The sequence below is a fragment of the Clarias gariepinus genome, chromosome 10 (genome assembly GCF_024256425.1).
Source record: "Clarias gariepinus isolate MV-2021 ecotype Netherlands chromosome 10, CGAR_prim_01v2, whole genome shotgun sequence".
Classification (NCBI taxonomy): Eukaryota; Metazoa; Chordata; class Actinopteri; order Siluriformes; family Clariidae; genus Clarias; species Clarias gariepinus.
In genome coordinates, this window is record NC_071109.1 from 24746466 (window position 1) to 24882638 (window position 136173).

Sequence of the window (136173 nt, forward strand, 5' to 3'; positions counted from 1 at the left end):
AAATAAGCAATCAAGATAAAACAAGAGAAAATGATAAACCTATTAACTAAGGCTTTGGTCAGGTTTTGCTTGTAATACAGCACGTAGTGTCTGTAAAAGTCTACCGACTTAAAACATCTTGATTTGACAGTCGTGCTCGCAAAAATGGTCCAGAGCTATTAAACTGCAAGGAGGTCTCCTATCCACCGGTTTGTTTTTTTGGACAATAGTTAGTGCTGGGCTCTGACCATTCCAAATTGTCGAGCTTCCTCTAAAGGCTCTACTTTGTTGATGGGGATCTGTGCTGTGGGTTACTGTCCCTTGAGAGCTGCCATTTGGTCTACAACTTTTATGCCAAAATAAATGCTTGGGACTATCAATGATCCCCCATTCTTAACTAGAGAGACAGTCTTCTTTTGCTTTTATGCTTCCCACTGCACCACTTGCACATTACAGTAACTCGACTGGGAATTAAGGAGACATCCCCCATACAGTCCTGACCTCTCTCCAGGCGATTCCGACTTGTCTGGGCCATTAAAGGAGTTCCCCGGGAGGCTAACAACAGTGACAATGGCGTAAAGCAGTCCAATCATGGCTCTGGCATACTGAGAAAACCTTCTACCTTGATGGTATCCAAGCCCTAGTAAAACACTGGCATAAGTGCAGAAGTGTATCAGAGGATTATATAGAGGGAAAGGTAGGTTTTACTCTTATTATTATTATTTTGCATTATCTGGGTTATAGTCCCAGTTTGACTTGAAAACCCTTTATAATTTTTGAAAAAAAATTCTTCTTGTCTTTTTGTAATACCTACACTGTCATACCCTTTTATCTCCACTTGTTGAGGAAGTTTCATGGTATATATTTGGAAATTATTTTTGTACCACTCTCCTTATCGATACCCTTAGAAAATGAGATCCAGTACATGTTTTGTAGGTTCTTATAAGCAGTTAGATAAAACCAAGATGATGGCAATAAAATCACATAGGAACAGCTGATATTCATTTACATTTTATTAGAATGACATCATTGATAACAGGTGTATGGTAATTAATTTTGAACCTGAGTTTGAACCTGAGTTTGGCCAGTATTAATAAAAGGGTGTGCACCTTTTGGGTTCTTCACCTTAATTCTACTGGTTGCTAGAACAAGTTACAGAAGTAAAATGATCTCACATTGATATATCTTTTTATTAAAAACCTGAATCTACTGTACGGCCTTTCGTTTATCCATAACTAGATTTATTGCTTGAACTATGTGGACATTTTTGCTCTACAATCCATTAAAGATTTACTGCTCATGTTAAACAGTAAGGGATCAAAAGTCAGTGCAAGCATTACAATAAATGTCCGAGGTGGATAAATTAAGTAAAAAAAAAATTCTTTTTGAACCCTTTCATAGATGCTTACTACTAAGGATAAAGCAATTTGGTGTAGATCATTTTGAAGACCAACCAATCTACAGTACCAACCTTTCAGAAAGAATTCCTGAAATGCACATTCTCATACATTTAAGATTGATGCTACTATACAGTAAGTATCCAGGCATTGAAAAACAATATTGTAGTAAGAGAGACTTTATGACTGCTCGTGGCACTGATGCTTCTGAGCTTGTTGTAATAATAAGTAATAATGATTTCGATTTTTGTACATATATATCATCATGTTCAGAACTTAATACTTTCTCTTTGTGTAGAAACTTAATTAAAAAAATCTGATCATAGTTCACGGTGGGTCTTAGTGTTAAGTTAATAAAACTTTAGATAAACAACAACTTTTTTTTTTCCAAAATTGCTTGGAAATGGTTTTGTAACCCTTTCCAGACTGATGTTTGCCAACAATTGCTTCTCTAAGACCATTGCTTATGTCTTTCCCTCTTGGCACTGTGTTAAAACACAGCTGAATTCTCCAAAGCAACAAACTGCCAAAACATCTTCACACCTACCTTATGAACAATTCATCAAGGGCTGATGATTAGCACCACCTGGCTGCAACTTACTTTCATAAATCATAAGGGGATACTTATTATTACCCCCGCGGTGTTTACTTTTTGGTTTCATTTTTGTTTAATAAATAATGGCATGGTGAAAAAAGTAATTTGTCACTCTTTTCATTAGATAAGAAAAGAAAAAGATAAAAGTTAACGCTAATGGAGAATCACTTCTCCCTTGAGGGTCTGCTGACCTGCTCTAATGAGTCTGCATAAAAGAAGTGGTTAATTAGTCCTTACTTTTCATTTCAGATTTATCTAGACACATAATGGCCTAAAGCAGGCAATTTACACCAAAAAAGTGCCAAATGTTAACATCTGCAAAGTGATGGTTAGAGCTTAGGCAGTCTTTTAGTAAGTCCATGAGATAATCAAGAGAAAGATGTCTTTTTCTCATTTATGACAGTTAGCAGACACAATTTACCAGACAATCAAATGTCCTTGTCAGTTTCACAAACCTGACTGTTTATTTTCAAATAGGATATTTAAATGTCTTCATGAAAAACAGCAAGAGGTAAAAATTATTATCCTTTCATTTTTGGCAAGCTATTACACAGGTGGAGAAAAGCAATGAATAAGACAGAAACCTTCCAATAAGACCAATACGAGAAAAGGCACAATATACTGTATGTTGTGTATTAAATTTAATAAAGCATGCAACAATTTTGAAGTACAGAGCGCCTTCGCATTCAACAAAATAATAATTACTGGAATTTTTATTTAGGGTTTGTTTCTCTTCCTGCCATTCTCATGCCAAGCTGATGGCTCTTCAACCACTAAACTGTGGTTCCAGATGATGCACAGATGTAATAGTGATATCTCGTAATAGCAGCCTCTTTCATATGAATAATGCTTATTATAGCTTTCAGCTTCGTTTTCTTGTGCATGCCTTATTTCTAGGTGCCCCGAAGGCATGCATGGTTAGCTTCAAATTTAATGTGATATCTGGATGGCTAAGCTCATTACTTGTGCTTTTCATTCTTTCTGCCTTTATGTAACTTACACAAAATTTAGCAGCAAGCTAATTCATAGAAACCAAAAAAAAAAAAAAAAGGGAAAAATAAAGCACTAAAATGTATAATGCTGCCCTGGAAAGGGGTGTGTTTAGGGGAATTTTGTTAGCCAGCACAGGTGCATCACTACTAAAAGTGACAGCTGAATAAACTATTAGGCAGTTTAATGATATGATGCTTGCACTTGAACATTTTGTGGCAAAGCATCGCTTTGTGAAGGCATCATTTGAATGGCTAAACGCTACATGGCTGTCGCTCCTTAATGATCTTTTTCTGCCACAATAAGAGACAGATTTGTATTTGCAAGTGAATACATATTGTAAATAGCCTTAAAATAATTGAAAATCATGTTTGCAAATTATGTTTTGAGGAAGCTGACTAAAGCGATCTCAAATACTTTTGCCTAACTTTCAGTAAATGTGGCATTGAGTTTAATTCCCAGCCACTTGATGCATGGTATTCTTAATGCCATTTCCAAACAGTGCCAAGTTAAAATGTGTGGATCAGATGCTGTTCTGTAGCAACCCTTTAACTTGAGCAGGTGAAACAACCACAACTTACTGTACACGTTAGTAAATAGATTTTTAAGTGATATAATTTGTCAACTTGTACAGTACAAGAACATTTACAGTAATTGTGTTTTTACCTTCGCCACCGTCACTCTCAGGCACATGCTGATAATTATGATTAATACATTTTTCCTTACACTTATTTCCATAAGTTGAAATGATTAAAAAGGAACAAAAGGAAACACTTATCTGTTGGGATTTATTTTTACTTTTTTTAAAGGTGAAGTTGAGGTTAATTTGTTTTATTTTTACTTTATATTTTGTGTTAATTGTTTTTATGTATTTTTTTAGGCTGTGGTACAAATAATTAGAATTTCCATTATTTCTTATGAAATTTTTTCTATTTGGTTTATGAGTGTTTTGAAATATGAGCCCACTTCTGGAATGAATTATGCTCGTAATCCAAGGTTCCACTGTATTCTGCTTTAGAATCTTAGCTTACTTCTGGGTTTCCAGGGTTGAATTTCAAATAGTGTGAAATAGAAAGCCATTGCACTATGTAGGGAGTAAGGAATAATCTCTTGTTCCACTAACCAGGTAGTGATATGAAGAATTTGTTTTAAAGTCATTTAGTTCATTTGATTAGAAATAAAATAAAATGTTACATTTTCAATAAATAGACCCCCAACATGTCTACATACACAAATTCCGGCTATAGTTTCAGTAATAATTTTTTTTTACAATGCAGCTAAGGAGATATTATGATAAACAGAATGAGCAGCTCACCTCTCATATCTTCTGGTCCGAATCGCTATTTAGTGCATTAGACAGAAAACAGAATTGAGCGTTTTTTTCTCAGTGTGTCTTCTAGTCCAAGTCGTTTGTTCTTTTTAATCTATTTAACTGCATAGCATTTATGGGAGTCACGTGACAAAAGAACGAATGATTCAGACCAAAAGACTCGAGAGGTAACTACTCATTTCTGTTTCCTCTACACCTACGGAGGTTTTGTGATGCTTTGTGCATCTGCGCACAGTATAAAAATTAACGAATCACTCTTTAAAACTACTCGTTCTCAAGTCACATTAAAAACTCGTTCAAAAAGAATGAATCGTTCTGGAACGACCCAACACTATGACATGGAGTGATACATACAGTATTATTAAACGTCCCAGTGCTGTTATGCTATACAACAGCACTTGTGTAATCACCCTCGTCTAAGTAGATTACTCGGTCAGAGCTAACTGTTGCATAAGGTCACATTAACACAATTTAATTCATTAAACTATGTTTCGCATCTGAATCATTGATACTGTAAGTAATGTATGCCATATGGAGATTCACTGTAAAATAGAATTTGTTCCCAAACATCCATCATGAGTTTAAAAATAAAAACATTATGTTAAGGTTTATATTCATAATAATTTCAGTGTTCACTTAAGAATTCCATCAATACACCAGCTTCGATAACCTATAGCACCTCCCTCTGCTGCTGGTCAGGTAATAGCTTACTTGAATGCTGTTGTAATAACTTTTTCAAACCTTTGGAGAAAGATTGTGTCTGACACCAATATAGCTGAAGTCTCAACAGGGACAGCTTCATTATGATCTTGTACCAGTTTAAGACCATATGGTATGAGAGGAAAAGACTTGCAGTCTGCTTGTATCAGAAAAGTCTAGATCATTAGTGTAGAATGGAACAATCCAGACACCATCATTCTCTGAAAGAACTGCAGAGTAAACCAGTTAGTGTGACAATTAGGGCATTGTCCAAAGGACATGCCCAGTGTCGAGGAAACTATTGCAGCCGCAACTTGTCAAGCTACAGTACAATCTACTCATGGTTTAAAATAGCTATACTACAGCCATAGTACTCTTTTATTAAAGTAGCTGCCTACACCACAAGCTACTAAAAGAAGGAGCTAACCAAACTACTACTGTAGCTACGGCCACACTTTTGAATTAAAACTCTTAGCAGTGGTACTAGAGGTTAGCTATGCACTAAAACTGTCTATGACTTTCATAGTAAGCCTGTGAGCATCTAAAAATCATATTTAAACCTTGTAAGTCATTGATGCAGGTTCCCCAGTAAACAACAACTGTAAAAATGTCTAATCGAAGTCTTTCCTGGGGAAAGGATGGGCATACCAAGGTGCACTGTACACAAGAAATTACAGTATTGTGATGGGAGCACTCTGATAGATCACACTTCCTCTCTGGATCAAAACACAATTATCGGTGGGAATGAAATGTGAAATTTGTCATCCCATTATTTTCTCCTCCCCTTGGAGCTGTAAGGCAGAGAACATGCTTCATGGTTATTTGTGGATCAAAGCCAGCATTAGTTGTCTGTTTTCTGGGTGTTTATGTGCATGTGTGTGTGGGGGTTCTTTTAGTGGCTTGATTTCACTCCAAAAGCCCTTACCACCTGTTGAGGTGACTAATTCATCTCTAAGGATGTGACATTGACGAACCAGCGAGCCATTGCATATGACTAAATATTGGCATCCTGCATCGGAGCACCATCAGCCTATTGAGTATCTGGAGTCCAAAAGCAGTATGCACTGACTCATCCAATATTTTAAGCAATATTATGGTGCAGACTTTATCTATGGGAAGACAAACATGTGTGACTCACACACACCAAATACCTTTCACCTTTGGATTTTCCTGTCTGCAGGCTCATAAAATTCAATCCATGTTTAATGGCATGTCTGTAAAGATCAGCTGTATGAAAAGCTGTAATTTACCAAGAAGATAAAATTATGCTAAAATTCTAAAAATAAATAAATAAATTAGGTCGAACAGAGATAAATAAAGAGAGATCTAGCAAACATTTTAGTGTTCCAAAGACCTGCAGTTTGTATGTATTCATCTATGTATCTATCTTACTTAAGATTTTCCCATCATCATTCTACACACAATAACACCGTTCACTCAGAGAGCTGCCACTCACTGAATATTTTCATTTTTTCCAGACCATTCTCTTTAACCCCTAAAGATGGTTGTGCATGCAAATCCTTGTAGATCAGTAGTTTCAGAAATATTCAGTCCAGCCTGGCTGGCACCATCAATCATGCCACGTTCAAAGTCATTAAATCACTGAAGTTTAGCAGCTTACCATGACCACGACTACATGCCTAAACACACATTTAGTTGCACATAGTTGATAGGTTGATTTAGATATTTGTATTAACGAGTTGTTAAAAAAAGTCGGTGTACCTATTTAAGTAAATATATTAAAGTAACATCTATGTGAATTAAAGGACTGAAGGCTTACCAGCAGAACATTGCCTGGAGCATTATACTGCTCCTGCTTCTCATAGTACATTCTGGTGCCATCTCTTACCCAGGAAAGCGACACACACATCCGATCAGGCCACATTTTTTTCATTGCTTCATGGTCCAGTTCTTATGTTCACATGTCATAACCAATTTAGACATAAGTTGCACGATTCTGACACTTAGTCAATAGACAGCGGTATGAAATAAATACAGATATTTCACAACAAGGTGCAAATTACTAGTAAAACTCAAAAACAGAGAGGCTAGATTAGAATTTCCTGGAAATCACTGCCAGATTCTTTGGACTGATGATGCCAAAATGATGGGAAGAGAAAAGTATGAGCTATCAAATAAAAATAAAACTACATTTGAAAAACAGATAGAACACCACTTCATATAGCAGATGAATAATGACCGAAAACATGCTGTAAAAAATTATAAAATAGGATAGTTCTCACTGGCTAAGTCACCCCAATAGATCATGCTTTTTACTTACTGAAGACAAGACCGAGGGCAGAAAGACCCACAAACAAGCAGCAGCTGCCTGCAGCTGCAGTAAAAGCTTGGCAAAGCATCTTAAGGAAGGAAACTCAGTACTTGTTTTATGTCAAAGTATTGAAGACATTCCTTATGTTTGTAATTATGTTAGTTTGTTCCATTATTTATGAACCCTCAAATGGAGTGTATGTATTAAAACTGTAAAGCTGTAATTCCTGAACGGTTAGTGCTACACTTTTGTCAACCTCTTAAATTAAAAGCTAAAAATCTTGATTTCACTCACATCTTGCATTCTTCATATTAAATTCAATATGGTGCACAGAGGACAAATGCTAAAAACGCATCTTTATTCCAAGATTTACAGACCTGACTGTACTGTATATCATCTACACGTTGTACTTTGAGGAGTTGATAAATGAGGAAAACGAAAGAGAACAAAGAGTAGAAGAGGCGACTGTTGTGGAACAGAAAGTAGCAAATATTAGTAGAAGTGAGGTGAGAAGGGCATTGAAGAGGATGAAGAGTGGAAAGGCTGTTGGTCCTGATGACATACCTGTGGAGGTATGGAAGTGCCTAAAAGAGTTTCTGACTAGTTTGTTTAACATGATCTTGGACAGTGAAAGGATTCCAGAGAAATGGAGGAGAAGTGTATTGGTGCCGATTTTTAGGAACAAGGGAGAGGTGTAAAGCTGTGGCAATTACAGGGGCTTAAAGCTAATGCGCCATACAGTGAAGCTGTGGGAAAGAGTAGTGGAAGCTAGGTTAAGGGCAAAGGTGAGCATTTGTGAGCAGCAATATGGTTTCATGCATAGAAAAAGTACATCAGATGCAGTATTTGCTTTGAGGATGCTGGTGGAGAAGTACAGAGAAGGTAATAAAGAGTTGCATTGTGTCTTTGTAGATTTAGAGAAGGCGTACGACAGGGTGCCGAGAGAGGAGCTATGTATGCCATATAGAGATTGTTGGAGTGTTGTATGAGGAAGTCTGGAGTGGCAGAGAAGTATGTTAGAGGGGTGCAGGACATGTATGAGTGCAGTAAGACAGTGGCAAGATATGCTGTAGGTGTGACAGAAGAGTTTAAGGTGGAGGTGGGTCTGCATCAAGGATCGTCTCTAAGCCCCTTTTTGTTTGCTCTGGTGATGGACAGGTTGACAGATGAGGTAAGACAGGAGTCTCCATGGACTATGATGTTTGCAGATGACATTGTGCTTTGTAGCGAGAGCAGGGAACAGGGTGGAGGAAAATTTGGAAAGTTGGAGGTATGCTCTGGAAAGCAGAGGAATGAAGGTTAGCTGCAGCAAGATGGAATACATGTGTGTAAATGAGAGGGACCCATAAGGAACGGTGAGGCTACAGGGAGCAGAGGTAAAGAAAGTGCAGGATTTTATGTACTTAGGGTTAACGTTCCAGAGCAACAGAGAGTGTTCAAAGGAGACCAGCAATGCTCTACGGCTTAGAGACAGTGGCACTGAAGAAAAGACAGGAGGCAGAGTTGGAGGTAGCAGAGCTGAAGATGTTGAGGTTTTCTTTGGGAGTGACAAGGATGGATAGGATCAAGAATGAGTTTATCAGAGGGACAACCCACGTTAGATGTTTTGGAGAAAAAGTCAGAGAGGCCAGATTGAGGTGGTTTGGACATGTTTAGAGGAGAGATTGTGAATATATCGGTAGAAGGATGCTGAGGTTGGAACTGCCAGGCAGGAGGTCTAGAGGAAGACCAAAGAGGAGATTTATGGATGCAGTGAGAGAGGACATGAAGTAAGTTGGTGTGAGAGAAAAGGATGCAGAGGATAGGGTTAGATGGAGGCAGATGATTTGCTGTGGCGACCACTGAAAGGGAACAGCCGAAAGACAAAGAAGAAGAAGACTGTACTGTATACAGTATCATCATGTTATACTGTAGGAGGAGTTCTTTGGTGGTACCCGGAAATGCTTAATAGAATGATGAGAACAAACATCTCGATGACTGTTGTGAAGCATTAGGAGCGATAACATATTCCCACAGCTGATGATGGCGTAAACATTGAGACCACCGTTTTCACTGGTCATATCAAACACAAATGGTTTTTCCTGGAAGATGATTTTGATGGGCTGAATAGATGTATCATCACCACTGTCATAAATCTGTCTCTAATTTTCTAACATAGTACAGAAGCAAAAGCATTAATGCCACTGAGAATAGAATGGGAGACAGACGATATTCACATGATTTTAAGCTTGAGAAGGAGCTATTCTAATCCAAATATCTGTTTATGGAGAAAAACCTGCTTATTATTTCAAACTTCATCTGATAGATAGGGAAACTGATACCACATTGAAAAAAGGGAAAGTCTTTTTTTTGTAATTTATTTCTGCCATAGAAAAGAGATTATAAAACCAATCAGGAATGGAAAATTATTCTCTCAAATCCACTCGGTCCCATTCAGCTCTTTTTCATGTTTAATCTGTAAATAGACCTATTTTATAATTAGTCATTAGTAAAACGCAAGTAAAGCACTTCCTTTTCACATACTTTCTGTTTTTTCTTCTGTCACCATCTCCACTTAAGAGGGTTACAAATTCCAATTTCCAAAATTTATGCCCATTAATTACTTCTCTGCAGCTGGTTAAGTCTGGTCTACATGCCATCCAGAGAACCACTGACTATGTGAGATTTGGTCTGTTAAGAGAGAGAGAGAATGGCAAAGAGACGGGTCAATGGGTATAATGTGAGAAAGTGATTGTGTGAAAAAAAGCATGTTAAATAAATGCATATTTGGGGGAAAACATGAAATTTGGGGAAAAATTAAAATGTGAAATACAAATCATATGGGGGAAATTGCAAGAAAAACAAATCACGTGAAAATAAATTAATCAAACGAATCATGTGAAAAACAATTAAATACAGAACAATGTAAAAAAATGTAATGAAAATATGTGTATAATGCAGAACCCCTGTATGATAAATAAATGGATCATAATAAAGAATCACATGTGAAAATGAACGCATGAATAATGTGAAAAAAATCATTTGTGGAAATCATGTGTAAAAAATGTATGTAAAAAATAAATGAATTATGTCCTTGAATAACATGGACTGTACGTAACACAACAGAACATACAACATGCTTCAAGAGGTGGGTTCAACAATGGTGTAAATGCATTGCTTGGGACGAAACCATGTTGTGTAGAACTTTTGTATAAAGGAAAAGTTTAAGACTTACTTTACCAACATGTACAATTTGTGTCCACTTTTGCATTAAATTTGGTACAGCCCTTGCAAGTACAGTATAAGATGAATCATATGGACTAGAGAGTAGAAAAGAACATTTTCAACAACTAGTTTGCTGATTTTATTCACATCTGGTTATGAGGTCTTCCGGGTCATGGTCATGACTTTCCAATTCATTTTAGTCTAACACGTAAACAATTCAAGCCCTAGTCAGATTCAAAACTTATAAAGACTGCAAAGTCATTTTCTTTTAGTGGAGCAAAGTGCAGTCACTGTGTTGACTTGAGGCACTTTGATCCACTCAGTATGTGGCATTGCAAATTAGCACTATAGATATTCAGTTTCAATGGTTCGAATTAGAGGGGAGCTAAGGGGAGGCCGGTTCAATTGAAAAGGACACAAGCTCCCTTAAAAGCCTCCCTTGAGACTTTTAGGCAGAGCTTTAAATTTTTTTTTAATTATATTTCATTTTCTGTAAGTTCCTGAAATAAAACAAATATGTTAATGTTAATGTTTAATAATTGTGGCAGCATGGTGGTGTAGTGGTTAGCACTGTCGCGTTGCACCTCCAGGATCCGGGTTCGATTCCCGGCCAGGCACGATTCCCGTCTCTGTGTGCATGGAGATTGCATGTTCTCCCTATGCTTGGTGGGTTTCCTCCCACAGTCCAAAAATACAGGATAAAGCGGTATAGAAGATGAATGAGTGAGTGTATTAATTGTCTGCAGTAGTAATAGTAGAATGTTTCTCACTGTGACCCTGTAATTGACTGCACTTCTAGGCATTTATATGTATGCACAGTGGTGGATTTGGATATGGGTGACATGCAAAGTCTATCAGGGTGGCACCTTGCCGAGGGTGGCACGGAGCATGCATAAAAAAGCAAACACACAGGTTTGGTGTTTTGGTTCCGCATTATACTCTTGCGAGACCGTGCCTACAAATCAGTGGGGTCAGCTGATCTTTTGTTTAAAGGGATCCAGGGACATCTAGAGAAGACAACGCTACATGGTGTTTACTGTGTGCTTGAACGGACGCCATTTTGTCTTAGAGCTGTTTCGAACTGTAAATTCTGTCTCGGATTATTCACCATCAGGAAAGGTTTACAGGACAGCGTTTTTCTAACAAGATGATCCTGGACTGATTCACTGAAACTTGTTCGGCCGATTCATTTTTCCAGCACCCCCTCACGCCCACATACAATATACTGGACTTTGGACATTTTATGCATTTATTTACACACTGAAAATATTGTATATAACTGTGAATATTCGTATCTAAAGCACTGCAGTGTTTTTTATTTATTCTGTACAATACACTTGGTCTACTTTCCCGCGATTCATTTGCATCTACAAATGTTCATAGAATCGCGGTAACTCAATTGTTGTCGGGGACGTACTGTATTTGCATGCATGTGACTGGAAGTTGTGGTGGCCATGGTAAAATATGGATCCCCTAAAAAATGTCTCTATGTAATTCAAACCCTGGTGGACCCCAATTTAGCCCGGGTTGTTCTATTTAACCCCATTCTTTTTGAATTAACAGTAATTCGCTATATATAAATGTACAAACTGATATTGTTCTAGGACACTAACTGATCTTCTTGAGATCTTTATACTTTAAACTTTTTTACAGCAACCATGGTAGGCTTAGATGTAAAGGAGAGGAAATGTTACTGCATTAGCCAGGCAGGTTGGCCAGACAGGTCAGGTTGCACTAACCAATGAGCCATATGACGTACTGTAATTGTGACAGGCGTCAAAGTTACATGGTAGGACATCTGCCAACTTGAACCTTCCTAGATGTAACAGTGAACACAAGGACTGTTTGCGAAGATCCGGATTTGTGAGTCACGCTTACTTCTGACAAAAGACACAATAATATGATGTACTTCGACTGCATCTGTTTTGTTTCTCATATAAATCTCAGTTCACAGCACAAACCCACGCTTGGATTTCTTTAGAAATGAGTCAAGCACAACGAGCAAGCACTTTCCAGCTTTACTACCCACTCTAGGCCACTAGGTACAGTAGGGCACTCAGCTCCATTATGTTATATTCTCAGTCTACCTGTAGGGCACATGTAGGGCACAAGCAAGGTGAATAGGAGGCCACTTGGGATTTGATTCAATTACAAGATAGTGTAGAAAAAGTAAGATCAAGCTAAACAGTCCTGGAAAACATACATTTTGCTCAAATAAAAGCCATAAACAAAATGACTGAGCTTGTTTCTATTGCCAGCCATGAAAAGGACCTTGACCTTACTGTATTTCTTTTTTCTTTCAAAAATGCAATTCAGTGACTAGTGTTGATTATTAGGACAAAGTGAAATGCCAACAAGTTGCTCTTATCTCAATCTACTGCTTCTACAGTACAACCTGCAAAACAAAGCCAAAACACAACCACACACATGCAGCCACAACACCTGACCTGAATGTAAAGCAAAGCCAGCAGGCATGCAACAGCAAGGCAACACATTGTTTTCAGGATAACCACATATTGTGCCTTAGAACTGCTCGGAAAAGGGGTAGTTTCGGGACACTGACTGGAAGCAGTGGGGAGTTTACATAAGGATGCATTGTGCCACTGAAAAGAATACACTCATGAGAGTTCTTAGGCACAAATTAGAGCGGGTTTTATGGATGCTAACAACTGATGACCAGTAATTAGCTACCTCATTATATCGTTAATTGTAAAATTTTCTAATTCCAATTGAAGAGCTGAAGTCAGCTGGGGAGTTGATTAGGACTCTTGCCTTTTTCTGTCTCTGCAGTCAGGGATGTTTTGTGTTTTGAACAGTTTTACAAATAAGATAAAAATGCTTAACCTTTAATCGGGAGAAAGAACCCTATTTGGTAACAAGTGCCAGTGTCAGTACCTCTAGAAAAACACATTTTTGTAGCAAATAACTACATTAAATTAATAAAAATTCATAATTTTTTTTTGCACAGTTTATTTCATTTTATAAATCCTATAGTACCAGTCAAAGTCAGGGTTTGATTCCTGATACGTGTCTGTGTGCATAGAGTTTTTAGGTTCCCCCCGTACTTGGTGGGTTTCCTCTGGGTACTCCAGTTTCCTTCCAGAGTCCAAAAACATACAGATTAGATAAACTGGCATGCCCAAATTGTCCGTAATGTGTGTGTGTGTGTGTGTGCGCACACATGCCCTACAATGGATTGGCACTCTGTCCAGGCTGTACCCCACTTCATGCTTCCCGTGACTAGCCTCAGAAACCACAGATTTACAGCACCTTAGATTAGAGCCTACATAAATGCAGAAGACATATTTCAACATCTGTTGTTGTTTAGGGGAGACAGCATGAGTCAGGCCTTCATGGTTGAATTGAGGCAAAGAAACCATTACATGACTTGACATTCCAAACCCAAACTAAATCCAATTGAGAGGTTTGGGATGAGTTTGACTGGAAAGTGAAGGAAACGCAGCCAACAAGTACCAAGTACTCAACACCTCTGGGAACTTCTTCAAAATGGAAAATTCTTGGAAAACCATTCCACGTGACTACTGTACCTCACAAGACTGTCTGGGAGGATGCCAAGTGTGTGCAAAGCTGTAATCAAAGCAGAAGGTGACTACTTTATTTAACGTTTTTGTTGGCTACATAACTCCATAACCCCATTCTTTACTTTTAATATACAGTACAATGTTTAAAACAATAAAAATAGGGAAATATACTTTCCTTTATACCGTAAAAGGGTAAGATTGTACTCTTACCTGCTGCCCAAGAACCCAGCATGGTTTTACAATAAATCGTGATTCATCGTTATCAAACTTTTTATATCGTTTATTGAATCATTCTAGTTATTAGCCTCCTTGACTGCGCACTTGAGCTGAATGGGTTTAATCTAAACCTCAATAGCTCAATGTCAAGTAGCCCTGTAAACAATGTCAAATTGAGCGTAATGTGGGCTGTTAGTTGAAAGTTCAGGAACTAGAAAAAAGAACTGTAGTTTCAATAAATCATCAGGATATTACTGCGCATATTTTTAATAATAATCCTATTACGTACATATATTATATTATGTTTATGTAAAATAAATCTGCACTGATACACTGGAAATTATATATACAGTTTTATATTAAAAGAGTTTTTCTTTTATTTAGGCACATTGCACATTATCTGAGAGTATCGCAAATATAATATCATGTCTCAACCACTGCAAGTGCCGTTAAAGTCTTTTACCCAAGAATTCTGTTAGAAATTATAGTATAATAAAGGAAAAAGGGGTAATACCATCTGTAGATTCAGATGAATGTCCCTTATCACTTTAAACAGAGTTGTGATAAGGGACATTCATCTGCATAATCCTAGTACCTTGATTAAAAAAGGTAATTTATTAATTACACAACAAATGTAAGGCTCGACGGTAGAATGAGAGAAGAGGCGGCCACCATCCTCGGACTCCTACTAACGTCATCGAGACAATGAACTTTTTGGACACATCCAGTGTCTCAGCCATGCAAATGAGGCTGAATGCATTTGTTTTTTCCTTGACAGGAGACAATCTAGTCTGACAGTTTAATGGTTTCACGAAACAGGGCCAAGGAACCGGCTAAGCTGCAGGAAAATGTCAACGTGACAGACACTTTTTCCCTTTAGGATTTCCAAAGGAATGAGCTGTCAACAAGATCATAAAACTGCAGGACATTTTGACAGTTCTTACACAAAAATTTGACCACAAATATCATTAGCTTCAACTGAGTGCAATGCCAGAATGTAAGTTTGACAATGCTGCACTCTAGTGGTGAGATTAGAGTGATGCACCTACAGGCATTACAGTATAATATATACAGTAGCTGTTATATTATACAGTATGTAGCATGGGGAAGATTACATAGTTGGGAATTATAAAGCAAATACTTAACAATAAATTATCAATTGATTAATCAATTAATAAATAAAAAAATATTATTTTGCCATATTATACTTGAACGTATTGTTTGGATAAAATATGGGATGTTTGTGGTCTTATTGAGTTACATAAAAATATTTATACCTTTTAATGTACTCTTTATAAATGTAAAAAAAAAAGCTTCCTTCATCTTTCCTGTGATTTTATACTATGTATTTAAATAGGGGGTCAATTCTACATTTAATCATTTCAGTTTAGCATCCAATGACAAGACTAAATAAATATATATAAATTCAAATTTTACTTATCATACACAACCATACATGGTATGATATGGAATGAAATGCTCATCCGACTGTCCGTGACCAAAAATAGAAAGATTTCACTACGGTGAAAAAGAAAAATTGCACTAGAAAGTATGATTCAACTAAAGATAGTTTCAAAATAATAGTTTAAATTTAAATATTTTAACGTTTAGGCTGGAAATGTATAAAAATTAAATGTAATAAAATATAATACATAAACTACACACGATTTATAGGATGTACAAAATAAAATTGTAAACTGTGGGATACAGTTAAACCTCAGATTGCAAGCATAATTACGATTACCCACAACTCCACAGCATGAGAAAGAGAACATCATGTGATGCTCACAGCAGACAAAGTGCATGCGTACTACTCGAATGTCAGGCTCTCACTCGTTTATCAAGTAAAAATTTATTATAATATAGTAATATTTTACTCGTCTTACAAAACACTCACAGGCCAAGTTACTTGCAATCCAAGGTTTCACTGTATTTAGGAGTCCTACAGTACTGTATGTTGTTTCTTTATTTAGCACAAGCAACACAGGGAGATGGAATGAGCTTAGTAGGCAAATCTCACTTTATGATTCAGACATCTCAGGACAACTGCTGCAACATACTGTATGCAGAGTGGTTTTATTTTATTGTATAGTGGAATAACATCTCTGATGGATCGACACCACGTCCATGGTGTACTCCGACTCGTGCCCAAAGTCTCATAAAATAGGCTCCAGACGCTCGCGACACTATATACAGGAAAAGCGATGAGTAAGAGTAAGTGAGTGGGATATCATCTGTGGTGATATATATATATATTTTATTTTACCTTGCTACTTTATCTCTTCCTTTTCAAATGCAAGGAATTTAAGAAACAGGGAACCTTTAAATATGGTTTATTCTGTGTAAAATAAAGGTTGTAACAATTGAAAGTATGTTTAAAGACAACATTTTGCCATGTGAACAAATCATGTTGGAAAAAACACATTAAACAATACTTCCTATAGTGTTAAATATTAGAATTAATTAAAGAATTAAATAATAACAGACCCCTCTATAAATCTAACCAAAACAGCACAATTAATCACAAAGTATCTTGGCGTCACTGATAAATAACATATTTCTATGGAACAAATATAAAGAATACATAAAGCTTCTGACTTTCTGAACGTCCTGATTGTGCATAGCAGTTATGCAGCACTTACCCTGTATGTGACAATCAGAATAACAAGGATTAATCTCCCACAGAGGGAGAGGCTCAGTAAACATTTCTCTCTGCTCTGTCTTATGGAGAGAGAAAAAAGAAAAAAAGAAAGAGGTAATCACTATAGCCTGTGTGTGTATGCTGGTAGCATGTTAACACTTAATAAAGGCAGGTATTTGGTAATTATTATAAATACATTCAGATAAATGAAATAGTTTCAATCTAGCAGAAGTTAAAAGAAAAGTTTCCTCAAAAAAAAAAAAAAAACTTGTGCAGCAGGCTCCTTAACTGATTTACACATGGTTAAATACTTTCAATCATCTTTATAGATTTATACTATTTGGTAAGACTTATCTAAAACATGTAACCCATAGCACTGCATATAAAAAAAAGGTCTTCCTTTTGACACCATAAAGTTTTCTTTTCTTTGACGAGCAAATTGTAGAACCTTTGCCGACACAAGGTTTGGTCGAAGGTTGAACTGTTTTCGCACTTGTATTGTTCTTGGGAAAACCCAGACAATATAAGGGCAAGAACAATCAGTAACGGGCTTTGTAACAGTAATGACACTATACTGTGTTTGTAATGGCAATGATTTTTCTGAAATTTTTCAGAATTGAATTTTTTAACACATATAAGAAACAAGTGCTGAATACAAACAAAGATGCAGATAAATTCCTTCCATTACCCAACATAGATTAAGACAATACAAAAGCAATCGGTTTAAAAGATTCCAGTAAGGCACATAAGGATGGCTAGGCCGTGTAGTAAACTTGCAGCATTTCATCAGCAACGAGTCTCGCAGTCGCCGTTCTGTGTCTGACCGCTTTGGGCGTGATGGATGGCATCTGTAAGCGTGTGAAAAATGATTTCTGTGCTCTTGGGGTCGTAATATCCACCTCTACGCAGTGAATCCATCACCGATGTGCTGCACTGGGCCAACAACAAACGCACGGCAAACTCCTTGTAATCCTTGCGCACATCCTTCAGAGCGCGAACTCCAGCCGTATCCAGAAACAACACGGCGCTACAGTCGAGGATTACTGTATGAAAAGTAACTGTGGACACTTCAGAGCTTTCTTTCCTGGGTTGCGTTTCCTGCTTCTTGAGCCTGGCTTTCTCTTTCTGCGGGTCCAGACCTACGCTGCGATACAGAGACTTCTTAAACAGACTCTGGTTGGCGTAATATATAGGAGCTTCGTAGCGAAACACGGCCACCCCGGGTTGCCTGTGAAGGTTTTTATAGGAATCCAGGTCTTTGAAGAGGTCACGATGTCCTGCTTGGCCCATCTCAAGTGCCCGGGCACATTGTGTACGGCCTAGCACACAGAACGCAGACACGAGCACGCCTACCAGCAGGCCCAGCTCGGTGTTTATCAGCGCTGACGTGGCCATGGTTACCAGCCAGATAGCAGCGTCGATACGGTTCACACGCCACATTTGTGGAACATCCCGGAACTTCCGTAAGGCACCACGCAGGTTCACTACAATGATGACGGCTAGCACACATCTAAAAAACAAAAGAGAGGAGATGGTGAATGATGTGAAACCGGAACTCCCACAAGAACTAGCTTTTCATCTCGGTCCAGGTGAGGCTACAGGGGGTAAAAACAGCAGCAAGCGGAAAATGGAAAACGCTCCCAAATCTTTAAGGTCTAGTGTAAGGGAGCAATTTACCATCCCAGTAAAGTGATGACGCTAAATGCTAGTAGGTGGTTAATCAAAACATTATTAAGTGCAAAATCTGCCAGAAAGGAAGACAACAAACTGGTGCCAATACCACAAACGTCCAAAATCACCTTTACGTGTCCGTCTCCCAAACCACAAACTCTCTGGTTCAGTCAGGCAGCCTGTACTTGCTAAGGCAATCTAAAAACAATTACCATGGTGACTGGGAAGTTTGTATTCCTTAGCAGAGAACATGGGAATAATAATAATAAATTGAGGCTATAGAAAGCTACGTGACTGGGAGCACGGCCAGCAAACAGGAAAAGCCTTGTGCTTTAACCCCCCTTTACTGTTACCCCATTAACCTTGGTGTACTGATACAAAAGAAAGTGTTTACGTTTATTTGGTTTTCTACAGATGAAGTACGCCCTGCACTTCGAAGCATACTTATCACACCTCCATCGGTTTCTGACCCTGTTGCTTTTAACTCATTTATTTTCCCCTCTCCTGAACTGGAAATGCACTGCATTAAACTATACACTTACTTCTGTAGTGAGTAGAAGAGAGGCGCGATGACGAGTAGCACCAGCAGTAGCACGAGAGCAGTAACCAGGCTAGAGAGCTGAGTGTTGCAGCCAGTCGACTCCTTCACCAGGGTCTTGGTCAGGGCGGCACTAGTGGTGAAGCAGCGGAAAAATGACGGAATGATATTGCAGAACCCGATGGCATACATCTCTTGGTTTGGATTGACCACATAGCCGTGCTTCTGAGCAAACATCTCGGACAGAGACACGGTGATGGCGAAGCCAACAATGGCTATCGAGAAGGCATCGAGCGCTATGTTGGGTATGAGATCCCAGGCTGGCAGCTGAGGGGGCATGAAGCCTGTTGGAATAACACCAGATACCTCGGATCCATACCTCTCCTGGAAATTACCGAAATGGGAAGCCAGTGTGGCAATGATAACCACAAACAGCTCGAAAGGAATGGGCGCCTTGAGTTTGGATTTAAAGCGGTCGTTCAGCTCTTTGGTAGGCACTAAAACTAGCAGGCAGAGGAGGCTGGTGATGAGGTCACACATGTTGGTTTTGCCCATGTTCTCAAAGAGCTTGATCCAGGTTTTAATCAATGTGCCCCAACCTTGGGCACGAGGCAGTTTCAATCCCAGCAGGTACTTCAGCTGTGAGGTGAGGATGGTTAAAGAGGCACCAGTGGCAAAACCACTTAGGAGAGAGTCAGAAAGGAAGACGGAGACAAAGCCGACCTGGAGGAGACCCATTAACACCTGAAACAGAATGAAATACAGTTAGTTAGTTATGGGATTGCAGGTTTTTATACCAAATTAATATAATGACTGACATACAGTAGAAGAATAATTGCATGTTTCTTATGTGAAGAATATTCGACTCGAAACGGTTTCTTGGATTTCAAAAGATTACACAATACATGATTTCTTAAACATTATCAGGAAATCAAACAGAACACATAACATTAAGTAACTGGGACATTCATTGTATTTGTCGAGAGAACAAGCAGGCCCAGTAGGCTGTTTCTGTCTTTACTTCACAACCTGTTGTGACTCAGTGGCCTAGTGGTTAGAGCGCTCGGTTTGGTGGTCGAGCTAGTTGCCTGGCAACATCCTTGCACAAATTGTTCACACACGGATGCCACTGTCACCAAACAGTATAATTGGCATGTTGTGTGATACCCTAGCCCTGACCAAAATTTTAAAAGAGGAAGAAATAATCACCAAAGATTGATAAGCCACAGATTAATTCATTGAATTGATCCGACCAACAAAAGACTTAATTGCATAATTGATTAAATCACACAGCTCTCGTACAGTGTGTAACAAAACAGTTGCTGCAATGTACGTCTAGAATTAAGCTAGTCAAGTCTATGTGCAATGGTACAACAGCACAGCTCAAAGGGCAGGTTTTAGACAAAAACAAACATTTTTTTGCCTTTTGCCACATACTGTAGCCAAACAGGATTATCCTTCCTCAACAAAGATTTCGTCAAAAGATAAAAGACTACAGCTGCATAACGTCACCCCGGCCATACGTTAGAGCTCAGTTACTGCTTTGAAAAAGCACACATTGCTGTGTTACACCCTTGCTAATTGGATTTTTAAATCATGGAGCTTTCTTCTGCTTGGTGAACCATCTAATACATTTATGATTTGTCCACTGGTTCCTGTATGCAGACACTCCTGCTAACATATCAACAAAAGGTTTTATAGTGCGCTGACGAGACTTTCCATTACAAGTGTTTACATAGTTGAATACTCCGTAGTGACTTGCAGCTGCACAGCCATAAATTAAACTCATAAACATCACCCGTCCCTACAGGATCCTTCTCACCCCCCCCTTCCTGGCTTCACACAGCGCTCACACACCAATGACAGCTGCTTAAGATGACCATTAAGACTCTTGAACAGATCTGTCCTATGGCCATTTCATTTCATTCGTTACTACGATTATCCACTTTGCCATTAAAATAAAACAGACATAATTTATACCAATTCCACCTTTACAAAATCAGTTTACATAATAATGCTACTAATGAATAGGTACAATGTTTACTGTGTCAAGAATGTGACTTTGATGTGTAAGGTTTTTAGGATTTGGTGCATATTATACAGTTTATTCTGTAACGTATAGTATTACCTGTATTAGCCATGTTGTTTACTTTGTATTGTATTTTTTTCATTTACTACCTCTTTTCATTTACTATGGGGTATTTGTTTCATTGTTTGTTATTGTATACATTTATACTTTCATGTTACTGTATATTGAACGTTAGCTCCAGTCACCCATTCTTCAGCACTGGACATGTTGTTAAAGGGACATGACATGACAGGACAGGACATGTCCCTTTAAGGGCTGATGATCAGATAAGATCCTGGATTTTTCAGTTTTCCAAAAATGCTCTTGGACTCGTTCCAAAGATAACAACCACCCTGTAATCTCAAAGCTGTTTACTTAGTGTTACAAAGAGGTTTCCTCAGTGTATTTGACTTAATCAGGGCCATCATAGCGTATGCGGCCATCACATAAAACATCATGTTCTCTTGCAACATTTACACAGAATACCTTACCATTATACTCTTTTTTTTTTTTTTTTTTAACTATTGAAAGTATGTCTCACTTCGAGTCTATTCATTTCTTTTATTCATACAGAAATTAATTTGGCAAGTCTTTCTTGTATACACCTACCTGATACACCCCTGCCGTGAAAGTCAAAGTTGCCCCTATGATGATGGCATAGCAGCTACGGTCGCAGTGTGGGACCGTGTCATTCCCCAGGCTGGTGAGGTTTCCTGGCTGATCGGTAATATATCCAGCCAACGCCAGCTCCCTGTCCACCACCTGGCCCACCAACAAGCACAGCACCCCGAAGATGCCGACCGAAATATGCCTGGATGTTCCGAGCAGCGTGTAGATAATGCTGGAGAAGAATGATGTGTAGAGCCCATAGATGGGGTCCTGGCCTGCCAGCAGCGAGTACGCGATGGATTGGGGAACCAGCAGAATGCCCACAATAAGGCCTGACATCACGTCACCCAGGATCCAGTCTTTGATTTGATATTTTGGCAGCCATTTCAAAATGGGGACAGAGTCGAGGAGCAAGGCTTTTGCCCGAGCTGGGCTGCAGACACATTGCTTTTTCAGTTTTTGACCCAGCACTTCCTTCAGTGACTTGTTCTTTGTTTCACATTCCTCTAGAATGAATGGAGTCAGAAGTTCATTGTCAGATTCAGCTTCTACTGCAACCTGGTCCCCCTTAGCACCTGACATTGTGTAATGACCCAGAGCTTTCCCTTTAAGGAAAAAAAAAAAAACAGGTTTTAATAGCGCTTTCACAAACAATGACAAGTAAATGTTCAAAATTAGAATGACAAATGAAATTACAGTGCATTTGAACCTGTGGGAAATGGGATGAGACATTTGCAGAGCAAAAATTGTAGCAAGACCAAGGGTTTTATCAGGGCTGACAGGGAAAGTCAATATTTGCTAACTGGTAGTAAGCTTTATCTGAAAAAAATGATGCAAGATGACTTGGCAAAAATGCAAACAGGAGTTTAGAGCCCCAAGAGAATTGCTGCTGTCCAAACCTGCTTAGAGATTAAAAAAACTGAAAGTGACTGAGCAAAAATGGCATCCATGGGAGAATCAAGGCGAATGCCACTGCTGACCAAAAAGAACAACAACAACAACAAAAAAAACCCACTTGTTTCATATTTGCCAAAGATATATTCCATGGCCTAATAGGACAAAAGTTGAACTTTTTGGAAGGTGTGCATCCCATCACACATGTCATAAAAAGACCATCATACCAACTGTTGGTATTGCAGCTTCCAGACCTAGACAACGTGCCATAACTAATGGGACCATGCTCTACCATAAAATCCGGAAGGAGAATGTCCAGCACTCAGTTTGTGACCTCAAGCTCAAACACACTTGGGTTATGCGTAATACATTTGTGTATTATTAAAAATTGTGTAATTTATTTTTATAACTTTAATAATCACTCATTACAAACATGGTGAGCAAAAAAAAAAAAAAACATGAATATTGGAAAACCATTGTTGGGCTTGTTTGGTGTTAAGGAGCCTGTGCCTATTTGTGCATCTGGATCAATGTTTGCAATGTAGTGCATTCTGAGATGCTTTTCTGCTCACCAGTTGAAAAGAGGTGGTATTTATTTACTCAGCAAACTCTTTTGTCTAAAAACTCCTTTACAACTGAGCCACACTATAATCTAGGACAATGATGAGAAACTAACACTTGGTGTTCTTTGACTAAGGGTCTACCTCTGGCTCTCTGTTGATTGCAGAAATTTAATCTCTAACCAATAAGCCGGTATTGTTCTCAATAAACGCTAACCATGAAATACCACACAGTAAAAAGCATAACAGGAGTAATCACAATGTAATCAGCACTAATCACAAATTAATTACACAAGTAATCTTACACAGGGTTCTTCTAAATTCCTACAGCCCCACTCCCAACTCCCATTAAACAAACCACCCTCTGTGTAAACGATGTAGCAAACAGCTATGAAGGATTTCCATTTGCATTTTTTTTTTTTAGCTCCCACACGGATATAGAGAATTCGTATGTTCTTGTTCTGCAAGATTCGGGCCCTCAGTCTGATCTAAACTTTCAATACATCATCACAAAGCAATATCAGTAACCAGAGTGCCCATATCAGAGACATATTCTAGGCACAAATTCCTGCTTACAACTTCTACAAAGACTGGAGTTACAATTAGGATTACTAGAATAACCCAACTATCACCAACTATATGGGTGTTCAAGTCAAACCAGGACTTTTAATTGCACAGAAAAACAGAACACAATTATGAGAGTAAATACTTCTTTTTTCTATATTGCTACTAATGCACTTATCCCAGTGTTTCACTGGTGCTTGGATACCACCAATGCATTTTTTTTCTCTCAGTACACAAGAGATGATCAGTCTGCCTGCTTCACATCTGAAACACTGGCCTCTTAGGAACTCACTTAATGGCTCCAAGCACTTGGAGTGAGGCCAGGCTGTAGGGAGGATGCAGCAACAACTTTAGATGTGTTTCTTTCACAAATTGATTTTTTTGGATCAGGCATTCAACTCACTTAATGTTCATAGAAACGACTGCTTTGGGCTCTGAGGGATTGTCATTCAGACATATAGGCTTATTTGAAAAATTTGCAGCAATCAAATGTTTTACGTCAGCGTCTGACTAAGTGTCTCATGACCGTTCTGTGCTTGAAGTCTTCTGTAAAAGTCATTCGTTTTTTTTACTCTTTCATTCAGCAGAAACTTCATCACAAGTCCTGGTTTGACTTTATCGGCCCTCATATAATACAACAATTCAGTTATCAATTATTTGTCAAGAGAACATGTCAAGAGAACATTTTCAAGTGCTTATATAGACCACTTTTTTAATCCACACTGCACACTGACAGAAGGTTATGGTGTTCTGTACATTCTGTATGACGGTTGCAGTCACCTTTCAGTGCTACCAAATGTGCCAGTAAAGGCACTTTCTTGCATTTTGAGTTCGGATTTGTTAAATTATAATCAGTCAAATTCGAATAGAAATTATTATCCACTGTCTCACTGAAACCATAGGATGTTAAGTTCGTTTTGCTTGCGTTGTCAGTTTTCTGTGTGGAATCGGATTCAACGTCTAAGGTTTTTCCAGTTCTGGGAAGTGACTGTTTTGGACATCTTTTTGTTGTCAATCAATCAATCAATCAATCAATGAAAAGCCAAAACCAAGGTTACATATTAGGGACTAGAGTATTTAGAAACCCATTATCAGTATTCACCATATTATTATTACTATTATTATTATTATTATTATTATCCATGTATTGTGTAATACAGAACCAGTCTTTCTTGCTCCTATTATATATTGAAAGTTATGCATCTCTTGTATGAGTAAAATAAGGTCACAATATGATTTACCCGCTGGTATAGATACAGGCAAGAACAGTATGTTCACAACATAACTAAATCTTAAACTTTATAGGATTGAGTGAATAATATAATAAATGAGCAAATTAAAGCATTAATTAAAACAAAAACAAAGCACTTTAAACCCAGCAGCAGTAACCATTATTAAATAAGCATAAGATGCACTAAGACAGACAGTGCAGTATGTATAAAAAAAAAGTAAATAAATAAACTTTAAAGTTTACTCTTTAAATGCATTACAATTACTCTTGCAAACTCTGTGCATTTTTTTTAGTCTAGACAACCTAAACTGACAGGAGACATAGTTAAGCAACTAACAGCAAGAACGTCATTTAAGTTTAAAAAATGAAAGAAACAAACATCTTCAGTCCAAAACGCTACACCTTGTTTCTCCAGTGCATTAACTTTAAAAACATGTTTCTGTTAAAACTACGCGTCTTGAAAGAAGTGCCACGCCAGCAGGTTATGAATGGGCCATTGAAGAAAACTTTGCAACGTGTTCAAGTCTAATACAGTCTCACAGTGAGTGCAACTCAAACCCGGCACAAACAGCAGCTTTCATCTGCGACTTACCTCGTCCAGTTAACACACTCACTCATATCTTATCGTGTCGACCGGATGACGCGCTTCATCTCTCCGCACTCAGAGACACTTCTCTCTAAACACAGCAGCGACAAAGTTCACCGACCAGATCTGAAGCCAAGACGGAACACCGCTGTCACGTGGTTCACTTCAAAACGACGGCGTGTCACGTGAACACAAAAAAAGAACCCGGATGTTACGTCGCGCGCGCTGACACAGCTTTGGAAGGGTACGCTAAATGTTAGCTCCGTTAAGAGCGTGTTATAAAACATATAATCCAGTGAAGAGACGACGATGAAGAGTGTCATGATGATTGTTGGTGGTGTTACTACTTTTACTACTACAATTATTTGTATTATTGTTATTATTGTTGTTGTTAATATTAATAATAATAAATCATTGCTGTTTTTGTTGTTGTTACTGAATCCTCCTCCTCTTTATCAACATAATTATAATTATTGTATAATAATTAGTTATTATACTAGTACCTGGTCGAAACCCACCAAGAACATGGAGAACATACCAAATCCATGCAGACAGACCCAGGGTGGGAATCGAACCATCAACCTGAAGGTGCGAGGCCACAGTAGAGTTTGTAGAGGCCAATGATTAGCATTGTATTTATTCCCATTTTACGATCGTGGTAGGACCTCCGGCTTAACATTGACATTCATTTACACACCAGGGGCAATTTGGAAACTTCAAAAAACTTAATCTGCATGTCTTTTTACTGTGGGAGGAAAAAGAACTACACACTCCATGCACACCCTCCCCAAACCCGGACCCTGAAGGTGCAGTGCTAACCACTAATGTGACAGAAATAAAGGCAGACATTTTAAGTGGTATTTTGTATTATGCCTCAACAGACTGTACTGTATGTGGCATATTATGTCATGTAAAAGCGTGAAAGAAATTTATTTAGACAGGTCTCACACATGTACAGTATTCAAATATGCAGGATGGCCATCTCTACTGAGTGCATTAAAGATTCTGACACTTATACACCAAACTAAAACAACTATATGTTGGTCTACCTCAAACTGTTACCACGAAGATAACCACACAGAGTTGTTGTTTTTTTGTGCTGTAGAATTACAACTTCCTTTCAATACAACCTACAAGTGCAAACATGACTGTGCTCAAGTATGCCAGTAAAACTGTGCATGAAGTGAGGTCCATGAAGACATGTTTTTTTTTTTACAAGGTTAGAAGCAGGCAACCTTAAGCGTCCTAATCTAAACTCCACTAAACACCTCTAAGAATCCACCCCAGGCTTCCTTCTCTGACATCAGTAACTGACCTCATTAATGCTCTTGTAGCTGAATGGGCAATTCAATGGGCAACACAGTTATACTTCTTAATCTAGTGAAAAGTCGTGCCAGAAAAAGTTCTTTTTTTCTTTTATGTAGAATAGGATGTTTAAAAAGGACACAAACTTTTGGTCATATGATGTATATGAACTCTGACCATGCACTATAAGTAATCCGAATTATAATTGGATGCAAGATTAGGGACATGCATGCCTCCTTAAAACAATCCACATAATCCCAATTAGTTCTGCCCACATCTTCAGTGTAGAGGACAGCACGCCCAACTGGAGTGTGTGAAGTTAGAACCCTGCAGAAAACACTTAAAGGACATTAGTATAAAGATTCTTTTATATTTTTTACAGCTAAGGCAGCTATATGGCTGTAGTAGACCAGGATGTGGCTGAAAAGTTTCTGGACAGTAATCCTGATTTTGCCAAGCAATACTATGATTCCCACTTTAGGGCCCAGGTTGTGTCGAACCTGCTGTCCACCTCTAAGAAGACTGCAGTGGACAACAGCCAGTACCATGACCTGAGCTCTGTGGAGGAGAGTGAGGTTGTGTTTGACATGGTGCGGGACCTGCAGGAACACCTGCAGATGGAGAGGGCTCTTTTCAACCTCATGCGCCATCTGAGTTTCATCGTGCGTGCTGACCGCATGAGCCTGTTTATGTACCGGCAAAGGAATGGCACGGCCGAGCTGGCCACCCGACTCTTCAATGTCCACAAAGATGCCACAATGGAGGAGTGTCTGGTCCCTCCAGACAGTGAGATTGTGTATCCACTGGACATGGGTATTGTGGGTCATGTTGCCACTGTAAAGAAGACAGTTAATGTACCTAATGTAACACAGGTAAGCTGATGTCTAGGGCTGATGATAAGTTGACTTTACATGTGTTGTAATTTAAAAAATTAGTTTGCCCATTTATTAGTATTTTCAAGATGAGAACTGATTAAAACGCAACAATGGAATATGAAGTCATATTATTTTTCCTTATACAAAGATCTAAATGACTAAAAACCTTCCAGATTATTATACTTTTTTATATAAAATATCAATATTTAAAATTTTCTAGTTAACTGTGTAAGACCATGTATTTTATAATGCATCATAAAATCTGACCTGCTTGCTTCTGAAAACAATTTTTTTCACCAGTAGAGGGCAGTATACGTTTAAATTTCAGTTGAGATTTGCCAACAGACTGAAATGAATTAATGGTAAATAATAATAAAAAACAACCAAAATCAGGTCTTACTTACAATTTTCTACATTATGAATCAAATAAGAGCAAAACACGTTGTGCAATTGATTATTATCTTTTTCTGATAGGTTTGCCAGATGTATATTGCAGAATATTACTGTTCTCTATTTACAGTATGTGATTTAAACAACTGTAACACATTCAATGCTCTCTAATAATCGGTTTATATTAGTAGCTCAACGCATTTTTTTGTAGGAATATTACATTTCAAATATAATTTTTAGTTATAGCACTTTGATACAGTGGATTAATATAATCCTTAATCCAGAATAAAGGCACATTTTCAGATGTTAATGACACTGGTCTAAAATGAAAACCATGAAATTCTGTCTTCTAGGAATCAGTTCACTTTCTTTCTTTTTTAGCATAAAAACGTGCTACTCATCCTGCAAACAGCCTTTCTCTGTAGAACAACGACCTCTCCGGAGCAGATAATCATTTGTAATAAATTGCCTGCCTTTATCTTCGTCAATGAAAATGTGACTGAATTACTAAGTGTATGGAATGCAGCAGAGACACTACCTCTCTTCTTTAGCTCATCTTCCATCTAAATGACTAGCTGTAAATATCACAATATATTCAACAACTCGAACAATATTCAAAAAATAAATTCCTTTTGATTATATCGTCTGATTGCTCTTTTGGTGAATTAATTGCTCCACAAAGTGCAGAATAGAGTTAGTGCATTGGGTCTGTTTCTTTCCACTGACTACAGAGGGCCACAGGGAATAAAGCTCTTTAATCTTGCTTGAATTAGAGCGACCCTGGATTAGATTTAAAGGTCAGTGCATAAAGCCATGTTTTCTAAGTCAGCAGAATTACCTGCACCTTTTGTTTTTTAGCTAAATCTCGTAAAATGTCCATAAACTACATAGTAAGGAATATTGGTATCTAATAAAATGTACTAGCACTGGGTGAAGAATGATGCTTTAATAATTATTCACAATATAAACTGTATATACATTACATAAAACGTATGGTTCCTCGCTCAGTGTCCCAACTTCAGTGACTTTGTGGACACACTGACCGAGTATGAGACTAAGAACGTCCTGGCGACTCCCATCATGAATGGGAAGGACATGGTGGCGGTCATGATGGCGGTGAACAAGATTGGTGGCCCCTGTTTCACCGCACAGGATGAGGAGGTGTCTGTCTTTCCAATCCTTTCTTTCTCTCTTTCTCATTTATCACTTAGTGTGTTTCAAATGGCATAAAAACTTGAGGTATAGAAATTCACAGAAATGTATACGTTATTTCTATGTTTGGTTTGTTTTGAGTTTTATTGTGATTCATAGTGTAAAGCTTGCCTTCTGCATTAAACCTGATTCCTTTTTTCCAGGCACTTAACAAATATTTAAACTTCGCCAATCTTGTTCTTCGTGTTTTTCACCTGAGCTACTTGCACAACTGTGAAACCAGAAGGGGACAGGTGAGATGATTAGTAATATTTTGTTGTTTTAGCTAGTACAACAACACAGTGGTTTATTAATGGTTTTTATCTACATCTACTGTACCTTTCAGGTTTTGCTCTGGTCTGCCAGCAAAGTGTTTGAAGAGCTGACGGATATTGAGAGGCAGTTTCACAAAGCCCTGTATACAGTGCGAGCCTTTCTCAACTGTGACCGCTACTCTGTGGGCCTTCTGGATATGACCAAGACAAAAGTGATTTTAACTGATTACTGCAGTAATGCAATAACATATACTGTATATAGTTTTATAAAATCCTGATTATAAAATATTAACATCTTTACAAAATATGTAAACACCTGCTGTAAAAATAGAAAACTTTGCAAGACTAAAATGGCATACAGCATACAGTACATTACACATGTAATTCTTTGTAATACTTAACTATAAGGTCCATAAATAAGCATGTATTAACACTTTATTAACGCAACATTTAACATTTATCATCTAACTAAATTCATCATGATGATCCCTTGATAGATAATTAGTAAATAAAGTAAAGTATTTTTTAACAGCCATGGCGGCATGGTGGCTTAGGGCTTAACAGCACTCTGGCCTCACACCTTCAGGGTCGAAGGTTTAACCCATTACTTACTGTAGTACTTGGTTAAAGCATGTTTGGCATCTACACCCTCAAATTTTACAAGCTTTCACACCTTTCTTTTAAAAGTTTCTTCCATTCTTCTTGGCGGAATCGTTTACATTCAAGCAGGTTGAATAGACAAAGTCATTTTCAGGTCTCTCCTGAAATGCTTTTTTGGATTAAGGTCCAAAACATATACAGTATGGACCTTAATCCATGACTGGCTGAGTCATTATAGTGAAATGTACATCATTGCCCCAGCCTGAGACCCTGAGCACTCTGGAGAAGGTTTTTACTTTACTTTTCTGCATCCATTTTCCATCTGTACCAGCTAGTCTTCCAGTCTAAGTTGCATAAAAACACACTGTATAACTGTAGGTATGGTTTTAAGGAGGTGATAAACCGTCCATGTTCCTGATTCCAAATGGTTTAACCTTTGTGTCATCAGACCAGAAAATTATATTTCTCATAGTCTGAGAGTTACATACTCTGCAGGCTGTCATGTCTTTTAGTGAGGAATGACTTTGGTCTGGCCACTCTACCAACGCGGCCTGATTGGTGGAATTCTGCAGTCATGGTTGTCCTTCTATAAGGCTCTCCCATCTATCTCAAGAAGGGAGCTCAGGATCTACTTTATAGTGACCCTTGGATTCTTGGTTCCCTGTCTGACCAAGGCACTTTATCCTTGATCACTCAGGAGCTTTGTCCCTGATTACTCAGACTGTTGGTTGTTTCAAATCTTTTCCACTTGATCATGATGGAGGCACTTTCACTGCTGCAAAATTTTTTTTGCATCCATCCCCAGATCTGTGTCCTGTGTCTGGACCTCATGGCTCTCTTTTCACCCTGACATACACCTTCTACTGTGAGACCTTATACTGACAGGGCGAGCCTTGCTTAAATATGAATTCAATCAGGCACAGGTGGACTAAAGCGGGTCAAGGACCAGTGATAGGGGTAGCATGCAACAATGCTCAATTGCACATGTTATAAGGGTTTGACTACTTCTGTAAATAGGAGTGGAGTGTTGTGTGTAGAATGACAAGAAAAAAATATTTCAATCCATTCCAAGACTGGTGCGAAACATAACCAAATGTTTTATCCTTTATAGAAAAAATAACTTCACCCATCAGTGAGTGAAGGCTAACATGAATATACACATTTCTTATTATGTTTTTAGGAATTCTTTGACCTTTGGCCGGTTTTAATGGGTGAGGTGCCCCCCTATACAGGCCCAAAGACTCCCGATGGCAGAGTGAGTACCATAAAATATACAGTAGCTTTAAACAACCTTTACTTCCTAAATCCTGTAGTATGTATGTACACCTGTTTGTGTTTGGGAGAAACTCATTATATTACTTTCCCTCTCAGGAAATCATCTTCTACAAGGTGATTGATTATATATTACATGGAAAGGAGGACATTAAAGTAATACCGTAAGTCACCCAACTTTTATCATTTCTGATCTCAGAAATATAATTACTAGGATTTATTTATAGCCTTGGGCTGACACCAATTATAACTGTCATGGAGAGACACTGCTTTTATTAAACTGTAGACGACTAAAGTATAACACTATAAAGGCAGCACTAATTTAGAAAGCAGGTCAGAAGCTACCTATAATACAATCAATAGCATAAACATTCTTTATTTGTAAATGGAGCCATGGAATAACTGGAAGGTTAGAAAATATCACATATGAAATTTCTCCTTCCTGTTTGTTAACTCTATATATTCCAGCGTACTCATTTTAGCCCTAATGACAAAATTGGGCATCTGTCTAATTTCCATCTATTCCCTATTAACTCAATTTCTCTTCAAACAAATGAATGGACCCATCTATCTATTTATCAAAATCACACCTCGCTCTGCAATTATTTAAAATCATGGACAACGTTCACAAATGGAGGCTTCATGCACATTTTCTTTTGATAAACAACCAGCAGAGCTGAGCTCTGGTACCATAATTTGTTGTATATGTAAATACTGTAACCGGTGCTGGATAACGATGATTGTCATGATTATCTATCCCTAGTTTCTCACTACAGTATGTTGTAGAGAGTTGTAGGTTTTCACGTCAAGGATTGTTGATTGTTAATTGTTGTTTATAGTGGTAAACACCAATTGAGCATTAAACTAAATAAAATTTTTACTGTATATATAAGTCAGATAAACTTATTTGATGGCATGAATGCTAATGAGAGATATGAGATCAAAAAACTAAAGTTTTAGGAGCAAAAGCCAGCCTGTCCGGTCCAATCCCAAAGAAAAGTCAATGCAAAAAAATGTCAATGCTAGCCATGATAGGTAAAAAACAAAAAAAAGAATCTAATTTCCCAGACCCCACAGTACACCCCCAGAGGTCTTGTGAACTCATGCCCCAAGGAGCCAGTGCTGCCCAGGTGGCTTAGTGGGGAACACACAGGATACTGGGCATAATGTTTTGCTTTGTAATGTTAGAGCTGATTATTTGCATTATTTGATTACCGGTTATTTGCAACTAATAAAAGATATACTATACATGCTGAACACTGTCATACAGTATGTTTTGCAATTTTGCAACTGTATTTGCTCTATCATGTAGAAATCCTCCTGCTGATCACTGGGCCCTGGTCAGTGGACTGCCCACCTATGTGGCTGAAAATGGTCTGGTAATAGTCCTCTGCCTATGCATAGAGCATAAAAGCATACATACATTATCCATTTACAGTACACAACTAATGGGTTGAACCTTCAAAGTACTGGTGAATCGTGTGATCTTGATGGTCTCTGTCTTTCCTCCAGATCTGTAACATCATGAATGCTGCCCAGGATGACTTTTTCAACTTCCAAGTATGCTCAGTGAATTTATTATTTCTTCTGTTGTTTTTTTTTGTTTTTTTGTTTTTATTTCACTGGATGAACTATGCTAACTGAAATGTAAACTGAATCTAAACCCTGTTACTGTTGTTATTTTAAGAAAGAGCCTTTGGATGACTCAGGCTGGACTGTAAAGAATGTCTTGTCTCTACCCATCGTGAACAAGAAAGAGGAAATAGTTGGCGTGGCAACATTCTATAACAGGAAAGATGGAAAGCCGTTCGATGAGATGGACGAAACGCTAATGGAGGTATTTGAGGATTTAGTCTGAGTCACTGTTGTATTTTTACGCAGCAGTCTCAGTATTATTGATTTATGAACTATTCATCCAGAGACTTTGAAGACAAATTATGCCTGTTTTTTTTTTTTTTTTTAAGTCAGTGTGTTTTCATTGATTGATCTTCATTACTATGGAAATAAACTGCTTGGATTCCAGTCCAGTTTATTTGAATAAGTTCCAGTTCTTGTTCTGTTCTATATCAGTCCTTAACTCAGTTCCTGGGCTGGTCAGTGCTCAACACAGACACTTATGATAAGATGAACAAGCTAGAAAATCGCAAAGACATCTTTCAGGACATGGTGCTTTACCATGTCAAGTGCAGAAAGGATGAAATCCAGAACATCTTGGTGAGTTTCTTTATCATAACAGCTTTAGGTAACAGTAAAAATATCCTGAAATAAATACATAACCTAGATTATTTACATAACCATTAAAATGTTCAACAGTAAAATTAGAGTAATATGGAACCTACAGTATAGTAACCTGCAAAGAGACTATTATCTTCCCTGTGATATTGTTAAAAGATTATTATTATTATTATTATGTCTTTTTTTTTTAGAATACACAGGAGGTATATGGAAAAGAACCAGATGAATGTGAGGAAGATGAACTGGAAGAAATTCTGGTAACAAAAAAGTGGCACAAATCAAAGGCCATATTTAAATATGATTCATCAGCTTTATATTTTATGTATTGTATTTTATTTGCGCTGTCCTGTAGGCAGGCACTCTAATAGACCCAGGAAAATCTGAGATCTATGAGTTTCATTTCTGTGACTTTGAGTTTTCTGAGCTGGACCTGGTTAAATGTGGTATTTCAATGTACTATGAGCTGGGAGTGGTGGACAAGTTCCATATACCTCGTGAGGTGAGTAGGAGCTAACAGTAAGGTAAACTCATATTATAACAATTGGAGGGTTCGAGAAAGCACAACTTCTCTTAGTGGAGCAAACAATGTCTTAGATTCTTTGCTAGTCAATGTATAAGCTTGTTTTTTCAGATTGAGGCTGTTAGTGCTTTCCTCCAAGTGTTTTATCAGTAGTGTGAAAAGATGCCGTGAGTAGTAGTCTTTTAAGCTAGTGTGGAGGGAAAAAAAACAGGTTGAAAATGTACATTAGTCTTCTCTTCATTTTGGCTTCCCAATTACAATGGTCTACAAAGTACATAAAATATATAGGTACACAATGTAAAATATTTTTTCAAGTAAAAGAAGAATCCTTTCATTTACATACCTCCTTAAGTAGAAGTACTCGCCTTTAAAGTTACATATCAAAAGTACTCAGCTTGTATAAGTTCACAGTAGCGTTTAAGTCTTTCTCTCTCTCTCTCTGTCTGTCTTTGCAATAATCTCTGCTTCTGATTTCAAACACTTGCTACATGAGCAAGCATTTTACACAAGGATTGCAAAAACCACAACTAAACATAAGAGTAATCAGGTGACTATTACCTCCACTTTCACTAAAAGTAAAAAGGATACTTTTTACTTTTACTCCATTACGTTCTACAGCAAATATCTATACATTCCACATGCATGCTGTTGCATTATATAACATGGTCCTCAATCCCCATCTTAGACTCTACTTAGACTCGAGGATACAGCCACTAGTGTGTTTTTGTGCTTCTAAGTTATCTGTCTGTCCTGACTGACCTAGACTTTATATTCTCACTTATTGTTGAGAAAGCATTGGCTATTATACAATTATATTGTCTATAGCAGAAAAATTAATTGTTGTGAGAACATCGGCAGGTTGAAGAGTTCTCTTGAAATGTTTAAAAACCTAATTTCTAGGGATCAAAATTAATCACTGTAAGAAGGTCTGTTTTTTTTAATCATTAAGAATAAGAAAACTGAAAAGGGTTTTATGAGGATCAAAGTATGGTTCTTTTACAGCTATTTCAGTATAATAGACCATATACACAATGCTTTTTTAGTAACATTGTGTTAATTGATTTTTGCTTCTATTAATAAAAACATATGGATCAGAATATGCAGGACAGATGCATGTGAGGAAGTAGAAGTAGAAAGGACAGCTATTTGCCGTAGAATGTAATGAAGTAAAAGTAAAAAGTACATTTAAAAAAAAACTACTGAAGTGAAGATGTAAAATGTACTTAGTTACTCTCTACCTTTGCCCTAGATGCCCACAACTGGCTAGTGGTGCACTGATTGACAACAAAGAGGCCAATGCCATCTTGCCCACTCCCACTTTCCAACAAATATGGTTATTCGGCTTTGCTCTTTTTGGGAGCCTTTTTGATCCCTTGAACACTTTTTTGTTGCAGCAAATTAGAAACATCAAAAATATTGTTCTATAAAAAAGCGAATATTTTCCAATACACACTTAACGGTTAAGAAGCTAATTGATATGCTTATGCTTCCAGGTGCTGGTGAGATTCGTGTACTCAGTCAGTAAAGGCTATAGAAGGATTACCTACCACAACTGGAGACACGGCTTCAACGTGGGCCAGACGATGTTCACACTTCTCATGGTAAAGTGCAGCAACAAGCACTAGACATATTCTATGCAAATAATAGACTTAGAAAAGGAATCTATGAATAGACCCTACGTATCTACCTTAGAAACAAACAAATGACTTCCCTGCTTGTGTATTTGACATTCCCTCAAAACATGTCACCTATTTTTAAGTACGCTGGCAATATGAAGTGGTATAGGGCCCTCCTTCAGTATGTATTCCTTGAAATGGAGATCTAGAAACAAGATAATGAGGCATCCAGGCATGAAACTGCTTCATGCTGCCTCATCAGTAAACACAGACATTGAGTCATATGACAAGCAGGATGAAATTTTGGTGCCGCTGAGAGCCCAGGCCTTAATTAGCACTGCTCCCAGGTGTCACCGAATGTAATGAGCTCTCTGGAGTCCAGTGCAAACATTAAGCCTCCTCATAGAGCTCTGCAGGGATGTCTTCTAACCCTTTATTATACGTCCAGGTCAAAAAATAAATTAGGCATTTCCACAAAAACCTGATTAATACTGAGAATTACTTTTCCAATAAGAAATTTTATCTTTTTGATTTATATTTGAGGCATTAATGAATTTGAGGTAAATTAATTGTTAAAAGGTGTGGCATGGTGGTAAAGCGGTTAGCACTGTCACCTTGCACCTTCAGGGTCTGAGTTCGATTCCCGGCCAAGCTCGATTTCCGTCTCAGTGTGCATGGAGTTTTCATGTTCTTCCCGTGCTTGGTGGGTTTCCTCCGGGTACTCCGGTTTACTTCCAATGACCTGCAGATTAGGCTAATTGGCGTTCCCGAATTGACCGTAGTGTGCGAATGATTGTGTGATTGTGTGTATGTGTGTGTGACCTGAGATGGATTGGCACCCTGTCCAGGGTGTAACCCCACCACGTGCCCTAAACCTCCTGGGATAGGCTCCAGGCTCCCCACGACCCTGAATACAGGATAAAGTGATATAGACTCTGAGTGAGTGAGTAATTGTTAAAAGCTTTTTAATAGTTGGAAATTCATAATTATAAATATGAAACAAAAATGAGATTACAGATCAAGTAACATGTCTTGTCTTGTTTGTGCTTGAGTTTTGTATGTTTCAATTGTGACTTATTCTCTAAATGTTTCTTTCAGACTGGTGACCTAAAGCGCTACTACACAGACTTGGAGGCTATGGCCATGGTCACAGCCGGCTTATGCCACGATATCGATCACCGCGGGACAAACAACCTCTACCAAATGAAGTATGATCTGCATACCATAATTACTGACATAGATTGCAGAGATGTTACACTTACTCCTGCTGACAACATCAATCTCATATCTGATACTTCTTATTTGTGTGGCATTAATTTAGTTTGTTTTAGATCACTCTTTATGGAATGATATATTTTTTTTTAGATCTGGGAACCCACTGGCAAAGCTGCACGGTTCTTCCATTCTCGAGAGGCACCATCTGGAGTTTGGTAAAACCCTGCTGAGAGATGAAGTGAGCCTACGTCTTGATGTGCTTTCTGAATTTATCAAAGCATCTCATAATATTTAAATGGAATTACATCTTCTCTGTCTACGCAAAGCAATTAAAAACTGACCTCTAGAATCTGAATGAAAAAGAATGCATGTTCTCCTTTTCATGGTATGTATATGATTTTTTTTTTCAGGCTTTGAATATCTACCAGAATCTTAATCGAAGGCAGCATGATATCGTCATCCACTTGATGGATGTGGCTATTATTGCCACAGACTTGGCTTTATATTTCAAGTAAGCATATTATATACAGTGAATACTGACTTGTTGGTGAAGTGAATCACCATGACAACTGTTTAAAAATTCCTAATCTGTCAGTAGTGTGTCAATGTGAATGACATTCAGTTAATTGTTGTACTGCTTGCAGGAAAAGGGCCATGTTTCAAAAAATTGTGGATCAATCCAAAACCTATGAGAACTGGAATGACTGGACCAAGTACATGATGCTCGAGACGACCAGGAAAGAAATTGTGATGTAAGAAGCCCTGTGATGTCTAGTAGTGCTGCTACTATAAAACCCTGCAGCAGTAATACTTAACTCACAGAATGAGAAATAGTTATCGCTTTCTCTATTTCTGACTATGATATGGGTCCGTGTGTGTTCAATCACCGAGTCGCAGCATGATGTTGATGATATTTCCATTGCAGGGCGATGATGATGACTGCCTGTGATTTGTCTGCTATTGCCAAGCCCTGGGAGATCCAGAGCAAGGTATGGCATTACTTCTGCATAATGCAGTTTCGCTCACCAGGCGAATGATTCAACAGCTCCTGCATGAAAAAAAAAGCTATGGCTGCACAAATATATCTGTGCTGTCAGGCAATATACTGGAATGAGATTTGGGTGCTTTTCATATGGTAATGTGATAAGTTGCAAATCTGCAGCCTTGCTGATGATTATGTATGACAGGCTAAAGTAGGTAACTAAGCTGTGGAAAAACAAATGGGGAGAAAAAAATATGACTGAGCATTACGTTCTGTTGTGTGATCACCAACAGAGTAGGTTTTTTATGATCAAGTGACTTGTGTCCTGTTGAGCTGATTAAATGCACCAGTTTGAGGTTTTTATATCTTGGGCTCAACGAAAAAAAAAGACATGGGAGCGGGTTTTTGTTTCATGACAAAAAAAGACACAGTTGGTCATCTCTGTTAGTGTGGCTTAAATTTATTTTTATTTTTTATTTAAAACAGTTACAACCATGATGATCAGACTTTCTATTATGGCAGACATGATTGGACATGAATTCCTTGGGGGAGCCAGCAAGATTAATCAGAGCTTCTTTGGGAGATGAAAGAATTGTTAAGTATTCCTTTGGGAGCTTGTGTGATTAGTCTAAATTCATCGAATGATTGGTAGGATTGGTGGGAATTCCTTGTAGTGAAAGGAGAATTCCTTCTGCAGCAGCCAAGATTGAATAGACATTTTTTGGACACTAGCAGGATTGGTCATACTGTAGTTGGGATTTTTTGAAACTGGTAGAATAAGAATTCCAGGATTGGTCAGGATCTCTTAAGGAACTGCCTGAATTAGTCAGATTTACTTTACGAGCTTGCAGAGTTGATCGAAATTTCTTCAGGAGCTGATGTGATGGGTCAGAATTTAATTAGGAAACTTGCAGAATTCATCCAGAAACTGATTGGAATGATCAGAATTTCTTGAGGAGAAAGCAGAATTGGTCAGAATACCTTAACAAACAGGGAAGCTTGGAGAGAATTTGTTTATTATCCGACAGGATCGGAAAGAATTCCTTTGGGGGCTGGAGAAATAGGGCAGGATTCCCTTGGGGTTAAGCAGGTGTGGGATTTTTTTTTAAGTTATGTGCAAAGTGTTTTTTTTTCCCAGTCTGCAGTCTGTGCACTTTAAAGACATCCAAAAAACTTTAAAATGATGTCATTCTTCTTCATCCAGTGAGTGTAGAAGCAAATGAAAGCTCTTTTAAATGAGATGCTTCCTTGCAGTTATTTCACATATCAATTTAAAAGGTTTCTTCAGAAGCTTCATTGCACAGATAGACTGATATCAAATCTAATAAAATATCCATTGAATGCTAATCTAGTTTTATTGCTGCATAAAAGATTACAATCAGGAAATATATCTCCATCTCCTGCCTCAGCAGATATTCCACTGAAGTGCAATTTATGTACACTTGTTTGCATAGAGCAGAACAAATTCATGAATGAAGCGCACACACACTAACACATACACACACAAGAAATTTAATCAGTGCTTAGTAATCACCTCATTTAGCATCATCATCAAAAAAGTATCAAGCAACTAAATGCCTAAAGTACAGTATGTAAAGCCTAGAAGTCATTCTAAGAACCGTCTCTTACAACTATTATTACCTTAATGCTTTAAGGAGTTTCTGAAGTATTCTTCATGCATATTTAAGAGCACATCCTTGTACATACAGTATGTTTAAACTTGTTTTTTTTGTTGTTGTTGTTTGTTTTTTTGTGCATGTGTGATCCTGCAGGTGGCACTGTCTGTGGCTGCAGAGTTCTGGGAGCAGGGTGACCTGGAAAGGACTGTGCTCGAGCAACAACCTATTGTGAGACATTCATCAGAATAATGAGACACAGAGAGGAGGGAGAGGATGAGGAGGAGAAGGCCATGGTGGCAAAACAGAGAGGAGGAAAAAAAGATAGAGATTGCCAATAGGACACATTGTGCTGCACTGCTTATTATGTGGTGCAGTGAGTCACAAAGAACAGTCATAGTGGCCCAGTCAGCTACAATATTCCCAAACATGTCTAATTTACACCACACTTCCCCCAGAGCCTTTTATCTCCCGTTCTTTCAATTGGCTTTGGATTTGCTCTAAGTGCAACAATTCAAATGATTCAAAATCGCTTTATTTCACTATATCTGAATGTTACGTTCTATCTAGCCCATGATGGACAGAAACAAAGCAGATGAACTACCCAAACTGCAGTGCGGTTTCATCGATTTCGTCTGCTCCTTTGTATATAAGGTGAGGCTTTCAATTTTGATGCGTTACCCCTATACTCATCCACATTTCTCAGCAGATTTGCTTCTGTATAGAAAACACCATAATTAAGTGACAAAGTAAGTTACATTTTATTGAAGAATTTATGAAGTAAGTAGGTTTAATAATTATAGTGTGTGCAGCGGGAGACTGTGAGCTGCATCTATCTAAATAAAAGAAACGTTTTTTTTTTTCTCTATACATTGGTTATAACTGGCTCTTTTAATAATATCTTTACGTTACATACATTGGGTGACTGAGACCAGTCTGTCTGTCTGTTTGTCCGTGTGTCTGTATATATGTCTGTCTGTCCAGCCAGATTATGTCATAGCATCACGCAAAACTGGCTAAAACAGAATTTAATGAAACTTTTGCAGTACTTAGGTATCTACCAGAAGTTTAATTTGCACCATAAGTTAAATTAAAATGTTGAGTAAGTACAATGTTTGCTTACAGTTATGTGGCGGATTTAATAATCTACGGTAAAATACTGTAAGCTACTAACAAGCTACTTGCTTAATTTAAGCAAATACCCACACCAATAGATATTAATCAGAAAAGCTAAACTGAATGTTTTGCTGAAATTAGTTCATATTTTCACAGCTGAAATAACAGCGCTGAAGTGGGATAAGTGAGTCATTTTAAGACAAATGTTAAGCTTTATCCGATCTACTTTTTTCGATTTCTCATCTGTGATTACCGAAAAAGGGAGTGTATTTTGGAGGATAAACCTCACACACGCTTGCTAACAGAAACTGGCTAAAAGTTTTGCAATCATTTTTTTTTTTGTTATTCAGTTATCATCAATATCTAAATTTGGTTTAGACTGGCTGAGATTTAATAATTAAATAAATTGTGTGCTAAACTGGGCTTAACAATTAACAGTTAACGGTTAACAATGGGCTAACCACAACAGTTAACCTCACCTGGAGGATTGAATCAGTTTTGTATTTTTTTTTTAGTTCGGTATTAATTATTTTACAATGTATTTTTATAAAAAATAGACAAAAACAGAGGGTAGTCATCTAGCAGTGACTCTACTTACATTGACCGGAATATGCTCTCACCGGTCTCTGCAAAAAAGGGTTCGTTTTATTCTGTTTTTTTTTTCTTTCCTCCCACCTTCTGTTATGCCTCTTTCGTATTCTTTTCTCTCCTTTGTGCCTTAAGGGCCTCAGTATCAAAGCCCTTGGCAGAGTGCGTGGGTGTTATCCACCATTTAAGGAAAACTTCAGACTTCTTTTAAACTACTGCATCTGCTGTATAGCATGAGTGGAATTACAGATAATAATTTTAACATGTTTTCATTATACAATATTATCTAATTTATTACAATGAAATTCTAACAATAAGATAATATATTCCTAGAAGTGTTCTTATACAACTTTGTCCACTTTTTGAATTAGAACCCCAATCAGAGTCTTGCTTAAAAAAAAAAAAAAAAAATAATAATAATAAAAATTTTCACAGTGGAAAATTCTCCACAGATAAATATTAAATACATAAATATAAAATAACACAAGAAATACAGTAATTAGTTTGTGAAGCAGTTAATCATACATTAAGTTTGGATGGAAATTAGCTTTTCTTCCAACTGGTAATCTGGATGCAATGGGTTGGTGATGATGGGACAGTGTTATTTTTTTATCTTTCTAAAAAGTTGAGTGTTAAACAAAATAAATAATAATCATAGTGTCCTATAAAAAACATTTTGCCTTAAATCTTACATTTACATTTTTTTTTAGTGCAGTGAACATACATATTCTAATAAGTTTTAATTACACATCACTGATATCTTAGTTTGAGATTCTTTTGACCAAGTGCTGTAGTACTGTGTTAGACACACTTCCATGTCCCCTGCAGGAGTTCTCCCGCTTCCACGTGCAGATCACGCCCATGCTGGACAGGCTACTGAACAACAGGAAGGAGTGGAATGCTCTTAAAGAAATATATGAGGCCAAACTGGCAAAGATTGAGGAAGCAAAGAAGGCTAAGGAAGAGGCGGAAGCTGCAGCAGCTGCTGCCAAACAGGGTGAGAGCTTTATATTAAAAAAGAAAGAGAGAGAGAGAGAGAGACTGTAGCAGTCTTTAGCAAGTTCAATAATTAAGCTGTCCAAATAATTTAATCTAAGTCATCTTTAGGGTATCTACTGTAGTGGAACCCATGATGTAATTCTTCTGCACCCTGTGGATCTATTGCTACAAAATTACCAGACTTAAAGAACTGAAAGAATCTTTTTATAGCTGGAAATTTGGTCTATTTGCTGATTCTGTCACAATAATCTTCTGATCTTTTCTCCCGTCTCTTCCAGCAAGTGCAGCCCAGGCATCCCAGTCCAAGACATGTGTCCTCAGCTGAGTCTTCAGCACTTCAGATCAGAAAGATTCCATATACACATCTATATATTACATATTTATTTTTAGTTAGGTTTCACAATGAAAAGTTTAGAATATTAGAAAGATCAAAACACCTACAAAATGTCTGTGATATAGCCAGAGGTAAGTAAATAAACAGCTGGATAGCAAAATGGGAGAACTCCATTTTTGCAGCTATTTTTATTTTTAAACAAAACATCATTCCACATATTTTTTTCATTTCTATGAGCCACAGAGATGTTAAAAGACTCAAATGCTGTAGTTTGGGTTACATTGGGTGAATTTTGTGTTTTTTGCAAAAAGCTAAAACTCCATCTACAAGAGTTTAGTCACAATACTGTAGATGGATCAGTCTGCAATTATATTTGTGATCATTAAACTGTGCAGATTAGTTTCAATTATACAGTGTTTTTAGTTTAAATGGCAAACTTAGGCTTTGATTGTGATTTTGTAGTGAATCAAACAAGGTAAAGGCAGCAAATTAGATCATGGAAAGGAGGTTGTTTTGTACAAAATCTGTTTAATTACAAAGATTGTTAAAGATCACGAGAAACATCATAAACAATACAAAAATCCCTTTATTCCACCAGTTTTTGTTTCACTTTGGTACTTAAAAACAACCCTATCTAGATACTAGTATGCACCATTTAACAAAATATAAATTTATAAAAATAAATATAAAATATATATTGATTAGATAGTTAAATAGAAGGTTACACTACAAACTAACTTTACCACAGTGCTTTTATTACAGTATCCCTTTTGGCTTTATTAAGTACAGTTTTGTGAAAAAATCTTGAGACACCTCTCATTTTCTTATATTAAATTAAATAAAGTTATCTAGATTAAATTAAAGAAATAGGATCTAATGTTTTACTGCTATAGGCTGCAAATTACCTAAGGATACAATTGGTTGTAATGAGCAGCCCTCATTTCCCCTCTCATCTGTTCCAACCACTCAGCATTCAGCATCACCAGTGTACTAATCCCCGGCCTGATCATCTGTCATCATCTGCACCTGTCAACAACTCTCACTGGTTCATGCCTTAAGTTAGTGTTTTTTTTTTATGCTTGAATGATTTAAGCCGTGTGGCTTAAAAAAGTTTCTTCTGAAACTGCTCAGGTAAAGGGACTAGAGAGAAAATGAGAGAAAAAAATCCCTCAGGAAGTCTGAAGAATTGTTCTTTGAGACTACTTAAAAAATATAAGAAATCCCTTCCTTTGGAAGCACTATATAAAGTAATAAAGGGTGCTTAAGACTTTTTCACAGTACAGTGCTTTTACTTCATTCAAATTGCATAATGTTCTATTTCACAGAACATATCACAGTCATTAAACAAAGCATACCTGTAGTCCATTAATGTTGGGGTGACTGCAATGGTCGTAACAGGAGTTAAATCTTTCTTTTAAGATTCTCGAAAAATTCATTAAACACATTTACTGTAGTTCACTATTAGCAGCCACTGTTTTTCACAGCAAGTAGTTTTGCAAATGCAAATGGTTCGTCAATGCACGTCAGCTTTTGCTCTGAAACGCATCTGCTGCATATCTTGGTTTGCCTAAAATGTGAACGATTAAAAGCTTCTACAATAAGGGTATTTTTAAATTAAATGGTTTGTTTAAGATAACTTTGTGCCAGAGAATAAGAATTTGCCAAAATGAGTAAAAATCTATCTCATTTTGCTGTCGAACTAAATAAAAGATCTAAATAAAATCATTCTGTGATCAGGAAAATCAATTGCCTGGTCAATGCTCTTTTTCTCATTATACTGTAGCAGCTTTACACAAACTAAGGGATGAGCCCGTTTGACGTCGGGGTGGGTAAATGTCGAGGAAGTGTAATGATGACGTTCAGTGACCTTTTATGAACATTATTATAGCACAATTACACTTTGAACCATTTGGAAATGTCACCAAATATTTCTAGGAGCTTTAACACACACCTGGACTCCGAACCCTTCTTCACCTACAGTATACTCTTACAAGCTATGCCTGTGCTTAATGTGTGTAAAACTATAGCTTTAGATGCTGGACATTTTAGGATGTCATGAATAGACATATTAATAATAATAATAAAAATAATAATAATAATCATACATTTACAATACAATGCAATAATACAGTACGTGTGTATATCAGGCAATGCACATTAATTGATGCTGTTGGAGTTTTGTGCATTCTTCCCTGGTGTTCAACAGATTTATGTACAGTCAGGAAATAAAACCCGGCAGTGCTAAAAATAAACACGCGACGATAATTATAATGTTTTTACGTGTTGTGACTGAGCTGTGCTTCCCAGCGCCTGGAGGATGCCGCACACTCTGCTGAGCTCTTGTGCGTGCTAACTGTCCCACAGGGAGCATGCATAATGATCTAACACACGGCAGGATGATGCCCGCAGGGGATGGCGTAATTGAGAAGGGAGGCGAGGGAACTGATTGGCAGATTCAGAGCTGGCCAGTGACGGAGGTTTTAGCTATGGTGCTGACGTCATCCCAGAAGCACGGTTAGGGTACGTCAGCGTTGTGATGTAAATGTGTGATGTCCTGAAGCTGCAGTAAGGGATGCATCCCTGTGCTTTCAAGATGTTTGCATGCATTCACATTCACGCACATGCACACGGATTATGCTCACACAAGGTAATGATGCGATAAATTGCCACCACCAGCATCATCATTATCATCATCATCATCGGAATACTGCATTAACACTTAGGCTCTTCTTTTCCTTCTGAGACTTTGCAGAATCTTAAGTAGCCATCCGAGCATCCACGGTACTGCTTGCACACAGTGTGTACCTCTGACACAACAGGGATAAATTCTAGGATTTGGGAACAGACGCTGCTGAGGATTCAGTCTCCTCCTCTCCTCTCCCTCCTCTTCAACTCCAGTCCAACCCACCCTGTTCATTCCAGGAATCATTTCCTCATGCTCCACTGCGTTATGTGTGGCGCATAACACATTAATCCAGGTCAAGCTTATTTTCTTGCAAATACGTAGCGCATAACAAAAATCAAACACTGATAAAACACTTTACCACGTGCATTAATAGACAGCACACATTGTCAGTGTTCATTAGGACGTTTTATTGTCTGGAGCCAAATCAATGAATATATGTATGTTTTTCTGTTGTTGTTTTTTTTTAATAGTATACGAGGATCAGTTTCTACAGTTTAATAATGTAAACAATCTCAGAAGAGAAATGTATTCCGTTTAAAAGGAAGCCGTCATCTTTTTTTCCCCTCCCAACTATTTACATGAATTAAAATATAATTTATAGCATCAGATCATTTCCACCATATAGATAATCTGGGAAACTAGATTTCAACAATTCAAAAATACTGAAATGCATTTGTCTCCATTCTCAAGACATGAAATCACACAATACAAAGAAGGAAAAAAAAAAACACATTTAAAAGACATTCAAGCTAAGTGGCATATAAATAAAAAAAACAAACAAACCTCAAAAAACAAACAAACAAAAAAAATCAAAACCAATATATGTAAAAATATAAAATCTTACTAGAAGTATTTACCATATACCAAAAAAACTACATTAAAAAAGTCAAATCATAGTGAGTTTGATAGTCATTAGATGTAAAGACAAACAAACAAAAAAAAAAGATCAAAGAAATCAAGAGAAATGAAACAACAAGGAAATCAATGTATGCCCTTTGATGCTGATTTCAGTTCCACCAAACACACGATACTGAAGCAGCAAATCTACAACCATCACTGGCTTCATGAACCCACAAAGACATCAGAAGCTCCGTTAGCTCAGGAGCCGAACAAATACAAAAAAAAAACAGGACTGGATTTTTACATTTATGGTCGTTATGTAAAGTATATAAATTTTGTTTTGTTTCTGATGAAACAATCAGTGAACAAATGTTTTCCAACATTGTGAAATTTTCAGATTAAAGAAAATGACGTGGTTACAAAAACGGTTACGAAAGATGATTTTTCTTTCTTTCCTTTAATTTCTTACTGTAGCAATGAAAACACAGATGCACTCACACACTTGCTCTCATACACACCAAGTCCTGCCATTCACTCAGACGTTTCAATGTGGTACTGCACTTTAACCTATACACACATTAAGTATACTTTTTGGTCAAATAGTGATTGCTAAAATGGAGATGTATTGCATTTAAAGAGGGTTCCCTTTGGGAGTTTTTTTTTTTCTTTTTTCTTTCCCTTTCATTTGGATTACCTCCGGCTATACATTCTAGATTCACACCGTATGCTGAAACGTATTGAAGTGCTTTCAAAAGCTGAATAAATGGTCAAAATTCTATAAGAAATTATATTTTCTATGTATATATATATATATATATATATTATATATATTTATCTACACCAACACAAATACATATAGATTTATATATATGTACTCTATATATCTTTTTGTATGGCTGTATTGAAAAAAGTTCACTTAAGAAAACAGATTGGACTTTTAAAGGACGATAGAGATTATTAATAAAAACTTAATACCTGTTTTCCCTCTTATTGGTTTAAGGCTCTCTTAACGGGACTGTCCTTCCCGTGACCTGTTAAACTGTCTGAGTACAGACCAATAATCCTCTCCCTCCGATAGTCCTAAGACATACGCTTGCACTATACTCGCATACCAGTTCACTACAGTGTGAGAGAGATTTGGTGGTGATATTATATACACTACACTCAAAGTCTTGCAGATTATGAATGAGAAGCTGTTAGTCCAGTTCTCAGTCTGCGTACGGGACAGGATCTCATCTCGAAGAAATCATTTTCTGAATAAATCCCTTCACTCAGGAGTAACACGTATTGCATCTTAAATCTTTTTTTTTTTTTTAAATCAGTACTATAATTAAAAAAGCAAGAAAGAACAAAAAATAGTTCGTCTTCTTCTAAAGGGATACTTTGTACAACAGAGTTTGACTTTTAGAAGCCGCGTCCCTCTTCGTGCTCCCCTGTATTGCTCAAACCGGAATTCTCGTCACGTGCTTGCGCCATTAACACGCCTTCACCCGAGTAGACACCCTGACACCTGTTTTTTTTTTTCTTTCTTCTTTTTTCTTTTGAAACACACGTGAACACGTCGCTGTACAATACACAACTGTATACGAGTCATGTTTACATTAGACACAGGGCTATGTACAGATTATATACCTATGTATATATAGATCTATATATAGTCATGTAAACAGCACATTATCCTCCTTCAGTAGTATACATACTAAGAACAAACACTCATTCTTTTTTTTTTTTTTCTCTGTAACTTAATTCAGAATTTTAAACGATGTGGGTATTACGAAAAAGTGTGTACGAACGATTATCTAGGGTTGGCCGAAAAGGCACATCCTGATAGAGTTAGCCTTAACGCTGAATAAGGCGTGTTGTACTTAGTGTGCGCTCGATTGAAGTCGAAAGGAGGATTCGGGTTGATGTAAACATTCGGTTTCCTGGTGTGTTACTGAGGAGGTGATTGGTTCAAACAGGTGAGGCAGGGATCATGCATAAGAAAGACCCACACACCCACACATTTAAAAGCACATGGCTCCACTAGACAGGATCTCCAGGATAGACTCATATAAAAAAAACAACTAACACGCGAGTGTCTCCCAGCTTCGTGAAACTGAGGGTCGAGCTTATCCCAGAACCTGGAGAAAAACACAGAGACGGACGGCACAGTCGGATACAGGCGGGATACACTGTTACACTCCAAACACAGACGGAGAGAAAAAACGGTTAAGAGTTTAAAGTACGAGGCAAGAGCTAGAAAAACCCGAAGACCTTCCCCTATTCGATAGGAGAGAGTAGAAAAAAACTGAGTATAGAGAAAGCATGTGAGAGAGGGAGATGTAAACAACGGAGATACCGCTCTGGTATCTCTTCGGGGGATTGAGCTTTGAAAAGAACCTCCTCCCGAATTTCCACGGCCCTCCTCTCTACCCGTAGACACTCATCATATTCCGATGGCTATTGAGTTGATGGGATGATTTACTAGCAGATATTGATCAACATTCATATTCTCTCTTTTTTTTTTTGTTGCTTTTTTTTGGCAGACTTTACTAACGTAATGCTTTTTTTTCCTCTTGATTCTAAACAGGACACTTTGTATCTAAGTGCATTGATTGCATACCTAGTACCTGACACGCTGAGAGCATTGTGGATACGACGGGTAAATGTGAACGGTGCAGTAGTAGTAGTAGTAGTAGTAGTAGTAGTAGTAATACAGTAAAGTTGGTCAGGTCTTCGGGCTCCATTGCTTGTTATATGTGGCAGCCAGCAGCAAGAACCCAGCCATAGACGGAGGGGAGAGGCAAGAAACCCCCACAAGCGCTACCTCGTTTGAGTGCATAGATGAAATAAGGAAGCACTAAAATGACAAAAAAAAGACAGATTTTTTTTCCGATCCATTTCGATTTGTAAACTCTACGTTGTAAGGAGTTTGTTGTTGTTGTTGTTGCCCCCCCTCCCCACCCATCCAAAAAACACACTTTTTTGTCATTGTAACACACAGTTGAACATCCACAAGGTTTTGCTAATATAAAGCAAATATCATTTACATACTTGTACGACAAAAAACGGTGAAAGCTGCAGTTCCACCGAAAAAGTGACAAAAGGTTACAAAAAAAAAAAAAAAAACGAAGCGAGAAAAGCAACACACGCACAGACGTCACGACGACCAAACGGAGAGAGCAAGGGATTGCTACAGGAAGCCAGGGCCGCTCGGAGGAGACCGCTAGTGTTCGACGTCTTTCTCACTTCTTTCTTTTGTTGTTTCATTTCTCTGCTTTCGTCCTCGTGCCTCAGCAGCGCTCCAGCCTCAATAAGAAGGTCCGAGGTCTAGTTTTTTTGTTTTTTTTTAAACATTTTTTTTTTTTCCCGAATTCAACGTTCAAAAATGTAAACATGAGGTGTGGAGTCTGGGCTGAGGTCGAGAGGTGGCTCAGGAGCGAGGATCGCTGAGCTGTCAGTAAGGCGTATCAACGGTGTAGACTCCTCTGGGCCTCCTTAAGCAAAGTGTCAAAGTCCAGAGCGTCGTACTTGCTCTTCACTGGACCTGGTCCTGCCTCATCTGAACGGACAAACACAAAGCACAATTACAAAATGTTGTGTGTAGGGACGCTACTTTTTAAAGTAACTAATTACATTACAGAATTACTGCCTTTAAAAAGTAATCAGCTACATTACAGCATTAATGTACACACACACACACACACACACACACACACACACATTTTAATAGCAATTATACTAGGCAACATTTACATTTTAAAACAACATTTGAAACAACAATTATTGGAAAGCTCAACTCCATAAAAGATCAAAGGAGTCTGCATGATCAAAGCACTTAATTAAGTCTGGTTACAGCCACGTGATACTTGCTTATTTAAATGGTCTAGCATAATAAAACACAATGTAATATAGTATATCGTGCATTATTTTTATTATATTTTTATTCTTATTACGTAACAGAACCATTATTTGTTCCTTAACTTGTATACAGACTTAATCTGTATCAGAGCTCATTGCACACCAAGACTGACTCCCACATCTTCATCCATCTTACCCAGATCTATGTATCGCTTCCTGCTGAACCTCCGACTGCCATTTCCTGCGTACTGACCCACGGAGTCATGGCGCCTGTGCTTCTGACTCAGCTCGTTCTGATTCTGCCGGAAAGTGATGACTCCACAGCGCTCCCTAAAACACACACACAAACAGCTCAGGATCATATATTTTCCTGCATATACAGTACCGTAGCTAATAAACCAAGTAAGAACGGATTTAAGCGTACTCGTTTTTGATGAGCACCCGCAAGTCATCTGGGTCGCCGAAGGCCTTGAAGCGCTTGCGCAGGACAGCCTGCGTGACGCCGCTCGGCAGATTGTGAATGTACAATACTTGGCACTTGTCCTACAACCCGAAAAAGGTTACGAGGATATAAGCTACAGTATCGGTCACACTTGAAGATAAATGATGAGATGATAAAAAATGGACAATATTTTTTCCCACAAGATTAGCTCGTTTATTTGACCTAAATGCAAACGATGCGTTAATGTACAGTAGATTATGCCACTACTTACCCCATCCTCCTCTTGTCCATGTGTAGTGTTATTGCTCTGCTTGTCACAGTGGCTCTCACAGCTATAACCAAACAAATAGAGGATGGTTAAAGAGAGACATTTAAAACGAGACAAAAAAAAGCAGGCACGCTGAGGCTGAAGAACTACCTGAGGTTGATTTGATGGCAGGGTGACGGTGGCTGGCATGAGTCTGGGCACTCAGCATCCGCCTCAGGAGTGGGTGAGCAGGCAGGCGAGGGCTGTCCTGTCTCCACAGGTTGGCGGAGGGAGAGGTCCGGGGACAAATCGGACTGTTGGGCCTCCGTCTCCCCTTGACCGTCCCTCTCGTCCATCTTGTCCTCCTCTCTCTCCTCGGCTTTAGTGTAGCAGACGGGCCCCGGGAGGATGGCGGCAATGCGTTTTTGGCTCTCCCCCAAGTTTAGCATGCAGTAGTCGTGGTCTCTGTAGGCGCTCTTGCTCTGGATTTCACCTGTTGGACCCATGCTGCGCAGCTGCGCGTACAGCTCGGTTTGCTCCGGAAGCTTCCGCAGGTGCGTCCGAACCGCGCACAAGCCCTTGCCGGGGAGGTCGGCTTTGCCCTCTGGCTTGAAGAGCTCCTCCTCGACGGGTTTGTGGGGCGGCGTTGTGGGCGGAGTGAGTCCTGAAAAAAAGACAATAAAAATCTCTCACTCAGTGAATTTAGGGTCGCGGGGGCCTACGAGGTAGGGTACATCCTGGACAGGGTGCCAATCCATCACAGGGCACACACACACATACACACTATGGGCAATTTGGGAACACAAGTTAGCCCAATCTAATCTGCATGTCTTAAGACTGTGGGAGGAAACCAGAGTACCCGGAGGAAACCCAGAGACGAGAATCAAACCCGGACCCTGGAGGTGCAAGGCGACAGTGCTAACCACTACACCACCGTGCCGCCTACAATAAAACTCAGTGTTTATAAATCATTAGGGCTAATAACTTCATGACCATTCTAGAGTCCTATGATGGTTTGGGATGATCCTGACTGTCGGGCGTAAACCAACACCACGCTGCGAGCTATGTAAATGTCAGTCAGTCTGACCCAGTGGCTCTGATGTAAGTCAACACTCTGCTTCATTATTCATTCAGTCATCTACCTTCCTGATCACACGGCTAATCCGGCGAGTACAAGACTTCCCATGGCACGGGTTTGAACTTACACGATGGTTCGAGAGTGTGAAATTACCTGCAGTGCCGCACAGTTCCACGCACAGAGTCTGCTCGAAGGGCCTGCTTGGATCTCTGATCAAGACAAAAAGAGAGAGTGATGGCTTATTAACTTTATGACTTCATAACAGTCTGAACTCATAAAAGCAATGGTAATAGACAAAATGAATATATAATTTAGTGTGTCACTCAGCAGTACAGCTATAATCTATAATTAGCAAAACAGTCTGGCTGCAAGTCTAGCGAGGAGGTTTGGATATTAAAGGTGTGGCATCACTACGCGTCTCCCAGACGTCACTTGGGAGGCGTCCAGACTCATTCAAAAGCCTGGAGCGGCTCCAGTTCTACAGCAAAGTCGGAGATTTGGGAAATACACACCCTGCGGATTTAGGAGTCAGCGGCAGGCAGAGGCAGGCACGCTTCTCTGCAATCAGAGAAACAGGACATACACAGTCATACACGAGCTATCAGCATGATGGCTGATTGTCACATTTCTGAACTTCTGTTTGTCTCTTACCGTCATTACAGCAGAGGTTCGGGGTTTCAGGGCTTTTCTGTGAGTCTGCTTTCTCACTGTTGTCTTCAGCTGGAGAATCCATGACAGGGTGGTGCACCGGGTTCTCGTCCTCACTGGAGTGTCCATGCGAACGTGGTCTTTTTGCAAACCGGCTTGGGAAGGAGGCTAATCGGCGGGAGCGGCGCACCGAAAATGAGCCCTCGTCTACTTCGGGGCATTTTGGCCGCTTGGCAGCCACCTGAGATCCTTCGACGACGTTTGTGTCCTTGTGCTCAGCTTTGGGCCAGGCTGCTGTGGTCCTGCTGTGGCTATACGGGGGGCTGTGCAGCCTGTAAGGCTTGCTCACGTCATAGGAAGCGACAGCCTCGAGCAGCTCCTTAAGCAGGGAGTGCGCTTTAGTTTCTCGGCGCCGAACAAAGGGTATCTTGGGTTTAGTTCCTCTACTGGCGATGGTGGTGGGTTGTGGGGCAGGTTTAGGACAGATGGGGGTGGCATTACGAGAGACTGCAGGGTTTTCAGGCTTGGTCTTGCGCGCCAGGTTCTCGCGCTCCTTGCGGTCCCAGGTGGCCTGCTTGCGCGATGGTACGCAGTACGTGTGCATGTAGCGGATCAGCTCCACCACGGAGTGGCGCTCCTTCTCCGAGGGGAACTGAGGCTCGGGTGGCTCGGCACACACGGCGCTCTCCACCTCACTGCTGGATGAAGACTCCTCCTCCTCTTCATCCTCCGCTTCTTCATCCTCCGAGTCACTGTCCTCATCTTCCTCATCTTCCTCCTCCTCGGTTTCAGCAGTAGGTGTGTCCTCGGTGTTGGTCTCCTGGGTGAGGTGGCGTTGCAGCTCAGTGCAGAGATGACCGAGAGGCCTGAACGGCCGCGGCTTCCTCTCCACCGTGCATGTTCTGTCCCTCTGCGAGGACACAAATGGAAACTTATTAGAACTTAAGGAAAAAAAGGCTTCCAGGAATGACTTGCACGTCAATATTTAGAATCAATATGCGGCCTGTCATTCATCTCTACTCAAAACCAGAGAGACGGCAGCACTGCAGTCTGTCCAGCTCTCGAAACATTTGTGATAAAACCACTATCGAGTGCATTGTGCGTGTCGTTTCTTCACTTGACGAACCTAGCACAGTGCCTGTCTGCATTGCATTGTGGAACTCCGAGTTTCCGTCTTCCATCTTCTGCAATGGATTTCTCATTATCGTTACACCAATGAATCCTGTTGCAAATTGCTGAGTTAGAAAAGAAGCTTTTGGATAATGGAGGTTTCTCTCAAAGCATATAAGGAATACGATTCCAAAATAAATAAAAAAACAATTAATTTGCTAAGACCATTCTTTGTCAAACTCACATTCTGTGATTAGCTGGAAAGATGCTAGGAGAATCTTAATCATGATTCAGGCTTTAAGTAAGCTCTTAGTCTGAAGCAGGGCTGCCCTTTACCCCTCCGGTAGCCATGGTTTTCCTATGACAGATGGTCGCAGTCAGCGCTTATTCTGCACTCGCCTTGGCAGAGCGACAGCACATCAAAGCACAGACACGCAGCGCGACGTAGCTTACTAATTCTTAGCACTCACTCATCTTCTATATCTTTTCATCCTGCATTCAGGGTCGCGGGGACCTGGTGCCTATCCCAGGAGACTTAGGGCACAAGGCAGGGTACATCCTGGACAGGGTGCCAATCCATCACAGGGCAAACATTTACATTTACATTTAGGCATTTGGCAGACGCTCTTATCCAGAGCGACTTACATTTTTTATCTCATTATACATCTGAGCAGTTGGGGGTTAAGGGCCTTGCTCAAGGGCCCAACAGTGGCAACTTGGTGGTTGTGGGGTTTGAACCTGGGATCATCTGAACCGTAGTCCAATGCCTTAACCACTGAGCTACCACTGGCCCACACACACACACACAATTTGAAAACGCCAATTAGCCTGCATATCTTTGGACTGTGGGAGAAAACCGGAGTACCCGGAGGAAACCCACCAAGCACGGGATGAACATGCGAACTGCCATGCACACAGAGACGGGAATCGAGCCTGGCCCAGGAATCGAACCCGGACCCTGAAGGTGCAAGGCGACAGCGCTAACCACTATACCACCGCACGCGCCCTGATTCTTAGCAGCGCTGGTTTATTTCATTCTCTTCACACACAGGTAAACGGCAGGCAAGCGCGGACGTGAAAGATGGCGGGAATACTCGTCCGCGTATACGGCGTACTGTATACAGTATAATGATGCTACCGTTCTCTGAAACGTTTCAGATGAATGTGCGGAAGTTATTGCACTTTACTGCAGAAAACAGACTCACCTTTAGGAGAGGACGAGTAGACTTGAGTTGCTGAGTCTTACTGAGCGCGCTGTTTAATCTGTTCGAGTCCAGACCCACGGGCGCATTCGGGGGGGACAACAGGAGCTTTTTCAGCTGTAGTCAGAAAAGAAAGGAAAAGAAAGAGAGAGAGAGAGAGAGAAAGAGAGGGACAACTAATTAGCAGGCATGCCACTCTGTCAATCCACGCAACACATCATCATCATCATCATCATCAACACAAGAAATGTTCACTGCTTTGATTCCTGCAGAAGAATCACAAACTCTAAATCAAATTGCAGGCAGCATGATGTAAAACAGCAAAGCTAACTGCTTAAGCTGTACTGGGCATCGTTGCTGTATGAGGATACCCCCCCCCACCCCCCCCAAACCACCCCCCTCCCAATTACTACACACACATACACACGTACACACACAGTCACTAAAACACTGCATAAATATGAATAGCTGCTTGTGGCACCAGTTCTTCCTACTGCCCTGGTTGAGGAGCGAAGGGGAAGAAAAAAAACATGAGAGAATAAGAGATAGAAGGAGAGAGAGAGAGAGAGAGAGAGAAGAGGAATATGCAAGACTTTTTCTTCAGCTTTCTGAGCGAGTAACCTGGGATGTGCAGCGATGATAAAACCACCAGGGAAAAGAACCCCTCAGATCGCCGTATCTCGCGGTAGTGTGTTACTTTGGCAGAGCTCACTAAAGGAAGTGAAGAGGCACCGGGTGTTTCCATTGCCTTAGACAAAGTGCCACCTTCATGCCAAAGACATCTACTCCATGAGAACATGTGCTCGCCTCTCTCTCTCTCTCGCCCTCCCCAAAGTGCCCGAAGGTCCTCAATGCGGCCCTTGTTTTCTACGCAGATGGGCCTCGAAAAGGGGGCTCGAACGCCCTGGCAGCACTGGCCACCAGGGGGCGCTGGAAAACTTTTTTTAAGGGATTATCCAGCTGCCCAGACATAATAAGCTATAAAGCTGTCTGAGGGGGCGCAAGAAAGAGGAGGAGGAAGAAGCCTCCATTATCTATATGTCTGACCAGACGAAAAAACACACCTGTCTAGAGCATAATGTCAGGGGAGTGCTGTGGGTTTTTATTTTTGTGATCATTATGATATAGATAGAAATAATCCTCCGCCTCTGAGACTGTAAATATATAAATAGACTGCAGATAATGTACAGTGTGCGTTTTTTTCTTGTGTGTAAGAATAAATATTGCGTAATAAACATATTCTCAATTCGGCATGTTCTTCTTAATCTTAATTCGATGCAATGGGTCAGATCTTAACAAAAAAAAAAAAAATGCATACATGTATTCTGACAATCTTAAACATCATCCATGTGTTTTCCAAGCACAGAACATTTGATTATTTCTCAAAAAGTCAGAAAAAACCATGCAGTGATGGAAGGTTATGTTATTTGCAGCATGCTTTCAACAAAAAAAAAAAAACCCACAATTTTTAAGGAACATTCAGACCTATTAAGATATCGATCCGAACATCATTTTAAAACCAAGACTCTTCTTTCATAAGCATCTATTGCTCAAGTTTTCATTCTGTAATTTAGCCCCATTTCATTCAAGTCTAAATAAAAGCAAAGGTACCAGGCATTCAGTTAGCTGCTTTCACAGAGGTGACAATAAGACCTTTGTAACCATTAAAAAAGAGCTCTTTTTAGCCTTTTCAATAAGCCTTGAAATTGGATTTGTGTGCATTTTTTTGCATTAGGGCACACACACACACACATACACAGCCTGTGACCCATAATTCATTAAATGGACTGAAAAGAAATGTCGTGTTCAAGTTGTTCATCAGAGTGTACTGTAGCATGGCACTGATTCAAAAGCATCAATGGAATAAAATAAAACGTGTCCAAAAACCCGCTTTCTTAATGCACTCTAAGCAAACAGACAGGCTGTAATAGGCTGCAGGGAGCAGGAGAAAGGAAAACATCATGCTTTTTTTTGTGTTGTTGTTGTCAACGTTGTTTTTTTTTTGTTTTTTTTTCCGTCAGAGATCTGTAGAGCCTCTCTGAACAGGTGTGAAAACTGCAGAACTAGCCTGAACAAGCAAGTAAAAGAGGTCAGGAAAGACAAAGACAAAGGGACAGAGGGGAGAAACAATCAGAGCAAGAATCGAAATCCTAAAATAAAAAAAAGTGTAGCATGTGTCGTGCTCCAACTCCCCGCCTGTGGAAAGGATTCTTATTAGTGCGGTTGCTAAAGAGAATTGAAAATCCCAAAATGAGAAAAATTCAGACCTGTTTTGCCTATCATACCCATGCTGTGGGGTAGTCAGAGGCCCATCCAAATCCACCTTAAACAGGAAGGAAGGGTTCTTACTAGAGACGGGTCTTCTGTCTCTGGGCTCAGCGAGCCTTGGACAGGCTCACTTTCCAAAAGGAGCTCGTCATCCTCTTCCTCCTCCTCTTCCTCCTCAGGGTCTTCGCCCAGTGAGGAGAACACGGAGAACCCCCCCACCCCGTCCTCCACAATGCCATCCAGGCTGTCTGTGAGGGCGGCGAGCAGCGCCGCGTTCTCCTCTTCCGTCTGTAAAGGAGGTGAGAGAGAGAGAGAGAGAGAAAGAGAGAGAGAGAGAGAGACACAGGTGATAACCTCCAAGTGACTGGTCCATCTGCACATCCTGCTCTGGGGAAAGTGCAGCTATCTGATTACTGTGTAAAGATCGATTCAAAGAGCTTAGGTGCCCCCAGGCCTGATAAACGCAAGAAGAAAATCTTTCGCTTAAACTTGTGGGAAACATCTACTACTTTTTTTAATCTCTAACCTCGTCCCACGTCACTAGACTTTCATAATGCGCGGGGCTCCAGGAACTATCTTTCCGAATTTGGTCCCACCTGAAGGTTAATTGAACTTGACGTGACGATCAATAGCTTTCCTGGCACCTAAAATAGCGCAGTACTCTGTGCCTAAAAAAAAAATCAATCCCCGTCCTGAATTACATGATGCGAAGAGTGAATTAGCATTAGACACAACATCTCTCTATGATCAATCATTGTCTACGCGTTGTTGTTTTTTTTTTTTTTTTTCTGAGCTGACCTCTAGAGTCGCATTCTTGACAAACTGCCATAATCTGAATCGGGTCCGGATCGTCCGCTAAAACCCAACTAAGCTTTTTAAGGAAGGCTTTCCGGTGGGAATAGCTACGTAATGCGTTAAGATTAGATCAGAACCGGAGAGTGTTGGCCCGAGAATTACAGAATGTGGGGTCTGACCTCGAAGAGCTCGGCGTCCCCTGCGCTGTACTGTATGGAGGCGGGGGAGCTGCCTGAGTGGTCATTGTACCAGTGCAGCTCGTTGAGGCAGTTCACTGAGTCAAAGTCGCTGGCGTCCAGCTGAGAGAGGTCGAAGTCGGGGAAATCGGTGTCCAGACGGTCGGAGCACACCTCCTCTTCCCCATACTGGGAAAAAGCAAAAAAAAAAAAAAGAGAGAGAAAGAGAGTAACATTAAAGTCACAGCCTGACAGGCTTACATCAAAGAGACATTTCCCCTAAAGACCATATCTAATAATATACTTCCTTCTTGGGGGATCAATAAGCAGGCCTGCGGTCATGCAGCTGTATCACTTTGCCTTGAGCAACAGATATGCGGTAGGTATCACGAGCACAGAGGATCATATAAGCCCGTCTCCTCCATCAGCAAAATCTTATTATTAGCAACAACCAATCGGAAATTAGACATGTGGCATTTTAATAAGACGATCTGCAGGACATTGAAATGCAGAAACAAACTGTGCGTGTGCGTGTGTGTGTGCACAACGACGAGAGTACGTGTTCACACATGAGAGAGTGAGTACTGTGAGAAGGGAAGTGCTTCAAACCCCAAGGGGGTGCGACAAAAAAAAAAAAAAACTAGCTTGTCTTGATGTCCACGATCATGCTATGCATCCCTCCCTCAAGCTTATGCTGTCGTCCCTGCCTAGTCTTGTTTGACGCAGAGGTCAAAGCATGAATATTCTATACAGCCTCTCGAATGCATTCCTGATGAGCTCATCCACTCCGAACACCCGTCTCCGTTTCACAAAGCTGACCGATCAGTTTCCGGTTTATCAGTTTCGCTGATCCAGGTTTTGGTCAGGCGGATGCAAAGCCCAAAAAAACTTAAAAGCGCGATCGGAGACGCAGAATCACGTGCGTTATAAATATATTGCCAAAGAATGTCTTACATCATAGCGATTAAACAGGAGTGTAAACTCTTATTGTATCGTGCCAGCCGTGAGGGTCGGCCTGATTGATCCGGACCCCCGTGTGATGAGCTGCGGATGGTTAATGATATTTCATTATGTCTTTATAGCATTTCCAGATTTATGGCTGTAAACAACAGTAATAACGAGAGATATCAGCCTTCTCTCCTAGCACGCGTACAGATTGCTAAGAGTTGTGGATGAATCTGTATGAGCAGGAATAATGCAGGTGTTCATCCTGTATCCAGAGGCTTCATGAAGACACACAGCCACCCTGCTGCTGCTGCTCTTTTTAGCACTCTCCTCACATCCTTCTCACGTGCCCCTGAGTCATCTTGCTCTTCTCCTCCTCCTCCAGCTCAGCTCATCCCATCCCGGGCGCTCAGGAGCGGCCAAGCGACCGCAGCTAATCAATCTCAACATATGCTTGCCGTCTCACATATCTTCGTCTTTTTTATGTGACCTTTTTTGGTCCTTCCTTCCTCCCCCCCCCCCTTTCCTTCTCTCCATGTTATAGAAAGATTTGATATCAATCAATAAAATCCTCCTTGATGCTTAAGGTCGCTCGGTGGGGCCAGAACACACATAGCAACACTTACATATTTGTGCATCGACTGCAGCACGCGAGCATGCAAGGCCTAGCCGAACCTATAAAGCACATCAGCACTTGCTGCTACAGAGCTGGCACCGGTTATAGTGGAGAAAGCCAACAAGGTGTGACTCACATACCAACAATGACCTTATATGTGTTTGCTCTGGATTCCGTCCCATTCCTCCTGTTACTGATAAACTGAGATGCCGCAACACGAGCGGTCACCGCGGCAACCCGGATGCCTGGCTACAGACCACCGATCTCATTGCCATTCATATAGTGCAGGTCCTTAAATCATACAATTATGAATGTAACCTACACGCCTCGGTGAATAGACTCAACCTTTGAAATTGGATCTCATAAAAAAAAAAAAAATCTCGTATATCATTTTTAATAACGCCGCGCCCTTGATGTTGTCCTTGTAGCGTAGCTGTAGGTTTCTACAATGAAAACAGAGATGACCTTGGAATCCTGACTTATCTGAAAAGCAAGAACTCAATGCATACATCTGTCACAACTTTTACACCCGAACACCGCAGAGACGAGACGACGGCTTCTGTTTCAGTCCCAATCAAAGGGCATCAAGATAAAAGGGAAAAAAAAGATCCTCCCTGAGCACCCTCACACTCATAACTGCTTTACTGCCCCTTCGATACAGCCATGTGCGGCACAGTCTCAATGACCGATGAGTTCTGTTTCTGCACACAGCCATACAAGGTCAAGCCACTGGAGGGGAACGCAGAGGGGCAGCTGGCTTGCAGCGAGGTCACCGCACGATATCAGGAGGCTAAACTTTCCTGAATTGGACCAGAAAAACTGGGAGAAAGCATTTTAGTGGACAAAAGAGTGGATTTAATATATATGTTTGTTTTTTTTGTCCAACTGTTAGGTGATGGACTGACTAGCTAGCGCACACTATTGTAGGACATTGTCGCTCTGCTATTTAGCGCTGACCATTCTAAACAAAAACCTCATTTTTTTCTGCTCATGTAACAGACTTGCAAAAATTAGCAGTTATGAGTAGGATAGAGCGCTATCTGGCAGGAAGCGCAGTGTGTGGACACACTCGTACAGGCCACACTCATACGAAGCCGTGTTAACCATGCTCGTGTGAAGCTTGCGGACGGGACATTTTTTTGCATAATTGCATTGTAATTGTGTATATTTTTGTGTGAGGACATTTCGAAATAGTGAGAAGAAATTGTGATGTTCACAACAGTAGAGTCTTTGTCTCCTAAGGATGGAACCTTCCATTGCAGTACTTTTTACACTGCTCAGCAACTAAATGCAGTTTATGGCTCAAACGGTTAAGGCTGTAGGTTATTGATCGGAAGGTCGGGGGTTCAAGTCCCAGCACCACCACGTTGTCATTGTGGAGCCATCGAGCAAGGCCCTTAACCCTATCTGCTCCAGGCCCGCTGACCCTGTAAGGTACGTAGGACAAGTAATTGAATACATATATTAGTGTAGGTTCACTTTGGGCCTGGGGGGAGCTCTGACCCCTTGTGGCATGACTCCACTAGACATCTAGGGGTGTGCTGTGGTGTCTTGGCACCAGGACATAAGCGGTGGATCTTTTGGATGTTGTAGGATTGGCTTTTCTGTGGGATCGGACCAGATGTGCTGGGTGGCCATGATTTTGTAACCAGTTTACTGGTGTATAATGTGTTAATGTTGTGTGGTGGTAATGTTATGACTGATCAGTGTATATAGAAATACATCACTAGAAATATTGGGATCGTGCTGCAGGTTTATATAGTAGAGATGGGAATCACCAAACATCACCTGATACGATATTATCATGATACTTAGGTGCTGATTCAATTAGTATTGCGATACTATGTATTACGATTGTCAGCATTGCAATACTATGTATTACTGTATTTTTCTTAGATTTTGCTACTATTCTAAACAAACTTAGTAAATAATGCGCTCCTATTGTCCCACATCGGATCCTGTGCTGCCTGCCAATGTGTGAATGGTTTAGTGTGCGCCATCTGCAGGATTACCGCGGAACTGCAACATTTTATATATAAATGAAAAATGGCACGGTAATTATTATTATTATAAATTTTTTCTCTATTTGGGAGGTGTTAGTGTGAATTGCTACAAAAAAAAAACACAATACGTAACTAAATGGATTTCTCTGTAAGAAAGACTTAACAGCTACGTTATGTTCTTTGGGGATTCCTGTCATCAACTGACTAAACTAATGAACTCTTCATCCTTCCCCTTCACCCCTGAGTTAATAGGGTCTTATCTGTGCGTCCGGTTCCCCTTCAGCTACAGCTCTCTAAGGTATGTTATATATATAGCTGTTATCCTTGGTCTGATGACTGGCTTACACAAGCTGCTTGTGACGGGCCAGGCATTAAACACTGCTGATGCCAAATGCAGATGGGCCACGACTGACTGCTTCCTTCGGCCGTCGCTTACTCTATCAAACACGTACACAAACACACACCACGCACGACCACATGATCCCCCCTCCTAGACAGAGCCTGATACTACTCCTAAATGGATTCTCTCACAGACGGCTTTAGGAAAGGTCTGGTCTGAGGCAACCCGTAGGTCTGGGCAGGGAGAGGTTTGTAGCTTATTCATGAGGCCTGAATGAGATATTAAAGGCGCTACTGACTAATCTGATTTCGTTGGATGAACCCCCGAATAGGTGGCACATCCCATTACCTGCTTTAAGCGCTGATTGAATGTTCTGTTCTCTGGTAGTTTCTGAACAAGCTCTCTACCGCAGTCTTGCAGCAAGTCGAAATTAACTGCAGACAGATGGAAGTAGGGCAGTTAAAGGAAGATCTGGGGCAGCAGCTTACAGTGGAAAAGCCATTCTCCTCTCTGTCGTAAGCTGAAGTATGATTGATAAGAAGACTCCACGCCAGAGATTCAGGCCGGAAGGAAGTCTTTCTTTCCTTTTAAAGAATTATCCTCTAAAATCCAGAATCTCTTCAAAATCTCTCCTCGAAAAAACGGACTAGGATTTGCAAACGTGTCTAACTTGCATACAAGTTGTACATTTCCTAGCAAAACATTTTCGTTAACAAAACACTGCGACATCTGAGCCCAGCAGGTGGTGGAGTTAAGATGGAAAATGGCCGTGTCCTAGTGCCCTTAAACGCACCAGGACGGTAATGCGATCATGGTGAGCTCAAGTCAGATGTTAGGAAAAAGACTTTTCAGGGTCTCACGATTCATTTAAAGGAACTGGATGGGGGAGGAAAGGAAACAGAAATCGAGCTGCTTAGAAAGGAAGTTAAATAGGCTACGTTCACATTATCAGCCCGGAGTGACTCAAATCTGTTACATTTTTTACCCTAATGTAATACAGATCAGATTTTTTTAGGGCTGTGTGAACACATAAATCTGATGTTTTTAAGATCGGATGCGGACCTAGATCCGATACCTGGTGAACAGACAGATCGGGATTCTGTGCTTAGGGTGCTAAAGCGAGGCGTCTGGCTTTCGTCCTTCTTCTGGACGTCCACGAATCCAGCCGACTAACTGCGTCAACTGTTTGAAATGAATGTGGCCACAAAAATATGACGTGTTTTATCCCAGATGGTGTGAGAATTGTAAATAATAACCGCCAAGACATGCAAAACCAAACCCAATAACACTTCTGCTTCTGGAAAACCAAAGCCAAATACATACACACATGCATCTTTCATGTTACATGCCTTAGGCATGATAGTTCTTACTGCAGTCTAGTTCAATTAAACAGTCTTTCCCCGCGTGTCCTGAACTCTGGAGACAAATCCAGCGAAGATTATGTGGCATCAGTTGCACGTTATATCTTCAGAGTCTTTTTCACCTACCGTACCAGATCGAGTTCAAGAAAAATCCACAGCCATATCAGATTAGCTCGCTTGGATTCACTCTGATGTACTCAATACTTTTTTTTTTTATGAAAGTAACACTAGAAATACTTTGGCACTGTAGCACCATATGGAGGTTTTTTCAGACACCAGGACCACAGCTGATGGAGCTTGCAGCTCTAGTAGGATTAAGATTTGAGCGCCTGGTTTCCATCTGTTCCCCAGGGCAGTGATAAGAATGCTTTAGATCCAGACATTTATGAAGAATTTAAATTCGAATTCAATGTCAATGCATATTGTCACTCCTTTAGAGTAAGGACACAGTAATGCTGCACCAACCCATAATGTTACGGGGGAAAAACAGAAGTACTGTAGGACATCTTGTATCATCCTTTAATGCATGAAGCATTGATAAACGCACAGGAAATGTTCTTGCAATTTTCCTGATGTGTCATTTTTAATTCTAATGTATTCACGCTAGGTTTATGCCAGTTTATTTAAAATAGCCTCATTTATTTTGGACACCGTCATGCCTGTCTCAACTGCACACATTGTGTGAGATGCATCAATGTGTTAGGCATTGATGCTAAGGCAGGATCACTGGGATACGGGTTAAAGCTTATAATTACCTGCCAAGACTATCAAGAGGATAACAGAAGAACATGCCAGGAACTGTTATTAATGAATAATTCCTCTCATGCTCTGCAAGGACGCGAGTCTCATCACATCTAAGTGGCAGTGTGTCTTGGTCTGTCAGTGTCCTCCATAGGGCAAGGCTAAGAGAGAAACGTTTCAACTAATAAGATAAAAGAGGAAGTACCACAAAGCAACTAAAATAATGTTTTTTTTTCTAATTTCTCAGAACCAATTACGGTAAAACTGCCAAAATAATGCATAAATGTTAATAGATAAATAAATTTGCATTGAAGCTAGATTTTGTCCGAACCAAACCAGTTATACCAAAGAACTACCATACTTTTCCGGACCTGTAGCTAAAATTTATGTCACGTTCATTTCATACTGTATATCCTGTCATCATTAAGACTTATCAGCTTTTCATTGAATGATATATTAAAAACTCAGCCTTACGCAATTTACACGACTTATGGATTGTAGAAACATAAGCTTGTCTGGCAGTCGGGCAAAAATAAGACTTCGGATCCAAGGCTGCTTATGTGTGTTACTACTCAAAGATGTAGCAGAGGAAGGATCAGCAGGAGATCCAAAAAGCTGTCAGCACCCCTGAGGTCTCCGAGCCAAGCCGGATTCTTTTCACAGGAGTGGCGCGAGTAGCCCGGCTCCGGTTTCAGATCCTTGTGTGTGACTCTTAGCGAGCCCTTTGCGCGTCACGTGTCCCTTGTATGGTTTCCTCGGTCTGGTAGAAGAGCTGCAGCCCAGGCTCAGATTAACACCAGTGGGGGCATGTGGCACCTAGGAGATGCTGAGGTAATTGTACCTGCTGCTATCACGAGTATTGCTAGGGAGGGTAGTGGTGGTGGTGGTGGGGGTGGGGTGATGTTTCAGGACAATGCAGGTACTATTTCCAGGCTGTCACAAAGCTAACGTCTCTGTGGCAACCTGGGAAGCCTGGGAAGAATGCTTTCGATCATGCATTGTCGCAAAAAGAAATTTAAAGTAAAAAAAAACCAAGCAAACGTTATGAACAATGAAATAAACACAACAGACAGATCATCTTGGTTCTGTTCTGCCTCACTGAAGTGACTAGGTGGAAAAAGTAAGAAAGGGTCTGAGATGCGTGTCATTGAGTCACGACAGCCGAGAAACGTGGCACCGGCCCAGCTCGGACTAATTCACATGCTGGAGTCAGCATCCGTCTGTGCCCTCGCTCTTAGACAACATGGATTGCGGTAATTAAATCAGAGCACTTTTGTAGACAGCGCTCTTCGAGCAGGACCGAAAACAGTGTTTGAGATATTAAAGATGTTTTTTTTTTTCATTCTTCTGTAGGTTGGGATTATAATACACTCTGAAGGTGCATTGACCTTGAGCCGCCTGCATGCTCAGCAGGGGTTGGATGTGGGCTTCATTGTATGCACGTACACAGAGACACCGTGACCGCATATACATATACATAACTCTTACAGCTTGTAAAGAATATACATTTATTAGACCCCCAGATTACATCCTTGCCCAAGGTTTGGGGGTGCACCAGAAATATGGAGCTCTTCCTTATTCGAAGGGCACCACAAGGGGTCAGTCAAGGCTCCAAAATTTTGTACAGTGTTACAGTACCTTCAGAGGGCTCTGTAGGTCATGTGCTGCCATATGCCCTATATTCTCATCGATCTTATGGATTTGCACTAGAAATATCATGAAGCATCTGAACTATCATGAAGTATTTGTATAAATAAATAGAATTAATAGGTATTCAGTTAACCGGGCGCTAACTACATACTTACATTTTCTTCCAGTTATTGAAATGCTTGATAAAAAGAATAGAGAATTTATTAAATTATTAAATCAATGGCGAATAAATATTTCAAACATCAACACAGCCACCCAAGTAGCGCCTCTGTCCACTAAGTAAGCTCATCCATTCTGATAATTTCCTGCCATTTACATTCTTTCCTTTTCCCATGGTGCAACATAAACACTCGAATAGTGATTTCAAATAGTATTCCAGCACTAGCCTTGCACAACTACAATGTTAGCAATATTCAAATGCATTGTTCCATTCATTGGCCAAGAACATGAATATGGGAAAAAAATACCTTAATAATAAGTCTTAATACTAAGTCTTTAAAACATCTGTGATGAGGAATGTCACTGCATACAAAGGAGAAGAGATGGGATCTAAATACTCGACCGTCAGCAATAATAAAGTTTATTGAAAGTCTTCCGCAAAGGTGAGACAGCAGAACAGCAAACAGCAGAGCGCCACGGACACCATCGCAAGTTGCTCTTTCATCTGTTAACAGCTGCCAAGAAATCAAGGCACGCTATATTCCTGTTTCTATTTTCGGGGCGCACTGAGAGAGAGGGGCTTGTTTTGAAACTCAAGAATTGACTCAAGTGCCAGATTGACCTTTGCTTCGAGAAAGGTTGAAAGGACGCCGCTCAGACACAGCTGTTCTGCTCACATGCGCGGCGAAATGGCAGCACTGCTCTTGTAGGACACGTGAAGGAGTATGAATGCTTAAAAAAAGGACGAAGATCGGAAGCAAAACTTGTTCTGAATCATGACGTTGCGTCTCGTGTTCCGTTATCTGTTCATAAAAGGGTAAGGGATCTGGACTCTTCATAGAACTCGAACTGGATTTCTTCCAGTTAAAAGGTTATGAAAGGTTGCAGTGCTCCGGCACATGAGGACACTCGATCCCTTGCCAACATTAATGTCAAAGGTATATTTCCACTTTCCCACATGCATTTGGTATTCGATGATGCAACTTAAGTCCTTTTTCTTCTTGACCTTTTGCCTACAAATAAATCTGTACCCCATAAAAACCTCACTCACCTCAACTAACCGACACCCAGGTTTATTTCTGACGTTATCATTATTACATTAAGAGTAATATACTACAGCTGAGCGATTGAATCGATTTGCGCAATTGAATATATCATTTGTTAATTGATTTAATTTATTTGATCAATGGGGGAGATTCACACTTATTGAACTATTTGGTTAATTGTTCAAATGTTAAATTTGTTAAATGAGAAAAGTCTTTCGGCTGCTCCGGTCAAACCAACCGATTGGCACAACCACTTGGCACAGGTCTTATGCAAAATGCCCTTCCTGACACAATTTGGTTCGGGAGTGGTGGCTGGGGTTAGGGCATTGGGTGTGAATCCAACCCTTTCACATGGTATGCCAAAAACCTACCACTAATCCACCAGAGCTCTAAAAATATCGCTTTGTATTCTTCTAATTTATAATTTATGCGCAGTTTGTGCAATACCTCCACCTACTGGACTGGAAGAGGTTTAAAAAAGAAAAAACAAACATTGAACTGTATGAGACATGAGGTTTAAAAAAAAACCAGACAATCATTAATTAGTGCTATTGAACTAACTAGACTCAAATCGACATCCTAGCTATGATTCACTGAGGAGTATGTGGGAGAACTTTTTAATACTAAGGAAGTCTTGAGTCAGCAATTCACCACTGGTGCGTGGGACTATTCCGGGATGAGCCCTGAAATCGTGAGGATGATCGTCGTGAATTCCTGATGCTCAAACAGAAGGCCGTGCATAGGGTTATCTTTAAACCACCGGAGCAGAAAGTGTAACTCCAGGGCGTACCGAAATAACACGTAACCTTGCTCTTACAGTATATGCTCATGTTTCCAGCTGTCTTCAGTGCCTGCTTGTGATAATAATAATAATTAGGATTGAATACGGTAGCGTTTGACCGATTCCATGTCCTATGTTATTTTAAGAAAACTGACCCGGTTAAGAATGGCAGCGATGCTGACAACACCACAGGCATGTGTCACTTTGGGAAAAGGTTAGCAGGCACAACAACCTGTATGCACTTTTTCTGCCAGGATATGTTACATAAGGTCAACAGGTTAAGGTCTTTAGGAGTAATTAAGGCAGGTGGAATATATTTTTTTAGCATCCCAACATAGGTTGTCATGTCAAGAGCATCTCAACGGTTCAGGACATGTGTTAAGCAAAAAGCCCAGACGGCTGAAAGGATCCAAAAAGCATGTTTTTTTTCTCGTCCCCTCAAAACCTCTTCAACTTTCTTTTTGCGAGATTTTTCCTTAAAGGTAAATTAAATGCGTGTGAACACCTTTTAATTACGTCCTGTTCTCAGTGCTCATGTATTCCTTGACGTTCCAAAAAACAAAAGATAACCAGGATGTTAATTTATTACCTTCAAGTTCCTTTTATCTAGTACTCACACATTAGACCATCCTTTTTTTTTTTAAGTTTAATTTAAATTCATGAAAGTAAGAATAAACGTTTTGCAGTCCGACACAATAGGGCCGGGTCGAAAATATTTCATCCGAGCTCTTAGTCAATTAAAAGATACGCCGAACATTTCTCAGAGTGAGGCAGACGCAGACAGGGTAAGACGTATGCGTATCTGTCACATGCACCGGGGCTGGAATAGATGATGGATATTGACACAGTCTGCCTCCCGTTGCTCCGAATGTAGAGCATTTGCTGAGCAGCACTGTTAAGAGTCTGATCAGATGCTTTTAGAGCCTTGGAGTCCTGCTAGGCGACTTCAAAGTCACGCTCACCCCGATTTCTCTTTTTGACAAATTGCGATTAATTCCTTTCTGGCAGCTCGCCAAGACCGCTCCTATACCATGCGGTATTTGGGCTTGCACCGCGAGCTTTTCATTTTCAAAATCTATTTCGTTGTTGCTAATGTATGGCTGTTAATATTATTATTTTGTCAGGCGCAGTCGGATATCGTCCTCCTCTAACGATATAACCATCTTAATAAGTCTCTAATCTGCTTCACCATGATAAACACGATAACTTTAGTCTTAATTAGTATCTATAACTTAAAAAAAACAAAACAACGTGCGCCGTTCGGCTGCCAGACTGCGGCACGTCTCTGCTACCCGTCCCACCTCCTCGGAGCGCGTGGGTGAAGAACGGATGTGCGTCCCGCGACCGGGGACTACCTGCAGAGTAAATCTCAGCACGGTTCCTCCTCCCAGAAAGGTCAGGCCTTTTTGGTGCAAATATCAGGAGCACCACACGGGACACCAGAACAGGACACGCTGTGGGGTAACACAACTCCCCAAATCTCCCTGCATGGCTCTGAGATCAATTGACAACCTGGAAGACCAGTTCCTGCCCTCATCACCCCCCAATCCACTTAGTCTTGGTTTTAAAAGTCCGTCTTGGCGAGCGTTATCTCATACTCTCATAGTAGGAGCCATTAATAATACAGACTGGTCCGACTGGGGAACGGATGCGTAGTCTAAAATTATGTATAGCTGCTCTTTCAGCTCTTTCTTCCTACAAGCAAGTGGTAACTAATTAGGCCAGTTAGAGTCTGTTAATATGTCAGTTTCGTCTTTGTGAAGCTGCTATATTGCATATGACTCCCTGGAAGTAGAGATTTTCTATCTCAATGAGACCTTCCTGCTAAGTAGAGGATAAAAAGGATAAATGAACAAATGGTACCAGTGTTCAAAGTAATGCTTGCTCTAACATTCAAGAGCGATCTAATTATACAGATACAGGATTGAGGGAAACTCAACTTCTGAGATAATGACAAAAGATGTGCTTAAAGTCTCAATTAAATTAGATTAGCTTTACATGGTGTAATTATTATTGGAGTGTATTTTACAGTATTCACATTTTAACAGATCACAGTTTATACGGATGAAGCTGAAAACCGGTCGATTCCGGTCACGGGCTGATCTATGGGGTATCTCTGGTTACAGCACGTGATATGTGTCTCGGGTATGGTGGAACGATAGGCTAGTGGTTATCACCTTGACCTTCCATGGTTGTGGGTTCAAATCCCACCTCAGGTCATTGTGAGTATAGTTTGCATGTTTGCCCCATGCCGGATTTGTTTCCTCTGGGCACTCTTGTTTCCTCCTGCAATTCAACACCATGCGGTCTGGGTCGATTGGTTTTTGCCCATGATGTATGTGTATGTACTGTATGTTCCACAACCTGATCCAATGTGTATCCCGCCTTGTCCCCTGAAAGCACCCTTTGCTTGCATTACAGAAAATAAGCCAGAAAAACAAGTTCACTTTTTCTACTTTTAGATACCGTAGAAATGTTTTATAGTGTTTGCTTTGATCATTCTGTATGACAACAAAACAAACTTTGTGCATGTAATTTAGATGAGCATCATTTAATCCGGTGCGAAACAGACAAAATGCCAGTTGATGTCTTAACAGACACCTGGCCACAAATTCAACCCTGTCTGACACGGAGGGTTCTTTTTATACACTACGAGCCTGTTTTCCTACCCACACTCATAGTAAACATCAAGGTTGGAAGGTTACCGCACAGCACCCTTCAGACCCAGTGATGCATCCTGACCACACAACAACAACATCCTTTTTTTCCCCTTCATCAGTAGGAGAGATTTAATTAGATGCTGTGTGAATCATTAGCTTCGCTCGCCCCTGTAGAGTTCTTCACTGACTGGTTTAATACGCTTGTGTATGATAAGCCAAGCAAAAACAAATACAGGAGCAACTGATTTACCTATGACCCTAACACCCTAACTACTAAAGAACCAACAGCAAATAATAGAAAGCAAGTGAAGTAAAACTTGTACTGTAATCGCGCTTGATTGTGGGCTTGGAGTTTCCTTTCAAGTCGGACGGCTTGGCTGTGCTCTAGAGTTAAATGTAACTAAAAACTCCTATTTGGCAAACCCTCGATCTGCTCAAGCAGCAACGTCTCCTTCATTGTCTGATGGCTTTACAATGAGGTTTTGTGCATGTGGAGATAGAAACGCTTCTGCTCGTTGCTGAGAAACTGAAACCTCACAGCAAGCCAAATGACAGATTTACAAGGTCAGTCAATAAAGATTATAAGTGAGGGCATAGAGTGTAAAATAATTACAGCTACAGCTAGCAACAATGTTTAACTAACGGTTGATCTCCCGTCTTTGATTAGTTCACGGATCAAATCCTTTAATAAAGGAGTGGTGGTATACACTGGAACTGTGGAATTCGGTGGTACACAGCGTCTCTTTGTACCAGAGGGATCGCTAAGAAACTGTAAAAGTCAGTAAGGGGGTTGATTCCAACGTTTAGGATGTGACATTCGGACTCAAATTGATAAATGAAAAGTCTCAAAGCATGGACGAGCTTAGTATCAGTGAATTAATTTGCATAACTTTTAAGGATCACCAGGGTCCGTAAGATACCATATTATCACGATACCTAGGTGCCGATACGATTCATATTGCGATTTTATAAGTATTGTGATTGTATGAATAGCCTGAATCAATGTTTTTTTTTATTCTAATTTTGATAATCTTAACAACCTTAGGACTTAGACTGGCTCCTATAGTTTTATACCCAAGTCTCCCTTAGTGAACTGTACTTTCACACAATACATTACTACAGTACTTTACTACAGTAACCTGTACTTTCAAGCTTATGAAACAAAGTTATGGTCATGCTACACAGTTTCCCCGAAATGAGCACATGCTCTTTTTTTAACTCACAGGGTTTCATCCTCATGTCTTCTCCTAATGTGTTTTTCCTTGCCACCAGCTTGTTAATTACCCAAAATTCTTATTTCTGTAAAGTTGCTTGGTGACAAGTTCATTAAAATTTAATACATCAAAATAAATTTAATTTGGTTTGTTGTTAAAATTGCTACATAAGTATATTTAATTCCTGAAAACAGACATCCACGGACAAGCCGTTTTCAAGTGACTGACCTCTCGGTTTTGAGAGAAAGACGGAAATAAATTCTGCATCGATAGCAAGATGGAAACAGACAACACAGCATAATTACACGACCCTACGTGACAAGATGTGTGTTTATTAAGACTGCTGGATCGCTGAAGCTTTCTCCTCTGTGCTCTTTTTCTGAGCACCAATGGAAGCTATATCACATTTGTCCTGTCACAGCTCACTGCTTCCGTTGCCTGGCTTCTCCTCCCTCCTCAGCACCGCTAACACACCCGCGCTGATCACCCCCCCCCTCCTCCCGCCTCCCATCCCCTCTCCGAAACACTCATGTTCAACAGGCAGCTAATATCCTAAGGCACCCTCACACACACCTGCAGAGATCAGACCTAATGCACATCTCCTTCTGTAAAAATCTGCTGACATGCACAAGGTAGAGTAATAAGGGCACTCTTGGCTGGGACATAAGGACAGCAGGAGCGCCGGGTGGAAACGCACTTCCTGTGCGGAGGACTGTCTTCTGGGACTTAAGTGAAGCTAGCGCCGGGAAAGTGGTTCTCGTCCCACAGGGTGGCTTATACTTTGCGCGGCCTAGATTCTCAGAACGGTGAACCTATAGACGAGGAGGATTTGACGCTTCGGTAATCACTAACATGTGCAGATTAACATTCATGCAGCATTTTAACTGAAACACGGGCCGGCGGTGGCTCAGAGATGCCTCCAAGGCAAAACCATACGCAGGAAACACACAAGCCCTACAGCTAAATGTCAGAATCTGAATTACACCTGCCTCATGCACAAGGAATCTTTAACGGCAATGTATATGGTAAAATATCAGACGACTTTATGCGATATATTACACGCATTTTATTCTTAGCTTTGTGTACGGATGCATTATACCTCCTTAACCAATACAATTATCGTTTCTTTACTGAGGCAATTAATTAGCTCAAGTGCTCTTCCAGGCCCTGAGGCAAGTGTCTCTCTCTCTCTCGTCTTCCCTCTCCAGTGCCGTTTTCTATTCATGACCACATCCACCAAACAGCTGCGGTGAAACAGAATCAGCCTTTAGCATCTTTTTTCTCAAAAGTCCTAGTGGGAAATGCCTTTTATGCAAGTAGGAAGTAAAGGCAGGGCAAATGTCATCCAAGAACTTGCATGCATGAATAGCATTATTTCGGCACTGCATTCTCGGGAAACAGGAAACTAAACTCTACCTGTAGTATATCTTTATACTTTGTAAAGTAATAAACAATTCCATAGTACCAAAGGCACCAAAGGTACAGCCTTGAAACTTGATTATGCCAGTAGTACACTTGTTTTCCCCTTAGGGTGGAGATTTTTTTTGTTTGTTTGTTTTGAGTGTGTACTTAGTGGAGGTACATAGTGCACAGTAGAGTTATTGAGTACTGTCAATAATTTATCCTTTTATTACGTTCACTTTCTCGTTGGAGGACTTTGCCAAAGAGCTTTCGTTATCGACGCAGCCGGAAACAACGGCCATTAATTCGGCAATGCATGAGCATCAGCGCTTTCGCAAAGGTTCATAAAGGCCTCCTCTTGTATGCAAACTCACTGATAATAGAGGAGCGAAGTACACACATACACACACAAACACTCGCTCTCACACACGTTAAGTACAAGCTCTGTCTTGACTCTGCTGCAAAAACAGATGTCTGGGGTGTAACTAATTCTTAGGCATCTTTGAAGGATTGAGCCCTCCTCCTGATATTTTCTGAATGTCATGGTTTGCTCAGCTCTTCTGACAGGCAGGAGCTATAACTCAACCCCTTCAACCGACAAACCCCTCACCCACCATCGACCACAAGCCCTGTCACTTACACAGTGGCAGTCTGCGTGACTAATCCGTCCCGATCTGTAACTGCCGTTTTGGGGCTCTCGAGGTCGATCTGAAATCAGTACTTATTAGACGGGAGCTGTAATTACTACCATTTCATTCTCCAGAACTAAGACTTCAGAGTCGCATAATTACTCGGCTTCTTGGGTTTTGTGTGGGAAACTAATCGAGCTGTGAACCATATGTGGTTGGGATGGGAATCACCAAGGATGACACAATACGATATTATCACAATATCCGGGTGGCTGTTTGATTCGTATTGCGATTTTGTTAGTATCACAATTTTAGAAATATCCCGATTTGTTTGTAGATTTTCTTACAATTCTAAACAAACTCAGAAAATTACCTCAGGAATTACCTTAGGACCTGTGTGCTAAGTGCTAATGTGTGAATGCTGTGAAGTGGCCACCTATGGGATTATAGCGGAACTGCGGCATACAGTATGATCACCTCAAATGCAAACATTACTATAATTTTATGAAAAATGATTTTGGAGGCATGAATTGCCGCAACAAATAATAGTAATACAAAACTAAATCAGTTTTTCGATTTTTTGACATTTGATTTTGAATTAATTCTATGGAACTTAAGTTATTGTCTGTCAGTTTCATTTCTTTATTTCTTTGTTTCTTTGTTTTAAATCCAATTATGAGTATTCAAAAAACACAGAAATGCTGCGTAATTCGTGTTGTTGATTGTTTAAACACTATTTCACGTACAAAGCGATCTTTTCTCCCTGCCAAGTTTATGCTCCAGTCCATCAGGGGGCGATACTGCACCGACCACCCATAATGGAGTCCACCTCAAAATACGAAGCAGTTTTACTCTCACAAAAGACGAGTATTGGTGGAAGATGCAGTTGTTTTGTATTTTTTACCCCACTGAAGCTGTGGTATATTTCTTGAAAAATTTGTCTAGTTAAGACAATTTAACGTTTGTACGTTTATTTAAATAGATCTGAATTCAACTTATTTAAACAAAACAATAAATTGCATAATCGATTAAATCCCACAGCTCGTGAAATCTGCATAAAATGAGTATTACCCTTAGTCACCTGAGCCCAACCTCCTGCTTGCACTCTCTAAAAATAAAAGTTAGCACTACTTTTGCTGTTAAGTGTAGCCAAATATATTTAAAATAATGCAAATGCAAAATTGTGCTGGATTAACGCTCCGCACGGCATCAAACAGCATCTCTGATTGCCCCCTATTCAGGGGCCAGTGTCTGCCTGGACTTCAGCCAATCTAATCAGTACAGAGATGTCCTTGAGCGGCTAAGAGAAGGTGCCAGGGCTACCTTAGTGACACATGAACCATCACTCACCTCGCCCACTGCTGCACCTATCATCCAATCCCTGCTAAATCACCAGCTGCACAGCACCGACACCGCATCACAGCCCCATTCCTCCCACATCGGTCTACCACGACATCCTGGCGGTTGGAGATTCGGTCAACATGCAAATACGTCCGCTGGAGATTTACGCCACTGTAGTGAGAGTCCAATCCCAGGCTACGATCTTTCCCGTCTGTGGTGTCTGGGATGACTGATAAGGGAGGACCGGGGATGCAGAGAGACAATCCGCCAGCTTCAGACAGCCATCAAGGCTACGTTCGCTCATTTTCTCTGCAAAGCGGATGACATTTGGGCTCTGTTCATTACGGAGATGTAGAGTGATATGCATGGAACACTACACATACCAGGGAAGGAACAGACGAATCTGACTCAGCTGCCTCAAGGACATAAGGCAACATTAGCAGACAAGCTGACTTCTAAAGAGTTTTAAACTTTAGATTTTGTTAAAAGATTAAAAAATGAATGCCTATAATAAAGACTGAGACATGGGAGTTTTTTTTTGTAACCTTTCAAGCTTTACTGGTGTAAACCATCCAAATACCAGCTGAAGCAGTCCGAATGGCGGTTGTGATGATGGAAGATTAATTAAATGTGATGAGATAACCAAAAGCTTAAGAGTTAAACCCATTACGCTGATGTTTACCTAACTTGGCCTCCATTGTGTCAAGATCCTTTAGGGAGACAGCACTAACTCCCAAGACTTTACTAAAACAGGGAAAAAAGGCCGAGTTACTGTACAAGAGCACAAATCTTAATTATGATACAGATAATATATTCTTATATGATGTTTCTGTCAGACACAAAAATTAACCTAAAAAAAAGATGTTTAGCCACGCTAAAAAAAAAAAAAAGTCTGCCCTTACATTAACAGAACTGATGGGAAGAACACATGTTTACACAGTCGTATAATCCAGCGAAGGAGCAGCAACTATGAGAACCACGACACAAATCTGTGCAGTCGTGCTGCACGTGACTGCCCCTTTCACACACAACCATAGCCTTATTTGGAATAAAATCTAGACCGGGTTGAATGGAAACGAGAAGAGAATTGGGACAAGCTTTCTCCATTTATAAATGTGAATGTACACTTTGACAAACACTGTCAGTCCAACAAGAGACATCACGGACGATAAGCAGCGTATCACATCATTGCAGCTGCTATCTATCTGATTCGACTGAAATAGATCAAGACGAGCACATGTGATTCTCTTAACATGCAGGGCTACTTTGAACTTCACAGCTGTCAGATCAAAGGGGCGTGTTCCTTTGAGTTTTACGGAAAAAAACCCAACAACAACAACCTGGTTGTGTTGTCCTGGTTCAAATTCAATCATCCCAGGTTACATCTTCACGCCAGGAGGACACGTGTAAATTATAATATGATAGACGAAGCTGCAAAGTGTACAACACCTGTTCGTTCGGACCCGGCTTCAATAACAGAGGGTATCCTTTTCTATACAGCAAATTAAGGATGTAACTGAATACTTAATTCGGATCGAACAGATAATGAGAGACATACAGTTAGAAATAGGAGGCGCCCATTCACAGGGCATCTGGTCGAGCAAGTGGAGTAATATCCCGTGTCACAGGTTTGTCTTTTGGGAACACATCTCTATTAGAGACCAATTATGAACATTGAGGAACGGTCTGGACAAGAATTCACAGAGTATGCTGGCATGATGGTGGAGCGGTGAATCATAGAAAGACTGTTGATTCGGTTTCGGCAGGGCTTTAAAATAGTATTAAAATATTTATTATTTATTTATAATTAGGTATTTAATATACGCAGAAATGCTGTGTAAGTTATATATACTCCTTAAGTAAATAGCATGCCTTGTACAGAGCGATAACCTAAGTAATAAACTGCTCTACTCCAGTCCAGGAGGTGGCGATAATGCACCAGCCTCCCATTAACTTCAAAGAAGAAGAAAAAGTAGCACTCTCACAAAATGAAAGTACTCAACTCAACTCATCTTTATTTGTATAGTATTTTGCTAATAATTTAGGTTAGGTTTTTATCTCTTTTAAATTAGAAAAAGAATTTATAATTACATTTGTATTAATAAAAAAAACATATTTGGCATATTGGTAATTCCACATCAATCCTAGCAATACTAGCCAGTCAAGGTCATTCTTGAGCACTTTGCTCCAAGTAAGTTATGTCGCCCCCTATAGATCTGCGAGCAGAACTGCTACTTTTGAAGTAACAAAGGTTTTCCAGGGGCAAAGTGGGAGAGTTAATTTAAAATAAATACATTCACAAACAATTCTGGTTTAAGCCGAGTCAAGTTCCAGTATAAATCTAAATACAATACCCCTATATGACCAATGAAATGGATGTAAATGGTGGCAGTTCAGTACACCCCTACTTGAAATGAATCAGACATATAATATTCCTGGCCTTTAATTTGACCATGAGATAAATGGATAACATCTGCTACTGTTTTGATCTCCGAGCATCTCCTTTACTTTTAACCATAAAAGCAAATAAAACCTGCTACACTTCCAGTTGTTATGCAGTAAATCTCAGCCAGTCAGGTGAAAGGTGAATTCGGCTGCCTTCGGGCTAAAGTCGTTTTTCTGGCTGCAGTAAATAATACATGGCTGCGAAGCGTGACCGCTCCATCACACAAGTGACCTTGCATCTCTACACTGAGAAACCATGACATCCCGGGTCACCTGATGTAGACTGCCGGTGTCTTTTTCACAAGAGACTCAATCTGCAGGGGGAGTGGACCATGTGCTAGGCCAATCGCCTCACCGGAATGGGAGGAGGTCACAAATCAAGTGACCCAGAAGCCTGGAAAGTCACATTGCAATACTTCTCTGTAATTGTCTTTCTTCGAAAAAAAAAAATGTTTTACTGTGTTCTTGGGTAATGTGCAACGTTTTTTTTTTTTCTTGAACTATGTACTAGTTACAGAGATAAGGGCAGTTGCACAAAGTTGTGAAAGTCCTTTGGGACTTTGTGCCAAGCGTGGAAAGGGGATGGCAGGTAATCCATCTCTGTCCCTTTTCACCCCAGTCATCAGCAGATTAGCAAAGCCAGCTGGAGGTCTCTGTGTCGCTGGCTGTCGTCTGGACGTAACTCCTATTCGTAGCAGTCTGCAGGAGGTAAAGTAACTCCTCTGGCACCAAAAGCCAAGCTATTTCACTAATGGCTGCTTCAGGCACTGTTCATAGTTAGTGCCTTGCATACTACAAATGCTGAATTTATTGAACCCTCAACCCTCTAGACGTGCGAAGGCACAGGGCTAACCAGTACGCCACCGTGCTGCCATGAATGAATGAATAACATGATATAATATAACATAATGTAATATAATGATATTATATAATATAATATAATATAATATCTGTAATGTATGTTGCCCTAAGAGCAGCCGGGGTATATTTCGGGAATAGAGTGGGAGTTTACACCTATAGGGCTCCTGTCAGTGTGAATCAGTGGGTGTTTGCCAGGAGATGAGGGATCCATTTATGCATGTAACAAGCTATTGGAGAACATGATGGCTTAGTCATTCAGTACACCCTCATATTTCCTCTCATAGCCATTTCCTGTCTATGCAGCAGCCTGTAAAGGACAAACTGTGAAGCCCTTGAGTTATGGAGATCAAGCAATTGTTTTTACTCCACTGTACAACACCTTCGAGTCTGGAATCCATTTCCTTGAGTTTTTGTGAATAAAAGCAGGAAACTGTCGCCGGTGTTACCGGTTAATGTCTGAACTATTGTTTGAGAGATGAGTTACTCTGTAGAGACACATTGCAGAGCACTCGAGAACATTCTCCAAAACGTATTCCGAAGGTCTCAACAATACGCTCTTTATTTGGCCTTCGTGTCAACCTTGAGCTACTGGCAAGACACAAAAACCGTAGTGTGCTCCTTCCATCTTAATGAATCTTTAGCAACAGACGCCCCAGAGAGCCTTTCTCCGCTCTACGGTCCGTCTCTAAATCAATAGTTCTGCGGTGGCACCTCCAGGAACAAAGCCACGTTCTCCACATGAAAGAACAACTCTGTGTCCTAGTTCTAAGTAGGTGGGATTTAAACCATAACACCGCTTGGCAAGGGCTGCGACAGCATGTGACCGGCCTCTCATATCCCACCAGGCTGGCAGCTTTAAAGGCCATTTACATAAGCGCTACTTCCATTGGAGTGTTTAACGCTATGCTTTCCTCGTTACGTCATATGAAAAAGGGAGTCACTACTATACATTTCAGTAGCTGTTACATTAGCGCAAGTTAAAACAACAATACTTTTTTTTAAGAAATAAAAGTAATCCACTGAAAACCAAAAAAATTCAGAAAGCTGTGAAGGAAGTATATCAGGGTGTAAATGCGTCCCCCCCCCCTCCTTTGCAAAATAACCCCAGGAGTAGTATGTCCAGAGAAATCAATAAGTAATCACAGCAAGGTTGGATTCCTCTGAAACCTGCACCAATGTTTGTCTTTCTCATGAGGGTGTGTGCCTGAAGAGACTCATCCCTTAAACCTTCACCGTTCCCAAGATAAGGAATCATGAGCAAGAGTTTAAAAATGCCTTAAAGAAAAGCGCTACATGAAATACCAGACGGATTTCTGGCTATTATAAGAGGATTCGGACTCCGGCAATACGAGCGCAAAGTCTGATCGGGCTGAATGTGATGCAGTTTGTGTGATCATGTGCGAAAGCCAAATATTCAAATGTATGCAGTGGAAATGCTAATGTGACCCAATGAGACTGCTCTGTCTTTTTCAAAGACCTAGTCAGGCTGGAAATAGGGTCTTTGCATCAGGGAGAACACAAGGAGCGCTGAGAGAATACATGAGAAGACTGATGGACCAGACGAATGAAAAACGACTTTAGACAAGGGGGGAAAAAACAACCCGAAAAACAAAAACAGTAGAAGAAAAAGCTCAGGAAACGTAACGATTATTTAAAGAGCTCATTTGCCTATAACAACTGAAAGCAGAACTTGTCTAGGAGGTTTAACGTTACGTCTTGAAAAAGCCAGGCCTTTCATGCATAATTACAATAATGGATAAATCTCTTCTCTGGCTGCTTTGCATTTGATTTCCTTGTAGCCCTGCATTTCCTTGTATGTACCTACTTATCCAACATGCTTCATCAATCCTACATATTTGGAATGCTCCCCGAAAGAAAAAAGCCTCATATACCGATTCTAACACACACAATTTACAAGTCCATACTAGTAAAGGGCATATCACTGTTTCAGCGGCTCATTTTCTCAATCCCTGACGGATAAATCATGAAACGTCATGTTACACAAGGCCATAGCAGGGCAGAATAGGAGGGAAAAGCATGCATGTTTCAGACACATGTTTATGTTCTTGAAAGCAATCTCTTTAAAAACGTAAACGTCTGAGTGACAAATAACCGTCTCTGAGTGAAAAACAACTGCCTCAAATGACTCAGCACATAGCATACCAGGGATGGGAATCACCAGGCACCACCCGATACGATATTATCACGATACCCAGGTGCTGTTTAGATTTATATTGCGATTCTGTAAGTATAACAATTTATTACTTTTATATTATTTTATTATTTATTATATATTTTTTTGATTCGATATTACATTTCTTCTGATTTTGTTTAAATTTTAAGACCATCAACCTTTAAAAACTCAAACGTTTCATTTTCTACCCGCCTCAAATCTCTACGCGACAATGAGCGCATTTTGATCAGTTGTAGGCACGCAGCATGCGCGGCTTCTATTGCACATGATTTTTAACATAAATTTCCTGTGACACTAATTAGCTCGGTGTGTTTTAAGACACAAGCTTGTGCTTCGAGAGTTTTGAGGGCTATTAAATGCATGTGACTTTTGATAATGTAAATCTATAACTAAATAAAAATGCGCTTCTGTTGCACCACACGGAAGCTCGTGCACTCGGCACAGAACCGGTTATATCCGAGTCTAATCGGTCGTGGCTGATCTAGATAAAAAACAGCCAATTCCAGTCACTGGCTGATAAACATCCTTATTATGAATAGGAAAAAAAAAATGTAAATCAGTGTGTCGATACATGAATTGCCACACAAAAGGAACCGTGATTCATAACTGAATCGATTCCTCCACCACCTTTATAGTGTAAAATATAGTGCAATCTCTATAGTGCAGTACAAGATCTAGTGTGTAACGTTAGTCAAAGTAGATACTCGAACTAGCACTACTACACGAATAACTTTCACTATTTAACATGTGTATACCACGTGAGATCTGTGGTCATTCCAGCACTAGCCAAAAGTTCAGTGATGAATGAGGTCACAAGGATTGAAGGTACTGTGGGCGTGTAGGGGGGTGGGGGGTGTAGGGAAGGGGTGTTCACCTGCACCTGATCCGTTGGGGACGCATTGTTCTGCCAGGTCCCTTCAACACATCTAACGGAATTTTACAGGGCTTTTTGTTTTGGTGTAAGTATTGGCAAAAGGCCCAGCTAGTGAGACGCTCACGTGAGAGACAAGTCTCCCTGAAAGACTTCCTCAGTTTAGTAATTTTCCAGAGTTGGGAATCACTGCTGTTCTCGTGCTCTGGGAGGAGCCAGTCCTCTGTTTCCTTGGCCTGAATGGAAAGTTTCACAGAGGCACGAGTAGCGGCCTGCACCCTTATGAATGCTGCCAGTTTCCATAAACCCAAGAGCAACGTTTACTAAAATCCCTGTAGCCCACAGCAACATGTTTGTCTGCCGACTCATGTCCCTGACATTCCTGTGGGTGTGACCCCTCTCGCTCCTAATCTGTTGTGGGAGCCTTTCCTGCGATGTCAGTGCACAAAACTTTGAAAAATGTACAAACGAATGCACTAAAAACACATCATTTACGGCTAGGGCTTCTGAGTCATCATGAACCCACAAAGTACAGTATTCCATACGATGCACCCTGAGGTCAACTGTGTGCATGGCCCACAGCATCTCTGTGAAGTATGATGTTTTTCTTATTTTTCTTGAAAGCACTTAACGGCTTTCAGTTGTCCCACATGAGATATTACGACTCTGAGCTTACTCTCCCTCGATGTCATTGCCATGGTGTTGGTCCTCTATCAAACGAAAACATGTGGAATTTTTTTGATCTCAACTGCCAGGCCAACATCAGGTGGGGTTCAGCTCTTGCGCATCTGCTTTCATCAGTTTTACAGGTTTAGAAACACTGAATCTGTGTACAGCAGCATTAATAATTAACAGTTATGAAGAAAAAACATTATCGATCATCTAGACTAGGGCTGCACGATTCTTGCTAAAGTGTGATTCAGGATTTTTTCAATTCTTTTTTTTTTTTCTTGATCCAAATCATTTATGCACTAAGTAAAAAAAAAAAAAAAAGTGACATCCTTCTAGTACACTTCTCTGAAGCTGTCGATCTGAAGAAAATGTAATGGTTTAACACTTGCATTGAGGGATACACACAGAATCAAAAGACATCAATCAAAAAAAGGTCGTCAGAATGCACCCCCCTTCAGCTTCTGATTGGCTGGTGTTTTCTTTTCTCCTGCCTCTGATTGGCTGAAACTGATCAAGCATAGGAAAGAGGAAAGAAATTCTCAGCGTGCTTGCATTTGCGGGCTTGGGGGTTTGTGGCAAAAAAAATAAAATAACAACAGCATACTAGCCAAACCCATCCAAGTAAAACGATTAGCTTGTTTAGGGCCGCCTGCTTGCTACACGTCACGTGAGGCACATCAAAACAATGCAAATGAGAAAGCGAGATGTAATCGAGTTGTATGACTGATTCATTTCGCCGATCTCTGGCCTGATTGGTGAATAAACAGGGTTTTGTTTTACATTGTGTGAGTGTGACCAATGAGTGTGACTAATACAGCACCTGAGATTGTCATCAAGTAAATAAGCGGACACGTGTCCGCAGCGTGATGTAAGTACAGCGACAGAATCGCCGTCATTCAGAAATGAGATCGCATGTACGTTTAAATCGCGATTGTGATTCTTTTCGCGCGACTCTGTAATCTAGCAACAGGCGAAACCTCAGCTTTGATTAAAAGCGAAAGACAAACATGCATCTATTTTAAATCATGCCGTACTACATTTTAATGTCATGGAGGATACTGAAAGCACTGTCTCTTTGAAAACTTATACATAAAAGCCAGTAAAGCCAGCTCATACCGGCTTACTCTGGCATACAGCCAATCGATCATTCACTTTCTATGTGCAGTACGTGACAAAGTAAAAATACAACAAGGCAGACATTAGAATTCAAATTAGACTGTATGCAAATTAGGTATGACGCGCCAAAGCAACCAAAAGAACTGGCTTGAATGATTGAACACATAGACACACATGGTGTAGTACAAAGCCTAGTATGTAAAGTTAATGTACATGTGGGTCAAAGTTTAATATACTTATTATAATCCCTAGGGTGAGTACACCTTTTGGCTAAGACAAATACTAGACAATGCACTGAAACTACAAATCTGTGGTTATTCCAGCACTAGCCAAGTGGTGGTGGGGGGGTTCCTGATCCGTTTGAGACGCATTGTTCTGCCAGGTTTCTTTAATAAATATGGAATTTTACAGGGCTTTTTGTTTTGATGTAAGTATTGGCAAAAGGCCCAGACAGTGGGACGCTCACGTGAGAGACAAGTCTCCCTGAAAAACTTCCTCATGTTAGTAATTTTCCAGAGTTGGGAATTACTACTGTTCTCGTGCTCTAGGAGGAGCCAGTCCTCTGGTTCCTTGGCGTGAATGGAAAGTTTCACAGAGGCACGAGTAGCGGCCTGCACCCTTATGAATGCTGCCAGTTTCCATAAACCCAAGAGTAACGTTTACTAAAACCCCTGTAGCCCACAGCAACATGTTTATCTGTCAACTCGTGACCTTGACATGCCAATGGGTGTAACCCTTCTCGCTCCTAATCTGTCCGAGATGTCAGTGGACAAAACTTTAAAAAATGTACAAATAAACACGCTAAAAAAACATAATTTAAGGGGAAAGGCCATTATAAACCCATAAAGTTTATTATTTCATATAATGCACCCCCAGGTTCGACCCGACGTCAACTCTGTTAAGTTTTTTCATTCAGCACTTCATGGCTGTCCCTTGTCCCAAATGAGGAGTCACCAGTCTAAACCCCCTGGTGGAAATTACTTAACTACAAGGCCAACGTCAGGTGGGGTTCAGCTCCAGCACGCCTGCTTTCATCAGCTTTACAGGTTAAAAATACGAAAATACAGCAGCATCAGCAACGAAAATTCACAATTATTTAGACTTAAATACCTCAGCAAAAGGCAAACTTTACCTTTGATTAAAAATTGCATATTTCAGATGGTCCCATAGCAGATATCATCATGTCATGTGAGGAACTGAAATCTCTTCATAAACTGACACTTCTGAGTGAGCTTTTGTTAAAGACTTGACTTAAACCAGTCCATGCCAGCTACCTCTGGCACCTATAATCCATGCAAAGTAAGAGTGACACTACAGAAAACAACTAAAACAACTGGTTTGAATGATTCAGCACAAAGTGTTGAAGTTACTGTACATGTACCTTACTTACTCACTCATCGTCTCTATACCGCTTTATCCTGTATACTGGGTTACGAGAACCTGGAGCCTATCCCAGAAGACTTGGAGCACGAGGCGGAATACACACTGGACAGGGTGCAAATCCATCCCAGCGCACACACACATATACACACACTACAGGCAATTTTGTGAACGCCAATTAGCCTAATAGGGGAGGGGTGTTCACCTGCACCTGATCCGTTGGAGACGCATTGTTCTGCCAGGTTTCTTTAAAAAATATGGAATTTTACAGGGCTTTTTTGTTTTGATGTAGGTATTGGCAAAAGGCCCAGCTAGTGAGACGTTCACGTGAGAGAAAAGTCTCCTTGAAAGACTTCCTCATGTTAGTATTTTTCCAGAGTTGGGAATTACTACTGGGAGGAGCCAGTCCTCTGGTCCCCTGGCCTGAATGGAAAGTTTTACAAAGGCACGAGTAGCAGCCTGCACCCTTATGAATGCTGCCAGTTTCCATAAACCCAAGAGTAACGTTTACTAAAACCCCTGTAGCCCACAGCAACATGTTTATCTGACAACTCGTGACCTTGACATGCCAATGGGTGTAACCCTTCTCGCTCATAATCTGTCCGAGATGTCAGTGGCCAAAACTTTAAAAAATTTACGAATAAACACGCTAATAAACCCTTGAAGTGTATTATTTCATATAATGTACCCCCTAAAGTCAACATGGAAATGGAAATTTCCTGACCTCAACTGCAAGGCCAACATTAAGTGGGGTTCAGCTCCAGCGCACCCACCTTCATGGGTTTCAGCTTTACAGGTTTAGAAATACTGATTCCGAATACAGCAGCATCAGCAAAAAACATTATCGATTATTTAGACTAAGAGACCCTAGCAAAAGGCGTACTTCAGCTTTGATTAAAAATCGCAGTTAAAAAATTACATATTTCAGATGGTCAGCACATATCATCATGTCATGTGAGGAACTGAAATCTCTTCATGAACTTACACTTACAGGTGAGCTTTTGTTAAAGACTTGAGTTCAACCAGCCCATACCAGCTACCCCTGGTACTTATTATCTATGCAGAGTAAGGATGACACTACAGAAAGCAACTAAAACAACTGGTTTGAATGACTCAGCACATAGTATAAGTATTGGCAAAAGGCCTAGCTAGTGAGAAGTTCACGTGAGAGACGGCCTCCATGAAAGACTTCCGCAGTTTAGTAATTGTCCCCAGTTGGGAATCACTACTGTTCTCGTGCTCTGGGAGGAGCCACTCGTCTAGTCCCGACCATTCCTTGGCCTGAATGGAAAATTTCACAGAGGCACGAGTAGCAGCCTGCACCCTTATGAATGCTGCCAGGCTCCATAATTGTCCCACATGAGGTTTTACCAGTCTGAGCTTGCTCTCCCTTGATGTCATTTCCATGGCGGACTTTGGTTTGCTGCTCCTCTACCAGACGAAAAAGTTTCCAGTTCAACCGACTGACTATAATGAATGGCTTACGCAATCTAAAACAAAGCCTATATTCATCAACACAAAGAGTTTGGGGCAATATTGGTATCCAAAATACATAGCTCTAGGTTTCTGGTGCCCCAAAGGTTGCATTACAGTTTGATCTGTTAAAGATGATTCAACGAAATATGATGATTAAGAGCGTCTTCGCATTTCCCCCATCTCTGCATATATAGAAAATATGCTTGAATTAAAAAAAAAAAAAAAGATGATGTCTCCAGATGGAAAACAAGCAAGAGAACTTAGGTTGCAGGTAATTGCTGAACGTTCTGTGCTTTACACTTAATTACACTCAATCCATACTGTGGTACTGTATGTTCTACCCTTGCACTAAAATGACCCAGGGACAGAGTGCAGTCTGCCAGAAAATGCATTGTGTGCATTTCTTTCAAACAATAAGCAGGTGGAGAGGAATGATACTGTTAAAGGATGACGCACCTGCAACCTTTTTTAGTTTGCAAATGTGCTGGCTCAAGGCAGTCTGGCCTCGCAAATGATGACCAATCCAAACAATGACCTCAACTGCCAGGTCAACCTCAGGTGGGCAACAGCTTCGGCGCACCTGCTTTTATCAGCTTCACCAATTTAGAAAAAAATTCTGATGCAGAGTACAGCAGCATTAATAGTTAACCGTAAAGAATAAAAAAACATTATCGTTTATCTAGCGTGCAATATTTAAAACTACAATTAAGGAAACAGCACTGACTATAATCACAAAACAGCACTTTTAACGTGTTAAAAATAGCTTTACTTTGCATTTACCACTGGACCACTAGGGAACATGCTGTTAATGCTAGCAACTGCATGTACATGAATGGTGGCTCAAACTGTTATGGCTATGGGTCCCTGACGGATCGTTTAGGTTGGGGTTTAGGCTGCAGCACGCCAAGCTGCCACTGTTGAGCCCTTGAGCAAGGCCCTTAACCCCATCTACTTCTATATCTTGGCTGATCCTGAGCTCTGACTCCGGCTTCCTAACTGGGATATGTAAAAAAAATATAATTTTACTATATTGTAAGATACAATTGACAATGTATTTTAATCGTAATACCAACAATCGCTCAGATAAAATACAGGTCAACAGCAATTTACCAAAATATTAAATTGGAAAACAGACAAAATTACATCTAAACTCTGTTTTATGAAAGTGGACATGATGCAGTTTGGATGCTGTGCAAACACCATATTACAATACAGTCATTTGGGAGCTAAGATGCACCTTACGGTAATATTTCCAAAAGAAAATTACAAGAAGAGGTAATATTACACACTAAGAGATGTGTGACATGAGACAGGAGTTTGCGTAAAGCTGATATGTCCCTCCCTATCTCTGATTGGAATTCTAATCCCTGTTAGAAACTTGGATGTGGCAGAACGATGTTAAATCTGGTAGTCATTTTTCGTCATTTTCAAGTTTGCACACAACTCAAATGAAAAAAATGATAAACAAAGTCGAGAGTTTGTTAATAACAACGTGAAGATCACAGGCTCAAGTATTCTAAAGTAAAAACTGGGAATCTACTTTACGCATGATGCCTATTGAAGCAGACAATGTTTCCAGACTTATGATTGGAGACTTAAAGCACAGCTTACCCTTGGTTGCCAGATGTCAGCTGACGCTGAATTACTCTGTATTAATTATTGATGTTTAATCCCCCTCCAGTTCTGAGTAAGAATTGGACATAGACGCATAGCAGGGCTTACACACACACACACACACACACACACACACACCTCCCCAACCCCTGTGAGGCTCTGCTCAAACCCCCAGGACATAATATGAAAGGCTTGGATGCAAAAAGCAGATCCTAACTATTTTGACTGTCATTCACACTCCAATGAAAATGTGTACATAGTAATCGAGGAGATGAAGGCAACCCAAAGACCAGCAGATGATGTGTAACATGAGCTATATGACACAATCGCAAATTCAATGTTACGTTCATGCTCTTGCGTTATTAAATGAATTTTTTTTTTTTTTTTTTTGGGGGGGGAACATGTAGGTAGCGATTACATTTTTAGTGATTTACCATCAAAGTGGAAATAAATGCAATGAGCCAACTTCCTATCACAATATCAATCTTGATATCTTTAACGGGCATGTGTTATTTCCTTATCTTTTTTCACCACTATAACAGAAAAGGAGGTATATTGTGTACTGTGTCCCTCTTTTAAAAAGAGATGCCAAACAAGTACAAAACTTCTCAGCGGCACCGCACGGCAAATCAGGTACCTCCCGCTGAGCCGAGACGTTCGGAATAAGTTAAGAGTACGAATACATTTTCTTGACTCCCATCAAGCCAGGTGACTCAGCCCGTATCATGAAAGCAGTACACATAGCACTGCAGTGCTGCACATCACGACAGCACTGCTGTTCTACAAAAGCCTGAGAACTGCTGCGGCATATTTTACACCTATGGCTAAGCAAACCCCAAAAGAAAATTTTCTAGTTAATCTAGATCATACTGTGGCACTATCGGGTTGCCTTGATCTTATCTCGTGTCTTCTTCGGTCTTGGCTTCTGTAGCGTCTGCTTCACAATGACCTTCAGCTATATGATCCCCTGTAATTGCCCATCCTTCATAAATCATACAACGTGTGAACATCCATGATGGAAAAGAAGTAATTAAACGTGTGATGAGCTCTGCTACCAGGATTGTAAAAGGCCTCTAGTGTATGTTTAAATGAAAGCAAATGTCACGCAACCAATTCATCAGCATTCACAGTGTATCCTCACTGACCCACATGGACACACTACATACAGACTGTATACAGAAGGAAAACAGATACTGGGCTTTGTTCAAGATTACTGCAAGACAGAAACATGCATGAAAAGGGTTAAACGGCAACCTGGCTAGGATTTGGATTAGCAGGCTTTCAACTGTTCCATCAGCGAGCAGATCAAGGAGTCTAAAATGCTGTGGAAATGAGTTAGCTGTCACGAGCCACTCTCTGCTCTAGCCAGTTTAAACAGGGAACGGCAGGTCTGCGGTTGCCAGATGACTTTTTTTCCATTGCAAGACCATCACCTTCTATCCTATCCTATCTATACTCTCTCAACTGCTGCTGCTGAACTCTTTGATATATGTACTGGAGCAAAAACAGGACAGTTGAAATTCCTATTTACAGAAAACAATTTATCATTTTCTTATCCAACAACTTTGATGTCCTGTTTGACCAGAAACTTTGTTGACTACAATAACAATTATTAAAGTAGTACACAGTTACTTCCTGAATTCTGTGCAAGCACATCCATTACACACACATACACAAACACGCACACATTTCAGTATTGACACCATCAATGCTTTCCTTCCTGTGTACACTGGGGACTTCCTCTACCTTCATTTTTGGCATGCTGTGTGCTTTGAAATGCTTTTCTGCACATCATGGTTTTAAAGAGTGTTCATCATGGTGAAGTGGAGTCATCCTTTAAGTTACTATTCAGTGCAAACTTTAAAAATGTGCCGTCAATCGGAGATGTTTAGTTCTCATTCAAATTGATGGATGGATTTTTGAGACTGACAAAAATCAGCATTTTTTTTTGTAATAATAAAACCACCCAGTCTGCCAACAGCAGTGACATGAGCAAAGGTACCGATGTTCCTAATAATGTGGACGGGGAGTGTTTATACACAAATATATGGGCACTATCCATAACTTGGTGTTGTTTCTCCCCACCAATCTGGCAACCACGTCGTGATCGGAGCTGCTCCAGTTTTGCGCAACGCAGTGGAGGGAACAGGAGAAGGAAGGGGAACGGGTTGGGTTGGCGTGTGGGTTGCTGCGGCGCACGCGCGTCCGCCGTGACGTCTCTGCACTTCACTACGTCGCGCGGCAGGGGCGAGCACGTGACTGCAGCAAGTTCGTGTCACGAGAACGGAGTACTATTACACACAAAATACACACACACACACACCGGGTAATTCGACCCGGTAACCCAGCGAGACCGTAATGCAATCGATAATAATATATAATGAAGCATGTATCATATATATTCTACATGCATCATATATAAGTATATGTATAGCAGTTTCTGTGTTTTATATATAAACACAGAAATTATATATATTTCTGTGTTTTATAATGATGCATAGATTTGCAATATAATAGATATATATTTTAGATATTAGGATGTTATATATATATATATATATATATATATATATATATATATATATATGCATCATTATATATTAATACCTAAATTATAATGTAAGTTTTATTTTTTTTAAGTACAAACCCCTCCACGTCACTCGTTTGTGTGTGCATATATATATATATATATATATATATATATATATATATATATATACACACACACACACACATAAACACACACAACATTATAGTCATGCTTTAACATCCCGACTCGGATCACTGCTTTAAATAAACAAGCATCTACTGCAATATCCATTTCAACACTGGGTATTCAAGTCAACATTCCCATTTCACATTGCACTTCCTCACTCTTTCATCATGCACCGGCGTGGTGGATTTCACTCTCCAGCCATAAGTGAACTTTTCCCTCACTTACGCAATAATGCGTAATTACACACGCAGACACCTCTTTTGCACAAGGTAGCCTATTGAATAAAGTAACCGACCACATATTAAACAGTGTATACAGTATTGTATCAGGTGATGCATTAGAAAAGTCTGAGCACAGCAGACTCAGCTCCTTGTAAAGCCCTGTAAGTGATATCAGGGATTTCGGACGAATGAACGGGAGTATAATTAAAAAATAAATAAAATGCACAAAAAAAATAATAATAAACTAAACAGGATTTTAAACTAGTTTTCTTAAAGGATGCGCAGGCAGCATCACACCCAGGATATATCCGTGGCGCTTATCATATGTGCCAAAACTTTTTTTTAAGCAGTCAAAGTTATTTAATATTTCGTTTGTGCCTCAGTTTGTTCTCGAGATCATGCTCATCCAGGAGTGGAACCTTCTGCGTGGTTAAAATAAGATCTGATCTCCGGAGCACATGTCTAGAGTTCAAGTTCACCAGGCTCGAGCACCCACGTGTGCGACTTTTCTTTTCTTCTCCGACTCATTTCAAACTTGTACGAATACTTCTCTTAATCATCCGCGCCAAACTAAATCAGCTCCTATTAGACCCTTCAGAAAATTATGTTCTAAATAAATAAATAATAATAGGCAAAAAAAAAAGAAAAACCTGCGCGAGTTCTTATGATTTTGGTCTGATTTCATTCAAGTCCACGTGAAGCGCAGACGTCAGCGTGGCTCGAGACGCCGGCGGCGCGCGAGCAGAGCCGGTCTCACACAGCATCGCGCGCGCTCTCTTAGGATAACCAGGAGCCGCAGCTGCACTGCACAAACACCTCACGTGCAAAAAAATAAAAAATAAACAGTCGCTTGAACAGCCGCAGCTCTGCTTTTATGAAGCGCGAGCGTTTCTTACCGGGCTCCCGGAGTTTTCTGTCAGGTAATTGAAGACGAAGGAAGAGAGCTCCTCATCTAACAGCGAAACGCAGTCCGCCATCTTCTAGAGAATGAGAGCCGGGGAGCGCGTGAGCGCCGGTATTACGACTCAACTCGATATGCAGTGACACGCATCCACCGGCAGGGGGCACCTGTTATTACACAACTGTTACAAAATATATTTTGTAACATTAAATCTTTTGAACCACAATTTAAAGCAGAAAAAAAACTCAATTGCTTTCAGGCACGTGTTGCGTAATTGATACAATTAATATGCTGTGTAATGCTGAGAAAGCATTGTAAGAAAAAAAAATCAATGATTTTTAAAAGTGTGATTATGTAAAGAAAAAAAAAGGATTTGTCTGTACATTGGTCCGAATATGCTCTTACTATTATATCCTTACATTTCATAACCAAAGATTGGAGGACTCAAAACCAGCCTTGGAAAAATGGTTCTGTCACTTTAGCCTTAATGTTTAACCTATTTCTACAAACTGTCATATTTTTTTTCCATCAATGACAGGTACTTACAGTACGCCACTACACTACTGTATATAGCCAGAGTAAGTGAACATCTAACCATCTTATTCGTACAGTGTGTTGGGCTTCTCCAAACTTTTGGTGCAAAACTAGAAGCACACAATTTTTGTATGCTGATGTTTTACAATCCAAACTGTTGTGATGTTCCACCATCGCAATACTCCTGTGCACAAAGCGAGGTCCATGGAGACATGGTTTGTTACAAGGTTGGTTTGGAAGCACCTCTGGGATTAACCAGATCCTGACTGCAGCTCGAGTGTCCTTGCCTAACATAACTGCCAGACGTCACTAATGCTCTTGTGGCTGAACGAGCACAAATCCCTACAGCCACACTCCAAAATCAAATGGAAAGCCTTCCCAGAAGAGTTGAGGCTGTTAAAGATATGAAGGGAAGCAGCTTAATGTCCATGGTTTCTGAAAATGGATGTTCAAAGCTTCGGTGTATTAATTAAGCTGTACTGATTTGTGTTTTCAATCACATGATGGATGGTGAAGTTAGTCTACTGTCAACTAGTAATTCAAAATCTACTACTCTCAGCTATGATTATTGATTAGTTATTTGGATTGTAAGATAACCTGATTGGATATTTAGGTGAAGACATCTCATCTACTGCTAATATAATGCACAGTGTTAATATGCGAATTAAAATGAAGCCTTGAATAAAAGAGTAAAATATCATGGTGGAACGAGTTCAATTTCATGTTTTTAGATTACAATAAACAAAAACTAATGATTTTTTTTTCCTTACAGTGGCACACCCCTACTGTACAGTTAAAAGTTCTTACGACAAATTAACAGAGAAAGCACAGAAGGCAGCAACATAAAGAGACAGTTTAAATCAGTGAGAGAAAATGCATTGCACATGTGAGACCACAATAACCATGCTCTGCATTGGCCAAAGAAATAAATCCCGAGCTTTACACATGGCGGGCGAGAGTTTTGTCATTGAATTTTCTATGTTTGAGTACAATCCCAGAACATTAACATTGAAACATTTGACTAATTATCCTAACATTTAAATAGTTATGTTAGGTTTATAAAATAAATCTGTCCTGACAGCTTTGTAAAATTTCTTTTGGATTTGTGAATGCCTCTGTGTGCAAAAAGTTTGAGAGCCCATGCTTCATGTCAATGAGAATGTCACTGCAGTATGTGATCAGACTGTACAAGGACAGTTTTTTGTTTTTTTTTGTTGATGGCTGTCAAATATTTCTGATGATGTAGATTAATGTGTGACAAGGTGGACAATTGGAAAAACTGCACCATGAACAAAAACGCAGGTCCGGTACAGTTTAAAAGCAGAAACCTTTGATGGGATTTAAACTTCTTCTTCTGTCTCACTACTTTATTTATTCATCATCATCTGACTCATTTATACAGCAATGATGGAACTTTTTTAAAATTCTACATCAGTACAACCCATATTTAGACAGGGCTATATTCCTCGCAAGCACCTGCATTTATGACACATTTTCCAACATTTATGAAGCAGTAATAACCTTATTGAAACAGTGACGTCGGTACTACGAAAGGTTCCTCACAGTAAGACCTGGAATTTATTAGATGGATGCCTCTCGTGTTTCCTGGGAGTTGTTGACATCTGCGAATTGTTGACCAGCTTTTTCTAATGATCCTCAAGTACTTTTCTCATTAACCAAACATTAACCAAATGTCTTGAGATGTGCTGTTGGTCTTTTCATCGCAGTTACTGTGACTCACTTGTTTACTGCTGCTCTTCAGCACAAAGCAAACCACACAGACCAGCTTCATTTTCATTCAGAATGGCTAAAAACCTATGCACCAAACCAGGAACACCCATTAAATTGCTATTAATAATAGATCTTAATTGACAAACTTGTTTGAAAAGAGTGCTGTGATTCCTCAGTCAAACCAGAAAGTGCCCTAAGGCCAATAATCCACTGAAAAGCTTTTTTTCTATCTAGCATCCAGGACAACTTACTGTATGTTTTTTTTTTAATGGTTTAGCGTATATTATATGTAGGTGATCAAAAGTTTGTTTAATGCTCCACATTGTGTTTTATTTTATCTTAAATGATCTGTGATCTTCTGAGGCAATATTTAAACCTAGATTAAAAGATCAAAGTGGAACACATCTGATTTTTCAGTGTAAAAACACAAATATATAATTTTTCCAAATCATATTTGAGCGAATGGTGGCAAGGTGGTGTAGTTGTTAGCACTGGAGTTAGCACACTCCAGGGTCCGGGTTTGATTCAAGGTCAGGTTCGATTGCATTCAAGTTCACGGAGTTTGCATGTTCTCCCCGTGCTTAATGGGTTTCCTCCGGGTACTCCGGTTTCTTCCCACAGTAAAAAGACCTGCAGGTTAGGCTAATTGCTGTTCCCAAATTGCCCGTAGTGTGTGAATGAGTCTGTGTATATGTGTGTGTGCCCTGCAATTGATTGGCACCCTGTCCAGGGTGTACCCCGCCTCATGGCCTAAGTCTCCAGGCCCCCCGCGACCCTGATAAAAGAAATAGAAAATGAGTGGGTAAGTAAGATTTGAGCGACGTTTACATACTTAAAGTCAAAGATTGTCTGAACATTCTACGTTTTAGCAATTACTAACTGGAAAATTAGGTATTACTTTATTGTATTGGAACAATCTCGATCTAATCTAATCAGCAAAATTGTGCTGGCCTTAATCAAACACTCAGTAAGGAGTCTCATTAATATCTGAGTGTCACCAGGTAATTAGTTCCACTAAGGTTTAGGATTCATGATTGCACTTCTATTGTGTCATTCTTTTTGATCTATTGCAAGAAAGTATTATAAAGCATAAGAAACTAAAATTCATCTTGTGTTCATGGTTTCCTTGCATTTTCAAATAAAATGAACATGGCTCATGTGTAGGCAGCACGGTGACTTACATCCTGGGTTAGGGTTCGTACTGTATCTTGGCTCTGGTCTGTGTGTGTGGAGTTTGCATGTTCTCTCTGTGCTTGGTGGGTTTCCTTGGGGTTTACAGTCCAAAGACATGCAGTGCAGGCTAATTGGTTTCCAAAATTGCCCATAATATATAAGTGGGCATGTGAGCACTCATGCCCAGGTTGTACCCTGCCTTGTGCCCTAAGATCCCTGGCTCCAGGCCTCCTGTAACCCTACACAGGATAACCGGTTTAGACAATGGATGAGTGGGTGGATGGATCATGTGTACATGGTTGCATAGGATAAACATTTCTGGTGTTAAACAATCCACTGCTCTAATTACCAGCGCAAAACCAAAATTAGGAGGAGGCATGTGAAACTGTAATTTACTTCCTAAGACATCAAAGCAGTAGATGGAGAGACAGCAGCAGTAATGTACAGTATTACAGCATGTATAATTAGTGTATTACAGTGTGTGTGTGTGCTAGGTACTAATGTGTTTCCCAATGCCAGTTGTATTTTCCACTTGTTTTAAACTGTTCTCTGTGTAAACATAGCAACCCATATTTGCATACAGTGTACACATATCTTTACACTTTATCAGACTTTTAAAACCCAATAAAGGTTTATGGCAAGTTATCTTTTTTTTAGATTGGATACAAGTCTAATATGTGGCAACTATAACTAAAAGAGAAACTTTTTTTCACATGCACACATCACTGTCCGTCATTAGCAGCATGCTACGTAGCAGCAGCAAACCTGGGGAAAAACGGAGGCCTGCCAGGAACAGCTGCAAAAACAGCAACTCTGCATCTGGCCTATTTTCTTTCAGCCTAATTCCGAACAGCTGATGAACCATCAGCGGAACTCCAAACAAAAGGATTGTGCTGCCGTTTCATTCATCCTGATGCTAAGGGTTATTGTTTTACAAATACGATCTTGAAAGCATTAGCGACACATGCCCGACCCACTTTGGTGATGAATAACAAACGTGGACCATGTGCATGATGTACCTGAATTTGAAACTTAGCGACAGAGGTCTATTCAAACTATTGACTAATATTGGAATAGAGGAATAAATATAGAAATATGGAATTAGACAATAAGGTGTGTAATGTGCGTACAGCCGCAAATGCCTGAACTGATCGGCAGTTTGCTCTTTGATCGAGTTGTTGTGACACAACTAAACCCTGAGAACTGCACCAGTCTCTGAGCTGAACAGAAACAATAATAAACCAGATCAGCGATAAGGGGGAACAGAGTGACATTACTTTGCTGTCGCAACGATGCAAGGAAACCATGAACCGTGATTCGGAGTGAACAAAGGGCCAGTAGGTGACATTTAGGAAACCAAGGTCCTTTAAAACTCTGACATTAGTCACAACCCCATTATGTGTGGTACATATAGCCTGGGTACGAGCCTGTAAAAAGGTTACAGAAGTAAGTGTCTGGCCCTTTTGTACAGCGGTCAGAGTAGAGATCTGTGCTGTCTGTGAATATGAGTCAGTGGAATACCCTGTTTCCTCAGTCACATAATCTTATTGATTCACCCATGAGGCTCGGGCTTTTAGAGGACAATTGTGTTGTGCATCCAACCCTAGCTGTCCACAGGCAACAGTAAATACGGTTTACACATTATTTCTCCATGCTGGCTGCTGGTTTTCTGTCAGATATGGGCAAAGATAGGTCGCAGTTTAACGTGCCGTGTTACTTATCGTTGCCCCCATTAGGTTTGACTCAAGTTAACCTTAAGCAAAAGTCAGGTCAAACTAACATCCTCACTGTGTTATCATTTCTATAGACATGTTAGGCAGACACAACACATTCATAAATATGAAAAATATGTCTATACTATTCGATATTGTTGGTTTCTTTATCAAGATAGTATTATCAGGGTTCTTTGATAATGTTTATTGGCAGTGCCACTCAGTGTTTTTCCTGTAACTACACGCCCATCCAAGCTTAGCGAGACAATCGGCCAAAATGGCCAACATTATGCTACTTTTCATTACAGAAAGGGGTAGATACATTGCTGAGTACCCGAACTCTGGCAACCTACTTCTAGTCATCCAGTATGGAAATACCAATCAGCCTACAACCCATGTCTTTGGACTGTGAAGGAAACCAGAGCACCCGGAGGAAACCATGCAAACTCCATACAGTACACAAAGACCAAAGGTGCGATTCAAACCACTAATCCACCACTCCACACTCTGTCTTGTCTGCTGTCTTTTCTCCCTAACTTCTCTAATCCCTTGTGTCAGTTTAAGAAAATTATTATGTTGCCAAGCTATGACTGAAGGTTAATTTAAGCAATCTATGACAAAGATGTTCCTGCACCAGAAAATAGGAAACGTTAATTCTTGTCTCAACATGAGAATAACTTATTGCAAAAGTGCAGAAGTTGTCTTGGATTTTCCCAGTCACAAGACAGTCTGCTTAGGAGCGGCCATGGATTTACGAAGAATGTGCATTTAAAAACTATTTATTAGTAGGTAATAAAATGATGCAAAACTGCAGTATGAATACGATAGGTAGATGTCATACAGCTGTACCTCTTACATATACAGTGCAGTCAATAAATAATAGTTTCTCACATCCAACACATTAGACCGGGTGACCACAAGTTCAACATTAAAAGAATTAGAATATTTTCAATATTTAATGTTCATATTAATTGGACAAATGGTTGTTTGACTGTTTCATGCTCTGCTGTCTTTTTTTATAGCTGTTAATTTAGACATAACAAAAGATCTAGAGACAGGCTTTATGTAATATTTGCATCTGTAAAGAAGAACAAGAATATACAGTACTGTGGTGCCTAGCAAAGCTTTGCCAGCGAACATACCCAGCATCTGGTGATATTTATGGGTCACAGACGGTCATGGATTGCAAAGGATTTGCAACCAAGTACAAAACACAACGTTTTTATTTATTTTCATTACAGTCCCCTGAAATAGGGGTATTATTGTTTTGAAAAGATTATACAGTTTTTCCTGTCTAGTAAGTAAAGTCAATTTAATTAAAGCTTAAATTTAGAACTGTAAACCCTTAAAACCATAATACCTGTTGTTGCTGGGTGTAGACTAGCATTCCTTATTTGCTATTCATTGCATTGTAGTTAAAACTGAAATTATGTTTATTGGTATATTTTGTTTTATTACTGTTTAGAATGTCTAGTATTTATAGAATTGTACAACAAGTTTAAGTATAATCATGAAAATGATCATTATCTAACCTTTTTTTGTGTCCTGTGTAGGATTACAGTTGGCCTGGAGTCTATCCCAGGGAACTTAAGGCACCATCATAGTGCACAAGCACACACTCACACCCACAGATACACTACAGGCAATTTGCAAATGTCATACTGGCTATTGGCATAGGCATATATAGGCTACATGGGGGAGGGGGGATTAAAAAAGTACAATTAAGCTCCTAAAAATGCTATCAGATAATATATGAATATGGAAATACTGATATTTCTTCATACCTCTAATATGAGATGCTTATTCTGACTTATATAGTAAATCACGCTGTAATGTCCTTCATCATTGTGGCACAACGGTGTAGTGGTTGATACTGTGGCCTCACATCTCAGGTGTTGATGGTCTGGTCCCATCTCAGCTCTGTGTGTGGAGTTTGCCTGTTCTCCCCGTGTTTGGTGGGTTTCCTCCAAGTGCCTGGTTTCCACCCCCATTCCAAAGACATGCAAGGTAGACTAACACTAGAGTGTTTCTAAATTCCTCCTAATCTGCGAATGTGTGTGTGCTTGTGTGCCTTGTGATTGATCGACACACTTCCCATGGTTTACCTCACCTTGTGTCCCCTGGTATAGATATGCTCCAGTGGTATAAAGAATAAGTGACTGAGAGTGTTTTTTATTGATGCAAGAGCAAAAGTCAGATAATTCTTTTTTTTCTAACCAGAAATAACAAAGGCAAATTTGAGTTTAACAACTTTAGGATAGTTTAATTGCTGGATTTCTCGATTTATCACGGTTGTTATGGCCAATAAAGACTGCACAGCAGCTTTTTTTGCTTTTTTTCCCCTACGAGAATGTATATTCAGACTTAATTTCTCGAATGATCCTGACCCTCATAGTCGGATAATGGAAGTTAATCTTCTGAGTAGAAATTAACCCTATTTTAGCATTTGATAAAATGTACTTTTATACTTAATGGGAAAGTCTGAATGAAACACGAAGTGTGTTTACTCTAACCTTGTTAGAACTCCGGTGTAAGGTGCCTCAAGGACGACCTGAGCAAGGAGCAGAGGAAATGAGGCATTTAATCACAGAAATATGCCCTGCTTTCTTTTCTGTTGGATAAAGTTTAACTTAGCAGCACTATGAAGTTCGAGATATACAAGCTCATTGTACTGAGCATGGAGGGCATGGAGTGTCCCACTGTGAATGGAGGAAAGGCCAGGCTTACTACGAACATGCAAATAAGGGAAGGCAGGGCGCACAGTGATTGGTTAAAACTGTTTTGATCTGAGAGGCTGGAATGAGAGGGTGTGTATAGAGTAGGGCTGGCCGGAAAGAAAGAAGTCTCCAAGAGACAACGTGTATGCAGCTGTCACATGACTCACATAAGGGCCATTTTAAATAGGAGCAGTGCATTTCCCCCTGACGTGCTAGTTAAAGAAATGGATGGCTGGGTGGTTCTGTTCTGAAAAACTTTAGAAGTCATCTGAGACAAAAGACCAGGGGGTCTGGGAATGGCTATATATTGATTTTTTTTCTTTTGGCATGCCTTCATTTGATAATATCTTCCTAGTCATGATAGACTCAAGGGCAGAGAAAGGATGAAAGGAGAAAGTGAAAATGGCAAGTTTACACACTGTGTGTGTGTGTGTGTGGGAGGAGAGAAGATAGATGGAGATAATCGGATACTCTGGATTTTTTTCCAATTGGATAAAAGTTTTAACAGGTTAATAAATGTAGAGGGAATTAAGCAAATATAGTGCATCAACACACCAGGATGACATTTAATACACTGTTTTAAATTTTCTTTAAAGGAAAAATGAAGGGTGTATACACTAATCAACAATTACCTTTAAACCATTTGCCTAAAACTCAGTAGGTCCCTACGCGTACTGTATGTGAAAGCATGCGATATTACCTGGACAAAAATTATTAGCAGCAAATTTTATTTATTTATTTATCTTTTTTTACTTTTTGTCATGTTGCTCACACCATTTGTGAACAATTTTTGCTGTCTGGCAGGAAACATTATCTTGTTAAAGAGGCCACTGCTGTTAGGGAATACTGTTACCATACTTATTGTAGTCTGCAACTAAGTCAGTTTAAATGATACGTGGTTACTGGACGTCCTTCTTGACCCTCTCACTGCATCCATAATTTCTCTTGGGTACTCTCTCAGACACTTACACTTATCTATTTCTCCTTTTTCCAGAACATCGACTTCAACAGCTGACTGTTGACTTGCTCCCTAATATCTTCCACCCCTTGTAACAAGATAATCAATATTATTTATGTGATCCAGCCGGTGGTTTTAATGTCATGACCGATCAGTGTTTATTAAAGTATATTCAGTATGTGCTTTGTTTATGGTGTGTATGAAGTCAATACTCTTTACTAGAAAGCGGAGGACAAACTTTGAGTGTACACACAAAATTAGCACTTTGAGAAGTATAAGAACAATCAGGCAAGCAGTGCATATTGGCATGACAATATCCCATTCAAAAAGGGGCCCCACGGAAACACACACACACACACACAAACACACATAAAATCCATAAAATGTAAACAGCTGTAACACATAATTCACCTCTAACGCTTTCTAATGTGATTTTCAGTATTGCTTTAACACCTTATTCCCAACACCTTGCCATATGCTTCCTTCTCTCTTCTTCTTCTTTGTGCACCTGATTTATTCAAAAATCTTGGCAAACTTGCACAAGTCAAAGGAAGTAATAGTCAGAGACCCTATGCATAGGAGGAAACATCTGTAATTGGACACACAAGCTGTAGGAGGTCTTACCACAAAAATGCAGCAGGCGAACCCTTTAACAAAATAGAGGACATGTGACATTACCCTATTGATGATGTTCACATTTTGACTATTACTGTATGGTTCGATTAAATACATGATTTTATTCTGTACTACTAAACTTTCCCAGGCATCTCACTTGGCCTTGGCCTGTGACAGCTTCCCTGGTGCGGCCCTGTGTTTACAGGCTAAGCCATTTCACATTCATCTTGCCCTGAAGTGCACCATCAAAGGGCACATAAAAACAACGTGCTAGTTGTGGGAAATGCATGTAACTACAATGCTCGACGATGACACAATCTGAGTTTCTGGAATGTCTGTGTATATAGCTGCGTGTATAGAATTCCTGCCTTTGTGTCCTGATTTGGTGGATCTCTTTTCCCGCCATTCCTCACCGGAGGGCTGAAAACACAAAGAGGGTTCAGGTCTATCTGCTTAGGTAAAAACATAACATCCACAGTATGACAAAAAAAAGAAGAAGAAAAAACAGAAAAAATATGTGAAATGTAACTATTCCTAGTGTGGGTAAAAAGTTAAATTACAACCTGCTGTTAAACGACTGGAGGAACTAGCCCACACAGTCTAGAGTGCAGGACAGAAAACAATATGTATGCTAATTTAACACAGGTCATCTTGTTGCATGCATTATCAGATGCTCAATTTAGCCACACGAACAAAAATAGATGGCAGTCTTTTCAGCACATATCTGCCCCCGGTTTCATGCCAGGTTACCATTAGCAGTCTAGATGGGTAGGTTCATTGCAGACGCTTGGATAAGTCTTGTGGTTTCCTGTGCTAAAGGGTGGTTGTCTCACATTGGATACGTGGGGCCACTGGTCTTACCAGATGTTTATCATGGTTCATCAGGATCACATTCAGTAAACGCCTCTGAGAAGAAACATTCGTGCTGAATGAGATCCTAGTTGCACCAGGCTTATAGCCCCACAACTGTAGAAAATTTATAAGGAAGACACATTGTTAAAATGGTAACAAACTGAGGCTTCATGGTGGTGCAACTTATTTTACCCCATCATCATTAAACTGGAGCCACAACTGGCATTTAACCGAAAGTACGTACAACAAAGCATATTTGTTTTTTTCTGATAGATTATAGGACATCTAGTGCAGTCTAAATAGGATATGTATATAAAAGACTCCTCATTATGCACAAGCTCCAAATGAGCCATACAATTCCCTTGACTAATTCTACTGTAGGTATAGACACTACACTATACACTCAATATTTTTCAAATCATGCAAAATCCCATCAAAGTATAGACGCATTTTAAATTAAGGCCTGAAGCATTGAAAATTCCCCTGACTGAGCTCAGGGCCTAATCAATACAATCACTAAAAACTTTTATGATGTCACCTCAGTGAAGGGTTAACCCAATCAATACTCGTTACGTTCTAATCGTTCTGCTGCAGGCTACAAACATTGTCATGTGCAAAATTATATTTGGTGTTCAGGGAGCTGAAAACACAGCAACACAATTTAACCAAATTAGGTAATATACTAGCCTAATTCATTACACACATAATAACAAATTATATTCGTAATAAGATTGCTTCTTCATAAATTAGATCCATGACTGTTTCTGTTTCTTATCCTTGAGAATCAGGACATTTTCCATTGCCCCCAGTACTGTGAATTAAGAGTCAGTATCACTTGGAGGGGGTACTGACTGGTTTTCTATTATTCTTAATGATTTTGTACAAACCAGGAAAACTGCAACAACATGTCTTTAAAACTATATACTACATGGGTGGGTAAAAATTAACTAGGTAATATTTAACGCCTATAGAACGTACTGTACTGTATCACTGGAGAATCACCTCTTGGTGAATCACCCCAGTTTGCTCTTACTATGCATGCATGGTTAGACCAGCATTTTCCAGGATGTTGATTAAAATGATGCAGACCTCATGAATGGCCTCCAAGAAGTCCAAATCTCACTCCATGTAATTTTTTACTGTGCGGGTACATAAAGGAGAAGGTGTACAGTACAAAGTCTCATACACTGCAGGATTTGTAGGTATGCATTCAGGAGGTTCTCAGCAATATCCTAAATGACTTTCTTCAAAAGACTGTGCATTGGTGGACGTTTGAGGAAACTGGTTGACGTCACCGCTTCATAGATTGAAATTTAAAGATTTGCTTTCATTTTCTTATGTAATAAAGTATATGTACAATTTGTTTCAATAAATTTGTATTGGAAATATGGACTTTATTACCGGTTTTTAATGCCTAGTTACTTTTCATCAAAGATCCTGCATATATTTACATTATTATAAATAATCTTTGGTATATTTGGGAGCAATTTTATATTACTAATTGCTTTGCTGTACAAATTTAGAAGTGAGCTTTTGCATAGATTCCACACGCTGTGCACCAGTACTTTACACCAGTAATCTTTAAAGTTCCTATCCGTATATGTTACTGCATGCAGTTTCAGATCCATTATGACCTAATATAACTTTTTTATGGAATGAGCAGATTCAGAAATGAACCCTCCCCCTTCAGTTGCAGTTAGGTTTTTGTAAAGGGGCTTTATGTAACTGGCTTTATGTGTCATAACATTTAATTTGGTGAACAACACAAGTGTGTTTTCATCTATCACTACTTGTTGATTGCTATCCTGTCTTCCGTGTTTGATGGATAGCCCACTAACAGCAAAGATCCTCCCACTGTTTTGAAAAATAAATAGGAACAATCCAGGCCTCGGGAGGTTTGTGCGGATATGAACCAGGCTAGTAGCTCATGAGTAGGAGAAGACTAAAAGTGGGTTTAATATTGCACTGTAGGCCTGTCATATAACCTGTCACATTTCTTTAGGTATTTCATATACTGTATACTGAGATGACTGACAGTGAAATTTGTCTGCATAGCTATATATTACTTCTGGATGGAGTGACTCAAAGCAATGCCTGGGTTACCGTTCTGGTCTCAGCTGGACTTTTGCTTAGCATGGCATCCGGTGTTGTGTGCCTACCCTCCACCTGCAGAAATGCTGAATGCACAGGTAGATGCACACCAGGAAAACTAGGACATGTGACTTTTGGACAAACAATGGTTAGTCTCCTTACCAATACTGCGCTGCTCGAATGTCCCCTGAGAAACAAATGATTTATAGGAAGCAATAATAGGAATGAAGGAGGAACAAGGAGAACATAACTCGACTTCTGACAGCACAAGGTACACACATTTCACTGCACAAGCTCATATGAATACAGACACCAATGCAAGCTTACACATGTACAGGAGGCTCTCACATGCTCACATAAATATATAGGTCTACACATAAGACGTGGCCAGCATTTGTTCGGGACTCAAGGACGTTCAGTGGGCACATCATGGCTGGAAGCGATCTCATAAACTAGGTAATGGAAGTGCCTGAATGGAAGGAGATGGAGAAAATTGGAGTATGCTTGGAACACGGCCGAGACATTTGCAATTTTCATAGCAATATTTCTCAGCTTTTCAGGCACCGATGAATATCTAAGAAGAAATAAAGAGCACACAAACAGAATTTTCATGAGTGACATCGTCACAGTTTCCCTACGGATAGAAAGGCAGGACAGGTCTTCCTAATATTCGGCACCAGACCAATAGGTTAGATCTCATCACCACCCACTCTCATGAATCCCACACAGTGGCAGATGATTACCTGAATGTGTGACCATCCCCAAAGGACAAAATGATAATGAAGGCAATGACTGTCATAACCCTTCCTGGCCGCTCTTTCTTTAAGCCCCCATGCAGCCGTTAGCAGCACAGAGACACGTTTGTGCCCAGAGACACAGGATGTGATAACACAGCTGGCTTATCACGGAGCCACACGCCTTCTACAGTGAACCTCTGGGTAATTGAATTATGCACAGGGCTATTATTCTGATTATAAGCAGCACTTCATGGGCAGTTTGCTCTGTGTGTGTGTGTATGTGTGTTTGGCTTCTACCTCAGTTCTGACAGGGATGCTACTCTAGGTTTGCTGCAGTGGTTAGTCATACAAAGATTATACAACAGCTGGTATTCACTCGATTCCATCTCACACTTATAACGGGGAAAAGAGCTAAATATAACCATGAGCAATAGCATCTGTCCTGCAGTTCACCGCAAAATGCCAGTGCTATACCTTCGGCAAGGAAGAATTTTACACTTAGCACAAAATTAAGAAGATGTACAGGCATATCCGTGCTCTAGAAAATGCCCGACAGATTAATTCTCCCTAAAGATGATCTTTTTTTTTCTTTTCTATTTTAACGAGTGTCTTTTGTAACACTTGTAAGCCACTACATGATAGTCCAATTACATGAAGCAGAAATGGCAAGAGGCTACCGAAACAAGCCGCACACTTGTTTCGACACAAAAGATTTCTTTAATTACCACTGCATGCTTCATAAAGCACAATTCAAATTCAATGTATCGGACAGATAGCAGCAGATTTCTTTACGCGGCTGCACAACAAAAAGAGGCAATAGAGGAATTCAGTTCACTTCACTTTTTTTCCTTCATCTTTGTGCAGTAAAGTAATCAGAGCTCTTTTCGGGGGGAAAAAAGGCTTTGCGGGAACATTCGGAGCTTACTCGGCGTTCCTCTTTCACCACAGTTGGAAAATCAAAACTCGAAAAGGAACGAATTGAATCCTTCTTTTCCTTCATTTGCATGAGTGAAAACTCTTCCAATTGACATTTTGACTAAAAATCATCTTTTCCGCTTCACTTGGCCTCGGGGTAATCTTTGTGAAGTTCCTTCTGAATTTCAATACTACTGTATGCCGCAGCTAACAAAAAACTTTATTATAACATTATCATACTGTGGCATATTGAAAGTAGTCTGATGGTTCCAAAAATTTTAAATACAATCTTATTCATTTCAATTTTATTGATACAGTTCTTTGACACATGGGACTCTCCATCAATGATGTCAGCTCTTTGGAACATTAGCCACATGCCACATCAATACACAGAAAGCTGCAGGGCCTGACAGGTATCCCCAGACATGTCCTCAAAGCATGTGCGGGAGACCTGGCAGGGGTCGTAACGAACTAATTCAACCTTTCTCTAGCCCAAGCTATTGTGCCCACCTGCCTTAAGACCACCTCCATTGTGTCAGTACCCAAAAGCTTGACTGCAACGTGCCTTAATGACTACCGCCCAGTAGCACTCACCCACATCATCACCGAGTTCTTTAAGCAGCTGGTCCTAGCACACCTCATAACCTGTCTTCCTGCCACCTTGGACCCCCAAAAATTTGCTTACAGAACAGGAGCAGGGAGGACGCAGTTTCCACAGCGTTGCACTCAGTCCTCTTTTACGTGGACAATAAAGACACCTATGCCAGATTGCTTTCCCTCGATTTAAGTTCAGCATTTAACACTGTCATTCCCTCTAGTTAGTCACTAAACTTGGAGAACTGGGCGTTAATGCATCATACAATTCTCTCCTTCTGTTCTCTATTTTCTACCCATCCCGAGGCATCTGGAGATTGTGCCAACTTCAGTAGACAAAGGCCAACCCTGCGAGGTTCCTGAGGCATCCAGAGAAGGATCAGCTCCAGCTGTATTCTGCTTTATGATGGTTGGAGCTACACATGCTGCACGTGCTTCCAGTGATCCAGACCCCATCTGCCCTTTGCACCTACTGACTCCCTGTGCTGAACTGGACTTCATGTTAATTTAAAGAACTTTTGTTATATTGAACTTTCACCTGCATAACACACATGATGTTATATCATTTCTATCTGTTATCACCCAAATGAGGATGGGTTCCCTGATTGAGTCTGGTTCCTCTCAAGGTTTCTTCCTATTGCCATCTCAGGGAGTTTTTCCTTGCCACTGTCGCCGTCACCCTTGGCTTGCTCATCAGAGACCATTCATTCATCAATCATTCATTAATCTCAGTATTATCTAGACACATTTTTCTCACACATACACACTTCCAAATATTTTTTTAAAAATTATTTCATTTTCGTGAAGCTGCTTTGAGACAATGACCATTGTTAAAAGCGCTATATAAATAAAATTTAATTGAATTAACTCCTTGACACCGGAGTACCACAAAGCTGTGTGCTGAGACCTTTTTCTACTCTACTGTATCTTCACCCACGGCTGCAAGCCTATACATGAGTCCAACACAATTATAAAGTTTGCAGTCAACATTACAGTGATTGAAGTCAGCTTACAGTATAGAGAGGAGGTGGACCGTCTAGCTTCGTGGTGTAATGACAATCACCTGCTGCTACAAACACCAAAAAGACCAAGGAGCTCATAGCTGACTTTAGGACGGAGAAAGGTAACACACACGCACCCATTCACATCAATGGAGAGGTGGTAGACCGTGTCCCCAGCTTCACGTTCCAGGGCATCCACATCTCTGAAGATCTCTCCTGGACCACCAACAGCTCCAGTCTGGTCAAGAAGGCTCACCAGCACCTCTTCTTTCTGAGGGCTCTGAAGTAGAACTACCTCTCTTCAGACATCCTGGTGAACTTCTATCGTTGTTCCATTGAGAGCATTCTGACCAGCTGTATCACAGTCTGGTATGGGAACTGTTCTATGTTGGACTAGAAAGCACTGCAGAAGGTGGTGAAAACTGCCCAATGCATTGTCACTACCAAGGATTGAGGACATTTACAGGAAAATGTCTCTTAGCAGAGCACACAATATCACAAAGGACTCCTCTCACCCTGCTCAAGGGCTCTTTGCCCTCCTGCCTTCTGACTTCTTATCTTGCCATATATCCTTCTTCATTGCACTCAGTGTATATAACTCTTCTGTATATAACCCTTTCTGTTTACAGTTACATATGCATACAGTATACATATGCAACCTATTTATTATAAGTATACAATATCTTTACACTGCATGCATTAAAATCATTGCAATCTTTGTACACAACTCTTGCTCTGTATATAAAACCTTCCTACTGCACCCACCTATAATTCATTTGCTCATTTGCACTCATTATCTTCCTCACTGTATAATGTTTACATATGCAAAATTCTTTAGCATGGTATACAATACCTTCCTTACTGTACCACCTGTAATCATTTGCTCATTTGCACCTATTGTAACTAATCTTCCTCTCTATATACTCTCTATATACTATTTATATATGCAAATTATTCTGCACTATGAAAAAACCCTTCTGGTTGAAAAATGGCTCCTAGGCTGTCATGATATTGTGTATTATCTATGTAAATCAAATGTGTGCATAAGGTGTTTAATACATAGCAGGGTGAATCTAAGATTTTTTGTAACCCAAACAATCACATGGTCGTTTAGTATATTCAGGTCATCAACTGATTTCATTTTATTGCCTCATAACGTTGCAGAGCCTAGATCGACCAACTGACGCAACCCAAGATCATAATATTGCCTCCAGGGGCTTGTACAATGGCCACTATGTATGATGGGTGCGTCGCTTCATGCTCTTCTTTTCTTACCCTGACACACCCATCACTCTGGAATAGGGCCTATTTAGACTCATTAGACCATATGACTTTTCCATTGCTACAAAGTCCAACCTTTATGCAAATGGAAGCCCTTTTTTAAAATAGTCCCATAAACATGATGTGGTTTTCTGTTTTAAAATTTAGCTCTATCAAGCATTTGAAGTCAACTCCATTCATAATTTTTTAAGGCCACATTTCTTAAATTATCTTGATATTTCAGTACTATCCTTCCATGTCTTCATAATGCATTAGACATTCAGTTGGATACAGACAGTTTCAGAACATTTCAGCAGTTTCCTTAGTTGTTTTCTTTGCTTCAAGAAGGACAATAATCGAAAAAAGGTGATTTTATTTATTCATTTACTTATTTATTCATTTTGGCCAGTCAGTGTATTTAAAAACTTACATGTTCCTACATTGCAAATGTTTTTACAATCCTTTTAACATCATGTGCTTGAAATGTGCTTCTTTCCATTACAGATGAATAAAAATGCATATAATCTGGCCAGCAACATCTACTCAACATAGTGATGTACATTCAGCTTTATGAAATATATGTTGGCTCTCCCACAAGTCGCATGCTCGACAGGGAAGTTGCAACATTTGCAAATTTCCTAATAATTATGGGAAAAGTATTTTCTTTGCTTTCACCTTCAATGATGTTGCGATATTGAGCTTCGACAGTGATATGCCCAAATAAAAAAAATCTATATTTATAAACACAATACCAATTTATGGAAATGATTATGTATATATTAGAAAATAATATTGCTAGCAGAGATGGATGCACACTCTTCTTGATTCATATTAAGAATTTATATTGTCTAATGACAAGTCGGATGTAGAATCACAGCAAATGCATCACAATATGTTGTCTTAAAGGGCACGTAGCATGCATTTAGGCGTTTTTTTTTGGCATTCAGCTGGGTCTCCAATATGCGTGTGCAATCAGAAAATGTGAGGAGAAAAGATATTTCCCATTTTGTATTGTCCCTATTGTAATCTCATATAAGAAGATACCCCTAACCATCTTGTTGCTCAAGTCTGCATGTTTCTTTTGGGGTGTGGTTCAGTAGTATCTCATTTACAAAGACACTGAAAAGGTGTGTTCAGAGCAGGCATCAAACAGATGGAGTTTGAGGTGTGAAAGTATGCATTTTCTAGTATATCTTAGCTGCTGCACTAGCAGACTCACTTTGAAGAGCTCTGAGACGTATGTTACAGATTTATGCATTAGGGTTTTTTGTTGTTGTTATGATTTTATCAAATAAATGTCACCACATACTCCTTGCTTCTCTCTCTCTCTCTCTCTCTCTCTCTCTCTCTCTTACACACGTCTAGAGACACACGCAGAAACACCTGACATTGCAAGGTGGCAAGGTGGAATATTGTATACAATATGTGTCAGCTAGCATGCTAACAAGTTTCATGTGTACATGCTAATTTGTTAAGGTTTAGCATCTGCCTGGGTATCTCTCCCTGTTCAATAGTGTGGTAAGTAGCTAAAGTCAGTCAGAAAGTAACAAAAGAGGAGGAAAAGGGAACTGAGATGGGTTGAGCCTCATTAATGGCTTTAAGACAGCGATTAGTCATCTGCTATATGCTGGATACACACTCCCACTAAAAATTCTGCAACGCTTCTGTTCACTTGCTGCTACGAGATGAACGCAGAAAGCTTATGACACACGTGACCATAAACGGTGTCCAAATTAGTACAATCCCTGAAACCAGGGCATTTAACTTTAATTGTAACAGGCAAAACTACCCATTGTGGTTATCCGGGTAGAAACAGTTTCACTAAGGAAGCATCCAGCTGCATGAGAGAGAGAGAGAAAAAAACTGGACTTTCCAGTCTGAGGCTAATGCAAGACTCAGCTTAGCCATGAAAAATGCACAGTGCATTAACTGTAGTCACAAACTTAACAACAGACGAGGAAATGAACCTGATTCATCTTTAAAAAAGGAAGTATGGGAGGATTACACATCAGCAGTCATCAAGAATACCAGACACTCACATGATGCAACAACACAAAAAATAGCGGTTTGTTGCATACATTAAAAAATCATTAAAGAAGGCTTTTTCTCCAGATGCTGATCAGTATACGCTTGGCTACTATGGACGTCCCCCCCCCCCCCTTCTTTCTGTTTTTATTGTTCTTATTATCAGTCCTGTGATATGTGTGCTGGTGCTCTTATTTTGTGTACTTTTTATTATTTATATTTCATGTTTACACGAGAACATAATGTACTTGGGAATAGGAAATTTGTCGAATATATGTACAGTATATATACAGTAAATATACGTATATACACACGGTGGTGTAGAAGTTAGCACTGTCACTTTGCACCTCCAGGGTCTGGGTTCGATTCCCGCCACTGTGGGCATAGAATTTGCATGTTCTCTCTGTGCTTGGTGGGTTTCCTCCCTCTGGTTTCCTTCCACAGTTTAAAGACATGCAAATTAGGCTAATTGGCGTTCCCCAAATTGTCCAAAGTATGTGAATAAGTGTGTGAGTGTGTGTATGTGTGTGCCCTGCGATGGATTGGCATCCAGGGTGTACACTGCCTTATGCCCTAAGTCTCCTAAGATATGACAATATCCTAGGACTATAAGGACTGTAAGATCCTATATAAGACTAAGACTATAAATACGTTCGTAAAAGATACACCTGAATTTTTATAAGTAATGTTTCCCTGTAGTACCTTTATTTTTCTGCTCTAAATAAATCAATTGTCTTTACTTAACCAGTAAATAACTATTCAGACAAACTGCATGGATTTTTAACTGGTCCTGCATGCTAACTATATATTTCAAGTAAAATTTAATAATTGCTTATTTATAGTCACATAAGCAAAAACACAACCGAACGTTGTGTACAAAGATGTCAACATTGTACATGGAATGTGTGTTAAGCATCAAAGGTCAAGTTAATATGTTTTTGTTATTACTTCATAGCATTACTGTTGAAATGCTAGTCTGTAAGATTCAGGACATAACCCTGTGATGTTGCAATATCACAGTCACTATCTCTGTATTGCCCAGGCAATGAAGAAAGACACTCCCTTTTTCTCCAGAAATGCTTCAACTAGCCATGTCCTTTTTAGGATTTGTAGAACGCTGATCAAATTACATCGAAGAAATACTAAGATAAAGATTAGATTACTATACATGGAAGGTGCAAAAGGTTAGAGGCATGTATGCCAAGCAGGAAATGAATAAAATTCTATTTGTTTTTATTCTGATTAAAGAAACGACTACAGTATCATTAGAGATGTGATTGTTTGCTTATAGTAAATCAATTGCGAAAGATGAAAATGGTTATGCTTCATCTACAAACAGTGCACATTACAAGGAAGTATTTACTGCCTAGATGTTTTTGTTGTATTGCAACATAATTTTTTTTTTTTAAATGAAAAGACATAACCAACTATAATAACTTTAATGATAAGCATACACTTTTCATTTTTTACCAGTCTAAATTAGAATTTTTCATTTATTTTTTATTTTTTTTTAGATTTTTTTATTTTATTTTCCTAAACGATGAGTCATTTTCTAAATCCTCATACTAAATATGGTAAACTGGGTACACCTGGGTACAAAGCATTTTGAAATTGAAATGCACTCATGGGTGCTTGCACAATAAATATCACTCGCAACTAAAACAGCAGATCAGATTAGTCTTGCTGTGATAAGGACTACAGAGCTGCTTATAAATCTTACAGATGAAGTTTGTTAGGAGAAAATCAAGCCCGGGAAGGTTATACAAAGATCAGAAAAACTTTAAACCTTCAAATGACCATTGTGAAATCCATTATAACAAAATGGGAAAAAAACAAGGTTCAATCTACGATCAGACTGTCCTCCCAAATTAAACAGAATTTTTGTCAGAAAAATGGCCAAATGACACTGAAGTAGTTACAGAAGATCAGTAGCTGAAATAGATGAGCATGCGTATTAGACCTCAAAAGGACACCACTTCTGAGAAAAGATAACATAAAGGAATGTCGGGATTTCTGATTGAAGGTGTGCGACAAAGTAAGCAAAACTCACCTGATTGTGCTATTTGGTGTAAATGCAAAGTGTTGTGTTTGGCAGTCCATCACACAGGTTGCGTCATTTCTACCAGCTAGGAAGGTGGTGGCAGCGATAGGTGAGATTTTAAAAATACAAGCACTTGTAAGCACTTCAGTCAGAAGAGTCTGAACTGGTCTGGCCTGGTCGGAATGAATTTTCAATCAAAATTAGAGAAGTGGTGTAAGCCATTGATAATTTATTCACTGGGTAAATATTAGCCATATAAACACTTGATCTGATCATTTCCCTCTTATCAGGATAAATAGATTCTTTCTAAGCATGTTTGCCCCATGTAACATTAGGTGATGTGATGAAAGCTTTTAGATTAGATTCGCTAATTAGATCATTGTCAAGTAGGAAATTTTCCTTTCATTGTTTCCGTTCCTGATCGAAAACCTCTGTGAGAACAAACAACTGTGAGAACCTTAATCTGTCTTTACTGTGGTCTTTTATCCACTGGATCTCTGGCTGAAGAACAAGCACCAAAGGTTCACCGTTTTACATGTAGTAAAGCATCTAACCAATCACATATGGGCCTGAATTCTTGTACCAATCATAATGCAGAAGGTGGTATTCATTAAAAAAGAAGCAAAGCCTAAAGCAGCCTGGAGAAAACTATTTTTTATTCTTCATGCCATATTCCTATCATATTAAATTTGTGGTGGGCAGAACTACTATGTGACTGTAAAAAAAAGCTCAGTTCTGATAAAATGCTTTGCGCATTTCCTCCTATCAAGTCCAAATCTTTAAATCTTATCATTAAATCAGATAATTTGAATCAGAAGGAAAAAACATTGTCCATGTAAATGCATCTACTGTGAGATTTGGAGGGTTACTTTCCTTTAAACAGGAAATTCTAGTACAATGGATTGAGCCAGATATAAGCATAATCTTGAAGAAATGTTCTTAAAGAAATGTTCTACTAAGATCAAGTAGGACTATACTAGTCCTACTTGATCTTTATGAGGCGTTTAACACTATCTTGCACAAGATACTTTTGGACAGGTTAACATCTTTAGAAATCACAATCAATATGTAATCAATATGTCCAAATAAAAAATTGTAAATCAAGATCACTTATAGTTACCTCCGGAGTTCCTCAGGGATCTGTTTTGGGGCCACTTTTATTTATGATCTACTAACTTCCTCTTGGTTTCATTTTTTAAGAAATATGGTGTCAATTTCCATTGCTATGCCGATGACACCCAGTTATATTTTTCTTCTAAACCTTCTAGTTCTTCTTCTTTACCTGTTCTAAATGAATGTTTATCTGAAATTAAAGCTTGGCTTTCAGGAAATTTTCGTAAACTTAATAGTGACAAAACCGAAGTTTTACTAGTAGGTACTAAATCAACTTTGGCTAAATCTGATAGTCTTTCTTTAGTTATTGGGGATACTGAAATTTATCCATCTCAACAGGTCAGGAGTCTGGGTGTCATTCTGGACAGCACACTCTCCTTTAAAGCTCATGTTAAAAACATTACACATGCCGCATATTTTCATTTGCGTAATATTAGCCGCCTTCGTCCTTCTCTTACTAAGAGCAGTACAGCGATTTTAATTTATGCGCTGGTCATTTCACAATTGATTACTGTAATACTCTTCTCTCTGGTCTTCCTACGAAACTTCTCCGTAAACTTCAACTGGTCCAAAATTCAGCGGCTCGCGTCTTGTCCAGGATTCCTCTACGCGAGCACATCACTCCAATTCTACAGCAATTACACTGGCTCCCAGTTAAGTACCGTATTGATTTTAAAATTTTGCTTCTTACATTTAAGGCTCTACATAGTTTGGCTCCTCTGTACTGTATCTCACTGATCTTCTAAACATTTACACTCCTTTTCGTTCTCTTAGATCGATTCACTCTATTTCTCTCGTGCTGCCGCGCATTCGCTTAAGTACAATGGGAGTGAGAACTTTTAGTCTTGTGGCACCTTGGTTGTGGAACTCGCTCCCCCCCAACATACGGAATAGTGACAGTCTTCATATTTTTAAATCCTGTCTTAAAACGTATCTTTTTACTCAGGCTTACGTGTGAATTGCAGCTTTCTTTTTATTTTGATGTATGATGGATGTATTTATGCTGTAAATTTTATACGGTCATTTTTATATTGTTATTATTTTATTCGATGTTTGCTGTAAGGTGTCCTTGGGTGTTCAGAAAGGCGCCTTTAAATAAAATGGATGATTATTATTACTCCGGCTTCACAGAAGCTATCTCTGCACAGTGGCTTTTCCTCCAGAGCTCATAATCAGCCGTTTGTCTACTAGACAATACACAGAGTGCATCTCATCCTTAATACTAAAGCATGTAGCACCTGTCTTTTTTTTTCTGTAGGCAGGCATGCTAGTGGATTGGATTTTCCAGTTAGTGTTAAGAACTCACTTCCAACCACTTCCAGACTTTTTCCACTAACTATCTATTTCCATGTTCATCCGTGGCATGGCTGGTATGTGGCAAGGAAAGGAGAGAGAGCCCAATTCCAGGGAATTTGAGTCTCCTGGTGGCCTCTTCATTGCACTATGCTGAAATGTTCCATTAATTATCTTATCTGGAAAGAATAATTATCAAGCCTAGAATCAGCTGAGTGATAAGTTTCAAGGAAATGGTTCAGATTGTATTATCGCACTTCAAAGAGAATGTAGAACCCATATTTACATATATATAAGTTGTTTGTTATTTCCTGGGATTGCAATGACAATATCTTAAAAGGCTCAAAGGTCTCTGTGAGAAAATTGGTTAATCTAATTCCTTTAGCTAGTACTTCTAAGTGCTCTATCCTGTGTTTTAATGAACTGATTACAAGGCTGCAGTCAACTTTTAAAGAAGAAATCCTTTCCGAACAACTTGCCCAATAATCTTAATAATTATCAAGTGATGTTTAACAACATTCAGCAATAGATAAATGAAAATTCTGTGTTGAGTTCTCTGTCTCACTCATATGGGGTCACTGGAGACCTGGAGCCTGTCCAAGGGGACTTGGGGCACTAGGCAGCATACACCCTGGACAAGGTGCCAATCTATTGTACACACACATGCATGTACACACTCACACACTAATTTGAAAACACCAGTTCACATAAACTGCATGTCTTTGGAATCCAGAGTATCTAGAAAAAGCCCACCAAGCACGGGGAGAACATGCAAACTCCACATACACACACACAGCCTCGAGGCAGGAATTGAACCCTTGACCCTTGAGGTGCTAAGGTTAACTGTGAAACAAGCCAAAGAGAAATATGCAGCTATTAATAAAGCGAAGGCCAATGATAACTGACACACAATGGAAGTTAGTGATGATGGAAATGTTTACAGTATGGTTAACCTCTGAGCTCAGTCGTGCACCACCTGCCACCGCTGTTGTTAAATCAGTCACCCCTCAAAAAGAAATTAAATTATTTGTCACATGTACCTAACAGCACAGTGAAATTATTTCTTTTGCATTTCCCAGTTAGGAAGCAGGGGTCAGTGTGCAGGGTACAGCACCCCTACAGCAGATAGAGTTAAAGGTCTTGACCAAGGGCTCAACAGTGGCAACTTGGCGGTGATGGGGCTTGAACCCTCCGACCATCCGATCAGTAACGCAGTAACCCACAGCGTTAACCGTTTGTGCCACCACTGCCTACTTCACAGGTTTTAATCCAGGTTTGAAAAAGCGTACAGAGTTTTCTCTCTTTATCTACGCTGAAATCTCAGTCAGTAGGCTGAGGTAGTGTAGGCCAAAGGTCACATATCAGTTTCTTCCAGCCCATTTGTCAGCAACCTCAATCAGGAGCATGCTCTTGGCTCAAGGACAACTGCTGCTGGGGGGGAACGTTAGTTCCACATCAGTGCCTTAACATTCCAGAGATGTTTCCTCATATTTAAGAGTCAGCAGCTTCACCAGGGTGACCTCCAAACACTATTTACATTTAGTAATCATGCAAATAGCATGCGGCAACAGCAAACATATTCCAAGCAGGTCGAAGTTAGGATATCAAAAGCAGCCCATACCTAAGGGTTGAGAATCAAGTAGGATTGCTACTTTGGTTTGTGAAGGAACTTGACGTCTTCCACAGCAACACTGAGAACCGATGAATAACAATGAGAACAAGGAGAACAAACAACTCTGCTCGGTTATGTGGAAAGGGAATGGATTGGTGAAAGGGTTAAGCTACAGTTTACAGGGCAAGGCTGTTTTTTTGCAAGGCCATTTAGGTTCTTTTATAGCTTCATTGAGGATTAAGAAATATTCCATAGCATAATTAAATATATTTAAAGCAAAGATCTTATAGAAGAATATAAGAACATCATCCACGCATTTTCCATTCTGCTTATTTTGCCTGTGTAGGTCACGTGTGAGGCTAGGAGACTATATCAGGAAACTCAGGGCACAAGGTGATTTACACCCTAAATGAGTTGCCAACCCTTCGCAGGGCTCAAGCTCACACGCACACAGGCACACTCACACCCAATCATACACTACAGCCAATTAGGAAATGTCAATCAGCCTACAATCTGTGGGAAACCCACCAAAAAGAACATACAAATCCCACACATGTAAGCTAGGGGTGAGATTTAGACCCCATGTGTGTGAGGGAACATTGCTAACCACTATGCCACCAATATGAGAATATATAAAAGGAAATTTACAGTATAATAAATACAAAATGATGCTGTCCAATGGATTCCTACAAAACACATTTCACAGCCATTTCACACCTCCACGTCACACATTTTCTATTTCTTGGGATCTGTCACACATGTCTATTTTTCCAGCAGCCTTGCTTCCAACCAGAACACAGCCCTGTGCCTTTCCAGTCCTTTCCTTTACAGTCATTCAAAACAAGGCTCACTATATGCATACGCTTCCCCAAACTATCCATGCCTCCACGTTGCTCGACCAAACGTTCCAGCATCACTTGTTTTTATAACCGTGTGCAAAGGTTAATCTGCCTTTGTTTAATGTACACATGGAGATAAGGTCATGAATAAGCAAACCCGATCACATGCTCTTTAACCCTTTACAGGTGAGAGACAGTGCACTTGCGTTGACGTCTGACTCACGCAGGCAGACGCGTTGACACATTCGGTTGGCGTAAGGCGGTGTACGAGAGGTAAACATGGCCTAATCTTGACCTGAATGGAAAAGTAGGGTTTAGCTTGGCCAGGATGTGCCACAAATCCGGAATTTGCATTTTCTATCTTTCTGTGAATTCCTCAAATGTAGAACGGAAACAAAAAAAGGGAAATAAAAACGTTACATATGCAAATTAGCAACTCATGCAGCTATTATGAATTTTTCTGGATATGCAAAAGATTATTTTTCAATCCTTATTATACCAACCAAAATGAAACAAATGTTGGGCCAGGATTTCTTTCTTTTTACTAGGAATAAAGAGGCACAGTGTGTTAAACACACTTACACAGAAAGCAGGTGTTGCTGACAGACGCAGGCTCATTTGATTAACCCTCAACAGCATTCTGGGTGGAACTCCGAGGAGCTCAGAGAATTAACACAATGCCTACGACCCTCTGAAGTCAGCCTCCTGTCACACAGCGAGCGCTATTGGAGCCAACGAGAATAGAACAGTCTCCGTTTACAGTTCGTTGTGAACAGGTACAACTACACGAGCAGGATTTGTTTAAAGTTTAAACATATCAAAGTGCACACAGGCAGGCTCCAGTCTGGCGGTTATTAAACAGCAGGAGGAGGTGTGGGGTACACACACGCATGCCTATTGTCGTCATGTGATTCGCGCTAGAAATAGCCCTCTGTTACAACGGAGGAATGGACCAGAGTGTCCTCGGCGGTATGTAGAGAACCTCAGCTCCTCTTATGGTTCACCTCTTTCTTCAGCAGCAGCCAAAATAAAGTTGACCTCCAAGGGTAAGAGAGCAGTATTTAGGAAGGTAGGAAAGGTTACAGATTTAGTGTCTGGTGCAAGGTTAAGGATAAAAATACACCTGGATTCTGAAAGATTTATTAGATCTTAGTTGACTGCTGTTGGTTTAGGAAAGCCCATCCACTCTGTGGTGTGTTTACTTTCTGTATAGACTACACCTGGCATATACAGAGATCATTTCCCAGGGTCTTCACACCACTCTGCAAATACTTGCTTTTTGTCTTCGAACCTGCTTAATAATTGTTCCACCTGGCACTCACATCAAAGTTCAGAGATGTCATTGTGGGAGAATAATTAACGGTGTACAGGAATATTCAGGGTTGGACGCCTGGAAAGTTTAAAGAGTTCATTTTTCCTTTTTTTTTAAATAGTTTTGGGTAGCATCCCTAGTTATTATTAACATATTAACATTGATTAATCATTATATTCAGACGACATGGTCACGGGGACCAAAGACTACCTCGTCCATCCTGATGAGATCAGCATGTTTAGTCCCAACCCTATAAATTCTCAACACTGTGTGTGTATGGAAATGCTTTTACTTTCACTATTAAACATACCTACTGTATGGTTTCTACTGTTAATTTTTTTTTTTTTTTTTTTACCATGAAACTTCACCAAGTGATCTCCATTCATGATTTTTTTCTGACCACATTTGGACATCTCTATAACAGGCAAATGCAGCACAAATTGTCAATCGTCACATAAAAGTCAGTGTACACCCAATGCACTGAGCACAGAGCCCAGCAGGCAACAAGCCCAAGGCCATTGACCCAGCCTCCAAACTTCTCACATCCCAGTCTAATTAAGCACACATGGGATGCACCAGACCACAGATGCCCCATCCCACAACCAACAGCACCTAAAGGATCCACTGCCAGCGTCCTGGTGCCGGACTCCACTGCACACCACCAGAGATCTAAAGCGAGCCTGCAGAATACAGGGCATAATGATTTTGCGTTGTAATGTTGTGGCTGATTGGAATGTAGTGCATAAACCTTATTACATTGGAGCTCAGGTTGACCAAAAAAAAAAATGCATTTCCTTTCATACAATTGCACAGAAAGCACTTATTTATGGGTGTGCTACCTGATATCATCCAAATGAAGATTCCTTTGAAGTTTTCTTCCTCATGCCATCCCAGGGAGTTTTTTCTTGTCACCACCACCTCTGGCTTAGGATCAAAGTTATAAATGTGTATTATTATTTTTTTTTTTAACTTTATCCAGAATTTTTTAAGTCTATAAAACTGCTTTGCGATAATGTCTATTGTTTAAAATGTAATGAAATTTAATAAAATTAAATTGTATTAAATAAATATATTATATTATAACCTGTTTTTTATATAATATATTTTATATTTTTTATAATTTTTATATTTTTATTTTAAAAAAAGACATGTTTTAATTAGTGTTTGCACCGTGGATTTGTATGTGGTTGCACTCACAATTTGAGTCCTGCAATATGTCTGTGCAATCAGGGAAGAAAAATCCCATTACTGTGACGGCCTGGTCATTCAGTATATATAGTCATATAGTCAGCTGACTTCATTTTAATGCCAAATAACATTGCTAGACCATTGCTAGAGTCTAGACCTGACCAACTGAAACATCACAATCAAAAAGTCCAATCTTTATGCTGCCTAGCAAATTGAAGCATTTTTTTAATAAGCATCATTAAGAAGTGGTTTACATATAACCACACAGCTGCTTTAATCCCAATCTCTAACCACACAGCTGCTTTAATCCCAATCTCTAACCACACAGCTGCTTAGTCCCAACTGTTAAACACAGCTACGTTAATGGTTTTTAATGTTGAATTTCTGACCATGAAACTTCACCAAGTGTTTAAGTGAGCTCCATTTATGATTTTTTTTCAGACCAAATTTCATCTACAAAGGGGTTCAGCACTTTCCTACCAGGTTTTGATTATGTATTGAAGGGTTATTATAGTAATTTCAAATCTTTGTAGTTATTTTCTTTGCTTGATACCACCCAATACATTTTTGAAATGGTGAGCACCGTTTTTTTTTTTTTTACCAGGCAGTGTATATTCCAGAACTATTATTCAAGTTTTATATTAGTTCTTGTCATGACATTAAGCATGCACGCACGCACACACACACACACACCAAAAAAGGCCTTTATGGGAACAATTCCATCAGCCAGTTGTTTTAAGTAAAAAGTGGAAATGCCTTAAGTTTGGTTTTGGTATAACCTGGACCATACAGTCTAGCAATCATAAGTAGTTATTTTAATGGACTTGCCATAAAATACGATAGAAAACCCAAAATAAAACATATTGCCAAAAGTATTTGCTTACCTGCCTTCACATGCATATGAACTTAAGTAACATTCGATTCTTCTCTCGCGGAGGCCGCCAGGCCTTCTCGACCAACATCTGTGTCTGACCTTACAAATGCGTTTTTGGAAAGATGGTCAAAGATTCCCATAAACTCCCATACTCCTTAACCTTGTGGTAAGCCTCCCCAGAAGAGGTGACACTGTTAAAGCTGCAAAGTGTGGGCCAACATTAATTTAAACACATGTATTAAAAATTGCATGTTACTCAAGTTCGTATGCATTTGAAGGCAGGCGAGTGAATACTTTTTGCAATATAAAGTATGTTCATAAATATAAACCCAGATAATAAAAGGCCAAATTGAAGTTTAGGCACATCAGGACTATAATGGAAATGGCAAGTGGCCCAAAAGAGTTTTTTCCCCCACGTATTTACATTTCTATATACACAAAACTACTACTTCACTGTATAGTCCAGTAGAAAAGTGCTAGGTAGGTTCAAATGGGTTAACAAGAAGAAAGCACATAAACACTATATAAATCAACAAGCTGTAATGTAACGTGTTTGCATGCTGCTTATGTACCAATTAAGTTTGTTGCAGCTGTAAGAGCGCGGTTGAGTTATAGCCTTGTTCTGGCAGTCAGATTTGGAGCACTTCATCACAGTGGCCCATTACTCAATTACTATAGGGATAAAAAGTAAATTAGACCATAAAGGTCTTTCACTACTGCTACCGTGGCTGCTAATGTGAAATCATGGCATCATATGGTTGGATACTAGGAAAGGTCTGTCACTAGCTAACCTTCTCACAGCACAAGCTGAAGTATTTTGGACACTGATAGCTATAGCAACAGGCATGCTGATCTTCCAGAGTGTCTGGCACCCAACGCTTTCATGGAACAGAGAAATGCTCCCCTGTTTGTTGCTTTGCCCTTCTGGAATGATTCTCGTGCACTAAGCCAGAACATGACGCCCCTGCTTTTTCTCACCGTGCTGATCAGTCATGGAGGACAAGCAGCACAGCCCTGGCAACCTCAGCCACATAAACACCTGCCCCTATACTTCTCATTTCCCCCAGCAACCACCATGCACCTATAACCAAATATTATACAGTATTTTTACTGTTGCTTTTCATCCTTACTTATACTCAATGAGGCAAGGCTGAAGCCAAACATATAACAAATACCCCTCCCCCCACCCCATCTTCTCCACCACCTTTTCAGTCTCACAGCACCACTGTCTTTATTTGGAGATCGCGCGTCGTGCATATAGCATTATGCATATATAAATAGGTGCATTTGCGAGTGTATGTGTGCAAACAGGATGTGAATGCGTATGTGCGGGCGGCACTGACACCAAAACGAGCTGCACTCAGGGGCGTGTGGGAAATGGTCTAGTTTAGGGGGTAAGACTAGTGCTGCACTACTAATTGTATGAAAAACCAAAATTGCAATAAAGACCTGGGCAATTATTTAATTGTTAAAGGCTGCAATTTGTTACAGGCAATATACGCAATTTATATACTGTAGTGTTTGTCAATATTTAAGGCGTTTGATTATTAATTGCAATCATTTTGATTTAATAAATAACATTGGCAGACATCTTGTTAATCAGTTGTAACATTTGTCCAGTTATTTGCTGTTATCCTAGAGAAAAACATTTACTCCTTTATTCATCTTCCTTATGGCATTTATCCTGTACCCCAGGACCTGTTTGGGCACAAGGCGCAGTACACCATCGAAAGGGTGCCAATCTATCACAGATCACACACACACACTGCAGAAACTCCAGTTAGCCTCATCTGCATGTTTTAGGACTGTGGAAGGAAACTGGAGTATCTGAAGGAAACCCAACACGGATGGGGTGAACAAACACACACAGACCTGAGGCGTAAATAAAACCCTCGACTATTGAGGTGCGAGGCCACAGTGCTAACCACTATATTACTGTGCTGACGGCCTAGATAAATATACGGTGTATAAATGAATATTGTATGTTTTATAGTAAAAAAATTCAGTTTAAGCTCTAATCGGAATACATGTGTCAAAATAATTGCCGTGTGGCTTTTGATAAAATCGTGCAGCCCTGGGTAAAACTTTAATTTTGTAATTTATAAACAGGCGTGCATCATAGCCTGTGACAGCCACACACATAAAACACACACAACACATGAATGTAGGGGGTTTGGGTCTGCCAATAATCTTTCTTGTATTCCCTTAAAAAAAAAAAAAATCTTATACAAATACAAATCTTTTTCTAATCATTACATCATACTTAGGCAACACTTCAGTTTATTGCCTGACAAAGTTGGAAAAATTACTGCAAACAGCTTTGGGTAACAAAAAAATATTCCTGAGTTGATTTCAGAGAAGTACCTTTTTAATGCATTTTAATGCAGATATTTCTCCCAACAAGCCTGAATCACCAAATCAATTCACTGCTTAGCGTATTGAAACGAAATCAATAAAAAACAGTGCTTATGAACCAGTTGAAAACCAAATTGACTCAGTGTCAACCCAAAGATTCAGACCATTCATTACTATTACAGCATACTACATTACTACGGTATACTGTCACGTTGTAAACCAGGAAGTATTAATAAAAAAGATTGTTTTACCGGCAAACACACATTAGCAACACACAACAATAGGCGTGGTGCTTAGTAGCAGAACAGGTGAGACCAGAGAAAACAATGAGAGCAGCAAACTGTCTGCTGGATGTCTGCTAAAAGTCAGACACAAACGAGACAAACACAATACAGTGTGATGGTATAAAGCGCACTGGTACAATACCGTAGTTAAATCGTATTATGCCTATTATGCTTGTACACTCAACTCCGGAAATCAGATCTGTTCCTATGTTTTTTTTTTTACCTAATAGGCAGACATGCTTTGTGCCAAATGGTGTATTTGTTCAGAGGAATGCTTGTGGTTGTTTTCATGGCAGCTTAAACGAATAACGCATAATTCACTGGAGAATTCAATTTTCAATTTGATTAGTGAGGATTGTGCTGAGTCATCAGCTTTGGCAAAGAAATGCAGCCAGAAAAATAAACATGAATCAGAGATCACTTAAGAGATCATTCCAGAGTGATGGTTAAGAAGAGAAGCGCCGCTCAGTAACACTACAGCATGTGGCAATAAAACAAAGTCAGATGATGACCTGAAGGTTATTAAATCAGTAATCAGTGTAATGTTATGGCTGATCAGTGTATATCCAACATATGTCCAATTAAATATTATTAACTACTTATTTTTATTTAAGCAGCTTTTAAATTTAATTAGAATTATTAATCTCTTTATACTAATCTTTACTTTCAATGCTAGCCAACTAACATCTTATGCACCTGATTGGTTGACATCTTCAATACACACCCTAGATTTGATGATGTATTGAGTGATGAAATGTTTACACTTCTAGCACTAATTAAAAAAAAAAAACATTAAGACAATCAGAGTTAGGATAGGAGAAAATACTCATAGCTACTGTATATAACAAACATGACCCTACCATCATCACTTCCTACAGTAGTTGAAATGGAGGTGACTAATGGACAGCTGTTACAAATAAATAAAAATGAAGGTATAGAGGGAAAATAAATGGGATGCCATGACATGATGAACTTTAAAAACTGCACTCAGCTAAACCTCCTTGCCAAATTATGCACTCAGCCTGCTGCGTTTCTCCTAAAAGCAGTCTAATGCATTATTGAACAGCATTGCTTGAGACACAGGTTTAGAGCTGTAAATAGCCAGCAGACATCCTCCACACACTTGTAGCGTTCAGAGAAGACATTTAAAACAATCACAGGATGAAAATCGCTGTCTCCAACATGTAAGATCAACAAAAAAAAAAGTCAATTTTATTCCCCTATTAAAAAAGACAGTCATCTTTTTTTATGCAGAACTGAAAAATATCATGCATACAGTGTAGGGCTTCATGAGATAACGCCTTGCTTCAATGGGAGAAATGTTTTCTGTCCTAAATGCAATCAAAATGGTGAAATCCTTATGATGATAGAAATATAGCATATCTTGCGGCTGCTCATATGCATGAGAAGCTCATTCAAAAGCTAATTGTAAACTTACTTTAAAAGTGACTTTGCTCACTGGAGGTCAGCCTTATCTCAGGGATATAATGTTTAAACATGCTTAAAGAATGATTACAGGGAATGATTGTGGGTTTGTGTTAATGGTTTGCCTTGCAGCAATACCACAGCCATGAGCAAATACAGCGTTTGGGTTGACCACTATTAGCCTGAAGGGCAAGCAGGAGACAAACAGTTCACGGTGGCACCAACAAACATTAGCACTGACCCTCGATGGCTTTCACTTCACCTGAGAAGCCTTACTGACTTTACACTTTACAGTAGAGGACAGCAATGACCGCGGGGCTTCCTGGAAACTTGCAACTGTCGCGTGGCAGATGAGCTGATGTCGCATATTCCACTGTGGGATTATATGCAGCATCATGTAAATTAAAACACATCAGCAAGCATGTTTTTTTTTCTGCACATTACAGCACATCCAGGTGGAAAGAAAACTTTTTTTTAAATAAAGAATTACACTATTATAACAACACAAATATTGCTTTCTCAAGTCTTCATGTTCAGTCAAGCATTTGAAATGGGAACGCTAGTGACGGTTACATTGATGCATTTGTTTACTGTTTTGATCAATGAATTCGCCCGGTCAGGGATTTTACCACGCTCTGATCATGAGAGCGCGCACTCATGTGTTGTGGTGTCCTTGAGGCACTGGAGTATGTCCTGCTAGGGGACCTAGGCTGCATATGGCTAATGAGCAGTGAGGCGCTGAGCTAGCAATCCTGTATTCACCTCGTGGACGCTCCGTCTCCTGGGATTAAAAGCTCAATTGTGATGAGTACTCCTGTCTTTTCTTCCAACACAAGAGAAATGGAGAGAGAGAGAGAGATAGAGAGAGATGCTGTGCTGATGCACCACCATCAGATATACCTCAATCTGTATATCTCCTGAATTTGGTGCGGTGTGGTGTCACAGGAACACATGACTGAAAGGCTTAGTGGAGCAAGCAATCCCTCAAGGCTGTGTAGTATTGATCTAGTGAGTGGCCCGGACAAGCTATTGATGAAGTAATCATCTAGGCCATAGCCTTGTTTCCAACAACCATTCCACCCCAATGCTATGTGATCCATGACTTAAACGCCGTCTTAGATAAATGAGCACGCAAGTAAATAAATAACTAACTGTTCCAATGCATGAGAACAGCGTTATCTCCCCGCCCCACTATACTTTTTATTTGCTGTCTTAGTTTTACACACTTTTATCAGTTTGACCGTGTTTATATACTTTTTATTGTTATAGGAAAAACAATGCTGAATAATAATGGAGCATTATTCACAGGAAAATGCATCACTTTCAATGGAATACTTTCTCATTAACCTTTTGATAATGTATATTGTTATATAGCTACCAACTCTGTCACTGTAAATTAATGTATAATGGGTGTTCAAGTCTGGGACTTTTGTTCAGAATAACATAACACAGTTAAAAGAGTAAAGTAACTTTTATTTCTCTATATAATCCACTGCTACTCTAATGCACTTCTCCCAGAGTTTCACTAGTGCTTGGATACCATCAAGTTGGAAAGTTTGGTCAGTACACCAGAGCAATGATCGGACTGCCTGCTTCATGTCTGAAACGCTGGCCTCTCAGGAACTCCCTTAATGCCCCTATAATATCATAAACCTGGTAACACAGTTTAAGTATCCATCCAATGCTGGAAACTACAAAATAACTTTAACAGTACAGTAATACATTAAGTAATACAGTAATACAGTAATACAGCCAAATGCCTAAATGTAAATGTGGAAATGGGGCAAAAACATATAGTCAAGTTCCAGTAATGTGTAAGTTGTCTTTGTGAATGATTGTGTGTACAATTGCAAGTTGGCAACAAGTTATCCATTCATTTTCAGGAATCATTGCAGGTGTTCCGCTCAGTGAATGTTCACGGGAAAGACTGCAGTGGGCTCGGAGTCACCTCAGCCAGGGTCGTCATTCACGCAGCTTCACTCATCTTTAAAATATTGGTTTTATCAAACGTTTATTAATATCACTATTATCGTTAAATCAAATCGGATGCATACGTGTGTCGTGTACCTGTGAACTTCATCTGATAAAGACTAAATCACATGCTAGTAATTAAACCAGTTTAATTTTCAACTGTACTACTACCAGCTCTTTTATACAAAATTAAGCACAGCCGGGTTAACATGCATACTGGACAAGTGGATATCTAAAACGCATGATATTAAAATAAATACAAATAAGCATATATAATACAGACTGATATAACACCCTGCATATAACGTTCTTAGATTAGATTAGATTAGATTAGATTAGATTGTTAATGTCTTGTCTACATTCTATGCATTAGGTATTATAATTAGGATATATATTGTAATATATTGTAATATCTACAGTATGCAACCAATGAGTGCAATAGTGTAGTGGAGATGACATGTTAAGAAGATAACAAACAGGAAATACATATTTACTTTTATGAATGTCTGTATAGTATAATAATAAATATGGGTGGAATATAAAATAGTGCAATGACACCATTAAAAAATATGGTTGGTGCAAAGATTTATAGTGGATTAAGCAGTGCAATATAAATATAAAAGGACACGGTGCAGTAGTGTAAGGGTTATTATGTCTTGATCAGCTGTTTGGTACAGTAACAGCCATAGGCACCCGTAGCACCTGCCCGATGGAAGGAGGGTGAATAGTTCATGAGGCATCTTTGATAAATCTATGATTTTGTGATTGATGCACAGAAAGAATAAGTACAAAATGCAGTATCTGTTTTTTTGCAACGTAGTTAAAGCTTCTCAAACAAAAATGTTAAACTCTTACTAAAAACAGTTTAGATTAACGTTGGCACATAAACAACCATATTGCTCGCTGACCCTGTTTTATTCTGACTCACACGGCCTCTCTGTACCAACAGGAAGTGAAAAAAAGCATTGCATGCACAATGTATATTACATCGCAATTACCCTATAGCATGGTAAAGCTTCATGTCAAAAGTACAATTACTTTTTAACATTTGATGGCTTGTTCGAAACAAGGTACGTGACATTCAGTAGATGTAGATGCAGTAGCAATGCAATGATGCAACAATGGTGTGTTATTACTTATAAAAATATCAGAAACTTCAAAAACATCAAAATGAGTGTACCTCACAGTGTGGTTGAAACAGATAGACACCACATCCTGTTGAGCTTAACTGTAGTCAGGAGGCCATGCACACGCTCCTTTTGGTGCACGTACACACTACGTTCCACCAGATAAAAAAAAAAACATCAGTTAATGATCGTTAGTCATTGCTTTCATTTTCTTCTGTAATCTAACAAATCTATTTCCTTTAAGGATTACCCCACCCTAGAGGTATAAATATGTATGGCATGCAAAAAATGGCATGAAATTGATTTCAGCAAGACTTATGTATGAGATGATCAGTATGATCAGGAGGAAGGAAGAAAGAAAAACAATAGTGGAACAGCTAGACATGCAGTATATAATAACTTATGCTTTGCTGCTTTACATTCTTTAGGTAAAGATAAAGCAAGGGCTAAAATTGAACATGATTTTGTTTGGCATATGTAACCTTATGGTCAAATATGGCGATTAAAAAAACATTTTACATGCAAAATAAATCTTGGATGCTCCTGAAGATCCATAAACCTGCAAGTTTATGTTTAATGCATTTTTTTTTCCTTTTAACAGCACAGGGTATGAGTTTGGAAATGTGGAGAAAGATAAAAAAAAAAAAAACATCAAAAAAAAAAACAACCCCAGATACAGGCACAAAGCAACAGCCTAAATTTAGTCCGCAAGTGCATCACTATCGCCTGGGTGAGCCACACAGCTTTGTGCACCACATGATGGATGACAGCTACAATTCTCCACGAAGGCAACCCATGGCCACGATGCTGTAAGAAAGCAACCGAGTTTCACTACAGCTCTCCGGTAATCTCTCTGGATGTCTGTTACAGAATCAGGGAATAGCATGTACGACCACGCCTTTCTATTTTTTCCAGCACTTTGTGGATATTACCAGGATACCGGCATAGCCAGTGCATAAAAACTAGGAATCAGACATGATTCCTGCTGATCATGATGTAATCAAATCAAGCTTAAGAGCCCTAATGGAGGCTTTGTTGCAGGAAAGGGATTGGAGATGACACAGCACTACCTGGTTCGGAGCTAAAGTGCACCGAAACAAATGAGAGCGATGGGAGGGAAAAAGAAACAAGCTAGTCAACAGGGCAAAGAGGTCATCCTTCAAGAGGACACACATCACCCAGAATCACTAGAATGGAGCTCCCAATTACTCCAGTCCTCCCAACATGTCCCCTCTCTTCGCCGCCTTATTTCAAGGCTCACTGCTTAAACTGACAGCACGAACCATAGGAATCAGCGTCTTGTGCGTGTTTCCTTTGGCTGGAAGCACATTTGATGCTTTAGCTCATAAGGGCAGGATTCTGAAAAGGGCGTGCTTTATATTCCAGGCACAAATGTCCGGTTTCCTCATCCTTTCAGTAATTGGATAAAATGGACTGGGGCACAAAAAATACATTTTAATATCCATACACATATACACAGTGTGTTGGAGATGTTTGGTGGAATCTGATGCCTGATTATGATTGATGAGGTACATCAAAAAAGAAAAGGTACAGTGTACTGTAGGTTCATATTGAAAACTAATCCCATGCCCTCTAGTGGTGAAGCATGGTAGTGACTGAGCTGGGAAACACACTAGCAGTAACACTAACCTGAATTTACAACAGGCAGGATAATATGTCATCTCTGCATTTCATCTCAGGGTCAAACATCAAAACAGGGAACCCTTTGGCTTCTATAAATACCACTGATATCCATTTCAAATGCCCTAATAGTTATGTGAGGGGGGGACTTTTAGAAATACTGGGTTACTGTGTTCAAAGGTTTGTCTGGAAAGGTTTGACTTTCTTGGGAGTCTGTTTCACCTGATGTATCATCTCCTTTTCAGGATATTATAACTCTTATCCTCACAACTTTACTCACATGGGTCATGTGTTTTTGTTTTTCCACTATCCCTCATACACATTATTGACATTAGCAACACTGTTTACTATGATACCAGCATGGGCTCTGTTTACATATAAGCACATTCACTAGCGGCAAAACATTCGCCGCCTGCATTTGCTTTTGTTATATGTCATGTGTCATAGTGAACAACTGATCAGAGATCGTTTCCCGGAATGCCGGTAAAAATCCAGTAACAGGTCAAATCCATTTATCTGTGTGCTGCATTAAGCATCTATGGATCCATGGATGTTTCTAGGAAAGCTCTGATGCTGTAAGCTGAGAGGTGACCCTAGACCTGTCTGGCTGCCATAACACACAGGGAAAAAAGCACTTAAATGATCAGCGCAGACTCTCGATTACTGTGTAAGGAGACATGGACGTTTCTAGCTTGTGTGTGATTGACCCCTAACACGGCTCATAGGCCGCTCCGGCGTGCTGCTACTCCCTCTGGCTTGGGACATTTTTATCCCAGGAGCATTCCCTGTCTGTCAACACTGTTATGGGACTAACCTTGAACTGCTGCATAACCTTGACTGGTGCGATGAAAAAAAAAAAAGAAAAAAAAGAACAGCTGCCTCTTGAATTAAAACAGGGGGGAGGAGGGCATACGGATGTTACAAAGAAAGTCAAACTACATTAGAATTTTTATTACAATTAATGCAATGACACAATGCTATGGTGTTTGTATCTGTTTAGTGCTCCCAATATTCCTATTAAAGTGGCCAAAGGTGATCTCTTACTTTTTCCTCCTTTAGATATTTATTTTATTTTTGTTAAAGAAATCGTTTCTGCTGAGTAGCAGGAGAGCATCTGGAGATTGTGAGTCCTGAAGATGCCACAGCCATCCTTGGCCAGGAGTCAAGAAAGCCAAATCCTCCATGCTCTCTGAGTAAGTGCAATATCTTACTAGGCAATCATGTGTGTCTGTGAGCTCATGCGTACAAAAAGGAGCAGATAGCATCAGATCCTTCCGTATATTTTACACTGGGGCATTTTACACGGTGGCCTAGTGTTCAGCACTGTACCTCCTGGGCCTGGGTTCGATTTCCGCCCCGGGGTCTCTCCGTGCTTAGTGGGTTTCTTCCCGGTCATCCGGTTTCCTCCCACAGTTCAAAAACATTAGGCTGATTGGCGTCCCCTGTAGTGTGTGAATGTTGACCGGAGGTCCTACAAATGTTGTGAAAATGGAAATAAATACAATGGTCACCATTGGCCTCCACAGTCCCTAGTTGGACTACAAAGGTTCCTAGATGGATGGATGGATTTTACACTGGCCTGTGACCAGACAGGAGCAGCAGTTTAAAAATATGCAAAGGTTTTAATGAATATCCCAAGGAAAGTGCAGTTTAGCTCCACCGTACATCGGTAGATGTCATAGTAAATAAGAGCGTTAGCTAGTGACAAAAGCAAACTGGGGAGGAAATAGAAAAAAAACGTAAGAAAAAAGTGGATAGCTTCGAGTATTCAGCCATGTTAAGTAAGATAAAAAAAACTGCAATTTTCTACAGTAGTAGCGACAGGTACTGTATTCGGTGTGCTCATGTAAGGTACAGACAGAGGAAGTGATGTTTGCTTTGGTGATGCTGCAGCGTATCCTGAATGGAGGAGCAGAAAAGGGAGTTCTGTTTAAAGTAAACATGACCAGAACGGACAGTTGTTTTAAAATTAATCTTCTTGTAGCTTCCCATGATTTTTGCTAATAAATTCTAGCGTTTTCAGTTGTCACAATTCATAACAAACTAGCAGCCTAAATTTAATGATCCTGAGCAGGCAGTGAGTAAAGCCCATTTTCCAGTTTCATGATTTTTGCTATGGATCCCTGCAGTCTCAAAATTGTGGCCTGCTGTGTGTCTGACATGCTCTTACATTATTAGCCACAGTGTAGCAACAAGAACTAAAGGTAGAGCTGAGGCAAAATATGGTGGGCCTACATAAAAGCATGGAAAACCTGATTTGTTATGATAAGCCTACAGATGTTATAACGTTGTAACAGTAGGCATAACACATTAGCATTGATTATCAATTATATACCAGTGGATTGGTGACAAGATCATGGGCAACCTATTCAAACTGGGACCAAAAGCCAGCCTGTCTGGATTTGATCCCTCAGAAAAGTCAATGCTGGCCATGATGGAAAGGCACCAGAACACCCAGTGCACCACAGCCTGATGCACATTGTGCTAAACGGGCAAAGAGCTCTAGGCCACTGACAGGACCCCCAAATCCCATTCCAATTAACCACACCTGAGATGCACATGACAAACAAGGTGCAAGTCCGGTCCACAGAGTCTGCCCTGCAAACCTACAGCACCCTAAGATTTGCTTCCAACGTCCATGTGCCAGACACCACAGCATACCCCGAGGAGCCATGCCCCAAGAGACTAGACCTGCCCCAGTGGCACAAGGGGAACCGAATCCCTAGGTGTTAACATTAATCCCTAATGGTTTTAACGTTATAGTTGATCAGTGTATATATTACATGAAATATACTAATTTAAAATCATGAATCCCATTCTTCATTACCTTAAGGATGATACTTGCGCATGGCACTGATTTCAATACTTATTAAAACTCATTCGCGTCACATGACAAGCACCACTGCAGCAAACTTTGATTGACTGAGGAAGGTCACAAATGATCACAGATCATGATCACTATGAAACCATACGGAGAACCTACTGCTGATCTACGGGTGCAGTAAGATGCAGATCACTATGAGACACCTTGATACACCTTGGTAAGCCATGGTTTAATGTTTTATTTGAAGGATCAATTAGGTTTTATGTGAGAGAGAACCAGGCTTAAGCATGAATGAATGAATAAATGGTTCATGTTCACTGTCTCCAGCTCACAAGCCTGATCACTTGCTTGCAAAAATAATCTAATTACATTGTGTTCTACTGTACATAATTACACATAAGCTATTAATAATCATAACTATTTTACAAATGCTCTCTGTGCACCTGAATAATTGCAGTATCTAGCATGCCTCACTTCGCTGAGGTCTCCATGGCTCTGTTGGTTCAGTGAGTCTTTCTGCTCTTGATTTCTCAGTCATCCATTCCTTTAAATCCATTCTCTCAAGACAGCATACCAGGACTAGAATGCCTAAATGAACATTACACACATAGACGGATAGAAACGGTCGCTGAAATGTCAGCAATGTCTGCGATCCGCCTGCCACCTCCAAGGCTGACCCGACAGGGTGCCATTTGTGAGAGTGGACAGAGCTGCTAATTAAAGAGTAGGGCATTGGGGAAGGGGTGGAAAAGGGCAGCGTTTTTAACATGTAGGTCTCACATGCAGGCTGTCAGGAAAGGATCAGAGTGGACGCACGCTAGGTGGTAGAAATGTAAACAGCAGGGTTATTAACCTCACCCACACATGTAAAGATGGTGGCTCAGTAGGCGCTGATGGGACGGCTGCTGAAATCCCGCGTGGCCTCCAGGAATCATAAAGGCATATACTGAAATTTAAACCCAAGCATCAGTCACTAAGCACATAACATGGCGTTAATTCAATGAGAATTGACATTATTTAACATGAAACAAAATATCAAGTCACTTCGATGGAGCAGAGTTTCAGAGTTGTTAAATAAAAAAACCTTTAATGAAAACCTGTAGGCTAGAACAGGATGAAAAATTGAGATGATGATAATTGGATTCGTTCCATGCTAGGGATTGGTGTAGGAGGAAAGGAGGATAGGATGTTGACAGACACTTTATAGAAAAGCTAGGAGTCTGTGGTCCTCAAAGATACATCATCATTTATTCCTTTTATGGCCAAGTCAGGCAGTTGGAGAATCAGTAAATCATGACAGCTTTAAGGTGGGGATGGATTCACTTGAATCAGGGAGGTGTGAAGGGCACCGAATTTACCAAGGGATATCTCTGTACGAGTCAGAGATAGAGACGAGGAAAAGGTAAAGGGGTGAGACAGAATGAAGAAAAAGCATGTATTGTGTGTTGGTGATACGCGATTGATTCCCTCTGAGATCGGAGGGGCATTTCTGTGAGGGTGTGGATCCTGAAGACAATACCTCACTCTAAATCGCATTATCATGCAGTACGAATACTGGCTGAAGTGCTGAGTGGCTCCTTCAATCAATGGTCCTGGCATTTAGAATGCATAGTACCTCACCAAATTCTTTTGCACTAACAGTCAGCAGCATCATGATGGACAAGACTTAGAAGGCAAAATATATCTGAGATGATGTTTTTCAATTTGGAAATAATGAGTACAACCTAAAAGGTCAGATCAGCCATAACATGAACACCACATACTGTACTGTAACATTATTACATTAATATTGATTATCAATTATATACCATCAAATTGTTGACACCCAAGACTCGGGACCAAACGCCAGCCCTCTGGTCCGATCCCACAGAGCCAAGTAAAAAAGGTTAATGCTGGCCACGATAACGAGACACCACACATGGCACCTAGAAGACAAAGAGCCCAGGACTGGTGGTGTGACCTCTAAACTCCCCAGATCCTAATCCGATCAAGCACCCATGAGATGCACCAGACAAACACGGAACCCCCACCCTGCAACCCACAGCACCCATAGGATTTACTGCCACCAAAGCGTACCACTAGAGGTCTTGTGTAGTCGTGCCCCAAAGGGCGAGAGCAGCCCAGGTGGCACAAGAGGAACCTACACAATACTGGGGATAATGTTTTGTGATAATGGTTGTGATGTCATGGCTGATAGGGGTGTATGCTTTGCCAATCTGGATAAATGCTAAACAAAGTATGGAAGCAAAGGGTATGATTTACTAACTCTCCTCCTGCCTAACATGGCCGTAAAATCATTTATATTCATACAGTTTTATTTGCATAAAACTTTTTAATGTTTTTTTGGCACAAAGTCATGTTACAGAAATATAGATGCAGGTTTAGGTTGCTAATGAGGAAGCCCAGGGAGACTAGGGGAAAGGAAAACCCCTCTGAGATGACATGAGGAAGAAAACCTAGATTTTATTTTACTGGCAATGTCAGAACTACGCACACTAGTGTAGTGGTTAGCACTGTTGCTGTGCACCTTCAGGGTCCAGGCTCAATTCCCAGCTGGGTTTGATTCCTGTCTCTGCGCTTGTATGATTTTTTTATGGCCACACATCTGATTAGTCCTGATTCTTTACCATGACCACATGGGTACCATAACCACAACTTTACCATGACAAGGTTGTTTAAGAAGTTACTCGCTGCATCAGGTAAAAGACATGTTTTGACAATCAAATAGGACATAATTATACAATCACATTTTTCTTGTATTTGCTTATTTTAATCCAAATACTGACTTTTGTTTTTGGCCAGGCAGGATAAAAATTGACATAATTTACTCTCCATAGATTGCTTAAATTAGATATGGAACCTCACACTGCGGTTTATACAGATGTCATCCAAGGGTTGTAATTTAAAGTTTGTTATCGAGTATCAGATTGTAATATTATGTAGTGTCTTGGAAGTGAGCCACGGACACCCAACAACCAGATGGTGCTAAAGCAAAGCCCCCAAAGCCCTAGGCTAATGACTAACACTCGTATCTTACATACAGTACATGACTGTTTACAGGAACATAAAAAGAGGAAGAAAGGTACGAGGAGTGACTCCTATAGCTTGGGTTTCTAAACGCTGAGGTTGTGCTGCGTCCTGCTGAGATCCTAAGAGTTCTGCTGCAGCCGACTTGCATGCACGAGCACATTGTTCACTCCCAAATGCACAGAATGAAATGTAAGGCAGGATTAACATGTTTGAAATAGTGCTACAATTTAGGATGAGTTACAGCCCGTAAGTGATGACGTTTAATATCACGTTCTGGAGCGGCGGTTCTCAAACTTCAATCAGGAACCCCTTTTACTGTTAAAATTAATTCCATGGGCCGAATAGTTCTGTGGCACGGATGCATTTTATGAGAGTAATCTTCCTATAAGGCGAGTGTTCCGGCTATTAACTGGAGCCATAGAGATTTTTTATTCCCAAACTTTCCACCAACAGAACGCATATTTCCAATTTGATGCCTTTTATCGTATATAAATAACTGCAAATCGGACATGATGTGTTCTGTTTTTGGGCGATTGAGGATTAAACCCATTCAATTCAAGTGATTTAGTTATTTATTTGTCTTTTATATCACTTCATACAGCGCACAGGCTAGCAGGAGCCTGGAGCCTATTGCAAGAGACGTACTGTAGGGCATGAGACAGGATACATCCTGCACAGGGTGCCACATACTACGTGGCAATTTAGGAACGCCAATAAGCCTAATCTGCATGTCTTGGAATTGTGGAAGAGAACTGGAGTATCCTGAGGAAACCCACAAAGCTTAGGGAGAACATGTAAACTCCATGCACACAGACCAGTGTGACTAAGCCTGGACCCTGGAGATGCAGGGCATCTAACCACTACGCCACCATGCCATCTATTGAACAATCAACCTTGATTAATTATCAGTTATAAGATCTCTGAT

The 136173-nt window shown here is 39.8% G+C and overlaps 3 protein-coding genes across 3 annotated transcripts; 1 reads left to right on the forward strand and 2 right to left on the reverse strand.

Annotated features, from left to right (window-relative positions):
* Positions 1-16541: 16541 nt before the first annotated feature.
* Positions 16542-25699, reverse strand: slc26a2 (solute carrier family 26 member 2). Its single transcript, XM_053505137.1, has 4 exons — positions 25593-25699; positions 21752-22356; positions 19079-19818; positions 16542-18375 (listed from the first exon to the last, which is right to left on the reverse strand). The coding sequence occupies exons 2-4, from the start codon at positions 22331-22333 to the stop codon at positions 17652-17654; spliced, it is 2046 nt and encodes a 681-aa protein (XP_053361112.1). The 5' UTR covers positions 22334-22356; positions 25593-25699; the 3' UTR covers positions 16542-17651.
* A 1487-nt stretch (positions 25700-27186) lies between these two features.
* pde6a (phosphodiesterase 6A, cGMP-specific, rod, alpha) lies at positions 27187-43395 on the forward strand. The gene is made up of 22 exons (XM_053506533.1): positions 27187-27763; positions 29165-29317; positions 29512-29601; positions 29694-29834; positions 31403-31477; positions 31594-31658; positions 32807-32873; positions 33007-33054; positions 33182-33331; positions 33565-33708; positions 33921-33986; positions 34082-34228; positions 35743-35850; positions 36964-37073; positions 37231-37318; positions 37491-37591; positions 37725-37832; positions 38006-38069; positions 39835-39909; positions 40249-40332; positions 42211-42379; positions 42660-43395. Exons 1-22 carry the CDS (start codon positions 27287-27289, stop codon positions 42704-42706), a joined length of 2577 nt encoding a protein of 858 aa, XP_053362508.1. The 5' UTR covers positions 27187-27286; the 3' UTR covers positions 42707-43395.
* Positions 43396-45784: 2389 nt separating this feature from the next.
* ppargc1b (peroxisome proliferator-activated receptor gamma, coactivator 1 beta) lies at positions 45785-91518 on the reverse strand. Its single transcript, XM_053505747.1, has 12 exons — positions 91400-91518; positions 58054-58239; positions 57161-57367; positions 54815-54928; positions 52503-53409; positions 52364-52409; positions 52005-52060; positions 50945-51437; positions 50798-50858; positions 50509-50627; positions 50281-50414; positions 45785-49785 (listed from the first exon to the last, which is right to left on the reverse strand). The coding sequence occupies exons 1-12, from the start codon at positions 91478-91480 to the stop codon at positions 49694-49696; spliced, it is 2496 nt and encodes an 831-aa protein (XP_053361722.1). The 5' UTR covers positions 91481-91518; the 3' UTR covers positions 45785-49693.
* Positions 91519-136173: the final 44655 nt, after the last annotated feature.

Bases quoted from the DNA above. Each gene is read 5' to 3' on its own strand.
- slc26a2 (XM_053505137.1), bottom strand. From the start codon at position 22,333: ATGTCAGGTGCTAAGGGGGACCAGGTTGCAGTAGAAGCTGAATCTGAC. The intron at 19,819-21,751 runs GTAGGTGTATAC...ATTCTGTTTCAG, and splicing joins TCACGGCAGGGGTGTATCAG to GTGTTAATGGGTCTCCTCCA. The intron at 18,376-19,078 runs GTAAGTGTATAG...TTTGTTTTTTAG, and splicing joins CTCTTCTACTCACTACAGAA to ATGTGTGCTAGCCGTCATCA.
- pde6a (XM_053506533.1), top strand. From the start codon at position 27,287: ATGGCTGTAGTAGACCAGGATGTGGCTGAAAAGTTTCTGGACAGTAAT. The intron at 29,602-29,693 runs GTGAGATGATTA...TGTACCTTTCAG, and splicing joins GTGAAACCAGAAGGGGACAG to GTTTTGCTCTGGTCTGCCAG. The intron at 38,070-39,834 runs GTATGGCATTAC...GTGATCCTGCAG, and splicing joins CCTGGGAGATCCAGAGCAAG to GTGGCACTGTCTGTGGCTGC.
- ppargc1b (XM_053505747.1), bottom strand. From the start codon at position 91,480: ATGGCGGACTGCGTTTCGCTGTTAGATGAGGAGCTCTCTTCCTTCGTC. The intron at 50,859-50,944 runs GTAGTTCTTCAG...GTTTGGTTATAG, and splicing joins TGCCATCAAATCAACCTCAG to CTGTGAGAGCCACTGTGACA. The intron at 49,786-50,280 runs GTAAGATGGATG...TTGTCCGTTCAG, and splicing joins GAAGCGATACATAGATCTGG to ATGAGGCAGGACCAGGTCCA.